This window comes from Coregonus lavaretus (genome assembly GCF_964263955.1).
Source record: "Coregonus lavaretus genome assembly, chromosome: 17".
Classification (NCBI taxonomy): Eukaryota; Metazoa; Chordata; class Actinopteri; order Salmoniformes; family Salmonidae; genus Coregonus; species Coregonus lavaretus.
Window position 1 is genome coordinate 24,640,522 of NC_140004.1, and position 142,808 is coordinate 24,783,329.

Genomic DNA, 142,808 nt, shown 5'->3' on the forward strand with positions numbered 1-142,808 from the left:
GGCCACCAAAAGTAGAGAAGACATGATGAGGAATAAAGTTCCACATAGAAGTGGGTCTTCTTAGGAATTGTTTTATCCAATTGTTCTTAAAAGTATTCTTTAAGGTAGTTAAGTCCAGAAAATTCTGCCCACCATACTCAGAATTGTTCATTACAACAGTTTTCCTAATGTAATGGGTACTGTTTCTCCACAGATAGTTGAAAAGCATCTGGTCTATCTCTTTGCTTATTTTACCATCAAGATATAAAGATCGAGCGGCATATGTTAGCCTAGAGATACCCTCAGCCTTGGTTATTAGGACTTCCTTTTAAAGTCCCTCTGTAGCCATTGATTTAGCTTCTTCTGTTTTATTTTTATAAGAGGGTTAAAATGTAGTAAGTCTCTAGACTTCTGATCCTTAGTAATGGTTAAGCCTAAATGTGTAAATTCTTCTTTCACTGGAATACCATAATATGAGGGTGTCACTCAATCTTTGACAGCCATGAGGTGACATATATTAATGCTAAGACATTGACCAGATGCTTTGGAAAAGGATTCTATCACATTGATCGATATGGGAATCTGACTAGCGTCTTTCAGAAAAAGTGTAGTATCGTCAGCAGCTGGCTTATAATAATGTCTTTACCAGCTATGGAAATACCTTGTACAGGACTATTATTTAAATAATGTGTAATTAGTTGGGTGATTAATAAAAACAGATACGGTGAGATAGGACAACCTTGCCTAATTAGAGGACTCATGGCTATAGACCCAGTAGGTATTTGATAGAACGTCACGACCCTGCATGCCTGTGAGGAAACAAACAACCTAGATTACCCCATTGGTTTACAGCAAAAATGTGACCTTTTTCAAACAATTTTCTTGTTGTCTGCTTGTTTTAATCAATTACAAAACTACATTTAAGAAAGTCTAAAGATCCCTATCGTTCGCACAACTTAGAAAAACATAATATTATAGGGCTTCCCTCATGCCCCTATTTTCATGACGATGCTAGCAGCCACTGAGTGAGCGAGTGCTAGCTAGCCACCGACCAGAACATTTGGGGTGTGTTCGTAAATTGCCTCCAGTGTGTCAGAGTGCGCGCTGTGTAGTTGGTAAATTCAGAGTGTTGTCCAGAGCGCACATTGGACGCTCTGGCGGAGAAGGGTTGATCCAAGCGTTCTGATCTCACAAAGGCACTCAAGCTAACTGGCAAAAAATGGCTAGCTTGCCAGAGCGCAAAATAACTGATTCATTTACGAACTCGCAACACCCATTGAATATGACTGGTGTCAGTAACGTCGGGAAAAAACCCGAATCTAAATTGTTGCCAGCAGTGCAGTTACAGTCACCAATGCTTTAGATAACATGAAAACATCCTAACCACCTCTGCTAGGGCAAGTAAAATGGTCAGGGTGAGGTGTACTCTCATTTGTGTCTGGAAGTAGCTAGCAAGCTAGCCAATTTTAGCCAGTTAGCTTGGGTGCTTGATCAACCCTACTTCTCCGCCAGAGCGTCCAGTGTGCTCTCTGAACGCTCCAAGAGCGAAACGCATTGAATTTACGAACGTACAATCTGACAAAGCTCTGAATTTATGAACGCCCAGAGCGCACTATTGCACTCCAGTGTGAATTTACGAATGCACCCCTAATAGACAATCTTTGGTTTACAAGCCAGAACCCAGATAACCAATCACTGATTGCGCACGCCTACTAAAGATAGTTGAAAATGAAAAAGATAGCTATTTGAATTAGCGTCATCTTGGTTTGAGAACGATTTCCATTCCACCAACTCAATCTGGGGGAGCGCAAAGAAATAGACAAACAACACTATATCAGATCACTCTTATTTTATAATAACCTTTGATCATTTTGATTGAATGCTTCAAATTAACCTTATCATTTTAAGTTCAAGTATGCTCCTGTAACTACACAGGAAGTAAGTAGAGTTGCGCTTCTCTCTTTAGGGTCTTTGTTTTAAACCGCCAAATTCTGAACCCGCACAGTGGGGTGTTGTTGTGTCAGTGTGGCGCTCAGTTTGCTATCAAGCCGTGGTCAGGGTACCTGTAATCGGTGAGTTTGGTATCTACAACCGGTGAGTTTGTTACCGCGATATAGTCAAAATTATTTAATAACATGTCTATAGCTGTATGTACTGTGTATGCAGAGAGATTGGTAAACTTTTTTTTTTTTTTTTTACCTAGCTAACGTTAGCTACAGTAGCTAACTGACGTGACAGCAAAGAGTGGTGACGGCTCTAGTACTAGCATACTAGGTCTATGTTAAGTAACGTTAGCTAACTAGCTAGCTTCCTAGTTATAACTGACCTGTTAGTGTCCCGATTTTCATCTAGGTAGGTGGACGGAATAACAATGTGGAACGACGTTGAACTTCTAACCAATGAGGATACCAACACAGGTCGCCTTTGTAATGTTCGAGAGGAGAATAGTGGTTTGTACCAAGTGGATACTTTGGTAAAAATTGCCTCACCTGAAAAGGTAAGACCAAAAGTAGCCGATTAAACTCAGCTCCACGATTTACAATGGAGTTGAGCGGCGACTAACTTAGAGTAGTGTGGTCGGACTGGAGCTCCGACGTCACATAAAGATTACTGTGCGGCCTATTTTTTTGGGTGCTGAAATCAATCGTTTTTGATAAAAACGTAATTTTATGTGACGTCAGAGGTCCAGTCCACCTCCGCCTACACTAGTCGCCACTCAACTCCATCGTAGTTGGAGTTGAGTTTAATCGGCTAGACAAAAAGTTAACGACTCTCTCCAACCAGATTATTGATTACCTATACAGTTATGAACACCTTCTAGCTAGGTACCTTCTATTCGAATACAGTATGCAGTGCCGGTATTGATTAATTTCATGACAGGGTCTTTAGTGCAACTTGTTCACATTATTGTTTTCCTGCAGGTGTTGTCAGATCCTCAGCTTTACTCCTCCAGCAGTGCAAACTGCAGCATTGTTGTTGCTGATTCAACTGTTATCCTGTTTGACTTCAGCTATCAGACTATCTTGCTGCATCTTGACTTTGGTTAGTATCTCTTTTGTGTTCTGTGTGTAATAATAATAATAATAATAATAATATAATAATAATGTGTGTAGATGTTGTCTAATGTAATGATGTCTTGCATTATGGTGAATGATGTTAAATAAAAGCATGTTTATTTCAGACTCTGATGTGGATACTGTGGATGTTTGTCTGGACGGCCAGTTTTTGGTGGTTTGCGAGAGAAACGGAAACCTCCATCTTATCTATGTGCCTCAAAAGAGGACTCTTCTCACCAGAGTAAGAGATTGGGATGATCTCATATCCCCTATGATATTTCAGCGATTAAGTGTGTCAGTGTCATAAGTGTGCCTAAAGTGCTTGCATGCTGAGTCTACTATACTTTTTGTGTGTTTTTTTAAACTCTGCTAGGCTATGCTGGAGAAAGTCCCCTCTGGAAATGAGAAAACATATCGACATCTTATCCTACAGGAGGATAAGAAATCTTTAGGTGAGTAGTTCATAGTTTGTCATGACTTTGGAATAAAATTATACAGTGTTTCTAAATGGTCTGTTGAGGTGATAGGTTAAACCTTATATTGTTGTTGCCAGGGATGTACCACCTGTTCCTCCTTACTCCAGATGGATTTTTTCACATCACAAACCTTGCCCTGGAGAAGATTAAAATAGGTATTTCATTTTAATTAGGCTTTCATATCGTTTTCTTTTACTTGAGAGTTGTTACATTTAACTTTCAATTATTTTAAACCATGTTCTCTCTCATCTCTGTAGCTATTGAGAAAATGGACATTGGGGCATTGAAAGAGGTATTTGGCTTTAACTATGTTGGAGATGGTAAAATAACAATTCAAACGATATGAAGTCAGAATAATCAACCCCAAACCATCACATTGTTTCTCGCCAGCTCCAGTCTCTAATTAAGACAGACTTCTGCTCCACCATGGAGATCCATGGAGGGGGATGCAACACAGCAGTGATGTACAACCTTGGCAATGAAATCCACCTCATGATTGGGGTATGGTTGTGCGCAAGTACCTGCACTGCTTTGTTACGAAATATTTTGATGTAAAAAGCTAAGCTAAATCTTTGAAAGCATAATGAGAGAAAGCTGCTGCCGATAATAGAAAGTTAGACTTTTATTCATCAAGTAGGCTATTCATACAGTATTTATTCACTTTTAACATATCATCTGTATAGCTTCTCGCATAACTGATGTGGTTATGATTTCATTCATTGTTTTTTGTTCTTTTTCACAGGCGGATGGGGAAGCTGTTCTAACCCGCTGGAGATTGGATCATAGTCAGGGCACGATGTCTCTCTTTCAGTCCCTGGACTCCAGCTTAATACCAGGTAGCTTTGATAACATTTAACTGTCTGGCTTTGGTTAAACTACACTTTACTGTTTTGCCTGAATTGCTTATGTATGTCATCAATAGTTAGGTTATAGCATTATTTTTGAATTGTTGTGTATTAATGTCGCAGTCAAATGTATCCCTTATCTGTATTGTAGGGGTGAGAAAGATCCTGGTGGTGGACAATCTCATGTATGTTCTTAGCGCAGAGGTGAGTCCAGCTGAATGAATCTTCATCAATCAGTTTATGATTGTATTCTTTAGCCGTTTGGTCATTAGAACATTTTAAGTTGGACATTAATCTTTCTGTACCTTTCAATTGGTCTTAGAACATTCTGAGTCTTTGGGACCTGCATTTCCTGGTGATGGTGTGCTGCTGGCCTGACCTCTCCATCCATGACTTCCTACTCATCACAGAGTGTGACTCTGCTTCAAAGGCCACGTATGTGTTCACTTCAATACTATACTATTGTAAGACCTATACTATTTAAATTAACATCATGTAATGTTTCATTTTCAAATGCTTGTGCTGTAATGATTTTGAAAACAAAACCTCTCCTCTTCATAGGCAAGAAAGTGCCAGCACAAAAATCATTACATTGACCATGCAAGACAAAAGCCAGGTAACTCCAGTCTGTTTCTATGGTTCCTAGACAGCTACTTGTTCGTAGTAATCCCATCATGTACATACATTAATGCTTCTCTGGTTGAAGTAGTTGTTAGAAACATCTGAGGTCCTCTCTGACTGTGTGTTTGTATATGTTTGTTGACGGCAACGCCCTGTATTGTTAACCTTAGATGAGGAGCCTGCAGGTGCGCTCTCTTCCCTCCATGACTGTCCTTTATTCTCTGGAGGTCTCCTCTACATCCTGCCTGGTCCAGACAAGAATAAGCACGGTAAACCATAAACAGTTATAATCCACCCTGATTGCATCAGATATATTATATCAGGTTCAGAAAGTACACCAAATTCACAATTTTCCTAATTGAAAAGTTTTGATGAGCATTGGAATTGGAATTTCAGTGTACTTCCTGAATTGACTGGAATTGAAATGGAATTGACGTCCCCAACCCTGTCAGATATCACACCATATTACAATACCCAAGTAGCGAAGGATAATGGAACATTAAGTTGTACAGGTATTATTTCACTTTAGATTAGGAAAGGATGCTGAAGCTTTGACATACAGTATTATCCAACCTCAGACATATTGTAAATTGTTTTTATCCTTCTGAATTTCAGGACACTATATATTTACTAGAGGGGATTTACGAGAATTCACAAAAGTAGGTGTTTCTTTGGCTGTTTAATGACACTAGGGTTACCCTGAGTAAATACTTGGGTGGTGGAGTTCCACAAATAACAGTGAATTGACATGTGTAAATGCAAATCATGTGTTTTTTCTCACTGACAACTAGCTCTGAGGAGCCTATATCCTCTGTCGTCATGAGATGCTTCACAGAGGCTTTGCCTGAGAACAGGTACAGTAGTGTCATCACGCACTTGCCTTATTTCCTTGTTCTTGCAGTAGTTACCGTACATGATGTCAATATCAGTAAACACACTGTTTATTGTCCCCAGACTCAGCAGACTTCTCTACAAACACAAATTTGATGAGGCAGAAAAGTTTGCCATAACATTTGAGCTTGATGTTGAGGTTGGTATAATTTTTCTGGGATTGAGAAGTTATTCTAACTAAAATGAATAATAAATGTACCTGACTGACCAGCCACCCTCCCTCCCCTGCCCACCCAGCTTGTCTATAAGGTGAAGCTGGACTTTGTGCTGGAGCAGCTGGCGTCAGCCTCTGTGGGGGGCTATGGGCAGGATGTATGGTCTGATCTGGTGGAGGAGGCCAAGACCAACCTGATGAAGATCATGGTGAGTGTTATCAGGGGTGTATATAACAAAGCAGGATAAGTCAACCAGCTAACTTTACTTTAATATTCTAGAATAAAAACATTGAATCCATAAACAAAGAGACTTGAAAATGGGGATGGTATAATTCTCAAACTCTGACTGGTGTGGAGAGAAGGGTATAAGTTTGAACCACAAGCTGGCAAACCTACAGTAGATAGGGCCACAGTGTAATGAGGTGCTCTTAAACAAGCCATCTATACATTTTCAAATGTAACATTTCCCTAAAAGGTTGAGATTAAATAAGTACACTGTGCTCATTGACGAGTGTGTTTGTGTGTCAGGATGAGCAGTATGTGGTGGAGTACTGCCTCAAGGCTCCGTGGCCAACTTTTGACACTGCAGAGAAGATGCTGAACCATGCCGCCTCCTGCTGCCCCTCCTCCCAGATCCAGGAGGCTCTGGCCAGACTCGCCACCTTCTGCTGTCTCCACAACCTGGACAAGTTCAAGTACGTTCAATTTGACTGTAATTCTATTCCTTGCTTGCTAAAGGTTATTGAGGATGTAGAGTATATGTATTATAACTGTGTAAATTAGTGCCATGCCCGTACTTATGTTTAATTCCCTCTCCTGGTTGTTTCTCTCCAGTGGGATCGCCTGGATTGAGTTTCTGAACAGTACAGACTACGTTGGGGACATGCTGTCCCACTTGAGAGAGGGAGACCTGAAGGGGGCCCAGCACCTTTGGCTTAGACACGAGGTAACACAAATTATCACACAATCAACTGTTGCACCATAAGACATCTAATGGAGTTTCATATTTTGCACTTGTAATATGTGGCTTTGACTGGAGGATGATTTATCTTTGTCTGCTGTTTCTGTGATTGTCCTGTAGGGAGAGATTGCAGTGCAGTTTGATGAGAGAGGTCTTGGTGCTCTGCTCAGCTCCATTCCAGAGGACCTTCCATCCCAGGACCTCTGTCTCTGGCTTAGGAGTGTCATTGTTCCCTTTGTGAGGAGAGTGCTACCTAGAGGACAGGTACAGTGGTCAGGGTGGAAAACTGATCATGATGACAAATATGTTTTGAACAGTTTGTATTTCCAGTTTCTTTGTTGACAAGGCCTTTGAATAATGTGTTCCTAGAAAATCCTTGCAAGGTGGTTGGAGCAGAGGGCCAGGATTCTGGAGTTAACGGAAAAGGTCAAGCGAACACCTCTTTACATTGCTAGACGGGAATAACTCTGAGTGCTCTAGTCAATAACATGACTGATTAGGTGATCACACACCACACTTAAACATTTATTCTACCCCTTATGTTCCTGTAGGGAGACTGGCCCCAGAATGGGCTGAACTTGGCAGAACTTGGGTTGCCCTTGTTATGGATGTGGATACCTTCTGTAAGCTGAATATTTTTTTTGTTTGTATTTTTTTGTATTTATTTATTTCTTCTCCCCAGCTTCATTTTACCAGCTCTTTCCTTTTGGTTCCTTTAACTGTCACCCCCCCCCCCCCCCCCCCACTTCCTATTCCCTCTCTGCACTCTCAATTCATGCTCACTTTCATACACTGGATGTCAAGATTTATATGCTTAGTCATGGATTAGCAGGAAGTAACCTATCCTCTTGTGATTGGTGGTCTCAGGAGGATGACTATGGTTCAGAGGAGGTAGAGCACCTCAAGTCCCTGGTCTCTACCCTCCGCCAGCTGCTGGACCTCTACAACAAGTACAACTGCAAGCTCTCCTTGTCAGTCTTTGAGAAGGTCTGTGTGTGAAAGCCATCTGGGGATTGTCTGGTTTGGATTCTCATCCTGTTGTTTTAAATCTTGTTGAAATTCTGTATGTTATTGTACATGGTATCTCTCTATCTGCCCTGCTGGGATGTTTAGGCAAGTATCCGCAGCGTAGCGTTCCTCATGCTGGATAAAGTGCCTGCCCCAGAACTGATCCCTGCCACGGTGGAGAGCAGCGTCAGGCCCTACAGCCTGGAGCACCAGCTGCCCCTGGATGAGCTGCTGCTACAGTACATCAAGGTGTTTACCTATCCACCAGGAGACACACTTTACTATGCATTCCACTTGGCTGCTCATATTATAAATTGTTGACTGTCAGACATCATCTGATTTGAGTCATTGCGTGTGATTTAGACACATTTTTCTCTCTATACCACTGTAGGATCTGCTGGAGCGCTGCAGCTCCCAGACCACTACGTTGTTCACAGAGTGGGAGGCCAAAGCCGTGGCTGTGCTAGGCTGCATCACGGACACTGATGTGAGTTTAAACACTCTAATAAACCACTTCCTGCCCTTCAAGGCTTGGCCACCAAATTAGATTGTAGATTTATGTACACGTTTTGATTGACATACTGCGCACTTAGTATTCAGCTGTTTTCAACTGTGCTGTGCCGTGTACAGCTGGTGGTAGACGCTGTGCTGGAGATCATGCAGAAGGCTGTGGTGCCCTGGACTGAGGTAGTGGAGAGGCTGGTCCAACAGCACCTGGAGATGGAGGGACCCAAGTAAGACTTACTGATCTGATCCTCCTCTGGTAACAGAGAGCCCTGCCACTTGTCACAGTTGTAGGCTTGTAGGGCCTCCCGAGTGACGCAGCGGTCTAAGGCATCGCAGTGCTGAGGCGTCAGGCTGTGTCACTGCCAGCCGTGACCGGGAGACCCGTGAGTCGGCGCACAATTGGCCCAGCGTCGTCCGGGTTAGGGGAGGGTTTGGCTGGCTGGGATTTCCTTGTCTCATCGTGCTCTAGCGACTCCTTGTGGCGGGCCGGCCGCCTGCAAGCTGACTTCGGTCGTCAGTTGGACGATGTTTCCTCCGACACATTAGTGCGGCTGGCTTCCGGGTTAAGTGAGCAGTGTGTCAAGAAGCAGTGCGGCTTGGCAGGGTCGTGTTTCGGAGGATGCATGGCTTTCGACCTTTGCCTCTCCCGAGTCCGTAGGGGAGTTGCAGCAACGAGAGAAGACTGTTACTACCAATTGGATACCACGAAATTGGGGAGAAAAAGGGGTTCAACATAAAATACAAATAACAGTTGTAGGCTTGGGTTTTGATCTTCCACATCCTATCCAATCCCACAGGCAGGAGCTTCTGAAGGAAAGCTACCGTCTGATGGAGATGAGGAAGCTGCTCAGAGGCTACGGGATCCGCAACTTCAACCTCTCCAACAACACTCAAATCATGGTAGGACTTTCAGGGTGCTTACAGTATGTAGATGTGTGTATTTATGTCATTTCTGATCCATGTTGATTCTCCCCCTGTAGACACTGGTGAGGTACATCCTCAAGCAGGACCTCCCCACCTCCCTGGAGGACTCTCTGAAGCTGGCTGGGGCCTACAAACTCCCCACCTCCCAGATACACATCTTGTACCTCATCCAGCTGATTAGCCAGAGCAAGGTACAGTATGTGAGCCCAGCCTACAGCTCCTCCCATGGTGGCTGTTGCTTTCTGATGGGGAATCTCTTTTGTTCTGTGTGTTGCATGTGTGTAATGTCTGTGTGTTGGTTCCTATTTGCAGAGTGAGCCATGTGTGACCCTCCTGAAAAAGCTTGCCCCTGCGGAGGCAGAGTGTGTGATCGAGAGGCTGGCTAACTGGGCACGACTGGAGTTGCAGGACAAAGACCATGTGTCTGAGGAGGTGAGGCTCTTTCAGGGGCAGTAGGGGTGTATTTGCATTTAGCAGATTTAAGACTATTCAAGTTCCATCATGGTGCATTGACATCTGCGTTTAATAGGTTTGATATAATTTTGAAATACAGTGTTTAGTAGTGATGTTCTGTACATGCCTTTTCTCCATTTTAGTATACTCTTCATGCAGATTCACTTGCATTCTTATTGTGGCCAATTTCTAATAGCACAAGAAGCACCAGATGGTCATAGCACAAGTGATGGTGGAGGCACTGAAGTTCTTACAGAGGATCCAGAAAGGTAGTGGCAGCTTTTAAACTATATCAATACAGTACTTGAAAAGACTGATTGCTAAACCTCCCAATATTGAAGATTCACAGTGTCTGAGGTCTTGATAAACTATGAATGTACCAGAGAGTTTGTATGGATGTGCTAAGAAACCTTTATGCATGGAGTTGACAGCTTGTGAACATGCTAATTTTCTCCCGTTTAGGGGATGCCTTTAAAAGTGTGGATTGCGAGAACAATTTGATGATGTTTAAGGCGATTGCTCACCTACAGGTAAGGTTCAATCATGGAATGATTTTGCAATATGTGAGATGAAGGCCTCACCTGACTCACTTTGTCTGGTCTTTGACCTCCTCTGCTGAAAGCCTCCTAATATACTCCATTTCCAGGAGGACTTTGACATCTTCCTCACCCCCAACAACTATGAGGACCCCAAGGTGCGAAAGCAGTTCCAGGAGCATCACATCACAGCCTATGAGAACACCCGTGCTCGAGGTCCCTCCAAGAGCAAGGTCACAGCCACCCCAATGGTGGCCAACGACCCTGACGGCAAGACCAAGACCATCTCCACCGAGGCCGGCCTCCGCCGCTTGGCACGGCAGCTCCAGCGCACGGAGCAGGAGCTGTGGGCTGACTTGGCCCTGCGTGCCCTGGGGGTCGGCAAGGTCGACAAGGCCCTCAAGATCCTCAGGTCAGGGGGGCGGGGAACCAAGTTTGGGGGAGGGGGGGGTAATTAATTTGGGATGAGGTAAAGAAAAGCTTTGATGTGTTCCGAGAATGACAGGGCCCCTCTTTTTTTTTTTATTATTATAATTTTTTTTTATGAAGGTTTGTCATAATCTGAATATCTCATCCACAACATTTAAGTGTTTGATGGTAGTGTGGGCTTTTGCACTAAATTAACCTTGGGTACCTCCTTGAATTTGTCTCTCACTCCCCTCAACCCCCTGACCCTGTTCCTACAGTGAGCTGTATGAGCACCATGGTACCACCAGCACAGGGAAGGTGCTTTTCAGCGCTGCCCAGAAGCTGTGCCAGATGCTTGAGGCAGACGTGCCCATGATCCTCCCTGAGGGCGTGGACCTCCCAGCAGTCATCCACAAGCTGGCCTGCCAGGCCATCACTGTCTGCCACTCAGGTACTGTACAGAACGAACGCCCTGAGCCTGGAGGCTAACTCGTGGCTTTATGGGATCTCCCACATTTTCATTTTAGAAGGAGCCTATCCTCCAATTAATTGTGTAAGTAGTTCACATAATGTGATACTGTATGACTTCAGCACCCTGGTAAGTGATACCTCTGACTTGAGTTTGGGCTCCCTATTGTTTCTCTCAGACCTGCTCCTAGACTGTGTGGAGCTGTGTAAGAGCACACGGGCTGCTATGGATGTCTACCACCAGTGTCAGCTGTCAGACAACTATGGCTTCATAGCAAAGGTGAGTGCCAGTACTACACTTCACTTTGCCCCATCAAAGACTACCAGATTCTTACCAGAGACCTCAATGACAATCCTCTAATCAATAGATTATAATATTAGACATTCACTTAGAAAGAGAGTCTTTGTTCGTGTTGGGTCATCAGGCTTTAATGTCACTGCCATGTGTTCAGGATTTGTCCCTGGCGGCTGAAAAGGACCCGTACTCCCAGTGGAGCTTCCAGGATGTCTTTAATGAGGACTGCATCATCCTGGACCCTGTGTCTGTCCTGCCGGTCCAGTATGAGATCACCAACTGTCTGCTGCCTTTCTCCTCAGGTATCTTTTTTAACAATGTATCACGTGTGATGTTATACACCTTTTATAATGTCCAACCACTAAGGTATCTATATTAATTGCATTAACTCATGTTAATTCATGTTGCAGATAGAAAGCTTTACCCACTGGACTGCTCCTGTCTTTCTCACTGCTCTTTCGAACAAGGTAGCTACTGCAGTTTCCTCCAATGAATAGACTGATATAAATGCCGTTTTTATGCAGCCTTACCCTCATGTCTCCTTGTCCACGTACAGATGCCAACTTCCTGAACCCCCTACTGGTGCCCCTGGCCTCCATGCATCAGATGCTGCAGGAGTGTAGTCAATTGGAGCTGGCCCTAAGACTGCTGGTCAACTCCTTTGGCAGCTGTCTGCAGCACGTCACCTCCAACATCATGGACGTCAAGCTTGGCATTCAGGTATGATGGCTACAGTACAGCACCAACGTCAAGATGATGATGTTTTAAATGTTTTATTGTAGAGCAGAGGTATAAATGCATACAAATGTACATTTGAATGAGACATTTTGTTGTTGCATAAATGACAACAAGAACATACAAAAAATTACACCAGAAGTATAACAGCAGGATATCAGTGCAAGAGTTTTAGCACATTTAAACAATGGATATATCAAAAACAGTAAAGTAAAAAGCAGACTCAAGACAAAGCAGAAACCCCCCAGTGTGGTACCCCTGTTAGCCTCCCCACCCTGTGTTTTCCAGGTGGTTTGTACAGATAGTTTCATGTGTTTGTGAAGCAGACTTAGGAAAGTGACATTGTCAGAGGTGTACTGTAGTGTCTCACCTGGAACTATAAGCAAGCAATCCCTTGATCAGTCTTTGCATTTCTGTTGCTACATATCTCTGTCTAGGTTTACACTGTGTCTGTACTCTGGACCACTACTCTACATTGTATTGTGATGGGAAGTATTTACATTTTACATGTTCCCTTTTCAGCTCTACGGCCCGCAGGCCCTACAAAAATATAAGGCTTGCTTGAGTGATTTGAGAACAACTACTCTGTCCTCTATCAATGCTGTTGCAGTTGCCCTCCTGCACAAGGTGATGTGAGACTACTGTCCTGGATGTCAGACTTTCTTCACTTCAGTAAATTACATTGTATTCTGGCCATGCTGTCTGTGTAATTTACAATATACCTAAAATGATAACTATAACAACTGGTGTTTTTGCTCTGTGCTAAAGGTGTTTAACTGGAGAGTGGTGGATTGTGACCTGGCTATTGGACTCTGCACTCTCCTGTCCAAAACCGAGGTGTTGAAGATACTGTGGAAGGTGATCGACAACACCTGGCAAAACTATGATAAGATCTTGGTAGGATCATTACACTTATTTACTGTCATGAAATGTTCCATCTTGAATTGTTTGTCATCATTTTGATTCATGTTGTATGTGACAAAGTCAGTATATCTCCATGATTTCAGGCTGTGGCTATGGTGGGGGCCCATCTCTGTAGCTTGTACTGCGAGCAGGAGGAGCGGAAGAAGTTTCTCTCTGTCATCACCGACGCCGAGTGGGGAATCGAGCTGGGCAAATTAGGGGTCTGTTGAAGCTCTTCAGTGTCGTTTTTCCCTATTTATTTGAAATTAGCAGTCTTTCAGATATTGCTGGTTTTCTGAAGAAATCTTGATTTTAAACTTTGCATTAATACCTGCTAATTAGTTGCATTTTTAACAATTTACCCTCCCCGCTTTGCAAGAGGACTCGGTTTAAAAGCCATGTCTCTCTCCCCAGATATCCATCCAGCCTGTGTTTCGTCAGTGTCCAGAGATGAAGAGTAACCTCATCCCTACCCTGGTGAAGAACAAGAACACCACCCCTGAGATTATCCTCCAGTACTGCAGGTGAGCTGTTATAGAAAGTCACATGCAACTTCAATCTTTAGTTTTTGGGTCTGATACTACTGCATGCTTTGCTTACTAGTAAATAGTAGACCAAGTAGTTGCCTATTGCTGTCTTGTGACGTTACGCTGTAATTAATGTGTGTATGTATGTCCTGTGTGTTCCTCCTACCTGCAGCACCTTTGGTCTGAACAGAGACGGAGTGATAAACCAGTACATCACCACCCTGCTGCTGCAGGAAGAGGAGGAGGAGGAGGGGGTGGCAGGAGACCCTGGGGCAGGCCAGGGGGAGGAGCAGCCGCTGGGGCACGCAGACGCCCTGGAGAGAGCCCTGCAGATCATCCCTATGCTGCACAGCACCAGAAACCTCACCATCAGCCTCAGTGCTGCCATACTCAAGGTCTGAGCACAAGCAAATCTCAGCCTACGTTTAGGGGTTGGTGGTATGTTGTAATGATGTGTAGAGAAAATAGTGTTTAACTCTTGCGTTCCCTTTCCTCCTCAGCTTAGCCCATATAACTATGAGAGGATTGAGGGGGTGCTCAGGATCATACAGACAGCTGATGAGCAGATCACCAGCCTCCCAATCAGTCAGGTGTGGCGTCTTGATGTCTCATTTATCTTTGTGCTACATACCTCTGCTAAATAAGTGTAATCCTCAATGTCAGATTTTCTTTGGCATTTCGATCAAGTCTCGTCCACGATCAAGTCCCTCTCATCTCCAGGCAATAGGTCTGCTCCAGCACCTGAAGTCCTACAAGCGCATATCTCCCCCCACAGACCTGGAGAGCAGCCACCTTCTGGAGAATGGCCTGGAACCCTCGGCCCTGGCCAACACCAGACTGCCCTTCCACCTGCTCATGCAGACCACCAACTACTGGAAGATCATCTGTGAGTACCATGCTCAGTATAAGCTTACAATGTTCATGTGGTCAGTAAGTCTTCATAAATAAATCATTGAGTAGACCCTTAAGAATTTGCGTACTCTAGCTCCTATAGGGATTGAGGGATTCTCTTTCTGTGTTTAGCTCCAGAGCTCAGTGAGGAGACCTTTCCCACTCTGCTTCTGATAAGCAAGCTGATGAAGGTACAGTACTCTGCTCCACTGGTGGCTGTGGTTTATACTGTATATTACTGTTATGTTTGTTTTTAGATATGAGTGGTAGGCCTACCAGAATTTGAACTACAGTATTAATGGTGTATTAGTTGTTTCTTTTGATTTTAATTTGGTCACCTGTGAATTTGACCCTACTTCTTCCTGCCTTCTGTCAGGTGAACCTTGACAAGCTGTACATGTCAGCGGTGAACCACGTGTTTGAGAGGAGTATGAAGCCCTTACTCCTGAAGCAACATAAGAGGGGGCAAAAACACACCTCCAGCAAGGAGACCTTCAAGGTGGCTAAGACCATCATGGGGTACATCCACTGCATCCAGAACCCAGAGTGGGCCGCTGCCACAGCCCATAAAATCGCTCAGGAGCTGCCTCCAGGTCAGACTGTTAGCCAATCAGGCACTGCCATGCCACTGTTCATGGAGGAGACGGCCTCTGCATCAATGTTCATCCTATTAACTTTTTTGCATGTGTTTTTTTTCCCTTCTCTTCGTTAGGCACTGAGAAGACCCAGTCACTAAAGTTCTGCCTAGCTCTTGGTGATGCATGGTTGAAGGACCCAAAACTTGAGGTTAGACCACATATGTTTTGTTTTTATATTGTGTTGATGCTCTGAGGTCCTCAATGTTTATCCATAATCCATCCATGTTTAACTATTATAGATGTAGTTATGTCTGTTATGTCTGCGTCAGCTGCTTGAATTCAGGATATCCAGTCTTGTTTTCCCTTTCATGTATTTTTTATTCTTCTATCCAGTCCATTCTTGTACAATAAGAATTGTCTCTCCCCTCCTCTTGTCCCCTGAGCAGGAGGCAGCTAGGACCAGGGTGGAAACCTTCCTGTCCAAGCTGAAGCTGCAGTTCCAGCGCTCGGCCACGGAGAACGCCCTGATGTCCAGCCAGCTGAACAGCCCAGAGCACCTGAAGCTGACAGGACAGCCCACCCGCCTCATCGTCACTCTGTACGAACACAGCAGTGTGGAGCAACGCTTCAGGGGCTCCGCTGGCCAAACCCACCCTGGTGAGCCCTCCACCATGACCAGGCCAACCACATGCAGGCCCACTCTTATTGCCATATGGCTCCATGTACACTTCTGAACGGCTAAGTGGAGCTACAGTATCACTGTATTGATGACATGTACCATAGTGCTTTTAGAACACTGAGGTGATGGGGGGGCTAAGGAGCAAAATGGAACCAGACTATTATTTTGTATATAATTCTTTATGGTTTATTCTTCATTTGTATGACTAGACATTCACGCTGTATGCAAAGAAATAGCAGCCATCAATAGTGTGGATTTTCTAAATATCCGAAGCGTGCTGCTGGAGAAATGGATCTGCAAAACCGGCCCGGCTGCAGCCAAGGTAAGTCCAACCCTACACTGTCTCTATGATCTGCCACAGAGACTGGATGGGCTCATCACTAGGGGGAAAATAGTCCATTTTGCAAGACATTTTGGAGTATGTGATACAGCCTAACCAAAGGCTCTTTATTTTGAAGGATATCAACAACCAGGATTGTGTCAATGACATTCAGGAGGATTCAGATCTTATGAGGTAGCTCCCTGCATTCATCACTTGACTATCATAGCCTTACATTTCACTATATCTCTCTTGTTAATGGTTTCTCCCATGTCTCTCTCTCTCTCAGGGTGGTGTACCTACTGCAGATCTATTCTATGGATGTGGGAGTCTGTCTGCTGAGCCCTATCCTTTCAGCAGAAACATGGGTGAGTTGGTAGATGGGATGGGTCAGAATTGGACGATAAGCCTTGTTCCTATAATAATCATTATATGTTCCACATTTTAGTTTGGAATCGAGGGCTGGTGGGAAACAGTAGGTACCCAGTGTCTTAACACGCTATGACACGGTCATAACCATGTCATATGTCATAACAGCAGACATCATTTGTCATAATATGGTCATAGCACTGTCATGACCCATATATTTACACCTGTTGTGACATATATTGCGTTATTCAAATTGATTCAAATTAGTTTTTTCCCTGTCAAGAAGTTTACTTTCGTTTTTAAAGTTTGTTTCTTGAATTCTTTAGTAATGTTTTTTTCATCATACTTTAAATAGCTTGTAGAAAATACACTTTATGACACTTTCATGAAGCATTATAACCATCCTGTGTCACTTTACTTGGACTAGGAAAATACACTTTATGACACTGTCAAGAAGCATTATGACCATCATAATCATATAAGCCAGATAGGCCTATCACGTACACTACCATTCAAAAGTTTGGGGTCACTTAGAAATGTCCTTGTTTTCCATGAAAACATACATTAAATGAGTTTGAATAGGAAATATAGCAAAATGCATAGGACATGTAGTCATTGACAAGGTTAGAAATAATGATTTTTAATTGAAATAATAATTGTGTCCTTCAAACTTTGCTTTTGTCAAAGAATCCTCCATTTGCAGCAATTACAGCCTTGCAGACCTTTGGCGTTCTAGTTGTCAATTTGTTGAGGTAATCTGAAGAGATTTCACCCCATGCTTCCTGCAGCACCTCCCACAAGTTGGATTGGCTTGATGGGCACTTCTTACGTACCATATGGTCAAGCTGCTCCCACAACAGCTCAATAGTGTTGAGATCCGGTGACTGTGCTGGCCACTCCATTATAGACAGAATACCAGCTGACTGCTTCTTCCCTAAATAGTTATTGCATAGTTTGGAGCTGTGCTTTGGGTCATTGTCCTGTTGTAGGAGGAAATTGGCTCCAAACAAGCGCCGTCCACAGGGTATGGCATGGCGTTGCAAAATGGAGTGATAGCCTTCCTTCTTCAAGATCCCTTTTACCCTGTACAAATCTCCCACTTTACCACCACCAAAGCACCCCCAGACCATCACATTGCCTCCACCATTCTTGACAGATGGCATCAAGCACTCCTCCAGCATCTTTTCATTTGGTCTGCGTCTCACAACTGTTCTTCTTTGTGATCCGAACACCTCAAACTTCGATTTATCTGTCTATAACACTTTTTTCCAATCTTCCTCTGTCCAGTGTCTGTGTTCTTTTGCCCATCTTAATCTTTTATTTTTATTGACCAGTCTGAGATATGTCTTTTTCTTTGCAACTCTGCCTAGAAGGTCAGCATCCCGGAGTCGCCTCTTCACTGTTGACGTTGAGACTGGTGTTTTGCGGGTACAATTTAATGAAGCTGCCAGTTGAGGACCTGTGAGGCGTCTGTTTCTCAAACTAGACACTTCATGTATTTGTCCTCTTGCTCAGTTGTGCACCGGGGCCTCCCACTCCTCTTTCTATTCTGGCTAGAGCCAGTTTACGCTGTTCTGTGAAGGGAGTAGTACACAACATTGTACGAGATCTTCAGTTTCTTGGCAATTTCTCGCATGGAATAGCCTTCATTTCTCAGAACAAGAATAGACTGACGAGTTTCTGAAGAAAGTTATTTATTTCTGGCCATTTTGAGCCTGTAATCGAACCCACAATTGCTGATGCTCCAGATACTCAACTAGTCTCAAGAAGGCCAGTTGTATTGCTTCTTTAAATCAGCACAACAGTTTTCAGCTGTGCTAACATAATTGCAAAAGGGTTTTCTAATGATCAATTAGCCTTTTTAAAATGATAAACTTGGATTAGCAAACACAACGTGACATTGGAACACAAGACTGATGGTTGCTGATAATGGGCCTCTGTACGCCTATGTAGATATTCCATATAAAATCAGCCGTTTCCAGCTACAATAGCCATTTACGACATGAACAATGTCTTCACTATATTTCTGATCAATTTGATGTTATTTTAATGGACATAAAAATTGCCTTTCTTTCGATTCCATATGTGTTATTTCATAGTTTTGATGTCTTCACTATTATTCTACAATGTAGAAAATAGTAAAAAATATACAAAAACCCTTGAATGAGTAGGTGTTCTAAAACTTTTGACTGGTACTGTATGTCTCAAAAGGTCTAAATATAGGTGTCATGACAGTGTTATGACATATTATGACTTGGTTATGACAGTATCATAACGTGTTATGATGCTGGTTGTCAAGTAAAGTGTTACCCAGAATTGTGTATGTCAAAGTGTTGAATTCCCATTGTTGATATTTCTTCCTAGCCCCTCAGCAGTTCCGGCCCACGTCTTACTTTCTGCCACCGGAGTCGGGCCCTGCTTTGTCTCATCCACATTGCTGACCCCACCACCCTGGAAACCCAGCTACACATCCCCAAGACACAAGTCCAGTAAGCGCTCCTCACTCAGATAAAGGCCAGGAAATCAGTAGCTATGACTTCAGTTTCAGTTTCTGTACCTGACTGCTGATGGTCTGTTGCTGTGCTGTTTTTCCTCCTACAGGTATTACCTGAAGTGCTACATCTACCTGTCTCAGCTGGAGGACTTAAACATCCCTTACACAGTGGAATCATTCCTCAACAGTCCCAAAGAGGGCATGGTCAAGGGGCTGTGGAAGAATCACAGTCATGAGCCACAGGTAGGCCTACTCTATCTATGTAATGTATGCTTTAGGTGATTTCAGTTGATTTTATTCAATGTGATGCAACCAAGACAGGGTAATCAGGTTTGTATTGAGCTGAAGTCGCCCCCTGTCTCTGCAGGCTGTGCGTCTGGTGGCAGACCTTAGCCTGGAGTACCAGGTGTTTGACCCTCAGCTGTGGAATGGGTTACTGCAGAAACTACTGGGCTTCAACATGGTGAGAAGAGGCAGTCTACACACAGTTTCAAGAACAATACTACTGCTAGAAATAATAGATTCTACAGCCTGTCATGTCAATCAAGTTATATGGCATTAAGACAGGATATGTTGTTGTGGCACTAAATGTGGTTTTCCCATCTGCTCTTCAGATAAGCTACTTGCAAAAGGTATTGGAGGCACTGGGAGCTGTCCCCTCTCTCTGGCAGGTAATTACAACCAGGTTCAGCGTGTGTCTCAAGGAGCCGATGATGTACATTTTTTAGGGAGATAACATTCACATCCACCACCTATGCTTTTGGCTTGGACAGTTCTTGATAAAGCTGTGTTCTTTCTTTTCCATCCAGGTCTCCAGTTTTTCCAGGACCTGGAGGAGTATGATCCTGGCCCCATTCGTATCAGGTAAATTACTCTATTAGACCCCAACTCAAAAATATGAGGGTGAGGTGGAGAAAACCACTGTCTTTGTGATTTTGCTGACTATGTTCTCTGTCACACAGCGTCTCTTCCTCTGAGTCCCCAACAGCAGGCAACACTCTACAGGACCTTTGTTCTCCTCCTTAAGTACGTTCTGTTGCTTTATAGAATAGGTTGATAACCAACTGTCACATAGGGGTCAAGAAGGGTGTCATGGCATTACCATGGTAACATCACTACATAATAATTCCACAAATCTTTGACAATGTGTTGATTTATCCTGCTCATCCCGCCATCTTCCCTGGTCTCTGGCAGGTGCCCGTTCCTGTTGAATCTGGACCTGATAGGCATCGCCAATCGCTTTGCCCAGTTCAGTCTGCCTGGCTTTGCCCTTGGTGCCCTCCTGCTCATCCCCTGTGCCAAGAGGAAGGGGCAGCAGATTCAGGTGAGGCAGCTGGGTCTGGGGCTTCCATAAGGATAGTGGTGGTAGGGGCCCACTACCAGCCCCCTAACACATCTGCCCTTTACCAAATTGTTATCTGCATCTTTAGATGGAATTACATTCAATTGTTGTGGTTTAACAATAGCCACAAACTGTCCAAGAATCTGAGTAAAACTATTAAAGGTATTGGTAGTGTCTATGCTTGAGTCTCTTCCCCCTGTTTGATGTGCTTACTGTGTAGTGTATATGAATGCTCCCTCCCAGGGTCTCCTGTCAGCCTGTAACCCCATCACCATCCTGGAGCAGGTGGATGAGCATATGAACACTGGGGAGTTGGCAGGGGTTCCCTCACAGGTGAGCTGCTATCACTTTTTCGTATTGCCTTCATTGGTCAACCACTGTTGGCTCTACTGTATGTGTGATTCCATCTGTTTTCTGTAATCTTTTACACATCTGATTATTTTGTGTTTTGAGAAAAGTTGTATGGAACTCAATGTGTGTAATTAACTGATTTCTTCTCCACCCCAGATAAGGGACACAGTCTTGACATTCATTTGCCAAAACGGGCAGTACCAGAAGCTGTGGAAGACCAAGCACTTCAATCTTCTCAAGCAACACATTGTGTCAAGTGGTGACTCCAACCAGGTGACGGACCTGGTAGATTATTTGATCTCCCACAGCTGGTAAGTCCTCAAAGCAGTAATTTTACGAGCATTATTTGATGTATAATAGTATTGAATGAAAGTGTTAACCTCACACTCCAGGCAGGTATGAGTAGAGAAATGTTTGTTTCTATTATACGTAATTACTTGAATCCTTACCCTTTGTTGACCTCTGGTGTTCAGTGAGGAGGATGCCAACTCCCTGGCCCATGAGTATCTGAGACGCAGGGAGCGTAAAGGGAAACTAATACCAGACAGGTCCCCTGCATCAAGCGCCCTGAAGGTAACTATAGTCAGCAATCCTTTATAACATAAATTGATATTAGCATGGCATTCTTTTGTTTTAAAACATACTTGTTTATATATGTTACTAATGTGAAATGAGATATATATATATATATATATATATATATATATATATATATATATATATATATATATATATATATATATATATATATATATATATGCCATTTAGCAGACACTTTTATACAAAGCGACTTAGCCATGCATGCATAATTTTTTTTTGTATGGATGGCCCCAGTGGGTATCAAACCCAACTGAGCCACACAGGAGCACAAATATGTAATATCACTTTTTTTGGTGGGCTTGTGTTGCAGAAGTTTCTCAGCATCGATATAGACAGATAAATAAATGGTGTGGATATGAACAGGATGAAGAACACATATGGGACATGCAATATATTCACAGTATGTTTATTCTACTTTGTCTGTCTTTGGGCTACAAATGCAATGTTTGCACTTACTGTCTCCTTACTCAATTTTTTCACATGTAATATTCACTGTCTAGCTATTTTATAAATAACTCTGTGTACTAAACATTGTTTCTTGTGAAATGATTCATTTTCCAAGACGAGGAAGATTTTGTAATGGAATGATTAATGATAATGACATATTTTTTTTACAACATACACTATTAGCAAGCAATATAAAAAGTTTGCAACAGTTATTTTAGTTAAAGCATCAATTAACATTTTAGTCATTTAGCAGACGTTCTTATCCAGAGAGACTTGCTTTTTAACTTCAAATTCATGTTCTGCACCATACCAGTCTGTCTTGCCTACATGTGTGAAAACAGTGATTTTCTACATTCTGTAGTCAAAAATATATGAAAGAAACATTTGTTAGAAAGAATGATCAATTTTATTTGGATATACCATATACAGTGCATTCGGAAAGTACGGTAGAGGATCTGCAGATGGTCATACTATCTGTTCATAAGCAAATGCTTGCTGAGGTCAGGGTTAGATTTAGAATAAGGGTAAGGGTTAACCTCATCAGGCCAGAGGACCCCAGCAAAAACATTCACTACTTTAATTTATCTGCATGTCCAGCCCTTATATTTAGCCTGAGAAGGAAGTGTTTTACCATTTCCTTTTCAGGACAACCAGGGTACAAGTGGAACACAAATCAATTTGACATACAGTGAGGGGAAAAAATTATTTGATCCCCTGCTGATTTTGTATGTTTGCCCACTGACAAAGACATGATCAGTCTATAATTTTAATGGTAGGTTTATTTGAACAGTGAGAGATAGACTAACAACAACAAAATCCAGAAAAATGTCAAAAATGTTATAAATTGATTTGCATGGCAATAAGTATTTGACCCCTCTGCAAAACATGACTTAGTATTTGGTGGCAAAACCCTTGTTGGCAATCACAGAGGTCAGACGTTTCTTGTAGTTGGCCACCAGGTTTGCACACATCTCAGGAGGGATTTTGTCCCACTCCTCTTTGCAGATCTTCTCCAAGTCATTAAGGTTTCGAGCCTGACGTTTGGCAACTCGAACCTTCAGCTCCCTCCACAGATTTTCTATGGGATTAAGGTCTGGAGACTGGCTAGGCCACTCCAGGACCTTAATGTGCTTCTTCTTGAGCCACTCCTTTGTTGCCTTGGCCGTGTGTTTTGGGTCATTGTCATGCTGGAAATCCCATCCACGACCCATTTTCAATGCCCTGGCTGAGGGAAGGAGGTTCTCACCCAAGATTTGACAGTACATTGCCCCGTCCATCGTCCCTTTGATGCGGTGAAGTTGTCCTGTCCCCTTAGCAGAAAAACACCCCCAAAGCATAATGTTTCCACCTCCATGTTTGACGGTGGGGATGGTGTTCTTGGGGTCATAGGCAGCATTCCTCCTCCAAACACGGCGAGTTGAGTTGATGCCAAAGAGCTCCATTTTGGTCTCATCTGACCACAACACTTTCACCCAGTTCTCCTCTGAATCATTCAGATGTTCATTGGCAAACTTCAGACGGGCCTGTATATGTGCTTTCTTGAGCAGGGGGACCTTGCGGGCGCTGCAGGATTTCAGTCGGCGTAGTGTGTTACCAATTGTTTTCATGGTGACTATGGTCCTCTGTAGCTCAGTTGGTAGAGCACGGCGCTTGTAACGCCAAGGTAGTGGGTTCGATCCCCCCGGGACCACCCATACACAAAAAATTTATGCACGCATGACTGTAAGTCGCTTTGGATAATTGCGTCTGCTAAATGGCATATTTATGGTCCCAGCTGCCTTGATCATTGACAAGATCCTCCCGTGTAGTTCTGGGCTGATTCCTCACCGTTCTCATGATCATTGCAACTCCACAAGGTGAGATCTTGCATGGAGCCCCAGGCCGAGGGAGATTGACAGGTATTTTGTGTTAATTCCATTTGCGAATAATCGCACCAACTGTTGTCACCTTCTCACCAAGCTGCTTGGCGATGGTCTTGTAGCCCATTCCAGCCTTGTGTAGGTCTACAATCTTGTCCCTGACATCCTTGGAGAGCTCTTTGGTCTTGGCCATGGTGGAGAGTTTGGAATCTGATTGATTGATTGCTTCTGTGGACAGGTGTCTTTTCTACAGGTAACAAGCTGAGATTGGGAGCACTCCCTTTAAGAGTGTGCTCCTAATCTCAGCTCGTTACCTGTATAAAAGACACCTGGGAGCCAGAAATCTTTCTGATTTGAGAGGGGGTCAAATACTTATTTCCCTCATTAAAATGCAAATAAATTTATAACATTTTTGACATGTGTTTTTCTGTTGTTATTCTGTCTCTCACTGTTCAAATAAACCTACCATTAAAATTATAGACTGATCATTTCTTTGTCAGTGGGCAAACGTACAAAATCAGCAGGGGATCAAATACTTTTTTCCCTCACTGTAAACAGTTGCATTTATGAGTATTATGTCAATAAAAATATAAGGTCAATCAAGCAAAAACCTGATTTAAAAAATGTATTCATAAGAAATTACAGAAATTGTTTGCTCAGTGGGAAATGAATATCCAACCAGTCAGTGACCACTGTGTGGATTTTTGAATTTGTGACAGCAACTATGTGAGCTTATTAAAGTATTATAGACACTATGTCCTGGGATTTCCTATGATCTAACTGCTCTTGTGTGGCTTGTGAGTGTCAGCAAAACCGATTACATGTATTTGTGATTCAGCTTTTCATAGATGGTTCATAATATTTTGTAGCCCAAACCATTCAGACTTTACAGAAGTTTTTGTGAGAACTGCCCCCGTACCCCTTTGGGATCAGCCCTTGTCTCACAAACACAGCTCTAGCCCCACAAACACAGCTCTAGCCCCACAAACACAGCTCTAGCCCCACAAACACAGCTCTAGCCCCACAAACACAGCTCTAGCCCCACAAACACAGCTCTAGCCCTGTTAATCACACAGACTAATGGTTTGTAGCAATGGATGCAGAAGAAATAGACGAATCCAATGGTACAGCTCAAACACGCAATGTTTTAAAAGGGGTTTGAAGTCCAAAACGCGCCAGTGTCACGTTGGGACTAGGAGTTAAAGGCCCAGTGCAGTCAAAATTAGTATTTTCCATGTGTTTTGTATCATATTGTACAACTAACTAACACAAAAAGTGTGGAACAATTTGATCAGCCATCACCAGGCAGTAAATCACCAGGCTGTAAATTAGTTATTAGACCAATAAGAAACGTTAAAAACCTCTGCCAATAACGGCTAGTTTTCAGTTTTTCCCTCCCTACTGATACCACTCCTAGACAGCCCTAGCAAAATTCTTGCTTGAGAAATTGCTTTCTTGCTAAGAAGCAAATTTTATTTTTTGACAATTTTTTTGTTGTTGTTGAAAACAATAAGGTACCTAATTTTTACACAAATTATTTGATATTGAGATAAAAAGGTTAGGGTTAGTTGTTGACTGTTATTGACCATCTACAAACCATCGATGTGGTACTATCCAAATAAAGTGTTCCCGAAAGAATATCTTCATGCTCTGGTTTCTATGTATGATGTTCTTGTCACATAGGAATTATACAGCATTGTGACATAAACCACATAATGAAATGTATTGTACCATGAGAAATGAAAAACAGAAAATACGAACGGCATGTTCAGAAGTAAATGGTCCATGGAGTAAATGGATATGATCATCATAATTTCAATTAAAAGGAAATACTATTACATTTACAAAATAGTAATTTAGCATTCACTATTGACACCTTAATATCAGATATACACTACTGGTGAAAAGTTTTAGAACACCTACTCATTCAAGGGTTTTTCTTTATTTTTACTATGTTCTACATTGTAGAAGAATAATAGTGAAGACATCAAAACTATGAAATAACACATATGGAATTGAGATGGTTTGGGATGAGACGGACCGCAGAGTGAAGGAAAAGCAGCCAACAAGTGCTCAGCAAATATGGGAACTCCTTCAAGACAGTTGGAAAAGCATTCCAGGTGAAGCTGGTTGAGAGAATGCCAAGAGTGTGCAAAGCTGTCATCAAGGCAAAGGGTGGCTATTTGAAGAATCCCTAATATAAAATATATTTTGATTTGTTTAACACTTTTTTGGTTACTACATGATTTCATGTATTATTTCATCGTTTTGATATCTTCACTATTATTCTACAATGTAGAAAATAGTAAAAATAAAGAAAAACCCTTGAATGAGTAGGTGTTATAAAACTTTTGACCGGTAGTGTACATTTTAAGTGTCTTGACTTTTTAAAATGTCTGTTGGCTTATGGCAAGAGCTTTGTTCTCCTCTGGCAGTTATTTTCTTTGGCTTGTGAAGTGTCTCTGAATAGATGTTTGATCACCAAACACCTGCAGCCACTGTCGCACCTGACTGAGACATTGAGAGCCTTGAGATTTATTGACCACTGCGCTGCTCATGCCTACTCTTTTCTGTCTCAGACTGAACCTTAAGACCTTCTTATAGATCCTCTTGAAGGATGGGCTAAAGAAGTAGTAGACTACAGGATCCAGCATGCTATTGAGGTAGGCCAGACTGATAGTGATATAGAATGCAGTGTCCAAGACCTTTTGGACATCACAGTCCTTTTTGCTATCGGTGGAAGCAGTTCCTGTGTTCTTCATCCAGATCAATAGACGTGTGATGTTGCTTGGGAGGAAGCAGACCCCGAACATGGCTGTAACGACACCTAGGCACTGTTGCACTCGGCGCATCCTAGCTTCCCTGTCCAGATGTCTCGCCCGCAGCTGCAGCTGGCCTGAGATCCGCTTGGTGCATTAGACTGAGATACCAGGAACTCCAGAAAGAAATACCAGGAACTCCAGAAAGAACACAGCATTGTGCAGTTTGTTCTTGTTGGTGAAACTTTCACACTTTGTGGAGTTCCCAGCTTTGAACTGGTGAGTGTTGCTCAGAAGGTGTGTTCAGGGAGATGGTGTGGGCCAACTGCACCACACACTGCCTTAGAGAGGCTCATGGAGTTGAATGGGTGGCGGGGATGGACCACACGCATGTACCTGTCCAGTGCTACAGCCATCAGGAAGAAAACACTTCCTCCACGATTCATAGCCAACATGAAGAAGGACATACGACAGACTGTATCTCTAAGCTTCAAGTCCATCCCTTAGATGTAGTAACTGGCACGGAAGGGCAGGGCCACGTTCAGCAGAAAGTCAGCCAGTGCCAGGTTAAACAGGAAGACAGTGCTGCTCTTCCAGGGCTTCACGTGGTCCAGAGAGCCAGGCCGTTACCAAGAATACCCAGAACGAATTCCAGCAACAGCAGTGGGACCAGCACCCTGGTGAGGAGGTCGCCCTCAACTACACAGCCGCCCATTATTAATACAGTTAGTCCTCTGCTTCTCTGATGAGCACTACTAGATTACACAGACAAATGATATTTGACACTGTCTATGCAGTCATTGCGATGCAAAAAACAATCCTCCTGTTTGTAGCATCTGAAGAGAAGGTGAAGAAGACAATTTACACCCATGAAGGCGGTGAGATGTCAGCTCAAATCATTACCCGAAGAGCCCAAAGAAATTCCTCTCAAAATGATATGTGGTGGTTCTTGTGTCCAGTAGGTTCTCTGAAAGGAAAGTAATCTGTGAAGGTTGATAGACTAGCAGGACAAGATGGGGTACATGATTTGTGTGACTGTCATGCTCAATTTCCCTCTGTGTACAGAGCAAATGCAGGGCATCTGCTGTGTGGTGACATTACACATTTTGCTTCTGTAAAGAGTTAGTTGGATCACATGGGTGTGGCTTCAAAGTTGGCAAACTAGCAATTTCATGTCTGCTGGACCCCCTGCTGGAACCACTCCTGACAGCTGCATCACCACTGCCAGTGCCTCCCAGTGTGCAACACCTGTAGGAGCCGCCGGAGTCCCCAGCTGCAGAAGAAGGCCACATGCCTACTCTCCCGGCCACACCATCGTCGGCCCCTCAACCCCACCGTTACAAACACCAGCTCCTCCAAGCCATCGTCGGCGGTTTTGTCCACCACCACCCCAATGCACACCACCCCCCATGTCTGTCACCACCAACACGGCCTCCTCTGGACCAACTGCCTCCTCCGTCTCCCCTGGTCACACCACCATTGCAGCCTCGTCTGGTGTCCCTGCCCCCTGCAATTTGAATACCGCCACCTCCACAGGTAAACACATGTTAAATTACGAAAAAATGACTGTTTGTTATCTGTTTTATAAAACAGCAATGTAAAAAAAAATATATATATATCTTTACATATCTACAGTACATAGCACCAGCCCTCAAGTCATCTCCGCCTCCTCCAAAACCTCTGCAGCTTCCTCCAGAGGTATTGATGTAAAAAAGTTTAAAAGGGTTTTCATGCAACATGCTCTGTCTAACACCACTTTTTCTCAAACTGCAGCACAGAAAATGAAGAGAAAAGCTACACCGGTCACATCTGTCACACCACCCATGGCACCACTCTCAGGTACTTCATAATCTGTTTTTCTCGCTCTCTCAGTTGTATCAATTACTATTGTTGTTGAAGAACTTCTACATTTTGCAAAACCATATTAATCAATTTGTATTATTATTTAATTTTTTATAAAAGAAGACACCACCTGCTGTGCTCGCTGCGGGGAGCGTGATCCGCCTGCAAGCTCCTCTCAGGAGTGTAGATCCGAGGTGCCATGGGTGTGCTGTGACTTTTGCCAGCACTGGTTCCACTGCAGGTGTGTGCAGTGGGATCAAGAGGTAGCGGTGGAGCTGGATTTTTATTGTGATTTTTGTGACAATATAGGGATGGAGGTCGAGATTTAATTGTTTGTTTTGTTTGTGTTCATATGAAATTATTTATTTGTTCAAAAAAATAAATGTCTAAAATATAATATATATATTTATTGAACCCATCTTGTGTATTTCTTCCTTTACTTTCCAAGTGCACCTCTGCAACACAAACTCCAACAGTGTTTTCATTGTTTTATGTTAATGCACATAACTGAAATTAAAGTGTATTTGATGTAAATTATTAATACTCATATTTCATTTGGTTACAACACTGAATATGTTGGTGAAGAACCATTTTTTAAGAGTCCACAAGAGGGCGCACCGGGCTACGCAATGAAAAGTTGACAGGCAAGTTATTATCTTTTACCGGAAGACTAGCCAACTAGTCAACTATCTAGTAAACACTTCGGGTACGTGGTTGGTGTCTCTTTTTTCAACAAAATTAAACGGATATATCTTGTAATTGAACAAAATAGTAAGGTGCCCAATAACTGGGGGCCGTATACAGATAATACGGGACGTATTTTTTTGCTAAACCGCTTATCAAAAGCAGATAACAGTAATATTTTCAAATGAAATGTCAAACTTGCTAATTGCTAAACCGTTAGCTAACATTTTTACGACACCAATAATCACAAAACATTGAAGGCTTGATCACAAGATAACACTGTTGAAGGTAATATATTTCTTAAACGCTGTTGAATATGCCGATAATATGGGATTCTACGCTATATTGAAAGAAGGTGCTTCCACACAGGTGTGGTTCCCATTGGCGCGTATTCATGGATGCCAAGGGAAGCCAGGCTTCCCCAAAAAATATACAAAGAAAAAAACCTACTAAATAATTTTTCTTTCGTCTCTGTGTTTCATAAATGTCCTTCAATTCGCAAGAGGCTGAATGTATCAAACCGGAGAAAGCATCTGAGAGAACGAAACAGCGCCATTCTGAAAAAAAACTTGAATTGTTGCATCTCGTTGTGTCGTTGTCCTTCGGTACTTAACTTTCCTAAATTAGCCATGGATGGAGATAGGGATTTGGACTTGTGTTTTTACTTAGTTCTCCGTACTGGGCAATAATTATAACGGCGATTCTGATCCAACCATAAATTCATACATTGTGCCCCTGACCTGAGAGGATGGACGTTCAACATGTAGTTAGATGTAGTATGCTAATGTTAACTAGCTGGCCTGTCGCATCTTTGCCTATGAAAGGAAGGTAGGCTTGCGAGCAAGCGTTTTATAATTTCTTCTGCCACTGTCTTCTTATTGTCTCGGCCTTGGGCCTATATATCACTGTGTCCAGGCATATGAACTAACAGGTTATACAGTGCATTCGAAAAGTATTCAGACTATTTCCACATTTTGTTATGTTACAGCCTTATTCTAAAATGGATGAAAATTATTTTGTTCCTCATTAATCTACACACAATACCCCATAATGACAAAGCAAAAACGGGGTTTTATTCATTTTTGCAAATGAATTACAAATAAACGAATACCTTATTTACATAAGTATTCAGACCCTTTGCTATGAGACTCGAAATTGAGCTCAGGTGCATCCTGTTTCCATTGATCATCCGTGAGATGGTTCTACAACTTGATTGGAGTCCACCTGTGGTAAATTAAATTGATTGGACATGATTTAGAAAGGCACACACCTGTCTATATAAGGTCCCACAGTTGACAGTGTACGTCAGCGCAAAAACCAAGCAATGAGGTCGAAGGAATTGTCCGTAGATCTCCAAGACAGGATTGTGTCGAGACACAGATCTGGGAAAGGGTACCAAAACATTTCTGCAGCATTGAAGGTCCCCAAGAACACAGTGGTCTCCATCATTCTTAAATGGAAGAAATTTGGAACCACCAAGACTCTTCCTAGAGCTGGCCGCTCTGGCCAAACTGAGCAGTCGGAGGGAGAAGGGCCTTGGTCAGGGAGGTGACCAAGAACCCGATGGTTACTCTGACAGCGCTCTAGACTTCTGTGGAGATGGGAGAACAACCATCTCTGCAGCACTACCAATCAGGCCTTTATGGTAGAGTGGCCAGACGGAAGCCACTCCTCAGTAAAAGGTACATGACAGCCCGCTTGGAGTTTGCCATAAAGGACTCTGACCATGAGAAACAAGATTCTCTGGTCTGATGAAACCAAGATTGAACTCCTTGGCCTGAATGCCAAGCGTCACATCTGGAGGAAACCTGGCACCATCCCTATGGTGAAGAACGGTGGTGGCAGCATCATGCTGTGGGGATGTTTTTCAGCAGCAGGGACTGGGAGACTAGTCAGGATTGAGGGAAAGATTAATGGAGCAAAGTACAGAGAGATCCTTAATGGAAACCTGCTCCAGAGCGCTCAGGACCTCAGAATGGGGCAACGGTTCACCTTTCAACAGGACAACGACCCTAAGCACACAGCCAAGACAAAGCAGGAGTGGCTTCGGGACAAGTCTCAATGTCCTTGAGTGGCCCAGCCAGAGCCCGGACTTGAACCTGATCGAACATCTCTGGAGAGACCTGTAAGTAGCTGTGCTGCGACGCTACCCATCCAACCTGCCAGAGCTTGAGAGGATCTGCAGAGAAGAATGGGAGAAACACCCCAAATACAGGTGTGCCAAGCTTGTAGCGTCATACCCAAGAAGCCGAGTGGCGCAGTGGTCTAAGGTCAACTGTGGGACCTTATATAGACAGGTGTGTGCCACTAGAGATCCTGGTTCGAATCCAGGCTCTGTCGTAGCCGGCTGTGACCGGGAGACCCATGGGGCGGCGCACAATTTGGTCCATCGTCGTCCAAGGTAGGGGAGGGAATGGCCGGCAGGGATGTAGCTCAGTTGGTAGAGCATGGCGTTTGCAACGCCAGGGTTGTGGGTTCGATTCCCACTGGAAAAAAAAAACAAAAAAAAACTGTAAGTCGCTCTGGATAAGAGCGTCTGCTAAATGACTAAAATGTAAATGTAAAAATGTAAGACTCGAGGCTGTAATCGCTGCCAAAGGTGCTTCAACAAAGTACTGAGTAAAGGGTCTGAATACTTTTGTAAATGTATTTCAGTTTTTTCTTTTTTTTTTTCTAAAGTTGCAAAAATGTCTAAAACCCTGTTTTTGCTTTGTCATTATGGGGTATTGTGTGTAGATTGATGAGGGGAAAATACAATTTAATCAATTTTATAATAAGGCTGTAACGTAACAAAATGTGGAAAAAGTCAAGGGGTCTGAATACTTTCCGAATGCACTGTAGAGCGAGCAACGCAATTATCGCAACACAGGTTGAAATATGGCTCTTTTTTTGGGCTTGGCTTCCCCAGAGATTTTACCCACACACCGCTACTGGTGGTTCCTGAGTTAATTGACTTAATAATGGTAATCAAGCCAGCTAACGTTAACCTAGCGGCTGTGCACATACACTATATATACCAAAGTATGTGGACACCCCTTCAAATTAGTGGATTCGGCTATTTCAGCCACACCTGTTGCTGACAGGTGTATAAAATTGAACACACAGCCATGCAATCTCCATAGCAAAACATTGGCAGTAGAATGGCCTTACTGAAGAACTCAGTGACTTTCAACGTGGCACCGTCATAGGATGCCACCGTTCCAACAAGTCAGTTTGTCAAATTTCTGCCCTGCTAGAGCTGCCCCTGTCAATTGTAAGGACTGTGATTTGTGATGTGGAAGCGTTTAGGAGCAACAATGGCTCAGCCTCGAAGTGGTAGGCCACATAAGCTCATAGAAAGGGACCGCTGAAGCGTGTAAAAATCGTCTCCTCGGTTGCAACACTCACTACCGAGTTCCAAACTGCCTCTGGAAGCAACGTCAGCACAAGAACTGTTCATCGGGAGCTTCATGAAATGGGTTTCCATGGCCGAGCAGCCGCACACAAGCTCACCATGCGCAATGCCAAGCGTCGGCTGGAATGGTGTAAAGCTCACTGCCATTGGACTGGAGCAGTGGAAACGCGTTCTCTTGAGTGATGAATCATGCTTTGCCATCTGGGTTTGGTTGATGCCAGGAGAAAGCTACCTGCCTGAATGCCTAGTGCCAACTAAAGTTTGGTGGAGGAGCAGGGCTGTTTTTCATGTTTCGGGCTAAGCCCCTTAGTTCCAGTGAAGGGAAATCTTAACTCTACAGCATGCAATGACATTCTAGATGGTTCTGTGCTTCCAACTTTGTGGCAACAACAAGACACTTTTTTTGTTTCAGCAAATATATGTTGGAACATTGCTGCGGGGACTAGCTTCCATTCAGCCACAAGAGTATTAGTGAGGTTGGGCACTGATGTTGGGCGATTAGGCTTGCAGTCAGCGTTTCAATTAATTACAAAGGTGTTTGATGGGGTTGAGGTCAGGGCTCTGTGCAGGCCAGTCAAGTTCTTCCACACCGATCTCGACAAACCATTTCTCTATGGACCTCGCTTTGTGCACGGGGGCATTGTCATGCTGAAACAGGAAAGGGCCTTCCCCAAATTGTTGCCACAAAGTTGGAAGCACAGTCTAAAATGTCATTGTATGCTGTCTTTCTGTTGCTAAAGTTTGTCTATGGAGATTGCATGGCGGTGTGCTTGATTTTATACACCTGTCAGCAACGGGTGTGGCTGAAATTGCCGAATCCACTAATATGAAGGGGTGTCCACATATTTATCCCCCTTGGCGTTTTTCCTATTTTGTTGCATTACAACCTGTAATTTTTAATGGATTTGGATTTCATGTAATGGACATACACAAAATAGTCCAAATTGGTGAAGTGAAATGAAAACAATTCTAAAAAATAAATAACAGAAAAGTGGTGCGTGCATATGTATTCACCCCCTTTGCTATGAAGCCCCTAAATAAGATCTGGTGCAACCAATTACCTTCAGAAGTCACATAATTAGTTAAATAAAGTCCACTTGTGTGCAATCTAAATGTCACATGATCTGAGTATATATACACCTGTTCTGAAAGGCCCCAGAGTCTGCAACACCACTAAGCAAGGGGCACCACCAAGCAAGCGGCACCATGAAGACCAAGGAGCTCTCCAAACAAGTCAGGGACAAAGTTGTGGAGAAGTACAGATCAGGGTTGAGTAATAAATAAATATCCGAAACTTTGAACATCCCACGGAGCACCATTTAAATCCATTATTTAAAAAATGGAAAGAATATGGCACCACAACAAACCTGCCAAGAGAGGGCAGCCCACCAAAACTCACAGACCAGGCAAGGAGGGCATTAATCAGAGAGGCAACAAAGAGCCCAAAGATAATCCTGAAGGAGCTGCAAAGCTCCACAGCGGAGATTGGAGTATCTGTCCATAGGACCACTTTAAGCCGTACACTCCACAGAGCTGGAGTGGCCAGAAAAAAAGCCATTGCTTTAAGAAAAAAATAAGCAAACACGTTTGGTGTTCGCCAAAGGGCATGTGGGTAACTCCCCAAACATATGAAGAAGGTACTCTGGTCAGATGAGACTAAAATTGAGCTTTTTGGCCATCAAGGAAAATGCTATGTCTGGCGCAAACCCAACACCTCTCATCACGCGCAGGTAGCTTAGTGGGTAAGAGCATTGTGCCAGTAACCGAAAGGTCGCTGGTTCTAATCCCCGAGCCGACTAGGTGAAAAACCTGTCGATGTGCCCTTGAGCAAGGCACTTAACCCTAATTGCTCCTGTAAGTCGCTCTGGATAAGAGCGTCTGCTAAATGACCAATTTATTTATTTTTATTTATCACCCCGAGAACACCATCCCCACAGTGAAGCATGGTGGTGGCAGCATCATGCTTTGGGGATGTTTTTCATCGGCAGGGACTGGGAAACTGGTCAGAATTGAAGGAATGATGGCGCTAAATACAGGGAAATTCTGGAGGGAAACCAGTTGCTGTCTTCCAGAGATTTGAGACTGGGACCGGAGGTTCACCTTCCAGCAGGACAATGACCCTAAGCATACTGCTAAAGCAACACTCGAGTGGTTTAAGGGTAAACATTTAAATGTCTTGAAATGGCCTAGTCAAAGCCCAGACCTCAATCCAATTGAGAATCTGTGGTATGACTTAAAGATTGCTGTACACCAGCGGAACCCATCCAACTTGAAGGAGCTGGTGCAGTTTTGCCTTGAAGAATGGGCAAATATTCCAAGCTTATAGAGACATACCCCAAGAGACTTCCAGCTGTAATTGCTGCAAAAGGTGTCTCTACAAAGTATTGACTTTGGGGGGTAAATAGTTATGCACGCTCAAGTTTTCAGTTTTTTTTGTCTTATTTCTTGTTTGTTTCACACATTTTTTTATTTTGCACCTTCAAAGTGGTAGGCATGTTGTGTAAATCAAATGATACAAACCCACAAAAAATCCATTTTAATTCCAGGTTGTATGGCAACAAAATAGGAAAAATGCCAAGGGGGGTGAATACTTTCGCAAGCCACTGTATAGTGTAGCTCTGTATGCAGACAATATACTGCTCTATGTGGGCAATGCACCTCAGTCATTACCTAACCTTCTCATAATTTTTTTTTGCTTTACAAAATCCGCTCTATTGCCCCTGAATGAGGCAATGTGTAATTCACAGCTGCCCACCAAAGTCCAACATTTCCGCTATCCTGGAATAGAAATCTATCCTTCTTTGCAAGCAATAGTCAAAAACAACTTCAACATCATCTTAAGAAGCATAGAGTCTGATGTGGAAAGATGGAAGCAAATCCCAAACACCTTCCAGACTCGAGTCTCAATAATGAAAATTAATATATTGCCAAGAATTCACTTTTCTAGTTCCACGATACTGGGACAGGCTACATTCTTTACTTGCTAAATTCAGTTGGAAGCGTCCTTCTATTACATTCTCTACACTTCAGTGTGAAAAATGTGCAGGAGGCCAAAACCTCCCAAATTTCAAATTCTATTTTTGGGCTTTAATTTTACGCCCTCTGTAGTCATGGTTAAATCCTGATACAGCTGTATCTTGGCGCCCCCTGAAGGAAAAACGAGTTACCCCACAGACTTATGATCCATTCTGATATCCTGCTCAAACATTGCAAACTCAAATTTGGCCCTATCACCTCACAACTTATTTCAGCATGGCGCCTGGTTGGTGAACATACCAAAATCAATCTCAAATACCATCCTCACCTTCCTTTATTTCACAACCATGCTCTCCACCTATATGTGGTCATCCTATCTCTTTTAATCAATGGTCTGAAAGAGGGATTCATACTATCTCAGATATCACTGAAGACTACTATCTCTGTGCATTTCAAGACCTCCTGAAGCAATTTAACTTACCTGGCACATCCTTTTTCTTTTACTTACAACTCCGTTCTGCTTTGCCCTTGGGGGCAAGAATGGTCTGTCTATCCTATCCACAAATGATTTATTCATAGTAGTACACGGGGACTGGTCTCTAAATTACATTTTCTGCTACGTAAAATTACTCATAAATCAATCCCTTCCCATGCATCATGGAAGAAAGACCTTTCCGTATGTAGTACTGTGACTAATTGGACCAGAGTTTGGTCCAACATATCAATTTCATCAAGAAACCCCAACCACCAAATTATACATTACAATTTTGCCCATAGAACTTACTTTGCTGCACACCATAAAACTTTTTTTAAGATGAAAGCTAGACAAACCCCAAATTGCTCACTGTGCCCTCAGGGGGCTCCTGGCACATTTTTTCCCTATATGGTTTGGGAGTGCCCAGTGGTTTTACGCTTCTGGAGTTGTTTCATCCTGTCTTTCTGACATAATGGGTAGAAATGTACCATGTTCACCATCTATTTTATTGTTAAATGATGACACTACTTTAGACCTACAGTATCTGTCAAACAGCGACGTATTTGGCTGGCTGGATTAACAGCAGCCAACAAAATGATAGCCTCATGTTGGCAGGCTCCTCATTCTTTAAGCCAACAGCAGTCGCTGCTATCATTGATGGACATAATAAACATGGAAATATCTGTAGGACGCAAGCATGGAGCGATTCAAAATCAACGTATGACTCTGTAAAAAGACTGCTATTGTGAACCACTAATATAACTTTGGGTTGGGGATGTCCTGTGGGTGGGATGGGAACTGTTTTTCTTGTTCGGTCTTGTCACTTGTTTTTCTGTCCATGTGTACCTGTTTTATGTACCTTATTAAAAATAATAAAAGCATTTGATCACAAAAATGTGTTTTATTCTAGTAATCATAACTTGGAGAAACACATGCATATCTTCACTCATTCATGTGAACTGCAATGAGACATAGACTGGAGTCTTAAATTAAGGAAAATCATAAAATGGTTCTTAGATCATCTAAGGCTGTATAATCTACTGGAGGGAAATACATAAGGATGTGTAGACATATGCTTGTTCACAGGAGGGTGGGTGGAGAAGGAAGTGGGAAGGACCATCTGCTCTCCTTTTCTGAAGTCTTGAGCAGCTCTATTCTCGCATAGAATAATTATTTGTAGCCATAGCTCACCAGGGCAGAGGAGGAATGTGAGAGAGCCAGTTTGTCCTGTGGTGCAAGTAGACCTCTGCTCTCTTCTCTGTTCTTCTGAAGTCCCATGATCTTTCCTGTTTCCAACACCTGCATACCTGACTCTTGAGTGTCATAGTGGCTGTTCCACCCGATGCCATGAACGTGAAAGTCCCGTCCTGCAACCATGAGGATGTTTAAATAGCAGACAGGCTCTAATGGAATGGAAAACAACAGAAAGGACTGATTATATTATCTGTCACCTTCATTCACCCTGAAACATCTCCATCTCCTCATCAAGGTCCTTATCCATTGGTAAAATACATTTAAAAAACATAATTGCAGACAGTGCTCACACCAGGGAGGATCTGTGATTGCTTAGTGACAGACTTGAATAATAATATGTTTCATAAACTATTTTAAAAGGCTATTCAGTGTGAAGTGAAGGAAAAAAGTTCTCAGTTCCCCAATCCGGTATCTCAGCATGCCTAAAGTAATCATTAGCATTTTTTCCACCATGTCCAGTAGGGTCAGTGAAATCTCCAGGTGCACCTGCCTGGTATTACAACATTTGAATTGAGTTGAGAAGTGAAGCAAGACATTACCTATACACTGACGATACTTTCATGATGCTCCAAACAATCTAGTCACTCACATAGGTAGCTCTTCCATACAGTGCACCCTATTAGTTGCCACTGTCTGAGCAGTGGCAGCTGGATCACTGCACTTTTGCAGCACACCCCAAGGATTAACAGAGAGTCGGTTAAACACTGATAAACTGTCACTATAAATCCCCTAACTGCACAAAACAAGTTCTTATTGCCTTTCAGAGGAGCAATCATTCAGTCCTCTAATTCCTCCAAAAAAAGGTGTGGTGTCAACTATAAGAGGAAATTATCCTTCTATCGCAATCATAGTATACAGGATGACACTTTATATTTTTCTTGAAGGGTTAATATTCAGCATTGTACTACCTTCTATTGTGTCCATCAAATCATTTTCATTTCCTTCTGTTTCCCCTGTTTATTACAATATATCCCCCACTACAAACAAAGTGACAGTAAATTCTCAGGTGTTTGGCTTTCTTGATCAAACTGATCTTGTAGTCTTTGTAAGCATCTTTTTTATAAAGCTGTTTTTTTTAAGGGTGTTGTTTTCTATTACATTATTTTTTTCTTAATCCTTTAAATTACGGGGTGAACTGTGGAGCTGCATTTAGGCCTACTGTTATCCATTTTCCATATTAATTTTCTCGAGTGACACTGAGTGCACTGTCCTATTGTAATCCTTTACCTCTGCTTCTCTCTGGGTTTAATCTAGACTTCATTTTCTGATACGTCCATTCACTGTTTTAATCCTGTCGACCTAAAAGCAGGCAATGATTTCCACAACTGCCTCCCTTTTATTTGCACAGAGAAAATAGCATTCTTAGCTTAAGGGTTGTGCAAAATCTGCATATTGACACTTTTCACTTTAACTTTTATGCTGACTTGATCTAATTTAGCCTTTTTGGTATAGTAGTTGCTGGTCATTCCCCACTTGCAGTGATGAGGGTGCTGTTAAATGTGATCCCACAATGGAAAGAGCAGACAGGCTGTTTCCAAAACAATGGGATGAGAGGTGGCCTACCCACATATGCTGCTGTGTACTCACAGGACAGGCCCAAAGGGTAGGCTATAAGCTATGATAAGCAAATTAAGTAAATATATGTAGCTGTGTTAGATGGGTAGAATTGGCTTTTGCATTGATGTGGCCTTGCCTGAAGAGAGTTGTTTGCTACATGGAAAGCATACATTGCTCTGTTCCAAGCACCTCAATTAGCCCATTGCACCTTATGAGGCCAAAAAGCATTTTATTAGGCCATGTTCTCCATTATTTTAAAAAAAAGTTTTAGTCATTTTAGCAGACGCTCTTATCCAGAGCGACTTACAGTTAAGTGAGTGCATACGTTTTCATACTGGCCCCCCGTGGCAAACGAACCCACAACCCTGGCGTTGCAAGCGCCATGCTCTACCAACTGAGCTACATTATATAGCCTGTAGTCCCTTCCTTTGTGATTACTATGATAATACAGGCAAAAGCACAGAATCAGATGGATAATGGATTGCACTGTAGTGGTGGAGAAAATACATCCATTTCACCTCATACAGATTGTTTTCTTTATTATCATAATAAAATATGATCATAACAAGCATGCAACAAATAATGCATTGAACTATTTGTATATGGGAAATTGCTGGCCTTATAACAACGTTTCAGGTGGGGTATAAAAAAATCCTCTGTCATTTCAATACTGCATGAGTGACGTAAACAGCCTCTCTGTCGCATGGGCTCCCCCCCCCCGTTGCTATGTGCGAACTACTGTTATATCCTTCCGTAGACGAGGCTCCACGTACAGCAAACATTTCGCGTTTTCCTCCTCTGGCTGTGATGCGTTCTCTCCATTGAGTTCGCTGCCTACAAATGCCACTCGCGGACGTCGAACCAGTTGTTCGCGCGTAGCTTCTACCAAAAACGCGAGGAGTGTCATACTTTGACTGCTTTATAAGCGACATTTTTCCTCTAGTGGGTATTTGTTACAAACCGTCCATATCGTCGAAGATCCAGTAAGAATTTCGCCGGGTTCCAAGACGTGAGGATGAATTCCATACGACAGGTGCCTTCAAGGGTAAAAACCAAAAGGACCGAAACCAATTTAGGTGCGGAGAGGGAACATTTTGATAAGCAGCAGGTAAATATTAATACCCTAGTGATGGTGGTGGAATTTGCGCTGCAGAGCTGTTTGTTTTGCATCTTTTCGATAAAAAACAGTGTTTCAAATAGCATGTGAGGCCTTTAATTTATCGAACGTATTTGTTATTTGCGCACACGAAAATAACAAAGCATAGCTTATGAACTGTAATATGCTGCTCTTATTGAGAACGTTTTGATGCAAAATCCGCACCTGGCCCATCACCTGAGTTCCTCATTTGATAGGCCTATGGCACCCCGCATGGTCGAAACATTACTCACAGCAAATATGTTGATTATTTTAATTTAGAGGCTAATGGAAAGTCCTGTATGTCATTGAATCAGCTGTTAGTCCCTGTGGTTGTCTGTGATAAATATTTGATTGGAAACAGGATAATGAATGACAGCCTCCCTTGTTGAGATGTAGACCTAATTTCTTTACATTGATCAGCCATGTATATATTTTTGGATAGAGATGTCTCAGTCCAGAACTTTTAACTGTATCATCACCATTACCATCATCCAACAATGAATCATCTATTTCCAAATAATTTCTTAGAAAAGGACACTCCTTCACACAGTCTGGGAGCTGTAGGTCATGTTGATGACATCTTCATCAGTGGTAGACCTTTTTTGTTGAAACATTTTAGAAAATAATTTCTGTTTTTTCCTTGATTTTCTTTTTCTGGCTTCAGTGTCATTTACTTACTACCAGGGAGCTAATTGGCAATACATTGTGTCCTTTAAATGAGTGTATGCCTCTCGGTGAAGTCCTGGCTCGCAATACAAGGCCTATCATGTTCAACTAGAAGCTCTTGTTTGCCTACCTTGTCCTGACTTCCTTTCCCCTTGCTCTTTTTCCTAAAACCCCTTCATTAAGGGTATGGCCCAGAGCTATCCTTTATATAGTGTATTGAAATAGTACGAAGTAGCTTTGAAATCAAATTCCTGTGGATGGATCACCAAATGGCAAATGCAGAACCAAAGTTGAAATAACATTGTAATCTGCTGGACTCCTCCATCTGAAATGACTGGACATCCAGCAGAATACAAACTGTCAACACAGTGTGACCCTGGCATGAGGCAAGAGAAATCTCTGCCATCTCCTTGTGTCTTTGGTACCTCAATTGAATATACTGGATCGAGTGATGCAAAAATACAGAGCCTATTATATTCACACAAGGTCAGCCAGACAAAGTTAGGCAGTGATGATACTGAACTGAATCGATGAGAAAGAGGAAACCCATTCCTTTGGCCGGCTAGATGGAGAGAGAGATTGTGTGGTCCCTTTGACTGAATTGTTAACTGGATGTTTAAATCCGGCAAAGATAAGCACATCATATCAGAGGCGCAGTCACATGCCCTTGGCACATGCTCTGGTCAGCGCTGCCGTAGACATGAGAACCTGACAGATGTTACACCCAAACAGTGACTGGCATTATGTCTAGCAGTTAGTCAGGCCCTTTGTACTGCAGTCCTGAAGGAGACACTACACTGTTCCTGACTGAGCCCTGTTTTTCCTTCCCTATCTATGCTCTACTTGACCGGTCTCAGTTGACTGACCGGTCTCAGTTGACTGACCGGTCTCAGTTGACTGTCAGCCTGTGACAGTCAACTCCTGATATGACAGTGCAAATGTAGAGACCGTTATGTAACATACTACAATGTCCAGGTACTCAACTCAATTCCAGTGACAGGCAGCTCCACCATATTGTCTTTCCATAGAGGGTGCTGCAGAGTCACTGTGTGCTGCAGTACTTTACCATCCATATAAAGCTGTCTGAAGTCTGTGCCCTTGGCTTACTGACCCCACAATTTATTTTCTGTATGCTACTTTGACAGTTAACAAGTCTAGCCTAATGTACAGCACAATAATGTAGCTCTATCCCGGTCATCAAAGGTACGTAACTGGAAAGATATAATAAGGCACTGCTATACTTGCTATTAATTCAATACTGCATTACATGATGGTTCTTGTCATTGACCTGTAGAATTCTGCTGATTCTGGGGTCTACTGTAGGTCTAATGTTACACCCCATTCCTCTCTGTCTGTTTTTCTTCTTCTCTAGTTTTATCTCTGTGTTGACCTCACTGCCAAGGTCAGATGTCCCACACAGTGCCTGTTGTTCACACTCTCACTCTGTGTGTGTGAGAGACTGTGTATGTTTGCATGTGTGTGTTTGCGCTCCATCATTTCGGAGGCCTCAGTGCCCAGGAGAGAGGGCTGGGCTGGGGGAAGGGAGCAGGGAAGGGAGCTGCTGAGTGTAAACACAGCCTCTCTCTAGGCCTCTGAGAACAGCAAAGAATTCAAGCATTTTGCTTATGGTCATTATAATGTACTTTAGTGTTGGTAATGCCTTCTATAACTTTTGGATTCTGTTTCTTGCTGTTTAAGTACTTACCTACCTGACTAACTGATCTCAGATTTGACCTGTTGCTTTTAAGTGTGATCTTACGTGAGTACACTTGTTGTGTATACGTGCCAGTAAATGTCCAATTGGAACAACTGACACACCCTACCAAGTGGTGTGGAGTGACTCCTTGTTGCCAGTGTACAATTCCCTGGGGGTTTCCATGGAAACCAAGCATCTACAGGAAAATTAGGAAACCAGGGGAACTATAGTGGGGGTGGTTTGGTGAGGGTTATTATTATTATTATTATTTACAGCTGACATCATCCATTTTGGGAGGCACAGCATAGAGTGAGAGCACAAACATCAGCCAGCATAGTCATAGTGCTGACACACAGGGCTGATGTGACCGCTTTTGAGATGATGATAATGAGGTGGAGGAGGAGGAGACTGGAATGACTGTTGTACTGTCTGAGGATGACAGAGCAGTAGTAGACTTCTGCCTCACTTCAGTGGGTGTGGGCAAGACCGAACCCAAACCACCTCTCAATCTCACAGGCTTGTTGTCCGGGAGAGGAAGTGTCTCTACAGCACAGAACACTTCCCTTAATATCCAACTATTGTAGGAGGGTTTGAAGCAATGGCAAGTCCTTGTGTCCACTGTCCAAGTCTTCAATTTTGTCGCCTAGATATCCGTGTAGGATGTCAGGCTAAGGAGAAGAAGCAGCAGGGGTGAGGGCAAAGTAATTTCATCAAAGGCAGGAAGGGCTAGTCCAGTTGGGGCTCAGGTTTCTGTCTGTATCAACGCTGTAAGGGACTGAGCCAGCTATTGTTGTGCTGCCTGGGAGGCAAAGCAGGAGACAAGGAGAAATGTAACACAATAGGGACATTTCCAGGGGATTACATAAGAGCCATGAAAGGGTTTTCTATGAAAACAGCTAGTATTTGATGTTGCGGGAATGATAATTGAAACTGACTTGTTGAAATGTCACCTTTTTTAAAATGTTGATCATCTTTCCAAGTGATAACAGCGAAGGCTGTTTTTCCAAAATCAAAGCGGTTGGATATAACGACTTATCCAAACACCCCCCAAATTCCTCTATCCCATTTCCTGTTTGCCTCCAAACAATGTAGTGTTGGATAAAGGAGAAATGTAATGTATTCCTTGATAGATTTGAACTGCAATGTGTTGGTCACTGAGTAGGCTTTTTGCTATCATCAGCACCTTACTGTTTTTCTCAACACTCCCAGTGAATTAGTGCTAGACTAGTTAATGCTAACATAACCAGACGGTGCGTTCAGCCTCATTAGCAGTGTGTTTACACTAGTTTAACAGCATTAATAGTGGCAGCCGTGTGGAGCTTGGGTATGTGTCTGACCTTGACAACCAGAGCGGCAGCAACAGTCTGTTGAATTAAGCTGATAAAGAACTGCAATAACTAGTCACTGCAGGGCACCTGACTGACTGCCCAGTGTGGAGTAAACTAGAGGTGTTGCTGCTGTGTCTCTGCCAGCTATAGTCTTCCTGGCAGGAATGTCCAAGCACATAGACACACTGTTGAAAGGCAAGAAGGGAGAAGATGAGAAGGTAAGAAACGAGGGAGCAGGGATGGGAGGGATGAAGCAGTGTGTGTGTGTGTGTGGCGAGAGTTTAGCTGGCGATGAATCTTCCGACGGGCCTCAGGGATTAGGCTGGGCTCATCACTCCCTCTAACTACCTCTCCCTCTATTGGGGGATTAAGACTTATGTTTTGGGTCCAGGTGCAATGTTGTATCTGTCGAACAGCTAAATGGTGTCAGACTGTCTGTCTGGCCCACTTAGATCACAGTTAAGACCAGCTTCTCCTGTGGTCAACCAGATGTATGTACACCTTCCTGACCTTCTTATGGCATTGCTGTTGAAAGTTTTAATGGCAGTGGTGGAAAAAGTACCCAATTGTCATACTTGAGTAAAAGTTAAGATACCTTTTTATAGAAAATGACTCAAGTGAAAGTCACCCAGTAAAATACTACTTGAGCAAAAGTCTAAAAGTATTTGTTATTAAATGTACTTAAGTATTGAAAGTAAATGTAATTGCTAATATATACTTAAGTATCAAAAGTAAAAGTATAATTAATTTCACATTCCTTATATTAAGCAAACCAGACGGCACAATTTTTGTATTTTGAAAGTTACATATCTTGAAAACTTGATTGCTGACAAGGAAAACATTTTGGGACTATGTCAACAATGCTCCCGAGTGGCGCAGTGGTCTAAGGCACTGCATCTCAGTGCTTGAGGCGTCACTACAGACCCCCTGGTTCGATTCCAGGCTGTATCACAACCGGCCGTGATTGGGAGTCCAATAGGGCGGCGCACAATTGGCCCAGCGTCGTCCGGGTTTGGCTGGTGTAGGCCGTCATTGTAAATAAGAATTTGTTCTTAACTGACATGCCAAGTTAAATAAAGGTAAAATAAAAAAATTGACTAATGAAACAAATACCAAAAGATAGTTTTGGGATGGAATTTTCCTTTAAGTACTTTACACCACTGTTTAATGGTGTTTGTTTCTTTGTATGAATGAGTGAGTAAATTTGAGGGAGTCTGCCAGTGGGAGACAGGATAGGTCTTTTGTTGGTTTGTGACATTGCCAACCTTCAATTCTAGACTTCAAGCAGTTCTGTAAATTGCATTGCTCACATTTCACTGGACTATGCACTGTATGCAGTCTCTAATCAGGTTAGTGTAACAATGATCCCCCTTCCCTCTTGCTTCCTTTCTCCCTCACACTCCCTTTCTTTTTCACTCACACTCATGCTCTCTCTGTCCCCTTCTACTTCTCTCCCTCCCCTGTCTCGTGCTCTCTCTCTTCTCTGAGTGACAGTTAGTTTGAATGTATTATGGAGCCTCCCTGCAGCCATGCCATCTGTTGAGGCCTCTGTGCCAGGCGCTGTGTGCCAGAATGTGGCCCCCATCCAACCCAATCTTCTACCCCAGCTGACAGGCCTTCCTCCTCCCACAAACCCCTCATTGTCAAGCACCCCTCCAACCTAGGGATGGGCATTTGAAATTATTTCAGTATTCAAATTATATCATGCTATTGTTTCGGATAGTCGAAATACATGTTTTAAATGAATTAAATATATATTTTTTAACTTCAGTTGAGACTTCCTCGCGTGATGCGCTCTGCTTGTTTCAACAGGAGGATGGGGGAGGGGCGAGAGGAGCAGGGGGCGATGTGACAGTCTATATGTGGCATGGAGGGAGAGAGAAAGTAGGCAAACCGACTCGCTCTAGTTAGACAAACTTGTTGCTGCCATAGGTTAGCTATCATACCATCTGGTAGTGCCTGTCTTGACTGCATCAAATAATTGTAAAGAAGCTAGCTAGCTAAAGTATAAAGGCTAATTGAGGCTATTTTGCAGCGCTTCCCCATCCAATGTCTAAAACAACTCCATTCATATGAAACAACTTACTTGGTTGATCATTGTAGCCTACTCCTTCTCATTTAGCCAATTCCGTCATTTTAATTCCATTTGGCATTGATTAGAAATCTCCCACTTCACCAGTGGTGTAAAGTACTTATTTAAAAATACTTTAAAGTACTATTTACATTTTAGTCATTTTAGCAGACGCTCTTTTCCAGAGTGACTTACAGTTAGTGAGTGCATACATTTTTCATACTTACTTAAGTAGTTTTTTGGGGTATCTGGACTTTACTTTACTATTTATATTTTTGACAACTTTTTTACTTTTACTCCACTACATTCCTAAAGAAAATAATGTACGTTTTACTCCATACATTTTCTCTGACACCCAAAAGTACTTACATTTCGAATGCTTAGCAGGACAGGAATATTGTCCAATTCTCACACACTTATCAAGAGAACATCTCTACTGCCTCTGATCTGGCGGACTCACTAAACACAAATGTTTCGTTTGTAAATTATGTCTGAGTGTTGGAGTGTGCCCTGGCTATTTGTAAATATAAAAAACAAGAATTGTGCCATCTGGTTTGCTTAATATAAGGAATGTGAAATGATTTTTATTTTTTTGTCATTTTTAGCAGACGCTCTTATCCAGAGTGACTTACAGTTAGTGAGTGCCTACATTTTCATACTTTTTTAGTTATACTTTTACTTTTGATACTTAAGTATATTTTAGGAATTACATTTACTTTTGTTACTTAAGTATATTCCAAACCAAATACTTTTAGACTTTTACTCAAGTAGTATTTTACTGGGTGAAATTCACTTTTACTTGAGTCATTTTCTATTAAGGTATCTTTACTTTTACTCAAGTGACAGTTGGGTACTTTTTCCACCACTGCACTTCACTTGCTACACATTCAACCTCTGACTGTAGCACCACTTTGATTGACGACAATAACAACAAGCGACGCGTGTGAAATGTGTGTAGGCTACCGGTGCATATTTTTTATGGGGCGCACTCATAAAAACTCAACACTGACCACCTTCCGGAGACACTTGAAACCCTACCTCATTAAGGAATACCTGGAATAGTATAAAGTAATCCTCCTTCCCCCACCCCCAATAAAAAAGTAGTTGTCCCACTGGCTATCGTAAGTTGAATGCACTAATTTGTAAGTTGCTCTGGATAAGAGCGTCTGCTAAATGATGTAAATGTAAAATAACTGTTTTATAAAAATGTTGAATGTAAAGGTCATTCCTTGTAGGCTATGTAGCAATGTCACAGATCATTTTATTTCATTTCAGACAAAGCTTTAAAAAAAGGCATATTTTCTTCAAAGAAAAGTATACTCCCAAGTAATCGAATACTAACGTCCGTTCGGATATTCAAATAACCTTGCCCATCCCTACTCTAACCCACCACTTGCTCTGGCCCCCTAAGCCAAGGTGGCTAGCACTAACCTCACAAGAAGGGGTCTTCATTAACCAGGACACCCCTCTCTTTTTCTCTCTCCCCTCACTCTGAGTGGTCGCCTTAAGCGCACAGTAGCCCCTCTGTGCTTTGTTTAGTGACTGTACGTGTTTTGGTAGAGGGGGAGGTTGGCGGGTTGTGGTGGCTCCAGAGTTTCACTAACTAAATGAAGTCTTTATGCATTTGCAGGATTGCTGGCAAATTTTGCCGGCCTGCCTCAGATATCTGATAAATGTGAGGATTGTATTCCTCCCTTCCTGTGTGTACGATAAGCTGTATGTGTGCATTCTAGGAAGAAATGTCATGTAAATGCCAGAGTGAGTTAATTTATATGACTGTGTATATACAGCCAGAGGGTGAAGGAAAAATGTGTGTTGGTCTGTATGAGCCTGTGTTTGTGGGATTATTTTGCGATTGAGTGACTGACTGTCAGTGGGGCAGAATGTGTGTGTTTATTTATTTTATTTTTATTTCACCTGTATTTAACCAGGTAAGGCAGTTGAGAACAAGTTCTCATTTACAACTGCGACCTGGCCAAGATAAAGCAAAGCAGTGCGATAAAAACAGTGTGTGTGTGTTTATACAGACGTACATTTGCCCCTGCTCAGTGTAGCATACCATTGTCTCTTTTCTGTGGGGGTGTTGGGTTATTGAGGGGGAAGTGGGGCGAGAGAGAGGTTGGGATAGTACCAGAGAATCTGTATAAATTAACCATAACAGCTCATGCAAGTTACTGCAAGTTGGATTAGTCAGTTATGTAATTAATTGAACTGAAATGGAGCTTTTCACTTCCTCAATCATCATCTTGTCCTTTTCACCTGCTGTGGTCAAAAAAAAAAAAAAAAAAAAACATTGTAAAGTGGTTATCCCACTGGCTATAAGGTGAATGCACCTATTTGTAAGTCGCTCTGGATAAGAGCGTCTGCTAAATGACGTAAATGTAAATGTAATGTAAATGTCTACGCATATAGTATGTGTCTGCCAATCCTGGGTCACAGGGAGAGTGGGTGGTGATCTCAGAATGAGGACCTATTGGCCAATGCTTCCATGTTATTGTGTTGTGAGGAATGCTATGGTAGACCATTGTTTGGTGCGCTTGCTCCTATTCTCCCTTGAGTCGAGTCTGGAGAAATGTGACAGGATTATCTGAACTAGTTGGCTAGAGAAATGTGATTTTACCCATATTTCCCTCATTTATTAATTACAATTGGTAGCGCTAGTCTTCAGTGAGTCTATATGGGTCAGTCAAAATATAGCTTGTTTTCTCACTGTTCAGAACTGTTGGGAAGATGCAATGCAGATCTCATGTAAGGACAAGTTAGACTGAGGGTTACTATAACAAGACTGGCTAAAAACACACCGGCAATTGTATCAGAGGTCACAATATGCTTGTCATGTTTTGGATTCAGAGCGTTCCCTTATCCTCTAGCGTTACTAACTATGCCTTTATCAGTGACGGGGCCAAGCCCATGTACTGTACACAAACCGATACAAACACAAACGCGTTGAGGAAAGTGTTGAGACCTAGCTCTGACTATCTGCTTCTCTCCCTTCCTCCCTCCATTCACATGGACTTGTTCTACCTGTTGGCTTAGTTGCCAGGACGGTGGCACTGTGTTCCCTGTTGCTGGTGACATTATGTCGCTTTCCTCAATTGTCATTATCGACAGCATAACATGCAGAGAGGACACCCTGATGCATGTAGTATTTTGGGAGCATGTAGGTTTTAACTGTTAGGAATGCTCATTTTGACACGTGTTGTAATCCCTCTAATGCAGGGATCCGGCAATTATGTTAAAAATGTATGCACGCATGACTGTAAGTCGCTTTGGATAAAAGCGTCTGCTAAATGGCATATTATTTATTATTATTATGTTTGGAATGCTGTAAGCATGTGTCGTATTTACAAAACAAATAAAATGGACACACCCAAGTAATTGGAACAGAAGCCTAGTGGCTTGTTCAGTCCACATTACTCACGGTAGCCTAATGAAGGAAAAACAGAGGAGTTATTGAACCCTTATTACACGAGCCTCTGCATGTAAACATACACAATACTTTTTCTGATTCCACTGTCACAATGCAATCTGCTGTATTCTCCGCATCTCCAGTACAGCTCCTCTCTGGCCTTGTATTTCAACACACACTATGGCTTATCAGTAGCCTTTGTTATGTTTTTAAAAGACTACTCCCTCCCTCTCCCTCTGTGCTGTTGAAACAAGGGTTGCCATGTCAACTGCTACCACTCCACCTGATAGTATGGGTTTGTGGAGACTTGCTGATCACATGTCTAGTGAACACAACCGATCACTCACTCCCTCTCTCCTGGGTCATCTGACTATACTGGACATGAGTGTACTGTACACAAACATGGGACATAGAGATTGGGATTGTGGTGTGGCCCTAAAATAAATCCAAGTAAAGGGATGATCAGTAATGTAGTCCTGTCATATGACCAGTATAGCTTTTATTTGTATAAGGTGGTAGTTCATTATTCAAGTGTGTCTTGTTTTGACATTTGATTTTGTTCATAGAAATTGTGCTCTTTTATTCATTCCAAATGTCACATGTTGGATGGTCTTGTACTCGTTGAATCTATCTCCCATTAAAATGTGTTTTTGTTTTATGTCACTGTTGACTGGCAGTTCAGTAGCCATAGTGACGTATGACCTCAACCTGTGCTCTCTCTACTCTCCTCCAGCTCAGCAGCATCAGTAAAGCCATAAACTCCAATGAGGCGCCTGTGAAGGAGAAACATGCACGCAGTATCCTTCAATATAACCCCGAGCTGGAAACAGCAAACCTTTTGCTATTATTTGCTCTAAACTTTGTACGCCTGATAACCAACTGGGCTGTTTTGAACCACTAGTTGTTGAATTAATGTACTGTAGAAGGTAATTGCTTTTTAGAGTTGACATTTGCCATCATGTAGGCTATACAGCCACCTAGTATATTTTACTTTTGAAGGTATCGATGGCAACAATGCATATTTTATTCTCCTTAGATTTGAAATACTGTGATTTTATCATTGCACATGAGCGAGAGAAAATGAAAGAATATGTGAGGGAAGGCGAAAGGTATTATTTTGGCTTTGTATTTTGCTTCTTGGCTCTTCCTTGACAGCCGATACAGGGATCATTCTGGGGACCCACAGGGAGAAGGGAGCCTTTACCTTCTGGTCCTACGCCTTGGGCCTCCCCTTGTCCAGCAACTCCATCCTCAGCTGGAAGTTCTGTCACGTGGTGCACAAAGTCCTGCGGGACGGCCACCATAACGTAAGACCTGCTCTCCGCTCTTTACACTCTACTACCACTGCCATTCTGTTTTATATATATATATTTTTTACATTATCAAATACATACTAAAGAAAAATGGAGAGAGACAAAACGAAGGTTTAAGGTGGAAAATTTGAGACAGGCCTTAGATGAAAATATTGCCTAATTGGAAGCCTATAGTATATAAAAAAAAACATGCAATATTGCTTTGAGCAGAGCTCGTAAACTCACACAGATGGTGTATTAATCATGCAATTGTTTTTATTAGTTTGTTTTGTATTTTACCCCCTTTTTCTCCCAAATTTCTTTGATCTTGTCTCATCTCTGCAACTCCCCAACGGGCTCGGGAGAGGCGAAGGTGGAGTCATGCGTCCTCCGATACATGACCCGCCTAACCGCGCTCCTTAACACCCGCCAGCTTACCCGGAAGCTTACACCAATGTGTCGGAGAAAACACTGTTCAACTGGCGACCGGGGTCAGCCTGCAGGCACCCGGCCCGACACAAGGAGTCGCTAGAGCGCGATGAGCCCCACCGGCCAAACCCTCCCCTAACCTGCACGCTGGGCCAATTGTGCGGTGTCCTATGGGACTCCCGGTCACGGCCGGTTGTGGCACAACCCGGGAATAAACCCGGGTCTGTAGTAACGCCTCTAGCACTGCGATGCGGTGCCTTAGACCGCTACGCCATTCGGGAGGCCCAAGCGTGCAGTTTTTTATGCGGACCTCTGGCCGTAATCAGTCCAGTTGAATTAGCTTAATGGTGAAATGTTATAATTTAACATTATTGAGTAACTGTTTCAGTACTATTATTGAATTGACATTATCTATCCCCTTTTTGCCCTCCAGAGCCTTCAGGACTGCATGAGACATCACAGTAACATAGTTGAGACGGGGCAACTATGGGTGAGTCTGGAGATTGTGCTGTGTTTTTGTTGGGCATGCTTGAATAGGTTGAAGACATGTTGGGTGAAGAAATTGAATGTCAGATGACTTGAAATGAGGAAATATCCTTTGCTTTTTTTATTTAGTTTAGGCAAAAATGCAGGAGAAGTTTTGAAATCCTCTTTTCAAACGTCATCTTCCCCATCATACAGTAATTGTGCTTCCTGTGCAGCCAGAGTTAATCTGTCTGCTGCAGATTAGAGAGGAAAGGCTAGAATGGGAGATGAGATTTAAAAAAATATTGCTGTGTTCAAATAAAGCAAAGCTTAATGCTTGTTGCTCACTCCTCTTGTTTCCAGGGCAACCTTCATGACAGATATGGCCAGCTGGTGGCTCTGTATGCTAAGCTCCTCTGCACAAAGATGGAGTTCCACATGAAGGTAAGAGCACTCTCTATAGCCCTCAAACTCAACTCTGGACCTCAAAGCCAGTTCCACAGTTTTTTTTTATTGTTCCCTCTAATCAGGGACTGATTTAGAACTGGGACACCAGGTTGGTGCAATTAATTATCAGGTAGAACAGAAAACCAGCAGGCTCCGGACCTTGTAGAGTAAGAGTTGAATACCCCTGCTCTATAGCACGTGTCAAACACTAGGCTCGCGGGCTGGATCCGAGCCCATTCAATCCAGCCCCCGGGTGGTTTGCATATAAAAATAAATAAATATACATTCCGGGAAACAACAATCTCAATTCACATTGAAATTACTAAAACCAAATCAAAACGGTGTAGAAATGATAATAGACCTTTATAGTCTCTTCACTCTGTCCAACTTGCTAAAAGTAATCGAAATGAAAGCTAGACAGTCAGGGAGCATCGATAATTCCAAAAGCGATGGATAGAGTAGTGTTTTCTGCACATTTTGACAGCGAGGAAATATAATACATTTTAAGTGCGGCCCTTCGGACCTCGTGGAAGACCGAATACGGCCCACTGCCAAAATGAGTTTGACACCCCTGCTCTACAGTGTTGGGGGGACTGAATGTTTTACCATGAGACATTGGCTAATCTTTCCACTGTATGCATTGCCACAAGTGCTTTCACAAAATGCCACCTAATTAAACAATGTATGCCATTTGAAGTGATTACATATGAGATCATTAGATATTTCTAATGTGGTACCATCCTTGAAAAATTGTGTACAAGAATTGTTGGATCATTTTTGCAATCCTTTCATCTTCTGTGCAGCATTCTGAAATCCGAGCCAACCTAGAGGTAACAGATGAGGTTCTGGAGCGCGTTGCAGGAACAGACATCAATAATGTGTGAGTGTGTTCTCTTCTCCTCTCCAGTCTCCACACATCCCTGGCACTCTGACTGTGCACTCCCTCTCCTGTTAAGGAGTTATCCGAATATCATACAGGAACATCAAACACATGCGTATACATTTTAATTGGCATAGCTCAAGTGAAGTCAATTATTTATATAAAATATAAACATAACATGCTCTCTGATTCAAAGGAAGCCATCATACAATTTTCTTGCCATTTTAGTAGAGATGGAGAACTGTGGGGACTAAGGAGACAACCTGCTGCTCTTTTCTTAAGGAAGCCATTAGCCTTGTGTTACTAAGGGGTGTATCGACTTCACTCCTGCAGGTTCCAGCTCACTGTGGAAGTGTTTGATTACCTGGATACAGAGCTGAGGCTAGCCGAGACAGGTGAGAATCCTCCGCTTCTCCCCTACCTACCTACACCTCTCAAAGGATGGGTAACCTGAGGTACAGGGATGTGGTCTGGTTCCATCAACTGTTTGTGTGCCTGAAATGGAATAGGGACAGGATAGTGGCCAGTTAAATAGACTTCTGCTGTTGAGGGAGTGACTTAATCTCCCCAAAAGTTAAGGGAAACCCATTTAAACCCATTTCTAAACCACTTTGGTTTGTTTAGTATGATTAGGGCCCTCATGTCATTTCACCAAAACCCTATAAATAGGTTATAAATGTTTGCAATTAGAGGACATTAATCGTGTTTCTTCTGATTGGCTGTAATTGCATCATGCACCTCCCTGCCCTGCAGGATGTTGTCACAGCCTGTCATCCTGAGCAACTATAAACAAACCCTACAACTGTAAACAACCCTGCCTGCCTCCGTGACTAACTGGGCATCTTGTACTCAGGGAACATGGGAGCTCCTAACCGCCTTGTGCTTTCACACATCTACCCACCCTAGTGCTAGATCTGCTGATAACTGTTTTCCACGGGCGATTCATGAATGTGTGAGCCATTGTCCAAGTGCTGTATTTCTGAACTAGTGACAGTGAAAGGTGTTTCACCCAAGCAAGCCAGCGATACCAAATCCTGCCCATTTGAGGTCGTGTTTGTTTATTGTGGTATTATGTTTGTTTGTTATGTGTTATACTTTGGCGTGTGTTCTGTGATCTGCAGTGATCCGGCAGCTCAACACGTCCATTGCCATCTCTACGCTGACGTCAGGCCAGTGTCGACTGTCCCCCCTCATCCAGGTCATTCAGGACTGCAGTCACCTCTACCACTTCACCGTCAAGCTGCTCTTCAAGCTGCACGCATGTACGTTGGCATCTTAATCTCATCTGCGTGACATATGTTTCAACATGTACTGTAACATCAATAAGAGGAAAATAACTGGAGATCACAAATCCGTATGATTATTGTGATATTATGCAAAGTATACTTAATAGTAGTTCCGTATTACTACTTGCTCTAAACTATGCTTTGCTGACTTGATTAGAATGAACTTGTTTCAAAGTATTTTTTGTGACTTTGTCTATTGCATGTCCTGGATTTCAGGTCTCCCAGCAGACACCCTGCAAGGACACCGTGATCGTTTCCATGACCAGTTCCACAGGTAAGTCACCCAGGAGCTCGGGCTGCTAGTAAATGAGGACGGTAGGAAAGCGAGGGAGGAAGGGAGCCTCAGTATGCAGCACAATCCTCCCTCTCCCTGGCCTGTTACCCTGAGCCACTGCAAATATTCTCGTCCCTACCACCCAGCTTCCACCCATTGTAATGTGTCATCATCATGTCGTCACGGTCAGACACAATTCTGTGAAAGTGAGAAGGGGTTGAATCTGAGCAGTTCAGGTAGTGTACCAGGTGATGTGATAATATTACCGACCTGCACAACGATCAGCCCAGAAAGATAGCAGAGAGGGAGCTTGATGTGTTAGTGGATACCTTGGCATCAGTGGCGGTCGGTGCTGTTTAAGATGAGGAGGACGATTCTTTTTTTTCATGAGCATGGCCTTATTTCTATTACAGCATATTGGATTTCTGTCATTCATATTCCATTCACCCAGTTCAATGTAACAGCGATAGGTTAAGGCTACTACATGATACTCCCTATACCCATCATGAGGTTGCTATAACCTAGTCTATGAAAAAAGGTTTACAACGTAGGTTCACACGTCCAGAGAAATTTGAGTTGACAGACAGTTGCCTGCGTCTATCTGATCTAGGGTGTAATCATTAGTCCAACAGTTGCAAACGAGAGTTTCTACTGGACAAATTCAGGTATGTTTATCTCTGTTCCGTTTGCTTCCGTTTAAGAAATGTTTTTCAACAGAACCGGCGGAATGAATACACCCCTGATCACACGTAAACTCAGTTAACTTTCATAGCAGCCATGTTGTATTCTATCTTGCATCTATGCGCTCTCCTCCTCTCACCGTTTTCCTTCGCTTGTGGACTTCAATGCACAACACATAGGCTGTATGTGACCAGGCGAAAAACGTTCCATGCCAGACCATATCATAACCACTACACAGCCTACATCGTTGTCACCATATTAGCTAACGTCATAGTCAACATAGCTAATAGAACCAATGCGTTAGTAAACCCGCTACAATCATGCAGTAATGTTAGTGTACAGTCAGTAAGCAGTTTAGCACTAACACCGGCGGGCCCCGGTGGCAATAAATTAGTACAACCAAAAGCTTACCTTGACTTGGAAGAGTTACAGTGTTGAGTTGGATAGTCATAGCCAGCTAGCTAACATAGCACCCCTCTGTTTGAGTAGGCTAAACTATCTAGCTGCATTTTCTAGGTAAGTAAGTTAAACTTTGTTCTATTGCATTCTGTCCTATACACATCCCCCTCTATACTAGGGATGCAATATATGAAACAACACAGTTTAGGAAATGTTATGTTCTTGTTGTAGATTAGTGGCATCATTCGGATCAGTAGTTGAAATGTTTGCCTTACAGCCTCAAGACCTTCTTCAACAAAGCCAGAGACATGATGTACTTCAAGAGACTCATCCAGATCCCCAAGCTGCCAGAAGTAAGAGCATAGGGGAAAGATACTGTATTGGGACTCTATCACACTTCCTAGTGGATCCATCTGTGTTTATAGTCCTGTCTTATTTATTTGTGTGTGTTTTGTTCATCCCCAGTCCCCTCCTAACTTCCTGCATGCGGCTTCCCTGGCCAAGCATGCGAGGCCGGTGGTGGTCATCCCAGACGAGGATGAGCCCGAGCAGGTGGATGATGACGATGACGACCCTGAGCCGCTGATCAATGTCAGTGACGTCACCATGCCCAGCATGACGGTGCCACAGGTACGATTTATAGGGCACAGGGTCATGACCTCTGAGGGCACAGCTATGGCCCATTGGATGTGTATGTCTTCTAAAAAAAAAAGGTAGCACTAATTTTGGCTGTAGATTGTATAAGCATTAATGCGTCTTCTGACTTCCTTTAGCAGTTCGACATATTTGATCAAACCTTCGGACCTGCCAATGGTGGTTTTGATGACAGGTTAGTCATTGGTCTTTCAGCATTGGTGTGTTTGAAACGGAAGGATATGTAAACTGGTGATGTTTTTTAACTGACATATGTCTGGGTATTTTCTTGTGAATTGAGTTAGTAGTGTGCCAGTGTGTATGTATCTTAAAGGTTAGTGGCTGTATGTCTTCTGGTCCACAGGGATATCCAGATTGAGAACCTCAAGCGGGACTTCGAGCTATTGAGGGCAGATCTGGAAAGGGTCAAAGGAGAGGTAAGTAGACATAAGTTTTAACTCCTTTAAACAGATTTTACAGTTGTTGTCGTACACAAGTTATTGATGATATGCTTGTCATAACTAGCTAATAATAAATGACTTGTACCTCTAATAATACTATTTAAGGGTTAATTATGCATGTTAACAATGTATAGTGTTTTCCCTAAGCGCTGGCTGTCGACTAAATACCAGGCTACTTTTCCCACTTCAAAAAATAACTGCTACTTTTCATTTAAAAGTTTCTATTCGTTAGTCAGAAAAGTCTGTTGAGCCCTCTCCCGCTAAAATGAACGCTATACATCTTCTAGCGATCTATGGATAGGACAGGCACCTGTCAGTCACAAAGCGAGTAATGACCAGGAAACACTGCTGGTTTGACAGTCTGCTGTCTGTCACGCCTTCCAGTACCTACAGTTGAAGTCGGAAGTTTACATACACTTAGGTTGGAGTCATTAAAACTCATTTTTCAACCACTCCACAAATTTCTTGTTAGCAAACTATAGTTTTGGCAAGTCGGTTAGGACATCTACTTTGCGCATGACACAAGTAATTTTTCCAACAATTGTTTACAGACAGATTATTTCACTTATAATTCCCTGTATCACAATTCATGTGGGTCAGAAGTTTACACACAGTAAGTTGACTGTGCCTTTAAACAGCTTGGAAAATTCCAGAAAATGATGTCATGGCTTTAGAAGCTTCTATTAGGCTAATTGACATCATTTGAGTCAATTGGAGGTGTACCTGTGGATGTATTTCAAGGCCTACCTTCAAACTCAGTGCCTCTTTGCTTGACATCATGGGAAAATCGAAAGAAATCAGCCAAGACCTCAGAAAACAAACTGTAGACCTCCACGAGTCTGGTTCATCCTTGGGAGCAATTTCCAAACGCCTGAAGGTACCACGTTCATCTGTACAAACAATAGTACGCAAGTATAAACACCATGGGACCACGCAGCCGTCATACCGCTCAGGAAGGAGATGCGTTCTGTCTCCTAGAGATTAACGTACTTTGGTGCGAAATGTGCAAATCAATCCCAGAACAACAGCAAAGGACCTTGTGAAGATGCTGGAGGAAACATGTACAAAAGTATCTATATCCACAGTAAAACGAGTCCTATATCGACATAACCTGAAAGGCCGCTCAGCAAGGAAGAAGCTACTACTCCAAAACCGCCTTAAAAAAGCCAGACTATGGTTTGCAACTGCACATGGGGACAAAGATTGTACTTTTTGGAGAAATGTCCTCTGGTCTGATTAAACAAAAATAGAACTGTTTGGCCATAATGACCATCGTTATGTTTGGAGGAAAAAAGGGGGTGTCGAACAATGAGTCGAAATCCACTTAGCCTAATTATTGTTCATTTATTTATTTTATTTTGTGTGTTTTCTGTACCCAGCCACGAAGTCATGGCGCATAGGCTATTGACTGTGCATTGATTGACGACCAAACAGCAAGTGTTTAGTTTATAAAAGGTGTCGAACTGACTGAATAAAGTCAATCTCCCTAATTTGCATACTGGTAGAGTTTTTGGCGATTATCTGCAGATAAATTATGAAAAGCCCGGGGACTCCTTGCTGGCTACTTTTTCTATTTGGCTGGCTACTCCATGTACTTAGGGAAAACACTGATAACTAAGTTTTGACAGTGGTGGACATTGTTGATGTGTAAAGGGGGGAGGAATTTAGGTAATGTGTTGGGTGGATGCAAAGATTAATCGTGACATGTGGAATGTGGCAGCTAGTCTCAGAATGGGAAATGACGTCTGTCTGTGGTCAGAGAAGACAAGAAGGTGTGTCTGGGACACAGTGTGAAATGTACTGTTGACCCCAGTTTCTGCAAATGGCTGGCTCCTAATGTGGCCTGTTTCTTAACTGATGCTAAAAGTTTAAGTTTACGCCTGTGATATTGAATCAAGCCATCCTAACCCAACATATACATTTTGTAAACATAATTTGTACCACTCACCACTTTTGTTTCCCCTGTCTGAGGCCCTCATCCACTAGTGCCATGTCATGGTGTCCTGTGGTGGTAGTGATAATCTACCCAGGGGAGGTTTACTATGGTGACTGACTGACTACCTACCTCCTCCCCCCTCCTGCAGGCCCAGCGCTACATCACCCAGCTCAAGTCCCAGATCAACAGTCTGGAGGCGGAGCTGGAGGAGCAGCGGGTGCAGAAACAGCGTGCCCTTGTGGAGAACGAGCAGCTGCGCATGGAGCTGGAGGCCACGCGCCGCCGCAACGCTGAGCACGAGAGCGTGCAGGCCACCTTCGGAGAGGCCGAGAGTAAGAGAAGCCACTCACTAAGTCTGGCATACACGTTCAGTCACATTGTATTGAACACACACACTAACGTCTCCCTCTTGTCTCTGACCCAGCGAGAGCCCAGGCCACAGAGCAGCGCTATAACAAGCTGAAGGAGAAGCACACTGAGCTAGTGTCCAGCCATGCGGAATTGCTCAGGAAGGTACAGACTTATGAAGAACCTCACACACCTGTTTTCATTCTGTGGTTTTCTCCATGTGTTTGGTTGATTGGGTCTCTGCATGTATGCTCATATAGACTGACTCATCTGATAATAATTTTTTTGTATAGTGTGAAGAGAATGTTTAACAAAGTATATGTGACATTGTGCTGGCAGAGTGCAGACACAGTGAAGATGCTGTCGGCCACCCAGCAGACCCAGGAGGAGGTGGAGAGGACCAAGCAGCAGCTGGCTTTTGAGGTGGATCGCATCAAACAGGACGCTGACATGAAGGTTACTGTTATTGAGTATTGGCAATAGTGATCCAGTACCGTTAATGTTATATTTCAGTACTGTATTAACCATTTGTCAAAATGACTGAATGTTATTGTCTTTTTTTCTCATTGCAGCTTGAGGAGCAGAAGTTTGAGATGGAGAAGCTTAAAAGGGAGTTTGAGGAGAAGAAGGCAGAAGTGGAACGTGTCAAAGGCACTCTGCAGAGCAACGAGAAGGTGTGTGTGGTGATGATGCAGTAAATACTGAGTAATGTGGGTTCGCTCGCCAATGTAATGACACAGGTGACTCATCTGATTCACCCTCATGCAAAACTCGATGCAAAGAAATCGCCCCACTTTCCAGACTTGCAAATTGGTTGGGAAGGAACCTGCACTGTGTGTGAATGTGAACATATGGATGTCTCACAAAAGTTAATGTACCATAATTATGCCTTCTCCCTCTCTTCCTGTCTCTTCTCTCCCCGCTCCCCCTCTCCCTCCTCCCTCTCTCTCAGGTGGGGGAGCAGCTGACCAGATCCATGTCTGCGCTGCAGGCGGAGAAGGAGCGTCTGATGCACTCTGTGAGTGAGAAGGAGGCAGCGCTGTCGTCCCTGCGCCATGCTGCACAGCTGCAGCAGTCGTCCCTGCAGCAGGAGAGAGAGAGGAGCACCAGGGAGCTGGGAGAACTGCAGGGCAGGCTGCAGGAGAAGGTCAGTCAGGACAGCACCGCACAGAGCAGAGTTCAGTCAGCTGCTTTGTCTTGTCTATGTCATTTGCTGATTGCAAAAGAGAAAATAGACTAGTAAAAGCTATACTGCTTGGTCAAATCCCCTATTACTCAGACTGTGCATTGCAAAGTGACAGATTTTCTTTAATCAATGAACTATTCGGCTATCTGTGCACAATATAAGAACCATTAGTATGTCTGTGCACAATATAAGAACCATTAGTATGTCTGTGTACAATATAAGAAAACCATCTATGTCTGTGCCTGTCTATTTTTCCCTCTGACCGTATGTCTGACTGTGTCTCGTTGCATCTGTGTAGTCTAGCCGTGAGGAGCAGTTGCAGCAGAAGCTGCTGGATGAGCAGTTCTCCCTGCTGCAGGGAACAGTCTCTGAGGCTGAGAGCATCATCCAGGATGCTGTGGCCAAGCTGGACGACCCCCTGCACATCCGCTGCACCAGCTCCCCAGGTTAAAATGAGTGAATAGACACAGAGAGATGGTGTTGTCACTTAGAATATAAAGTGAGAGATGACTCATCGATGCATGTGTATATATCTATAAAAATAATGCTTTTCAAACTTTTTTTCTTTGTCTCTCCACCACCACAGATTACCTGGTCAGTCGGGCAGAGGCCACTTTGGGCTCCATTGACAAAGTGACAAAGGGTCACTCAGACTACCGGACGAACATGAGAGGTGAGTTGCTCATAACTTGGTGCTCAGTGTTTTTCATATAGTTAGTAGTCTTTAAGCAACCACAGTGATAGTGGTCATGAGTGCTTGTTGGTGACAGCTGGGCTGTGTTACTGGCAGTGATGCATCCTTTCCTCTGTTTACCAGATGCTGGTGGGCTGCTGAGGGCTCTGACCCAGTTCTCCCACCTGGCTGCTGACACCATCATCAACGGCAGTGCCACAGCACACATGGCTCCCACTGACCACGCCGACCGTAAGGACATTCTCCTTAAATAGAATGGATTCCTGTTTGAAACAGATATCTTGTTGTATCTTATTGGAATTTTACTGAAATATGATATTGAATCCATTTGGTATGTGATTACAGTGTCAGTGTGTAGCTTGTACTTTGGCACCCTGCAGGTCTGACGGAGAATTGCAGGGGCTGTGCCACTCAAAGTCTGCAGTTCCTGAAGGATCTCAAGTCCAAGGCCTCTCTCCAGAGGGCAGATCCGGCCTCCATTCGCATTGTGGTCCAAAAGATCCTGAGGCTGGGGGAGGTAACGGGCTACTGAGCAGACTTCTCAATTTCTCCCCCTGTTCTTTTACTATTTCTTCTTAATCTCATCTCCTCTTCCAATGCTTAGGAGCTGCGACCTAAAGGCATGGATGTGCGACAGGATGAGCTGGGAGATCTGGTGGACAAGGAGATGGCAGCCACATCAGCAGCCATTGAGGAGGCAGTGCGCAGAATCGATGTGAGGATCACAACCATGTAGAACATCCCACTGTAGAGGGGAATAACATATCGAGCTCAACACTAGATATATCACACACTATCTACACAATAAATCTTTATTCGTACCCAGGTTTTATCCACATTTTTCAATTGCTGTCTTTCTGTATCTAAAGGAAATGATGAATCAGGCACGAAAGGACACCTCTGGTGTCAAACTTGAGGTCAATGAAAGGTCAGTAGTATGTTTGACTTACGCTCTGTATTTTAGTTGAAATACTTGTTTATGCATTTTTCCCCTTTAACTCACCATGATATTACTCCTTGTTTCATAGAATCCTCTACAGCTGCACAGACCTGATGAAGGTAAGATGGCTGCCTTTCGACTTGTTTTGATTGACTTACTCGAAACGTCTGATCAAAATCCTAATAATGCTGCGTTCCCTCCTATACCCTCCTTTCCTCTATCACACTCTGTCCTTCAGGCCATCCACCTACTGGTCCTGACATCAACCGACTTACAGAAGGAGATTGTTGAGGGAGGGAGGGTGAGTCATGACATTTAGAATTTAATGTTGAAAACTTTGTAAATCCATCCTATCATTAGTTTGCCGACGAAAAGCGGTGGTAGGCCTGATCACCGACAACGATGAGACAGCCTATAGGGAGGAGGTCAGAGACCTGGCAGTGTGGTGCCAGGACAACAACCTCTCCCTCAACTTGATCAAGACAAAGGATATGATCGTGGACTACAGGAAAAGGAGGGCAGAGCATGCCCCCATTCACGTTGACAGGGCTGTAGTGAAGCAGGTCGAGAGCTTCAAGTTCCTTGGTGTCCACATCACCAACAAACTATATCATGGTCCAAACACACCAAGACAATCATGAAGAGGGCACGGCAACGCCTATTCCCCCTCAGGAGACTGAAAAGATTTGGCATGGGTCCTCAGATCCTCAAAGTTCTCCAGCTGCACCATCAAGAGCATCCTGACTGGTTGCATCACCGCCTGGTATGGCAACTGCTCGGCATCCGACCGCAATGCGCTACAGAGGGTAGTGCGTACGGCCCAGTACATCACTGGGGCCAAGCTTCCTGTCATCCAGGACCTCTATACCAAGCGGTGTCAGAGGAAGGCCCTAAAAATTGTCAAAGACTCCAGCCACCCTATTCATAGACTGTTCTCTCTGCTACTGCACGGCAAGCGGTACCGGAGCGCCAAGTCTAGGTCCAAAAGGCTCCTTAACAGCTTCTACCTCCAAGCCATAAGTCTGCTGAACAGTTAATCAAATGGCTACCCGGACTATTTGCATTGAACCCCCCTTTTTTTACGCTGCTGCTACTCGCTGTTTATTATCTATGCATAGTCACTTTACTCTGTCTAGATGTACAGTGCCAGTCAAAAGTTTGGACACCTACTCATTCAAGGGTTTTTCTTTATTTTTACTATTTTCTACATTGTAGAATAATAGTGAAGACATCAAAACTATGAAATAACACATATGGAGTCATGTAGTAACCAAAAAAGTGTTAAACAAATCAAAATATATTTTAGGTTCTTCAAAGTAGCCACCCTTTGCCTTGATGACAGCTTTGCACGCTCTTGGCATTCGCTCAACCAGCTTCATGAGGTAGTCACCTGGAATGCTTTTCCAACAGTCTTGAAGGAGTTCCCACATATGCTGAGCACTTGTTGGCTGCTTTTCCTTCACTCTGCGGTCCAACTCATATCAAACCATCTCAATTGGGTTGAGGTCGGGTGATTGTGGAGGCCAGGTCATCTGATGCAGCACTCCATCACTCTCCTTCTTGGTCAAATAGCCCTTGCGCAGACTGGAGGTATGTGTTTTGGGTCATTGTCCTGTTGAAAAACAAATGATAGTTCCACTAAGCGCAAACCGGATGGGATGGCGTATCGCTGCAGAATACTGTGGTAGCCATGCTGGTTAAGTGTGCCTTGAATTCAAAATAAATCACTGACAGTGTCAGCAGCAAAGCACCATCACACCTCCTCCATGCTTCACGGTGGGAACCACACATGCAGAGATCATCCATTCACCTACTCTGCGTCTCACAAAGACTCGGCGGTTGGAATCAAAAATCTCCAATTTGGACTCCTCCAGACCTAAGGACAGATTTCCACTGGTCTAATGTCCATTGCTCGTGTTTCTTTGCCCAAGCAAGTCTCTTCTTATTATTGGTGTCCTTTAGTAGTGGTTTCTTTGCAGCAATTCGACCATGAATGCCTGATTCACACAGTCTCCTCTGAACAGTAGATGTTGAGATGTGTCTGTTACTTGAACTCTGTGAAGCATTATTTGGGCTGCAATCTAAGGTGCAGTTAATTGCCGATTTCTGAGGCTGGTAACTCTAATGAACTTACCCTCTGCAGCAGAGGTAACTCTGGGTCTTCCTTTCCTTTGGCGGTCCTCATGAGAGCCAGTTTCATCATAGCACTTGATGGTTTTTGCAACTGCACTTGAAGAAATTTTAAAAGTTCTTGACATTTTCCGTATTGACTGACCTTCATGTCTTAAAGTAATGATGGACTGTCGTTTCTTTTTGCTTATTTGAGCAGTTCTTGCCATAATATGGACTTGGTCTTTTACCAAATAGGGCTATATTTTGTATACCAACCCTACCTTGTCACAACACAACTGATTGGCTCAAACACATAATTTGTGGAATTTCTTTCCTTCTTTAACTTTTAACAAGGCACACCTGTTAATTGAAATGCATTCCAGTTGACTACCTCATGAAGCTGGTTGAGAGAATGCCAAGAGTGTGCAAAGCTGTCAAGGCAAAGGGTGGCTACTTTGAATAATCTCAAATATAACATATATTTTGATTTGTTTAACACTTTTTTGGTAACTACATGATTTCATAGTTTTGATGTCTTCACTATTATTCTACAATGTAGAAAATAGTAAAAATAAAGAACCCCTTGAATGACTAAGTGTGTCCAAACATTTGACTGGTACTGTATATATTACCTTGACTAACCTGTACCCCCTGTATATAGCCTCGTTATTTTTTTGTTTATTTAGTCAATATCTTCTTAACACTTATTTTTCATAAAACTGCATTGTTGGTTAAGGGTTTGTAAGTATTTTTACCTGTTGTATTCCACCATGTGACAAATACAATTTTATTTGAAAGAGGAATGTCCTGACCACTGCTGGACTTTATCTTCTCTCTCTAGGGTGCAGCCACTATTAAGGAATTCTACGCCAGGAACTCCCGTTGGACTGAGGGACTCATCTCTGCCTCCAAAGCTGTGGGATGGGGAGCCACACAGATGGTGTAAGAGCATTATAGGGGGTTGTCTCAACTTATCTGAGTGTGGTTATTAGTGTGTGTGTTTGTGACACACAGATGCCTCATGTTATAGGATGGGATGATGGTGTGGTGTTTGTCTGGTCTGTCCCACAGTGAGTCCGCTGATAAGGTGGTGCTGCACACTGGCAAATATGAGGAGCTCATCGTCTGCTCACATGAGATCGCTGCTAGTACAGCACAGCTGGTCGCTTCCTCCAAGGTGAGAAACACTCACACAAGCGTTTGACCTCTCAGTGCTCCCTTTCCCCTTGCCAATCTCTGTTTATATTCAAATTGTGTCCCTATCACTGTTTTCTTCATTCTTCCTCTCCCCTTCTGTGTTTAGGTAAAGGCAGACCGCAACAGTACGAAACTGACAGCTCTCCAGCAGGCTTCTCGCCGTGTGAACGAGATGGCAGCCAACGTGGTGGCCTCCACCAAGACAGGCCAGGAGCACCTGGAGGACAAGGGTTAGTGTGGTTGGGGTTGTGTGTGTCTTCACAAACAGAAGATGTGAATCCCCTCAGGCCTTATGAGTCATATGTCTGTGTTTGATGTGTTTCTCTTTCTTCTGCAGATACCATGGACTTCTCTGGAATGTCCCTCATCAAGTTAAAAATGGAGGAAATGGAGTCGCAGGTGAGTCACCAGGCCTGTGTGTCTTTTTTTAGCCTGTCTGCATGCATGTGTTTGTTCTGTGTGAAAGTAACCTTTCTCTACTGTATGTGTGTCTCAGGTGAAGGTGTTGGAGCTGGAGAATCAGCTGGGTAATGAGCGTCTCCGTCTGGGAGAGCTCAGGAAGAAGCACTATGATATAGCAGGTGTTCCAGCAGCAGACCTCTCAGAGGGCAACGGCCTGGCCCCCTCATCTGCCTCTGAGCCCTCCTCACCCAAACCCTCCAAGCCTAGCATCATGAGGAAACCTGCCTTGGCTCAGAAACCCAATTTACCGCCTAAAAATATGGTAAGGGCCAAAATGGCTGGATTTGCGTTCATGTTTAGGGTAGTACCAAAGAAACTGCCACATAATGACACATTTGAAAAAAGCTCAGTTAACTCTTATGCTTCACCAAATACTCTTATGCTGTTTCAAATATGTGTATTGTCTTTCTTATCATTGCAGTTCAGATAGACTGATGCAGGCTAGAGAAGGACATCTCCATGCTGGATAGTCCGGTTGATCTGAGACGAACAGTCATCGTATGAAGTGAACACAGGGTCCTTTTGAGCTGCCTCCACCAGACGATCCTCTTTCCCAACCCCAACCTTACCAGACGATCCTCTTTCCCAACCCCAACCTTACCAGACGATCCTCTTTCCCAACCCCAACCTTACCAGACGATCCTCTTTCCCAACCCCAACCTTACCAGACGATCCTCTTTCCCAACCCCAACCTTACCAGACGATCCTCTTTCCCAACCCCAACCTTACCAGACGATCCTCTTTCCCAACCCCAACCTTACCAGACGATCCTCTTTCCCAACCCCAACCTTACCAGACGATCCTCTTTCCCAACCCCAACCTTACCAGACGATCCTCTTTCCCAACCCCAACCTTACCTCTGTCCCTCTTTATTTTCTTTTGCCAAACTGGAACTTGTGCTCCTCTTCTTCAGCCTGATTTTATCCCTCAGTGCTTTCTGCCTCTGAAAGAGACACACTCTATCCTTTTATAGATCAAACATCATGTGCCACCAAGGTGGTATTCTATGTTTTCGTGGACATAATGGTATCAAAAACAGAAAGGGAAAATTATTTGAGGAAATCATGCAAATCTTTTTTTATTGCAACAATGCCATTTTGTGTCTGAACTTTTTACTTATAGCCTACTGTTTATTAAAAAGAAACTATGTGAACATCATTTTATTAGTATGGACAGGATCACAACATATTGAACTAGGCCATATCTGGGACAGCCTCATGTTGTAATTTTCTATGTTGGTTGGTGGAAAGGAAGGAGACATTGGCACACAGATCATGCGGAAAAGCACACATTTCCAAACATTAAGTCCCTGTTCGATGTCTCTGTATTAGTTCCAGGTTGTCATTACTCCTATAACTTGACCTATTTCTAAGTGGGACTGTGGAACTATTTCCATATCACCACATGATCATCAGTAAGACCAGGGGGTGAGAATGTTCAGAGAAAGATCACCCAACCCTGTTTAGGTTACCTCGCTTGATTCTAGATTTGACCAATTAACACCTGGTCCAGGAACAGCTCCCATCATTAAAGCATGTACTAGTTTAGCTATACACATGGAAGTATAATTATGCATTTTTATATACAATAGGAAATTCACTCAATAGGGATTAGCAATCTGCACATCACAAATTAATCTTTGTATCTCTTCTAGGTGCCCCCTAGCCACTGAATGTCTCTCACAATGGGTATATAAAACTGGCTATGCATTCAAAGGTCGTTGGTGAAGATGTTGGTATACAAATGGAATCTACAGTTGAAGTCTGAAGTTTACATACACTTAGGTTGGAGTCATTCAAACTCGTTTTTCAACCACTCCACAAATTTCTTGTTAACAAACTATAGTTTTGGCAAGTCGGTTAGGACATCTACTTTGTGCATGACACAAGTAATTTTTCCAACAATTGTTTACAGACAGATTATTTCACTTATAATTCACTGTATCACAATTCAACTAAGTTGACTGTGCCTTTTAAACAGCTTGGAAAATTCCAGAAAATGATGTCATGGCTTTAGGTGTACCTGTTGATGTATTTCAAGGCCTACCTTCAAACTCAGTGCCTCTTTGCTTGACATCATGGGAAAATCAAAAGAAATCAGCCAAGACCTCAGAGAAAAATTGTAGACCTCCACAATCTGGTTCATCCTTGGGAGCAATTTCCAAACACCTGAAGGTACCACGTTCATCTGTACAAACAATAGTACGCAAGTATAAACACCATGGTACCACTTAGCCATCATACCGCTCAGGAAGGAGACGCGTTCTGTCTCCTAGAGATGAATGTACTTTAGTGCGAAAAGTGCAAATCAATCCCAGAACAACAGCAAAGGACCTTGTGAAGATGCTGGAGGAAACGGGTACAAAAGTATCTATATCCACAGTAAAACTAGTCCTATATCGACATAACCTGAAAGGCCGCTCAGCAAGGAAGAAGCCACTGCTCCAAAACTGCCATAAAAAAGCCAGACTACGGTTTGCAACTGCACATGGGGACAAAGATCGCACTTTTTGGAGAAATGTCCTCTGGTCTGATGAAACAAAAATAGAACTGTTGGGCCATAATGACCATCGTTATGTTTGGAGGAAAAAGGGGAATGCTTGCAAGCCGAAGAACACCATCCCAACCGTGAAGCACATCATGCTGTGGGGGTGCTTTGCTGCAGGAGGGACTGGTGCACTTCACAAAATAGATGGCATCATGAGGAAAGACAATTATGTGGCTATATTGAAGCAACATCTCAAGACATCAGTCAGGAAGTTAAAGCTTGGTCGCAAATGGGTCTTCCAAATGGACAATGACCCCAAGCATACTTCCAAAGTTGTGGCAAAATGGCTTAAGGACAACAAAGTCAAGGTATTGGAGTGGCCATCACAAAGCCCTGACCTCAATCCTATAGGACATTTGTGGGCAGAACTGAAAAAGCGTGTGCGAGCAAGGAGGCCTACAAACCTGACTCGGTTACACCAGCTCTGTCAGGAGGAATGGGCCAAAATTCACCCAACTTATTGTGGGAAGCTTGTGGAAGGCTACCTGAAACGTTTGACCCAAGTTAAACAATTTAAAGGCAATGCTACCAAATACAAATTGAGTGTATGTAAACTTCTGACCCACTGGGAATGTGATGAAATAAATAAAATCTGAACTAAATCATTCTCTACTATTATTCTGACATTTAACTTTCTTAAAATAAAGTGGTGATCCTAACTGACCTAAGACAGGGAATTTTTACTAGGATTAAATGTCAGGAATTGTGAAAAACTGAGTTTAAATGTATTTGGCTAAGGTGTACGTAAACTTCTGACTTCAACTGTATGTGCTTGACAAATAATGATCACCTTGAATTTTTAAAGAGGAAGGCTACTTTCCAAAGCTAAAAATGGACGGGGATCTAATGTGTGTATGTGACAGCACAAGGGGGCTGTACAGTATGTGGATCTCTTTTGCTTCTGGGAGCTTTTCTTAATGATTACTTTTATGTTCTTTCACCTGTATTAAACATGTTTATACATTCAAATCTATTAATATATTTTAGTAAAGATTACTGTGGTTCCTCCATGTAATAAGTGTACGTCAAATGAGCAATAAATGTTTATGGACATATCTGTTTGTTCCTCTGTATTTTGGACGGTAAAACGGTAGTTGTGTCAGCAGGTTTTTAAAACGTCAGTTTTGTTAACTGTAAATATTTGGCTATTGCTATTATTGACCCAGGAATAGTTTACTGGGACGAGGCATAAATGAGGGCAAATTGCCCAACATAGAGGGGCATTATATAGCCTAACAAACTGACACATCCTCCGAGGATGTTTGAAAATGGTAAACAGAAGAAACAAAATATAAATGCAACATTTAAAGTGTTGGTCCCATGTTTCATTAGCTGAAATAAAAGATCCCCGAAATGTTCCATATGCACAAAAAGCTTATTTATCTCATTGTATGCACAAATTTGTAGACACGCCAGCCCAGGACCTCCACATCCAGCTTCTTCAACTGCGGGATTGTCTGAGACCAGCCACCCGGACATTTGATGAAACTGGGTTTGCAATTCAAAGAATTTCGGCACAAACGGTCAGAAACCGTCTCAGGGAAGCTCATCTGCGTGCTTGTCGTCCTCACCAGGGTCTTGACCTGACTGCAGTTCGGCGTCGTAACCGGCTTCAGTGGGCAAATGCTCACCTTCGATGGGCACTGGCACGCTGGAGAAGTGTGCTCTTCACGGATAAATCCCAGTTTCATCTGTACCGGGCAGATGGAAGACAGCGTGTATGGCGTTGTATGGCCGAGCAGTTTGCTGATGTCAACGTTGTGAACCGAGTGCCCCATGGTAGTGGTGGGGTTATGGTATGGGCAGGCATAATCTATGGACAACGAACACAGTTGCATTTTTACCGAAGGCAATTTGAATGCACAGAGATACCGTGACGAGATCCTGAGGCCCATTGTTGTGCCATTCATCCACCGCCACACCTTCATGTTTCAGCATGATAATACACTGCCCCATGTCGCAAGGATCTGTACACAATTCCTGGAAGCTGAAAATGTCTCAGTTCTTCCATGGCCTGCATACTCACCATACATGTCACCCATTGAGCATGTTTGGGTTGCTCTGGATCGACGTGTACTACAGCTTGTTCCAGTTCCCGCCAATATCCAGCAACTTCGCACAGCCATTGAACAGGAGTGGGACAACATTCCACAGGCCACAATCAACAGCCTGATCAACTCTATGCAAAGGAGATGTGTCTTACTGCATGAGGCAAAAGGTGGTTACACCAGATACTGACTGGTTTTCTGATCCATGCCCTACTTTTTTTTTTAAAGGTATCTGTGACCAACATATGCATATCTGTATTCCCAGTCATAGATGAGGGCCTAATGCATTTATTTCAATTGACTGATTTCCTTATATGAACTGTAACTCTGTAAAATCTTAGAAATTGTTGCATGTTGCGTTTATATTTTTGTTCAGTCTACATTCACGTTCATGTTAACATTGGGCAAGAATGATTAATTCATAGAGGATAGAAAGAAGCCAAACTTGATGACCTGAAAGTGCCAGTCACAAGTACACTTCAGCAGCAGAACCAAGAATACCTTGACATGCGCAGTAGGCTACACGGACACAGTTCATACCTCGTGATAGGTATTGGATTGCACTGTCTGGGGAATCTGGAAGTTGATAATTATTTTAGAAATAGGCCTACATTATAATAGTAAAATGTTTAGGGGTTTTAGCAGTAGGCTATAGGAAAGAATAGCAATAAGAAGTAGGCCTAGATTGTACTACAAACGTTACAGAATAATAACTGTCAGATAACTGTCCTTGTTGATTTCGGGGAGGGGAGAAACAGCCATGGAAGACTTCGGAATACCCCTGGACAAAAACGCGACGGAGTTGACCGTTATGGACGTCTATGACATTGCCGCGGTTGTGGGCCAGGAGTTTGAACGCATTATCGATCAGTTTGGATGCGAAGTTTTACTGCGGCTGATGCCCAAAGTGGTCCGGGTTCTGGAAGTTCTGGAGGTGCTGGTCACCCGAAACAGTATCAACCCAGAGATAGAGGAGCTACGGCGCGAGCTGGACAGGTTGCGAATGGAACGGAATGACAGATTGGAGAAAGAGAAGATACATCAAAAGGTGTGTTTACGAAAGATTCAGCTGACGTGTGCAACACGAAGAGTAGCCTGCTACTCCATGTATTGGCTTTTCATGACATTCCTCTGCTCTATGACACGTGGTGTCACATTGCACAAGAGCATGTTGACAATAGTTTCGTAAGTAATGTCGTACACATGCTGGATCCACAGTGCACCAAATACCTTGGTTTCAGACTCTTAATTATCCTTACAACTCTGAAGACTAGCCATTTACATGCCAGTCGGAAGAATGTAGGTGTTTTATCTCTGAACACTCAAAAGCTTGTTTCTCCACCCGACAGTTAATATAATAATATAATAATAATATGCCATTTAGCAGACGCTTTTATCCAAAGCGACTTACAGTCGTGCGTGCATACATTTTTGTGTATGGGTGGTCCCGGGGATCGAACCCGCTACCTTGGCGTTACAAGCGCCGTGCTCTACCAGCTGAGCTACAGAGGACCACAGTTGGATAAGGGGAACCATAGGTTGTTAACAACACTCGGTGGAGACTAGAGATCCTGCCATTAAATTAACCTGACACTCGCACCTCACCATTTTTACAGCTCTCCCACTCGTCAGGCTCCATACATAAAGTTTACAACATAAGACATTAGTAAAAACATACATATATATATATATATAACCCACTGCCCAAAAATAAGTCATGTAAAAACCTAATACATTGCAAGCACTAACAGTGCAATACATATTTATAAATAAAAATACACAAAGACATTTATCACCAAAAACTATATAAAGGGAAGTAAAAAGAAGGGGGTAATGTTCTGTGTGTATATGTAACGGTGGGTGAGTGAGTGGGAGTCTGTGCAAAAACGTTTGAGAAGCAGGTGTGAAGAGTTCGTGAAAAGTCGTAAACGACAGGTGTAGACTAACAGTTAAATGCTTACTTACTGGTCCTTTACCAAAAATGCGGAGTTCAGGATAATTTTTGTTGTTGAAATAGTGACACAATGAATAAATACACAGTGATAATGAATAACAATAACGAGTAAAAATAACATGGGCTATATATATATAGGGAGTACCAGTACCAAATCGATGTGCAGGGGTACGAGGTAATTGAGGTAGCTAGTATGTACATGTAGTAGGGGTAAAGTGACTAGGCAACAGGTTTGATTAACAGTAGCATATGTGGTAACTGAAAGCGTGTGTGGTTGAGTGGCGTCAGTATGCATGTGTGTGCGTGTTGTGTGTTGGGGTGTCTGTAAGTATGTGTGAGTGTGGGTAGAGTCCAGTGTTTGTGCATGGCGTCAGAACAAGAGAGTTAGTGCAAAAAAGGGTCAATGCAGGTAGTCCGGGTAGCCATTTGATTAGCTATTTAGCAGTCTTGTTTAGTAGTCTTAAGGCTTGGGGCTAGAAGCTGTTCAGGGTCCTGTTGGTTCCAGACTTGGTGCACTGGTACCACTTTGTGTGCAGTAGTAGAGAGAACAGTCTATGGCTTGGGTGGCTGGAGTCAGAATTTGTTTTGGGTCTTCCTCTGACACCGCCTGGTATAGGGGTCCTGGATGGCAGGGAGTGCGGCCCCAGTGATGTACTGGGCCGTACTAACCACCCACTGTAGTGCCTTGCGGTCGGGTGCTCTGCAGTTGCCGAACAAAGTGGTGATGCAGCCTGTCAAGATGCTCTCAATGGTGCAGCTGTAGAACTGAGGATCTGAGGGCCCATGCCAAATCTTTTCAGCCTCCTGAGGGGGAAGAGGTGCTGTCGTGTCCTCTTCACAACTGTGTGGGTGTGTGGACCATGTTAATTCCTTAGTGATGTTGACACCGTGGAACTTTGCAGGTGATTGTGGTCTATTGTACAATCAGATGTTTTGGGTAGGGCTGCAGTGGACGTGGACGGTTGCTCCGGTTTTCATTCTGACGGAGCCTTTTCTCCCAATAAGCACGCTTGGTCCTTCTCCAGTCTGCTGATACAATCAGGTCCTCAAACTCAGGGGAGTGCCATGGTGGGGAAGTTATAAAAAATCTGGGTCTGTCTCCACATCAGACATCATTTCTTCAGTTGCCCCTGCAAATCGCTGCTTCTCTTCAGCAGAGAGTTATTTTGACCGACTGGCCAGAGCCTGTGAAATTACAGGAGACAATAAGTTATTCTGCCCAATAAACAAACAGTCTTGAACCCTGGAATCTCAACAACAAAAAAAGCTAAAGAAGCACTCACTAAAAGCTGTGGAACCAGTCTCAACTTGCAGCTGCATCTGAGGAGTTAGTGTGGTGTATTAGCAATGGTTATATGCATCAAAATCCTTGAGAAAATTGTAAGATGTAGAATTATACAGTCAGTCCATGTCTTTATGAGACTACTCGCCTTCAAAATCTGCCATGCTCCACTCTCCATCTGTGCACCTTAATCTCAGCTGACTGACCAGCAGACCCAGTACACAGGCATTGTGCAGACTTCCTGAGACACGACAAAGAAAAAACATCAAATTAAGTTGATGCATGATATTCTCACCTCTATTTCATGTAAAATATTTGAGAATGTTAAGATAACTTCCATACAACTTATGGATAGCTTATTCCATCTTGCTCGACGAACGCTCGTTCCAGTGCAGGCGCTGGAGAAGTACTCTGTTGTAGCTGCTGCTGTTGGAATTGTTGAGCTACTTGTGTCATCAGCCTTTCGTTCATATCAGCCACCGTGTTGTAGTCCGGCATCTGATTCAGCCTGCCCATGAGTTGTTGGAAATCCATGCTCTCGTTTGGTGATGCATCGTTTACTTGCACGAAGAGGCTCCTGGTGGTCCCACGAACTAATTGGATCAATGAAAAAAAAAAAAGAATTCAATAGCCGCTTCTCTCTTTTTCTGTATTTTACTAGGCATGTAAGAATAGCTAGCTACCAAGCTAGCCGTTCTTCCAGCTAACGTTGGGTAGCTAACATTAGCCAATGTGCTTTGGTAGGTAGCTAGATAACGTTAGCTAGCTAACTTTGCTTGCCAGCTAACATTAGCTTGTTTTAGTCAAAACAGCAACGTTCAATTTCTTACTCCTACAACTAGAATCCATGTAACATGATCATGTTAGCTACAACGTTTGTTATCTAGCTAGGAAGGTTGTGGCCGTTGGTTGTAGAGTATTGCAGACTCAGAGTACCGTTATAAACGTGATCCGTAATGATCTCCATGGCTTGGTGCTACAAATAGAAATTCTGGGAGTTGTTCATTGTTAGCTAAAATAATATATTTGTTTTAGGACCGCCAATAGAAAACACACACAAATTAATTGTTGTGCCTTTTAAAGGGAAGTGGTATGGCAGAGTTTTCAAATCGCGTTCATTTGATTTGTCATTTTCAACCGTCACGCCCTCACTTCACTTTGATTGGATTATTTACCTTTCAATCACTACGCCCTCCCTTCTATTCCCATGCATTTGATTGGCTGATGAGTTTGTGCCAGTGTTTCATGAAACTACACTTCCTGTCCCATCAAAACAGAAACTCTGTGATATAAGTGTGTCGCTCCAGCAGAGACAGAAGAGGACAACTCTCTGGCTAATTTTTGCGGGTTTATTTACAAGTAGACCAGACCCAGCTGCTATCGCATTGGCGTCTATAGGAGAGCCACCCCTTAAGTAGACCAGAACTGTAACAATTTTTTAAATGGTAAACGGCTTGAGTAAGACATCTTCATTTATCCACCATCTTTGTCAACCAGTCTTTTTACCTTTAATCAATGACACCTTTGTGTTTTATGTGCAATTATGCAGAATGAAAAAGTTAAAGATGCTACACCTGTGTGTGTATGTGTGGGTGCGGTTGATGCTTTCCCCAGGAGTTGGAGCTGGTGGAGGATGTGTGGAGAGGGGAGGCCCAAGACCTGCTGTCTCAGATCACACAACTGCAGGTGGAGAATAAGAGCATTCTGAAGAGCCTGGCCCTAAAAGACTCACCTGTGACTGAGGAGCTGCAGAGACAGGAGGGTATGTGCAGCACAGAGTCAGTATGGCATTTAGCTGCAACGTGGTCTCAGAGCATTTCATATTATTCTTTAAGTAAATCCGAGACTCCATTTACATTTACATTTTAGTCATTTAGCAGACACTCTTATCCAGAGCGACTTACAGTTAGTGAGTGCATACATTTTCATTTAGTATGAAATGTCACGTTTCTAATGGTATGTATTAATTTGTCGATCATCCATTTCATTTGATATGTTACAACTTACAATTGGTATTATATGTTACGAATTGCAATTTGTACAATATGTTACGAATTGCAATTCCTACAATATGTTACGAATTTGAGACACGTACAATATGTTACGAATTTGAAAAACGTATGATATGTTACGAATTCCAATTTGTTGTGGCTAACGTTAGCTTGGGGTGGCTAACTTTAGCTAGGCTAGGGGTTAGGGGTTAAGCTTAGGAGTTAGGCTAAAGGGTTAAGGTTAGGGTTAGCGGAAGGGTTAGCTAAAATGGTTAAGGTTAGGGTTAGGGTTAGGGGAAGGGTTAGCTAACATGTTAAGTAGTTGCAGAGTAGCTCAAAAGTAGTAAATAGTTGCAAAGTTGCTAATTAGCTAGAATGCTAAAGTTGTCCGTGATGGAATCGAACACGCAACCTTTGGTTTTTACCTTAAGTTACCTTCTATCTTATGTAACCATAGCAACATAACATATCATACTAGTTTGAGTGTCCTGGATTTACATTTACTATGTTACGTCTAGTCAATGAGACCAGTCTGAGTTAGCACCTTGTCAAAAACAGCACAAGTTATAACACAGGCCTACATGCATAACATGCATATGTAACAGTTAAAGGGATACTCTGGGATTTTGGCAATGAGGCCCTTTACCTACTTCCCCAGAGTCAGATTAATTATTGGATACCATTTTTGTGTCTCTGTCCAGTATGAAGGAAATTAGAGGTAGTTTCTTGAGCCAATGAAGAATTCCAGTCATTGCGCTAACACTAGTTAGCAATTGCGCTAGCGCTAGTTAGCAAATTCCTTCAAACTGCACGGAGAGACATAAAAATGGAATCCACAAGTAGATAAAGGGCCTCATTGTCAAAATCCCAAAGTATTCCTTTAAGAACGTACCTTAAGCTCACTCCACAGCTAGCTTGAAATGTCGCCAATGGAGCTATCCAATTGGATACTTTTTTATAGCTCAGTCAGTTGGTACGTTGTCAAGGAGGGCGGTCACGTGTTCTAGCAAGGCAGAGGTCCTGGCTTAGAGCCTTGTGTGAGCCAAATCAGGAGGAAGCAGCCTAATCGCCAAGCAAGCAGCATGACGTCTGTTACACATAAGTTCCATTTAAATTACCATTAAACTTAAATGAAATGCAAAGTCTCAAATAGCCGGCACACATTTTCGCAAACCCATACGGAAAAGTAATAGATTTATACAGTGTGTACTTATATGTATATATATGTGTGGATACATAAACTCAGCAAAAAAAGAAATGTCCTTTCACTGTCAACTGTGTTTATTTTCAGCAAACTTAACATGTGTAAATATTTGTATGAACATAACAAGATTCAACAACTGAGACATAAACTGAACAAGTTCCACAGACATGTGACTAACAGAAATGGAATAATGTGTCCCTGAACAAAGGGGGGGGGGGGTCAAAATCAAAGGTAACAGCTGCATTAAGTACTGCAGTGCATCTCCTCCTCATGGACTGCACCAGATTTGACAGTTCTTCCTGTGAGATATTACCCCACTCTTCCACCAAGGCACCTGCAAGTTCCCAGACAGTTCTGGGGGGAATGGCCCTAGCCCTCACCCTCCGATCCAACAGGTCCCAGATGTGCTCAATGGGATTGAGATCCGGACTCTTCGCTGGCCATGGCAGAACACTGACATTCCTGTCTTGCAGGAAATCACGCACAGAACGAGCAGTATGGCTGGTGGCATTGTCAGGCTGGAGGGTCATGTCAGGATGAGCCTGCAGGAAGGGTACCACATGAGGGAGGAGGATGTCTTCCCTGTAACGCACAGCGTTGAGATTGCCTGCAATGACAACAAGCTCAGTCCGATGATGCTGTGACACACCGCCCCAGACCATGACGGACCCTCCACCTCCAAATCAATCCCGCTCCAGAGTACAGGCCTCGGTGCAACTCATTCCTTCGACGATAAACGCAAATCTGACCATCACCCCTGGTGAGACAAAACCGCGACACATCAGTGAATAGCACTTTTTGCCAGTCCTGTCTGGTCCAGCGACGGTGGGTTTGTGTCCATAGGCGACGTTGTTGCCGGTGATGTCTGGTGAGGACCTGCCTTACAACAGGCCTACAAGCCCTCAGTCCAGCCTCTCTCAGCCTATTGCGGACAGTCTGAGCACTGATGGAGGGATTGTGCGTTCCTGGTGTAACTCGGGCAGTTGTTGTTGCCATCCTGTACCTGTCCCGCAGGTGTGATGTTTGGATGTACCGACCCCCCCCCCCCCCCCAGACGCGCGGCTCCAGCCACTGGACATCGCCGGCCAGGAGGACGACCCCAGCCGGAACCCAGCTCCTCTCAGGACCATACCCCTCCCAGTCCACCAGGTAATGGAGCCGTCCAGCAAGTCCCTCACTGCATACGCCGGACTCCCATCAATGTCCAGGGGCGGAGGAGGTGTATCCCGGGGGACGGCATCCGCCAGAGGACCAGGAACCACCGGCCTGAGGAGAGACACATGAAAAGTGGGTGAGAAACGGTAGTGAGGGGGAAGGAGCAGCCGGTATGATGCCTCATTTATCCGCCGGAGGACCTTAAACGGCCCTACAAACCGGGGGCACAGTTTCTTGCAGGGCAGGCGGAGAGGGAGGTTTTTTGTGGACAGCCAGACACGATCCACAGGCTGGAATACAGGGGCCTCACTGCAGTGGCGGTCGGCTTGGTCCTTCTGCCGACGAATGGCCCTCTGGAGATGGACGTGGGCGGCGTCCCAGACCTGTCCGGCCCTTTGGAACCACTCGTCGACAGCGGGCGCATCGGTCTGGCTGGGTGTCCAAGGGGCCAGGGCCGGCTGGTACCCCAGGACGCACTGGAAGGGAGTGAGCCCCGTGGAGGAGTGAATGAGGGAGTTCTGGGCATATTCTGCCCAGGGAAGAAACCTCGCCCACTCACCCTGCCGGTCCTGACAGTGGCAACGAAGAAACCTCCCCAGCTCCTGGTTCATGTGCTCCACCTACCCATTCGACTGAGGCCTATACCCGGAAGTGAGGCTGGCCGTGGCCCCGATCTTCTCCAGGAAAGCCTTCCACACTCGGGAGGTTAATTGGGGGCCACGATCCGAGACGATGTCCTCCGGAAGTCCATAATGACGGAAGATCTGTTGGAACAGGACCTCAGCGACCTGGAGAGCAGAAGGAAGACCAGTTAGTGGCAAAAAACGGAATGATTTGGAGAACCGATCTACGACCACCATGACTGTGGTGAAGCCGTCAGAACGTGGAAGGTCGGTGACAAAATCTATGGACAGGTGTGACCAAGGTCGCTGAGGCACTGGGAGAGGAACTAGTTTGCCTGCCGGGGCGTTCCGAGGTCTCTTCGTTTGGGCACACACGGAAAAGGAGTTGACGTAGCGGGAGACATCAGAAGCCAAGGTGGGCCACCAGTATTTTTGGGCTAGAGAATGCAGGGTGTGCGTAATACCAGAGTGCCCTGCCGTAAGGGTGGTGTGTGTCCAGATCAGCAGGCGGTCACGGACACTGGTGGGTACATACACGCGCCCCGGAGGGGCGTTGGCAGGCGCTGGGTCCTCCTGAGCCACAAGGCGGATGTCTTCGTCCACATCCCAAACGACAGGAGCAACGATGAGAGACGAGGGCAGGATAGGACCCCCCAGATCCTTCCTTTCTCCGGTATGGTGCATCCTGGAGAGTGCGTCGGCCTTCACATTCTGGGATCCTGGGCGGTAGGACAGAATGAATTGGAAGCGAGTGAGAAATTGGGCCCACCTGGGTTGACGAGAGTTCATCGGTTTTGCTGCCCGTATGTGCTCCAAATTCCAGTGGTCAGTAAGAATCCGGAATGGATGGACTGCACCCTCCAGCCAGTGTCTCCATTCCTCCAGAGCGAGGACCACCACCAACAGCTCCCTGTCCCCAACTCCATAGTTCCTCTCTGCGGGGGTAAGCTTTTTAGAGAAAAAGGCACAGGGATACATTTTCTCTGGCTTACCGTGCCGCTGGGAGAGGACCGCACCCACGCCCTCCTCCGATGCGTCCACCTCCAGGATGAAAGGACGAGATGGATCTGGGTGATTTAGGATGGGCACTGTGGTGAACCTCTCCTTCAGCCTCTTGAAGGCAGCGTCAGCCTCAGGGTTCCAGGCCAACTTCTGAGGCCCACCCTTAAGGAGAGAGGTGAGCGGGGCGGCAATGGAGCTGAAGGACCTGATGAAACGCCGGTAGAAATGAGCGAAGCCCAGGAAGCTCTGTAGGCCCTTGATGGTGGTGGGAAATGGCCATGACCTGACGGCGTCCTTCTTCACTCTATCCATGAACACCCCCTGAGGACTGATCCGGTATCCCAGGAAGGAGATGGCCTGTTGGTGCAATTAGCATTTCTCCCCCTTCACCAACAGGCTGTGTTCCCGGAGGCGGAGTAGGACAGCTCGGACGTCCTTGATGTGCTCTTCGAACCTAGCCGAGTAGATCAGGATATCGTCAATGTACACCACCACCTGTCAATCAGCATGTCCCGGAACACGTCATTGACGAAGGACTGGAACACAGAAGGTGCGTTGGCGAGGCCGTAGGGCATGACGCAGTATTCATAGTGGCCTGATGTAGTGCTGAATGGCGTCTTCCACTCGTCTCCTTCCCGGAATCGGATCAGGTTGTAGGCAATCCTTAGGTCCAACTTGGTAAAGTACCAGGCCCCTCGTAGCTGCTCGATGGCCGACGGAACCAGAGGGAGGGGGTACTGGTACTTGGTGGTGACTGCGTTCAGCCCCCTGTAGTCAATGCATGGTCTCAGTCCTCCGTCTTTTTTGGCCACGAAGAAGAAGCTGGCGGAGGCAGGAGAGGTAGAGCGTCTGATGAATCCCTATTTCAGGGTCTCCGCCACATACAGTGGGGAAAAAAAGTATTTAGTCAGCCACCAATTGTGCAAGTTCACCCACTTAAAAAGATGAGAGAGGCCTGTAATTTTCATCATAGGTACACGTCAACTATGACAGACAAAGTGAGAAAATAAAATCCAGAAAATCACATTGTAGGATTTTTTATGAATTTATTTGCAAATTATGGTGGAAAATAAGTATTTGGTCAATAACAAAAGTTTCTCAATACTTTGTTATATACCCTTTGTTGGCAATGACACAGGTCAAACGTTTTCTGTAAGTCTTCACAAGGTTTTCACACACTGTTGCTAGTATTTTGGCCCATTCCTCCATGCAGATCTCCTCTAGAGCAGTGATGTTTTGGGGCTGTCGCTGGGCAACACAGACTTTCAACTCCCTCCAAAGATTTTCTATGGGGTTGAGATCTGGAGACTGGCTAGGCCACTCCAGGACCTTGAAATGCTTCTTACGAAGCCACTCCTTAGTTGCCCGGGCGGTGTGTTTGGGATCATTGTCATGCTGAAAGACCCAGCCACGTTTCATCTTCAATGCCCTCGCTGATGGAAGGAGGTTTTCACTCAAAATATCACGATACATGGCCCCATTCATTCTTTCCTTTACACAGATCAGTCGTCCTGGTCCCTTTGCAGAAAAACAGCCCCAAAGCATGATGTTTCCACCCCCATGCTTCACAGTAGGTATGGTGTTCTTTGGATGCAACTCAGCATTCTTTGTCCTCCAAACACGACGAGTTGAGTTTTTACCAAAAAGTTATATTTTGGTTTCATCTGACCATATGACATTCTCCCAATCCTCTTCTGGATCATCCAAATGCACTTCAGACGGGCCTGGACATGTACTGGCTTAGTACCGGCGTAGTGTGTTACTGATGGTAGGCTTTGTTACTTTGGTCCCAGCTCTCTGCAGGTCATTCACTAGGTCCCCCCGTGTGGTTCTGGGAATTTTGCTCACCGTTCTTGTGATCATTTTGACCCCACGGGGTGAGATCTTGCGTGGAGCCCCAGATCGAGGGAGATTATCAGTGGTCTTGTATGTCTTCCATTTCCTAATAAATGCTCCCACAGTTGATTTCTTCAAACCAAGCTGCTTACCTATTGCAGATTCAGTCTTCCCAGCCTGGTGCAGGTCTACAATTTTGTTTCTGGTGTCCTTTGACAGCTCTTTGGTCTTGGCCATAGTGGAGTTTGGAGTGTGTAGACAGGTGTCTTTTATACTGATAACAAGTTCAAACGGGTGCCATTAATACAGGTAACGAGTGGAGGACAAAGGAGCCTCTTAAAGAAGAAGTTACAGGTCTGTGAGAGCCAGAAATCTTGCTTGTTTGTAAGTGACCAAATACTTATTTTCCACCATAACTTGCAAATAAATTCATAAAAAATCCTACAATGTGATTTTCTGGAGAAAACAATTCTCAATTTGTCTGTCATAGTTGACGTGTACCTATGATGAAAATTACATGCCTCTCTCGTCTTTTTAAGTGGGAGAACTTGCATAATTGGTGGCTGACTAAATACTTTTTTCCCCCACTCTACTTCTCCATGGCCTCAGTCTCCGCCATGGAAAGGGGGTAAATGCGACTCTTCGGGGGGTGTTGTCCCTCCAGCAGGTCAATGGTGCAGTCCCAGGGCCTGTGAGGAGGGAGACACGTAGCCTTTACTGAAGAGAAGACATCGGAGAGATCTGCATACTCACGTGGAATGTTGGGCTGGAGGGCGGACTCCGGACTCTCCACTGACGTGGAACAACAAACCACCGGCAGGCAGGTCTTCCGGCATGAGGGGGACCAGGCTGTGATCCTCTTGGTGCTCCAATTGATGGTGGGGTTGTGTACTCTGAGCCAGGGCAATCCCAAGACAATCCGGTGAAGGGGTAACGTGACGATGTGGAATGACAGCTCCTCGTGGTGCTCCGGTAGTGTGGGAATGGTGATGGTGATGGGGAGAGTGACGTGTGTAATGGTGCCTGATCCAAGGGGTTTATTGTCCAGTGAGGTGACGTGTAGCGGAGATGGCAGTGGAACGGTGGGCAACCCCCATTCAGAGACCAGCTCCCTATCTATAATGTTCCCCGCTGATCATTGCGGTAGAAATGGAAGAGAAGGAATAACCAGTCACCGTTATGAGAACTAAAAACAATGGTTTTGTGATAGGAGCTGACGTAACACTCACGGAGAGGCGACGGGAGTCTTACCGCCTAGATAGGGAGCCGCCAGGAGATCTGTGGTCCGTGGTTGTGTAGGGGGTGCTGCCCACCTCCATGGGTGAGGACTCAGAAGCAGGGCGGCTTCCATAGCTCAGAGGGGGTGAGCGTCGAGGCTCCGGGAGGTGTTGGGAATGCCGTCTCTCTCCCAACATGTCGTCAAGACGGATGGACGTGGTGATGAGGGTATCAAGGTCCATCTCATCGTCCCGACATGCGAGTTCCGTCTTGATGTCCTCCCATAAGCCTCTCCTGAAGGCAGTGCGCAGAGCACGCTCATTCCAGCCGGAAAACGCTGCCACCGTGCGAAAGCTCAGAGCGTACTCGGACGCTGGCCCCTCTCTCTCTGTTGTAGATGGAGGAGACGCTCACCCCCGCCCTTTCCCTCCGTGGGATGATCAAACACCGCCCTGAACCTAGCGAGGAAGGTGGGGTAGGGAAGCGCCACTGCCTCCTCTCCTTCCCAGACTACCGTGGCCCAATCCAGCGCCTTTCCTTTAAGAAGTGAAATCACCAGCACTATCCTGGCTTGGTCAGATGGATATGCCCCAGGCTGACGTGCCAGATAAAGGGAAACCTGTAGCAGGAAGCCGCTACATTTAGTAGTTTTACCGTCATAGCGCTCCGGTAGGGCGAGGGTTCCCGCAGGAGTGGGTGATACCACGGGAACAGGTGGATTGGGGGCACTCGCCACTCCCTGAGGTGGAACCGAAGCTCTGGGCAGATTATGCAGAGTTTGGAGCACTTCCTGCATGGCGGCGTTCAACTGGGCAAGCTGGTGCTGGTCGAGGCACTGGGAAACTCCTGCTGCATCCATTTTCATTTGGTGTGTGATTCTGTGACTAGTGCTGAGTATACGAAGAGGCAGTACGCAGACGCTGGAATTAACATGGTCAAGATTTACTTAACAATTGGCAAGAGAAATAACCAAGATAGAGTAAATGACATGAAGCTTAACAATCACACACAACATCATCCAGAACAGTCCAGGGCTAAATAGGAGTGGTGATGAGATGATGAGGTGCAGGTGCGCTGGAGGTGATTAGGGTGCGTTGGGTTTCCATTCCGGTGTTGCCGAGGTGGTGCGCTCAGACCGGTGGCTCAGACTGGCGAATCAGAGCGCCGGGGAGACGTGACATGGAGAACATAAACTACAGAAAGTAGAGCATTGTATTGCTGGCAACACAGGGTCTCTGATCACCATGTCAGTGAACACCTGAATTTCCAGCTGTACCTAAATCCAGTAGGAAGACATGATCAGGTGATGCACCATAAATGGGACTGATTTATACGTTGAAGTGTCATTTGACCTACATGCTACCAGGTGCCCCTGGAATATGCGTGTGTATGTTTTAGTGTGGGTGTTTGAGTTTGATATCAGGTATTGGCATGTTATGCAGGGTGTGACAGGGACCCATTTCATCTCATTATCTGTTTGTGTCTTGTGTTAATATTTTTTGTCTCGCTGTATGTTTTGACGTAAAACAAAGCATTGCCCAGGACAGATCAGATTGAACCTACTAACCCTCATCAAAAGTGTTCCTTTTTATGAGGGTTAGTAGGTCTTATTGGTCTATTATAGGGTTATATCATGTCTATGAAGCCATGAGTCATGATCCTCCATTAGAAGAAGTGTGATGTCAGGTTCTGCATGTAAGCCAACATCTCATCTTTTAGTGTGTTTGTGTCCACTACATGTGTTAACTTGCTGACATCAGAGACAGAGGGTGAGGAGGCAGTAAAGGGAACTATTTTAAAACCAGACAGAAATACAGCCCATGTGCGAGTCTTTCATTGGTCACCATGGCTATATTTACTCATAGGGCCAAAACACACATGAACCTAGAAACACCGAACAAATCAGGATGACCAACCAGCTATAATACTGAACATATACGGACACATATTACATCTCATGTATGCATGACATGAGATGAGAAAGCTCTCTGGTAGATATACTTCTGACTACATGCATTGTACAGTATGTGCTATTTAAGACTGAATTCCTTTGCCATTTAGATATAGTATTATTGTCCCTTGGTAATGCTCTGAATAAAACTACATAACATTCGGAAGTATTTAAATTCAGCAACATTAGTTCAGCAGCATTAGTTCCACCTGTTACATTATCACAGTTAGTTTTATTTAACACAGTATGTGCTGATATATGTTTATGTGTTAATGCCTGTGTGGGCTGTATGTGTGTATGTCTTGAACAGGTGTGTCAGAGAGAGAGCGTCAGCTGATGAAGATGCTAAAGGAGGTGGTAGACAAACAGAGGGATGAGATCCGGGATAAGGACCATGAGCTGAACCTCAAGAACGAGGACCTGGAGGCGGTGAGGCTTGTCTCTTTCCATCTAGTAGCATTCCACACTCCCTGAACTACATAAGACATCGCTCCTAGGCCTCCTACTGTCTGTAGCCTAATGCTCCAGCACATAGATGTCTCATCTTTCACAGTTGTTCTCATGCCTGAGGAGGACACCAACTTCCACAAACAATCTGGACACTCAGAGTTTCCATCAGTTCATTACAGACAAATGAGTAGGATTAAATGGACTCCTTCCTCCCCTTATAGATTCAGCTGCAGCAGCACCGTCTGATGAAGATCAACCTGGACCTGCGGCACAGGATCAGTGTGGTAGAGGCTCAGGGCAAGGCAGTGATCCAGCAGAAGGCTGAGCTGGAGGCTGTGTCCCAGGCGCGACAGCAGGAGCTGGGGGCCCTGCAGCAGGAGGTGGCAAGGCTGAAGGAGGAGCGCCAAGAGTGGGAGCTGGACATAAAGAGGTCAACCGAGGAGGAACCGTCACCCTCAAAGGCTGTGATGACAGTGCTTACACCAGCGTCGGCTAAGGTAACCACAGTTACAACCCCCTACCTGATCAAGTCCATTACATTTCTCTTTAAGACACCATTACATATCTGTACGCTTTACCTTATAGAGTTAAGAAGATTATAGAGTTAAGAAGATTATACCCAAATTACAGGGGTTTAAGTTCCCTATTGACAAGAACAAAATAACATTACATCCACCCAAGGAGGGTGAGTCATTCTTGTAGATTAGCTATTGAGTATCATTGCCACTGCTCACAAAGCCTTTCATAGCACTGAAAGTGACCATGCTATTTCCCAAATCCAGTCATTGGTACCAGCATCAGCAGCCTCCATCGTACACAATTCTTTTTGGGCGGAATGCAGAGGTGACCATGAATTCCTGGCACAGTGCTTTGAGTCAGCAGAGAGCCCTCCTGTCCTCCGGCTGTATGACGAGGAGCATGAGGAGGAACCTGATGCCCTGGACCAGAAGGAGTCCGACAGGCCCCACTTTACCCTTGAGGAGCTACAGGACGTCCTGCAGGAGAGGAACGAACTCAAAGCCCAAGTGTTCATGCTGCGAGAGGAGCTCATCTATTACAAAAGGTTACATGATGTGAAAAAACGAAGTGAATAAAAAAAAAAGATTCACCTAGAGTTGAGGGACAAGGGACTATCATCACTTTTTAATACCCCTGTCTCTTCAACTGCATCTTATGTTATTACGATACTGAACAAAAATATAAACGCAACATGCAACAATTTCAAAGATTTTACTGAGTTACGGTTCATATAAGGAAATCAGTCAATTGAAATAAATTCGTTAGGCCCTAATCTATGGATTTCACATGACTGGGAATACAGATATGAATCTGTTGGTCACAGATACCTTTAAAAAATAAAGTAGGGGCGTGGATCAGAAAACCAGTCAGTATCATGCAGCGGGACACATCTCCTTCGCATAGTTTTGATCAGGCTGTTGATTGTGGCCTGTGGAATGCTGGATATTGGCCAGATCTGGAACATGCCATCGTACACGTCGATCCAGAGCATCCCAAACATGCTCAACGGGTGACACATCTGTGACTATGCAGGCCATGGAAGAACTGGGACATTTTCAGCTTCCAGGAATTGTGTACAGATCCTTGCGACATGGGGCCGTGCATTGTCATGCTGAAACATGAGGTGATGGCGGCGGATGAATGGCACGACAATGGGCCTCAGGATCTCGTCACGGTATCTCTGTACATTGAAATTGCCATCAATAAAATGCAATTGTGTTCGTTGTCCGTAGTTTATGCCTGCCTGCCCATACCATAACCCCCCCGCCACCATGGGGCACTCTGTTCACAACTTTGACATCAGCAAACTGCTCGCCCACACGACGCCATACACGTGATCTGCGGTTGTGAGGCTGGTTGGACGTACTGCCAAATTCTCTAAAACGACATTGGAGTTGGCTTATGGTAGATAAATGAACATTAAATTCTCTGGCAACAGCTCTGGTGGACATTCCTGCAGTCAGCATGCCAATTGCACGATCCCTCAACTTGAGACATCTGTGGCATTGTTGTGTGACAAAACTGCACATTTTAGAGTGGCCTTTTATTGTCCCAGCACAAGTTGCAGCTTCTTGATATGCCACACCTGTCAGGGGGATGGATTATCTTGGTAAAGGATACATGCTCACTAACCGGGATGTAAACACATTTGTGCACAAAATGTAAGAGAAAAAAGCTTATTGTGCATATGGAACATTTCTGGGATCTTTTATTTCAGCTCATGAAACATGGGACCAACACTTTACATGTCGCGTTTATATTTTTGTTCAGTGTACATTTACTAATGATGTAGTATTCCACTTTCTCCTTTTCATTTTTTGTATTTAGTTCATAATACAGACAAACACTTGATAGCCCCATCTTGATGACTTCACTAAGTCCACAGTCTTTTAATGAATCCCTTCTCCCTGCCTCAGTGAGGAGTTGGAGAATGAGATTTACGGCATCAACTTGGATCCACCACTTCAGTCACAGCCTGCAACCGCTGAACAGCCTGACTCAGGGATCAAACGTCTGTAAGTACTGAGACCCACTACACCTACACCATAATACCCCACTCTATCTCTCTTGATGGTATATGCTCAGGCCACACACATATAGGTGCTCAGCGTATCATTCCCACAATCTCTAACATTTTCAAACAAGGTTGTCACTAACCACGTTTCCATCCACAGTTTTTATGCAAGTAAAGTCATCACGACAGCTGTGATGGAAGTTTCAGTAATAAATAAATAAATGCTGACCGATAATTTGTTCGTTCGACGTGGTGGGATCTTTTTGTGTCAATAAAATTAATAATGCGAGAAATGCCGGTGGAAATGCCTTTATGCGTAAATATCGATATAATAACCATCGTATCAAAGTACTCCTGAGTGGCGCAGTGGTCTAAGGCACTGCATCGCAGTGCTAACTGTGCCACTAGAGATCCTGGTTCGAATCCAGGCTCTGTCGCAGCCGGCCGCGACCGGGAGACTCATGGGCGGTGCACAATTGGCCCAGCGTCGTCCAGGGTAGGGGAGGGAATGGCCGGCAGGGATGTAGCTCAGTTGATAGAGCATGGCGTTTGCAACGCCAGGGTTGTGGGTTCGTGTCCCACGGGGGGCCAGTAAAAAAAAAAAAAAAAAAAAATATGTATTCACTAACTGTAAGTCGCTCTGGATAAGAGCGTCTGCTAAATGACTAAAATGTAAATGTAAAGTAAACTTGGAGTCATGAGATGATATGGCGTGTGGTCCTCCCACTACGACTCGGGAAACAATGCAGTTTATTAGGATACAGATGAAATAAGTTATTTTGAACTTCACAGGGTGGTGAAAGTGCAAGGGGATCTTGATGCTCCATTCCAGTAAATATCGAGGGTCTTAATCTGGTGACATGATGATTGATGCTTGACTGCCGTTTTACAATTTTTTGTATTTTTATTTAACCTTTATTTTGACAGGGAAAACATATTGAGACCTAGGTCTCTTTTCCAAATGCGCCCTGTATAATACAATATAAAATACACATTAAACGAAAAATATATACACTACATGACCAAAAGCACCAAACTTTACAGTTGGCACTATGCATTGGGGCAGGTAGTGTTCTCCTGGCATCGTGAAGAGTGACTCATCACTCCAGAGAACGCGTTTCCACTGCTCCAGAGTCCAATGGTGTTGAGCTTTACACTATTCTAGCCAACGCTTGGCATTGCGCATGGTGTTCTTAGGCTTGTGTGCGGCTGCTCGGCCATGGAAACCCATTTCATGAAGCTCCTGACGAACAGTTATATTGCTGACGTTGCATCCAGAGGCAGTTTGGAACTCGGTAGTGAGTGTTGCAACCGAGGACAGACAATTTTTACGTGCTACGGGCTTCAGCACTCGGCGATCCCGTTCTGTGAGCTTGTGTGGCTTACCACTTCATGGCTGAGCCGTTGTTGATCCTAGACGTTTCCACTTCACAATAACAGCACTTACAGTTGACCGGGACAGCTCTAGCAGGGCAGAAGTTTGACGAACTGACTTGTTGGAAAGGTGACAACCTATGACGGTGCCACGTTGAAGGTCACTGAGCTCTTCAGTACGGGCCATTCTACTGCCAATGTTTGTCTATGGAGATTGCATGGCTGTATGCTCGATTTTATACACCTGTCAGCAACGGGTGTGGCTGAAATAGCTGAATCCACTAATTTGAAGTGGTGTCCACATACTTTTGTATATATAGTGTATATACACTACCGGTCAAAAGTTTTAGAACACCTACTCATTCAAGGGTTTTTCTTTATTTTTACTATTTTCTACATTGTAGAATAATAGTGAAGACATCAAAACTATGAAATAACACATATGGAATCATGTAGTAACCAAAAAAGTGTTAAACAAATCAAAATATATTTTATATTTGAGATTCTTCAAATAGCCACCCTTTGCCTTGATGACACCTTTGCACACTCTTGGCATATTCAGAGGTGTAGGGAGGGTGAAGTCTGTGAATCCAAAAAATAGGAATTATCAAAGTAAACTTGGAGTCACGCAATGACATGTTGTGTGGTCCTCCCACTACGAGCATGCAGTTTATTAGGATATAGATGAGTTATTGAATTAAGTTATGTACTTCACAGGGTGGTGAAAGTGCAAGGTGATGCGTTTGATGCTCCTTTCCAAAAAATATCGAGGGTCTTATTCTGGTGACATGATCATCGATGCTTGGCTGCCGTTTGACAAATAAAAATAATCTATTTTGTCCATGTTAATCTCATAACGTAGGGTATACCAGCACTGTATCTGCCAGCTGTTGGCTAGAGCGCACGTGCCAATACCAGAGTACGTACACTCGCTAGTCTAAAAAGAAAAGGTTCCTGGAGTATCCTTTAATGGATCCTCAAAGAACCTTTTGGGATTAATTTTTAACTACCCCTCCCCTATTATTATTATTAATAATAATAATAATACGCATAACAATAACAACAAAAACACAATATTTTAGTTCTTAGTGTTTATTATGATTTTAGTGGCAAAGCAAAATTAAAAAATCAAAATATGAGGTAAACTCCCAGCAGAGCTCCAAGTCCAATTGGTATATCCTCTGGCGTGTTGATGTTAATGTGTTGATGTTCTCCGTATCCATAGCGAGAATGATTTTGCAGTGCATGGTGATCGAACAGGTTTCCTGTTATACTCATCAGAGGTGTAGGGAGGGTGAAGTCTGTGAATCCAAAAAATAGGAATTATACAGATGATTAACAAACCATGCTCACAACAGTATTCATAGCTTGGTTTTTATGGTAAATGTAAATGAAAAAAACTGTTTTGATAATCGTTTTCATACACATACCTTGTCCATAATGTAGAGGCCTATGGGATATTCATTGAAGAGGTAAGGGAGGAGGATGGTAAATGTGATCGGCCTAACATACCAATACCAATTGACATACCTTTGCATGGCTCCTCGTCTGTATACCTGCAGACACAAAAGTGTGCAGTTCAGTCATCTGCACCCAATACAGCTAGTCTTCAACATATTATTTTAGCCTACATATTCTTACCTCTTTGTTGATTGATATCCATTGAATTGTGTCCATTTTCTGTTTTAGAAAGATTTGCACAAATAGATGGTATCATCATAAAACAATATCAATATAGATCATACAAGGGACAAACATTACCTTAAATTGAGGAGATCTTTACATTTTTCAGTTAAGTGCCTGCACCTGCTGTCCTTTCAAATCCAAATGTTTCACTTGGGCAGTTAGGTTCCTGCAAGAACCCTCACCAACTGAGGAGGTTCCTCAATGAACCCCACCTCCTATGGGGTTCTTGGAATAACCTTTTGGGGGCCATTTTCAGTGCCAAGAACACTAAGGTTCTTCGAGGATCTTAGAAGAACCCTTGTTGAACCCCTAATTTTTAGAGTGTATATAACGCTTTTCTTTTTTTTGAGAAAACCATCAGCGTTGAAAATGCGATGGAAACCCATTTAACTTTAATTTTTTAAATAAACGCAAAAGGTATTTTTATGTGCACTACGTCATCATGCACAGACTTGTATCACCAACAAGTCAATTTGATGGAAATACATCTCTGGTGGGAAAATGTGCATATTGTTTTTACGCAGATTTTAGAATATTCGCATGAAAATCTGTCGCCAATTGGGTGGAAACCTAACTAATGTCATACTTCCTGTCATAGTGGTTCAGGTTTGCAGTCAGGGATTTGATCTAGCTTTATATCTGTATGTCACTGACCAATATGCTTGCGTGAGCACCAAAAAAAATAATGACAATTTAGTTTACACAATGCTTGTTTGGGAATGTTATATTTGTGGAAGGACCTATAACAGGACGAAGGGATGAAGTTTCAAACTCGGACTAGTCATTTCACTTATGTCTCTTTGTCTGTACTTCTTTGGACAGGATATTCACTGCAGTAATGCCGATGGTAGCAGCAGGGTTGATTGCAGACGATCCAACGTTACAGCCGATCAGACGACTTATGTCCTTTGTATGAACTTTTACATTTATTTTATCTCTTTTTGTGATGTCATTGTTCTTGAGCCAAGCACCTCCACTGTGCCAAAGCCCCTCCTCCGCCTGTCATCTCAAATGCAATGCTTCCTTGTGATCATGATGTGTGAGTAGAATGTGGGAGTATTCTTATTGGCTGATAATGTGTAGATCTTGAACCAGCTCATCATAATAGATGCCACGATCATTAAAATGGTCACCTCTTTTGCCAAAATACTAAGTAGAAGGCCACAAATCCACATATGCATGTTGTCTGAGCTAGGATTGTCTCATAGCAGGATAGTCACTGTTGACAGCTCTTAATTTGTTGAATAAAGTGGAGTGACTAACTATGTAACCCACTGACAGGGCAAAGCTTATGCACCCCCCAACCTTTTGTTTAGCACTTTTCCTCATGCAAGCACTCATTCTGCTTTTGTTCAATGTTATCACTCACACTTCATGAATAATCTTAAGTGTAACCAATGTATTGCTATTGATCTTAGCAGTAGTCAAATCAAATGTTATTTGTCACATACACGTGTTTAGCAGATGTTATAGCGGGTGTAGCGAAATGCTTGTGCTTCTAGCTCCAACAGTGCAGTAATATCTAACAATTTCACAACATATACCTAATACACACAAAACTTGTAAGGAATGGAATTTAAGAAAATATACATATATATGGACAAGCAATGACAGAGCGGCATGGACTAAGACACAGTAAAATATTATAGAATAGAATGCAGTATACATATGAGATAGGATAGGATAGAAGTAATCCTTCTACCCCCCTTACCCCACCCCAAAGAAAGAAAGAAAGAAAAAAATTAAAGAAAAAAAAAACATATTGTAAAGTGGTTATCCCACTGGCTATAAGGTGAATGCACCAATTTGTAAGTCGCTCTGGATAAGAGCGTCTGCTAAATGACGTAAATGTAAATATTATTAAAGTGAGTGTTGTCATGGCTAGGTATTTTTTTTTGGCAGGGTGTAACCTAAATTCTTAATTTCTCTCATTGCACCTATCCAGGTTTAGCATCTTCTCCGGAGAAAAGAGGCGACCTGAGGAAGTGCCGGATTTGTGGGAGAGAGATTATTTGCACACAGAGCAGGCTCAGGAGGCACTGAAGCATCCATAACCAGTGACCTACACAGAGTGCACCAAACATTAGGAACACCTGCTCTTTCCATGACATAGACTGATCAGGTGAATCCAGTTGAAAGCTATGATCCCTTATTGATGTCACCTGTTAAATCCACTTCAATCAGTGTAGATGAGGAGACAGGTTACAGAAGGATTGTTAAGCCTTGAGACAATTGAGACATGGATTGTGTATGTGTGCCATTCAGAGGGTGAATTGGCAAAACAAAATATTTAAGTGCCTTTGAACGGGGTATGATCGTAGGTGCCAGGCGCATCGGTTTGTGTGTGTCAAAAACTGCAACGCTGCTGGGTTTTTCCACACTCAACAGTTTCCTGTGTGTATCAAGAATGGTCCACCAACCAAAGAACATCCATCCAGCCAACTTTACACAACTGTGGGAAGCATTGGAGTCAACATGGGCCAGCATCCCTGTGGAACGCTTGACACCCTGTAGTCCATGCCCTGACGAATTGAGGTTGTTCTGAGGGCAATAAGGGGGTGCAACTCAATATTAGGAAGGTGTTCCTAATGTTTTGTACACTCAATGTATAATATCCCATGCTGGTGGTCTCCAAGTAAAAACAGCACAGGACTGGGCTTCTGGTCAGTACACCCACAATTGCCATGCGAACAGCCCAGGACAGCAAGTTACCACCAGAGGGTGTAGGGGAGCGCCAGAGGGAGAATTATTGGAGCACTGGTTGAATACAGTACCACAAATATGTGCTCAGGCTTGGAGTCAGATGATTTATATTTAAGGCGTAGTTTTCCAGCAGAGCTTGGTGTTTTGAGGCCTAGAGTGACAGTTCCTCCAGGCAGAAGTGAGTAAGATGAACCTAAGAAGAGGGAAGGAAGAAAGTCATGAAGAGCCTCATGCCAAGAGGGATTGTCAGGACAAAGTTGTCTCTTGTGGGGACAATGGAGAGATGGATTCTGGAAAGAGTAATGTGCAATCAGAGATATCCTGTGCCTTTTGAATACATTTTAGGTTGTGCAGCCTATGGTGCTTTATACTAGCAGTAAGTATTAGTGTAACTTCAGAGATAGCTCACATGTTTATTTTATCAATAAAAGCAAACTTTTACCAAGTCTGATAAGGAGGCCCCAAGGTAGACAAAATATATTGAAGGCATTTTGACGTGGTTTGATGTGATGTAACTGTATCGGTCATATTTCAATGTTATTTATGTAAATAATTTATTTTGGACTATACTGCACTTAAGTTTCCTAGTGTCTGTTAGTCTGAATATAAAGCTGACATATTGTTGACTGTTTGTGATGTGAATATGAACACACACCATTTTTCCTATAGATATGGGTTTTCAACCCGTTTTCAATGTGTGCTCAATATTCATTGTGGACACCTAAAAATATGAAATTGCACAATGTTTTAATGCCTGTCAGTTCTTGCATTAAAATGTGAGATGTTTTGGCCTTGTTCAATTTGATAGTTTTATCCCTGCTTTTTCAGTGACCCCTGCAAACGTTGAGATCCCCAAGGCCCCCCTGGTTGATGGAATGTCAATTAAACTTCGAATTTTAAAGTATAAAATTGAAAATACCGGCGAAACATCACGTGCTGTTTCACCTGATTAGTGTGGCCCTACTGGATTATGTGCATGGCCTCACCTGTCGCCAGGGAAAATGTGTTATCTTGTTACAAGCGGAGGGGAACAGGACATTGCTATTGGCTTACTTGTATGTCACTTATACACTGGCTACAGCAAGTCAACCATTCAGAATTTAGAAAGAGGATGGTCTATTCAGTTAGGCTACTACCCGTAATTTGAAGTGGCTACTGTAGCATGCATGGAACTAAATTTACAGTTCATAAGTATCTTGTATGTTAAATGTCACAACGCTCGATTTGAGAAATCGTTCCCACCGGTTGAGAAAACAAAAACGTGTTGAATTCAGTGCGTTTTTGGAACACGAGCAATGGAAGAGTTGAGCGAGTCTTCACCCGCTTTAGCGTTCGAGAAGGAAGCATTTGAGCTGACAGTGGAAGATGTTTATGACATTTCATACGTGATTGGCAGAGATTTGCTGAAAATAAGTAATACAGGTGAGGAAGTCTCTGATTTGCAATTCAAAATTGTCCGGGTTTTGGAGATGTTTGAAACTTTAGTGAATAAGTACAACCTGTCACTGGAGGAGCTGAAAATGGAACGAGACAACTTGAAGAGTGAACTGGATAGAATCGTGAGAGAAAGTTCTGCCGGGCAGGAAGCGGTGAGTTTGATCTTTTCAAACCAGGAAACTTTGTAACTGTGGTCAAAATCGATAACTTTACATTTTCCATAAATTGGTTATTCTCTAACTGGACTACGTCTGTCAGGGTATGTTCAAGGATGTTCCGTAGAGTTTCACTGGGTCGCTATACACTACTGTGCAACATACAGTTGTGGAGTCTTTTTTTGTTATACGTTTATCCCTTTAATCAATATGTTCTCAGCAAACACTAGGACCAAACAAACTGGTGGTGGACTTGAAAGATCCCAATAGACCACGCTTCACAATGCAGGAGCTGAAGGAGGTGCTTCAGGAGAGGAACCAGCTCAAGGCCCAGCTACTGGTGGCACAAGAAGAGTTACAGCTCTACAAGAGGTAGAATACACATCCAGACTTGACCAGTCCCCACAACCCACACACATATTTCATGTAGTGATTTGTTGTACTTGCAGTGGGATGCTGCCACAGGGCGAGCAAGCAATGGTAGAGGTTGACCTAGTATCTCCATCCCCTTCGAACCCCGTTTCTGACACAACAGATGAGACTAAAGAAGAGGAACCTAATGAAGGAATGACCACCATCAGAAAGCTGTGAGCAATTAGCTTCTTTCACCACCTAACTTTGCATAATCATAGTGAATTGCGAGAAGAGCATGCAGTTTGAAAAGGTTTATTTACACCCTGAAAACAAGTATTTCAGAGACAACCATAGTATCACACAGTAGACAACCATGTGTAGTTTGTTCTCACGGTCTGTCTCTGCCCTCGTAATGACCCGCTTGTGACTGGCTGGCTGTGTTTGTGCTGATGCTGTGTGATTGGGAGAATCTGAATGAAGAGGGGGAAAGAGAGAGCTGATGCCACTTCACGAAGCCAGCTTCACTGCTGTTGTCAGTATTGTTATTGTCTGTCTGACGTGACTCAGTCAAGCCTCAGCAGACACTGCAAATTCACGCAATCTCCTTCACCTCCTCTGTTAAGACTAGTAACTTCCAGGGACCTACATTGTGTTGGCAAGCTTACTCTAAAAATAGATTATGAACTAATTCTTATTTCTTTTTGTAGGTTTTCATTCAGACGGAAATAAGGACAACCTGTGAGAACAAGGACCTAAGGCATTAATAATATTAACGATGAACCAAAACATTTATGCACATGCTTTCTATTAATTATTTGTATTAGATCAGTTATTTTCGGTAATGAATGAATGTTTTTAACTGTGGAATAATTTTGGCTTTTTAAATGATATCTCAGCGTTGTCTTTTTATAGATTTGTCTTAACTGTTGTCATTAATACAGTTATGGGAAAATAACTATGCACATTTAGGTCAAATAACATGGTACAGACCAATGATTTATACAGTGCGTTTGGAAAGTATTCAGACCCCTTGACTTTTTCCACATTTTGTTACGTTACAGCCTTATTCTAAAATGGATTCAATTGTTTTTTCCCCCCCTCAATCTACACCCAATATCCCATAATGACAAAGCAAAAGCAGGTTTTTAGAAATTTTGGGCAAATGTATTAAAAATAAAAAACGGAAATAACCCATTTACAAGTATACGGACCCTTTACTCAGTACTTTGTTGAAGCACGTTTGGCAGCGATTACAGCCTTGAGTCTTCTTGGGTATGACGCTACAAGCTTGGCACACCTGTATTTGGGCAGTTTCTCCCATTCTTCTCTGCAGATCCTCTCAAGCTCTGTCAGGTTGGATGGGGAGCGTCGCTGCACAGTAATTTTCAGGTCTCTCCAGAGATATTAGATCGGGTTCAAGTCCGGGCTCTGGCTGGGCCACTCAAGGACATTGAGACTTGTCCCGAAGCCACTCCTGCGTTGTCTTGGCTGTGTGCTTAGGGTCGTTGCCCTGTTGGAAGGTGAACCTTCACCCCAGTCTGAGGTCCTGAGCGCTCTGGAGCAGGTTTTCATGAATGATCCCTCTGTACATTGCTCCATTCGTCTTTCCCTCAATCCGGACTAGTCTCCCAGGCCCTGCCGCTGAAAAACATCCCCACAGCATGATGCTGCCACCACCATGCTTCACCGTCAGGATGGTGCCAGGTTTCCTCCAGACATGACGCTTGGCATTCAGGCCAAAGAGTTAAATATTTTTTCCATTTAAGAATGATGGAGGCCACTGTGTTCTTGGGGACCTTCAATGCTGCAGAAATGTTTTGGTACCCTTCCCCAGGTCTGTGCCTCGACACAATCCTGTCTCGGAGCTCTACAGACAATTCCTTCGACCTCATGGCTTGGTTTTTGCTCTGACATGCACTGTCAACTGTGGGACCTTTATATAGACAGGTGTGTGCCTTTCCAAATCATGTCCAATCAATTGAATTTACCACAGGTGGACTCCAATCAACTTGTAGAAACATCTCAAGGATGATATTGAGATGGCGGCAGGTAGCTTAGTGGGTAAGAGCGTTGTGCCAGAAACTGAAAGGTCGCTGGTTCTAATCCCCGAGCCGACTAGGTGAAAAAATGTGTCTGTGCCCTTGAGCAAGGCACTTAATCCTCATTGCTCATATAAGTCGCTCTGGATAAGAGCGTCTGCTAAATGACAAATGTAAATGATCAATGGAAACAGGATGCACCTGAGCTCGATTTCGAGTCTCACACCAAAGGGTCTGAATACTTATGTAAATAAAGTATGTTTATTTTTAATACATTTGCAAACATTTCTAAAAATATGTTGTTCGTATTGTCATTATGGGGTATTGTGTGTAGATTGAGGGGGGGTAGTAATCATTTCATAAATTTTAGAATAAGGCTGTAACCTAATAAAATGTGGAAAAAGTCAAGGGGTCTGAATAATTTCTGAATGCACTGTATATACACTTGATGACTGAGGGGGTGCTGTGTTGAAGCCACCACGCCTCCATCTTGGCATTCCTGCACAATTGTAAAAATATTTTGCCCACAGTGGAGGTTTCATAATACCCATAAAACCTAGCGGTCAAACAGGGAAATGGTCCCAATCGTTTTTCCACAGGGGATTTAGAAACAATTAAAATAAGGGCTGTGTTTCGTGTAGACTAACCCTGGCGTGACGTTTTGATAACCATGTAAATCTGTTTCGGGCAAGGTGACTTAACAATATATTCGGCGCTATTTACTCTGACTCAAATGCTAATTCGCGTCAAAGTAGACATCATGCAAGACTACAAATCCCTGCAAGCTCTTGCACATTACATTTACATTTTAGTCATTTAGCAGACGCTCTTATCCAGAGCGACTTAGTGAGTGCATACATTTTTTTCATACTGTACATCATCTCTAGCTGACACCTTTGCCAACAGGTAGTGTACATTTTAAACTCAAGACCATTTACAGAATTGCCCATTTATTCATTACTACATTTAGCTAACATAGTTAATGGAGATTTTTTACCTTTGCCTCAATTCGGCAGTCTCATCCAGATCATCATGGCATTTTTAGTTCTTAATGATAGCCACATTAGCAGCTAATTAGCGTTTCATTTGTTTGGGGTAAATACCGGCAAATATTTTTATACGTCACCTTGTCCGAGAGAGATTTACATGGTTATCATGTAAACGTCACGCCAGGGTAAGCCTTCATGACACATAGCCCTTATTAAGTTTCTAAAATCCCCTAAGAGAAGATTGAATGGTGAAAAAACAATTGGAACCATTTCCATGTTTGACCGCTAGGTTTTATGGGTATTATGACTCATAATCTATAGAAATGCATTTATGTCTAGGTTTGTTTTTGCCACATTTATTCTATCAGACACCTCAATGCATACTTTTAAATTGTGAGCTAAAACAAAAAATGTCCTTCAAGTATTTTGTCCCCACTACAACAAAAATAATGTATTTTTTACTTAACATTTTAATTGAAATACTGTAGAATTCCATTCATTCCTATGGAGGACTGCCAATATGGCTGACCGGTGGCTTCAAAGCCTCTCAATGGCCAAAACATAGCATTAGCAATCAAGGGTTTATATAGGCGGCAGGTAGCTTAGTGGTTAAGAGTGTTGTGCCAGGAACTGAAAGGTCGCTGGTTCTAATCCCCGAGCCGACTAGGTGAAACATCTGATGTGCGCTTGAGCAAGGCACTTAACCCTAATTGCTCCTGTAAGTCGCTCTCTGCTAAATGACTAAAATGTAAATGTAAATATACATCACTGGCAGAGACTCACAACTAAATGTTTCCTCAAACTTTGTAAACAAAGGAACTGTAACAGAGGGTGTATGTCATTTCAATTGAAAATGTCTATGGCTTTAAACGCTGGGTTGAGTAGCACAGATCATGGTAATGAATCCCTCCCAAAATGATTTATTGTGGATTAGATAAAGTACAACAATTACATTTGCAACTACACAGGTAAAAGAGACTATATAAAAGTGTTACTAAAATTGTCTCTTGTAAATTTTTATGCACTTTCAGGAAATTTTTTGCTCTGAGTGACTGAGCATAACTATTTCACGCTAGTTCACACGAGGGCTTTTAAAGTCGACCATTTTAACCTTTCAAATAAGAATAGAGCAGCTGTAAAGAAAGCAGTTTAGAATTACAAAATCACTTTGTTGCACATTTTGAAATACACTGACCTACAGGGAGGATGCTGGACTGTTACATGTCTTTGGTAATATTCATTGGTATATTGTCAAAGGCCAAACTAGCTTTTCTATGCATTGCAAAATGAGCTTCCATGCTAGCCAGATTTCTGAACAGATTTATTTGTCTATGTACACATTTCATTTACTCTCAGAGCACCTTACATTGTAAATTGTTCAAAATTCATTAGGATTTCACCCATTGCAAAACAAATACCTACATTTTAAATCAAGTATAAGCTGGTGTCCCCGAAGCCTGAAGAGCATTGATGATCATATGAAAATTGTTGCTTCAACTAGAACCATACCTAACATTATCACTAATATAAAAAGCAGCATTATAAAAACAATAGCTTATGTTACAAAATATTTTTAATATCTTCATGGAAGCACAGGCCTAAATATGTATAAAAACTACCCCCAAATCCAGCAAAAAATTGATATACAGTTTTAACAAATTGACCTATGTGTCATCTCGAAGGTTGTCCTCCATTGTTCATACTGCCACAGTTTTGCCCAAATACATTGCTTGAAAAAGCAGATTAAAGCCAAACAGACTTCATTTGTCTCACCTGGAATCCCGAGTTTGCAGCTTAGGGCCAATGGAATGGTTAAAAAAAGAGAAGCTGAATCAAATGCACCTAGTAATTCCCTTGAGAGAATACTCTGCTAGTGTAAAAACAGCACATCAGTATTTGAGCCAAGGGTGAGCCGAGATGGATTCCTTGCTGCGGTCACCGTAGTCATAAAGCAGCTCTTCCTTTGCCTCAATGTCCCTGGAAGCTACCAGTATGAGATGAGGTATTCCATCTATGTCATGGAGTTTGGTCTGGCAGTTGCCATTTTTACTGTGGTTTAGCAGCCTTCCCAGGCGAGTTGATTCTTTTGTAGCATCCACACTGTAAAGAGGAAATTAAAGGTTTGAAAACATCCATGAGCTAGCTGACAACATCAAAGTTGTGGCAATGCATAAGTCAGTTACTTAATACACATTAAAATGAAGTTTGAGTAGATACCTTACCAGTATGTTTTGCTGAGATACTGGAAATAGTACATGTAGCAGCCAGTCCCGGGGTCTTGGGCATACAGAGCCTCTCTCTCCTTGGCATCAGCCAGATGCAACAAGTCTCCATGATACTCAATTACAAACTGCCCCTTCTTGAAACGTCTGACGGCAAACACTCCTCTTCCCTTACCCTCTATATGTTTGACCTATTGGGTTCAAGTACAGGTCAAATCAAATGCCAGGTTAAGATGATCCATTTCAGTACAATGTTACTTTAATTTCTAAACTAACCTGCAGTCCTTCTTCAACTCCATTTTTTATCAGGTAATCAAGGTGTCCGTGTTCTTCATTCTGTTGGCAGAGAGTGTGGTGTTTAATGAGTAAATAAACATTAGCATCCTAGCCCGGATGACGAAGTTGGCATAATCCAATGCAATCCACAGATAGTGGAAACTGTGGGTTAAAGGGATAGTTCAGGGATAAAGGCCTTCATTGCTAAAATCCCAAACCATCCACACATTAAAGTCTGAGCAAGAACATGTTTTTTTACTTGTTCTTGAATGGCATGGTTGATCTTCAAGCACAATTCACTCTGGCATTATAAACTGACCTTCAATTCAGCTTTGCTTTTTCTGGAACTCCGTCTAATAGGATAATAATCAGTGACCTTCCTGTTTTGGGCAGCATTGCTTTCTGCTCTGGATGAAAAGAGAATACAGTATTCCAGTGCGAAACAAGCTAATATTCCAATGGTCAGATGATCTGGTCATGAAGTGCTGGCCTGACAAAGAAATACTGTGCTCCATTTGAACAAATATTTTACTGACATGTTTGTCAACATGACTTACTTTTTTACTTTGACTTTTTGACTAGCCCCCCTCTCAGTTTTGGGCTTGGTGACATCATCTGGTGCAGTTGGGTTGGGGTGTGATTCTGGATCCTCCTCCTGGACATGCAGGGTAGTTGTCTCTCTGGGTACCAGAGCCAGGCAGGTCCTCACTTTATTCAGTCTCCCTGAATAGAATAGTTTGGAAAGAAGCACAGTGTACATCAGACTTTGTTGTATAAGCAAAACATAAGGCTTCAGGAGGGGAATGTAATGAATGCCTACATAAACAATTAGTGGTGTCATAAGACATTGGTCAGTGGACACTACTGCCATTCACACAGGAAATTATTCTGGGGGTCACTTAACTCCGATCTCCTGACTCAACGAAATTAGAGGTAAAAAATACATATGAGTGCAAGCATCGCATAGCAACATCTGGTGGGTCGCCAAGGTCTTATTCAGACCAATATTGTATGATGACGAAAAAGAGCAGGTAGAAGTCCAAGTAAGAGATTTTAACATTGTCATTAATGATGGTGGTTGGAGGACAAATGGTGGGTTACCTTTCACTTTCTTTGATGTCTCAGTTTGAGTACATTTCTCAGGCACATTTTCCTCTTGGATGACAGAACTTGAGTAGTCACACAGAGGAGATCTGGGTTTGCCAGGACTCCAAATACTTTTTATAGTGGGCTGACAATTACCTGCGTCCTGCAACACATTGTTTTTTTAAAATAAGTGAATGGATGCAACACGCACTTGTATAATTTAGCTAGCTAACAACTGAAAAGTATTGATAACCAATTGCCTGTATTAGTGCTATATTTCCAACACATTTAATAATAAGTTACCCGATTCATTTCTGGTTTATTTTCCTTTGTCTTCTTTTTGACCTGACGGGTTTCCTCGGGTCTGTTTTTCTTCCCTTTGAAAGCAAACATGTCAGGAGGTTAGCTAAGTGGACCTTAATAGCCTACCATATCCACAGTATATCCAACGCTTATGATAACTAGCTAGCTGATAGTCAAATGAGGGACGCAGCTTGCTAAGGAGTAACGTCGTCATCTAGCTAACGTTACTTCAAAACAGCCCTGTCTCGACTTTACTACCCATAAATTTCGTTACTTACCTTTTGCCATCTCAACTCTCCCACAACTAGACATGTATGTGCACAAGTTCGTGTTAAAAGTTGTGTAATGTTCGCGTGTGCTTCGTTATGTTGTGTTAACGAACAAACGCATCGCTAGAAGCCGAAATGAAGAGCCACCACCACGCACAGAATAACAAGACAGGGACTTCCTATCGTTTAAAAAGTTACTGCGTCCCTGATTGGTTAAACGCTACTTCTAGTAGCATGTGATTGGCGTGGTGCGAAACAAACTTTAGGAGCCCAACTAATGGTGAGTTCGTAAATTCACTCTGGAGTGCCAGAGTGCGCTCTAGGCGTTCGTAAATGCAGAGCATTGTAAGATTGTACTTTCATAAATTCTGAGCGTTGTGAACTCACAACGGCAGTCAAGCACCCAAGCTAACGTTGGCTAGACAGGATGAGAGAACCTCACCTCTGACCATTTTCCTAGACCTAGCAAAAAAAAAAAAAGTATATATATATATATATATATAGGTCGAGGAAAATGGTCACATACATGTTTAGCAGATGTAATTGGTGGTGTAGCAATGCTTGTAGCAGAGCTGGTTAGGCTGCTTTCATGTTATCCAGAGCGTTGGTGACTAACTGTGCTGCTGGCAACAATGTAAATGTTTTTGTTTTGTTTTTAAAGGTCGGCAAAAAATGTAATGACGCTCTAGACAACATGAAAACAGCCTAACCAGCTCTTCCAGGTCGAGTAAAATTATCAGATTGAGGTGTTCTCTCATTTGTGTCTGGAAGTAACTAGCAAGCTAGCCAACTTTAACCAGCTAGCTTGGGTGCTAGACAATGTATCACTTTGGCTACTTAATTCTACCAGTACGATTCCATGATTGTTTCGCCAACGATTGATCGGGAAGTGGACCGTTCTTTGCCTCTTATGACACCCATTGTTCGCTGAGCCTCATTGCATCTCACCCCCCATACAGCCTACATGAATTAAACAGACCTTGTATTTCAAGATAAAAGTAATGCAGCATACCCATTGAAACAATACCATTTGTGCAGTTGTGAGGTCAGAACGCTCAGATCAACCCTACTCCTCGGCCACAGCGTCCAGTGTACACTCCGAGAGCTAAACACTCTGAATTTAAGAACAGACAATCTGACAACGCTCTGAATTTACGAACGCCCAGAGGGCACTCTGGCACTCCAGATTGAATTTACGAAAACACCCTCTGATAATGCGCTAAATTTACAAACGACCCAGAGCACACTGGAGGCAATTTACGAACGCACCCTAAGGGTATCCCGAGAATGTATTTTATGAGTTGTCTGGGTTGATGTGATAAAAATAAAAAAATCTCAGTAAGCGAGTAGGTAACATGTTTTCATTCCGTTTAACCCATATGTGTCAATGTGTGTGTGTGTATATATATATATATATATATATATATATATATATATATATTCTGATAAAGATAAATGTTACCTGCAAATATTATTTGTTCTCACCTTCTGTTTCTATTTTAGAACTCTTGCTTTCCCAGTTCTAGATTCCGTCACCACCACATAGACTCAAGCGAAGCAATTCAATGCGTGTCATTCATCACATTGTATAGTCCATCATGATTGTGTAGCCTAAATGTTTAAATAATTGACGTAAGAGTAGGCATAGGCTATATTTTTAGATATTAAACGTTTTACTGTAACAACAATATGTGTAGGATAATAATAATGTAATTGTAATAATGTCCTTTATCCTTATTAGGCTACTAGCACAGGCTACAGTAGATGTGTACATAGTCATCTGCAGCATTCTATTTCATTCATTCAGTCATCCGAGTTTGACATTAGTACTATCTTTTGAAATATTTTGTGTTAAATATAACCTAATACAGTATTACAATAGGCAAATTCGCTGTTCACCCATGACAGAGTGGCCACGCACGTCTCCAACTCAATCATCAAGTTTACAAACGACACAACAAGTTCCTCGGCGTGCACATCACTGACAACCAGAAATGGTGCATCCACTCAGACAGTGTGGTGAAGAAGGCGCAACAGCACCTCTTCATCCTCAGGAGGCTGAAGAAATTTGGCTTGGCCCCTAAGACCCTCACAAACTTCTACAGATGCACCATTGAGAGCATCCTGTCGGCCTGTATCACGGCCTGGCACACAACTGGACTGTCCGCAACCGCAGGGCTCTCCAGAGGGTGGTGCGGTCAGCCCAACGCATTACCGGAGGCACACTGCCTGCCCTTCAGGACATCTACAGCACTCGGTGTCACAGGATGGCCAAGAAGATCATTAAGGACCTCAACCACCCGAGCCACAGCCTGTTCACCCCGCTACCATTTAGAAGGCGGAGACAGTACAGGTGCATCAAAGCTGGGACCGAGAGACTGAAAAACAGCTTCTATCTCCAGGCCATCAGACTGTTAAATAGTCACCACTAGCCGGCCTCCGCCCAGTACCCTGCCCTGAACTTTAGTCACTGTTACTAGCCGGCTACCACCCAGTACTCAACCCTGCACCTAGAGACTGTTGCCCTATGTACATAGTCATTGAACACTGGTCACTTTTAATAATGTTTACATACTGTTTTACCCACTTCATATGTATATACTGTATTCTATTCAAGGCTTATTCTATATAACTACTGCTGTACACACCTTTTCTATTCATATACTGTCCATAATGTTTATATACACTGAGTGTACAAAACATACACTGACCAGGTGAATGCTATGATCCCTTTTTGATGTCACCTTATTGAATCCACTTCAATCAGTGTAGATGAAGGGGAGGAGACAGGTTAAATAAGGATTTTTAAGCCTTGAGACATGGATTGTGTATGGGTGCCATTCAGAGGATGAATGAGAAAGACAAAAGATTGAAGTGCCTTTGAACGGGTTATGGTAGTAGGTGCCAGGTGCACCGGTTTGAATGTGTCAAGAACTGCAACGCTGCTGGGTTTTTCACACTCAGTGTGTATCAAGAATGGTCCACCACCCAAAGGACATCCAGCCAACTTAACACAACTGTGGGAAGCATTGGAGTCAACATGGGCCAGCATCCCTGTAGAACGCTTTCAACACCTTGTAGAGTCCATGCCCCGACAAATTGAGGCTATTCTGAGGGCAAAAGGGGGTGCAACTCAATATTAGGAATGTGTTCCTAATGTTTTGTACACTGTGTATATTTATATTCCAGACTCTGACATTGCTCGTTCTAATATTTCTTTCTTTTTATTTGTGGGATTTGCGTGTATTGCTTTGTATTGTTAGTTATTACTGCACTGTTGGAGCTAGGAACATTTTGCTACACCCGACCAATACAATTGTATTTGATAAAGCAAGTTAAAGGTACACTTACTGTTAACTGTTTTACCATAGATTCACAGTTTTTTGGTGTAACAGTGTTGTCTCGTGGGTTTCATAACCACCTCCTTATAACAATTCAATAATGATGAGACAGGAATCAGTTCAACCATTTATCTAGAACGTGCTCGGTCTACAACACATACACCTCCCATGATGCTCTGCGGCACAACCCCAATACACAACACACAGCTTCGACTGTTTTTATTTTTATTCCCTCGAGTTTCCATTAGCTTATGAACTGTCGCCGTAGTTCAGGTAAATGTGCAACGCAAAATACCTCTGTGGGAACCTGTTAAAAAGGCGCACAGCAAGTATATATTTTGTATTGGTAAAATTAGTTCTCCGTGATATGAACGTTCCAAAGGCTTCCAAAAGCGTATCACAAGCAGGGATTATGAATGTTTCTAAACATTCAAACAGAGCGTCAGGACTGTAGTACACATTGGCCCAGCAGTGGTCCATATGTCTGACTGAAAACAATAGAGAGGGCTGTATGCCTCCTTGGGTTCTCCAAATCTAGTGCTTGCCGTGTGAAATCTACTATGCACCATTGGGTTCTGTAAAGTTATAATTTGATGTTACATGTACTTGTAGAACTTAATTGTGTGTTTTTACCTTTTCTTTTGTTTTTCATTTGAAGGTATCATTCATGCCAGGGGGCTTGTACGTGAATGCCTGGCAGAAACTGAGAGAAATGCAAGGCCCTAACAGGCAAAGTGCAAACAAAGTTATTGGATTGAATTGGATCAACTCTCCAGACTGAAGATCTACAAGACTCAAAAGACAAAGCCCTTAGTTTTTATTGGTCCAATAAAAGTATTGACTAAAACGTCATTTTTAAAAAAATAACCGAGGTGGCACATGGGGCTTCGACAAAAAAGTTACCTATGAGCTGTACTTGACAGGAATTTCCTGGTTTTATTTGTGTTCCCATTGGGAATGCCTAATTTCAATATTGCTTGTATAAAATATATATATATATACAGTGAGGGAAAAAAGTATTTGATCCCCTGCTGATTTTGTAAGTTTGCCCACTGAGAAATAAATTATCAGTCTATAATTTTAATGGTAGGTTTATTTGAACAGTGAGAGACAGAATAACAACAACAAAAATCCAGAAAAACGCATGTCAAAAATGTTATAAATTGATTTGCATTTTAATGAGGGAAATAAGTATTTGACCCCCTCTCAATCAGAAAGATTTCTGGCTCCCAGGTGTCTTTTATACAGGTAACGAGCTGAGATTAGGTCTCATTTTTCTCAGCTTAGATCTCAGCTTGTTACCTGTAGAAAAGACACCTGTCCACAGAAGCAATCAATCAATCAATCAATCAATCAGATTCCAAACTCTCCACCATGGCCAAGACCAAAGAGCTCTCCAAGGATGTCAGGGACAAGATTGTAGACCTACACAAGGCTGGAATGGGCTACAAGACCATCGCCAAGCAGCTTGGTGAGAAGGTGACAACAGTTGGTGCGATTATTCGCAAATGGAAGAAACACAAAATAACTGTCAATATCCCTCAGCCTGGGGCTCCATGCAAGATCTCACCTCGTGGAGTTGCAATGATCATGAGAACGGTGAGGAATCAGCCCAGTACTACACGGGAGGATCTTTTCAATGATCTCAAGGCAGCTGGGACCATAGTCACCAAGAAAATAATTGGTAACACACTACGCCGTGAAGGACTGAAATCCTGCAGCGCCCGCAAGGAAAGCACATATACAGGGCCGTCTGAAGTTTGCCAATTAACATCTGAATGATTCAGAGGAGAACTGGGTGAAAGTGTTGTGGTCAGATGAGACCAAAATCGAGCTCTTTGGCATCAACTCAACTCGCCGTGTTTGGAGGAGGAGGAATGCTGCCTATGACCCCAAGAACACCATCCCCACCGTCAAACATGGAGGTGGAAACATTATGCTTTGGGGGTGTTTTTCTGCTAAGGGGACAGGACAACTTCACCACATCAAAGGGACGATGGACGGGGCCATGTACCGTCAAATCTTGGGTGAGAACCTCCTTCCCTCAGCCAGGGCATTGAAAATGGGTAGTGGATGGGTATTCCAGCATGACAATGACCCAAAACACACGGCCAAGGCAACAAAGGAGTGGCTCAAGAAGAAGCACATTAAGGTCCTGGAGTGGCCTAGCCAGTCTCCAGACCTTAATACCATAGATAATCTGTGGAGGGAGCTGAAGGTTCAAGTTGCCAAACGTCAGCCTTGAAACCTTAATGACTTGGAGAAGATCTGCAAAGAGGAGTGGGACAAAATCCCTCCTGAGATGTGTGCACACCTGGTGGCCAACTACAAGAAACGTCTGTCCTCTGTGATTGCCAACAAGGGTTTTGCCACCAAGTACTAAGTCATGTTTTGCAGAGGGGTCAAATACTTATTTCCCTCATTAAAATGAAAATCAATTTATAACATTTTTGACATGCGTTTTTCTGGATGTTTTTGTTGTTATTATGTCTCTCACTGTTAAAATAAACCTACCATTACAATTATAGACTGATCATGTCTTTGTCAGTGGGCAAACGTACAAAATCAGCAGGGGATCAAATACTTTTTTCCCTCACTGTATATTTTTTTTTTATGCATTGCATGTAGCAATGCCCCTATCATTTAGTGAAACTCGCATGGATTTTATAGTGTAAGAGTGTATAAAGGGCATTTTGACAATGGATGAGTACTAGCTAGTATCTTTTAAACATATTTAAGCATGAGTGACCGCAAAAGGGATAGTGCCAAACACACCACATTACATTTACGTCATTTAGCAGACGCTCTTATCCAGAGCGACTTACAGTTAGTGAGTGCATACATTATATATTTTTTATTATTATTTTTTCATACTGGACCCCCGTTGGAATCGAACCCACAACCCTGGCGTTGCAAACGCCATGCTCTACCAACTGAGCTACATCCCTGCCGGTCATTCCCTCCCCTACCCTGGGCCAATTGTGCGCCGCCCCATGGGTCTCCCGGTCGCGGCCGGCTACGACAGAGCCTGGATTCGAACCAGGATCTCTAGTGGCACAGCTAGCACTGCGATGCAGTGCCTTAGACCACTGCGCCACACGGGAGATCATTAAAGCCATTGTTTACGTCTTTGTATTTATTACCCGTTGTAATAAAACTTAATTTAATTACAATTACAGAAAATACTATGACATCATTCCTGTACCTTAGACAGATTGATAACAATATAATTAATTTCAATAGGTGCTCTTTATTTACAATACAGATCATAATGAGGTAGGACATATTTGTTGATCAGTCTAAATGTTATGTTCATGCATACTTTTCATCCCCTGTCATCCCCTGGTTTGGAGTCTGCCATCAGTGCCTCTTTGAAAAGTCTCTTCTTCTCCAAATTCTCGTTTGCCTTTTTCCTCTTGTCTTGTTTCCTCTGTATAGACTCCTTCTTATTCTTCAGAATGTCGCTCTCTTCTCCCTTGTTGGTGACCTCAAGCTTCTCCCTCATTATCTCCCGCGCTCTTTTGCGGTTTGTTTCCACAGATCTGGTTTGATGGCACTGAATTAGGAGAGAGGAGTTAGCAATAAAAATGTACAGATTACAGTACCTCCTAAACAGGTGTGTAGTGCTGGGAGCGCCTCAAATTTTTTTTGTGTATTTTACCCCCTTTTTCTCCCCAATTTCGATCTTGTCTCATCGCTGCAACTCCCCATCGGGCTCGGAACCTGGAAGCCAGCCGCACCAATGTGTTGGAGGAAACACCGTTCAACTGACGACCGAGGTCAGCCTACAGGCGCCCAGCCCGCCACAAGGAGTCCCTAGAGCGTGATGAGCCAAGTAAAGCTCCCCCGGCCAAACCCTCCCCTAACCTGGACGACGCTGGGCCAATTGTGCGCCGCCCTATGGGACTCCCGAATCACGGCCGGTTGTGATACAGCCCGGGATCGAACCCGGGTCTGTAGTGATGCCTCTAGCACTGCGAAGCAGTGCCTTAGACCGCTGCGCCACTCGGGAGGCCCGCGCCTCTCATTTTTCAATTAGAGAATACACCAAAAATGTATTCTGATCAATTCTAAATAAATTATTTAATTACCACAAAAATTCCATGAAAAACGATAGAATGACATACCAAATAAATATGTAGTCTATAGCAGCCTAGAGGCAGGTAAATGGTGGTTTCTTCCCTGTCTTCTCTCTGGCGGTGGCGAGAATGATGAAGAACTGTAGGCTACATGTGTGCACTGCGGAGGCCCGTTGGAGGCTTGACAACTTTGGCCAATCAGAACATAAAAAATAAATAATCTAAATTCAACTTTGTGTCTGCCTTGATGTTCATAAAACTCCACCAACCCTCTCTTGCGCAGTGGAACCCAGAACGATATGTGACTACTTGGTTACGGCGACACCGTTCTGCCGAGGACACCCAACCAGAATGGCCACCGCAAAGCCCAAGAGCCTGACCCCCTCTGGAAGTTGCTGTAGCCATGCTTGGGATATTTAGCCTATATTGACTATTGGTTCTGTGGGCCTGTGAATCTGGGCCAAATTGGAGGTAATAATGTATTTAGGTTATAGTTTATTGAGATGCATGAATACACCACACCAAAAGCTTGATTTTATGGCTGGTTTAAAACGAATTCCCTTAAATTAGTAATGATTTATGTTCACCACATAGTCAATTGATTTGATGATTAAATCTATGCAAATAAATTCTATGAATTGATAGTTCACCTCTTATTTTATTCTGTAATAGGGTATATTATAACCAAGTGTTTAGACTAATCAAATCAAAATGTATTTAGCGCTGACCTTTTAGAACCACGAAGGGTGCTCCAATTGTTTAAAATAACAGTTACAGTGAGGGAAAAAAGTATTTGATCCCCTGCTGATTTTGTACGTTTGCCCACTGACAAAGACATGATCAGTCTATAATTTTAATGGTAGGTTAATTGAACAGTGAGAGACAGAATAACAACAAAGAAATCCAGAAAAACGCATGTCAAAAATGTTTTAAATTGATTTGCATTTTAATGAGGGAAATAAGTATTTGACCCCTCTGCAAAACATGACTTAGTCCTTGGTGGCAAAACCCTTGTTGGCAATCACAGAGGTCAGACGTTTCTTGTAGTTGGCCACCAGGTTTGCACACACCTCAGGAGGGATTTTGTCCCACTCCTCTTTGCAGATCTTCTCCAAGTCATTAAGGTTTCGAGGCTGACATTTGGCAACTCGAACCTTCAGCTCCCTCCACAGATTTTCTATGGGATTAAGGTCTGCAGACTGGCTAGGCCACTCCAGGACCTTAATGTGCTTATTCTTGAGCCACTCCTTTGTTGCCTTGGCCGTGTGTTTTGGGTCATTGTCATGCTGGAATACCCATCCACGACCCATTTTCAATGCCCTGGCTGAGGAAAGGAGGTTCTCACCCAAGATTTGAAGGTACATGGCCCCGTCCATCGTCCCTTTGATGCAGTGAAGTTGTCCTGTCCCCTTAGCAGAAAAACACCCCCAAAGCATAATGTTTCCACCTCCATGTTTGACGGTGGGGATGGTGTTCTTGGGGTCATAGGCAGCATTCCTCCTCCTCCAAACACGGCGAGTTGAGTTGATGCTAAAGAGCTCCATTTTGGTCTCATCTGACCACAACACTTTCACCCAGTTCTCCTCTGAATCATTCAGATGTTCATTGGCAAACTTCAGACGGGCCTGTATATGTGCTTTCTTGAGCAGGGGGACCTTGCGGGCACTGCAGGATTTCAGTCCTTCACGGCGTAGTGTGTTACCAATTGTTTTCTTGGTGACTATGGTCCCAGCTGCCTTGAGATCATTGACAAGATCCTCCCGTGTAGTTCTGGGCTGATTCCTCACCGTTCTCATGATCATTGCAACTCCACGAGGTGATATCTTGCATGGAGCCCCAGGCCGAGGGAGATTGACAGTTCTTTTGTGTTTCTTCCATTTGCGAATAATCGCACCAACTGTTGTCACCTTCTCACCAAGCTGCTTGGCGATGGTCTTGTAGCCCATTCCAGCCTTGTGGAGGTCTACAATCTTGTCCCTGACATCCTTGGAGAGCTCTTTGGTCTTGGCCATGGTGGAGAGTTTGGAATCTGATTGATTGCTTCTGTGGACAGGTGTCTTTTATACAGGTAACAAGCTGAGATTAGGAGCACTCCCTTTAAGAGTGTGCCCCTAATCTCAGCTCGTTACCTGTATAAAAGACACCTGGGAGCCAGAAATCTTTCTGATTGAGAGGGGGTCAAATACTTATTTCCCTCATTAAAATGCAAATCAATTTATAACATTTTTGCCATGCGTTTTTCTGGATGTTTTTGTTGTTATTCTGTCTCTCACTGTTCAAATAAACCTACCATTACAATTATAGACTGATCATTTCTTTATCAGTGGGCAAACATACAAAATCAGCAGGGGATCAAATACTTTTTTCCCTCACTGTACCTACGCCTAATTGTCCTACTCATCACTTATTATTCTTATTACAAATAGAAGATTATCACTTCTCACAATGGTGCTCGTTTAGTAAAGTTAGATCAAAGCTGAATCAATGTCTCGCAAGATCACAACTCTTAAATTAGTATTTTACATACATAACAGAACAGAATATAATAGCATAGCATAGTAGGCTTATAACGTTACTGTTACACCAAAAACAACACCTCATTTCTAATGAGATTTTAGGATGGTTAGCTGAAGCTGAATAGTTCATAAAAAAATATCATGCACCAAAACTCAACAGAGCCACTAGGCAGGATATATGCTTTGATTGAAACAAAATACAAGAAAGGCTAATAGTTTGTTAACACCATCTGCTCTAATTTACAGAAGTCCAGAGAGGACATACAGTACCAGTCAAAAGTTTGGACACACCTACTCATTCAAGGGTTTGGGATGGCGTATCGCCGCAGAATGCTGTGGTAGCCATGCTGGTTAAGTGTGCCTTGAATTCTAAATAAAATCACAAACCGTGTCACCAGCAAAGCACCCCCACACCATAACACCTCCATGCTTTATGGTGGGAACTACACATGCAGAGATCATCCGCTCACCCACACCGCGTCTCACAAAGCCACGGCGGTTGGAACCAAATATCTCCAATTTGGACTCCAGACCAAAGGACATATTTCCACCGGTCTAATGTCCATTGCTCGTGTTTCTTGGCCCAAGCAAGTCTCTTCTTCTTATTGGTGTCCTTTAGTAGTGGTTTCTTTGCAGCAATTTGACCATGAAGGCCTGATTCACACAGTCTCCTCTGAACAGTTGATGTTGATGTGTCTGTTACTTTTATTTGGGCTGCAATTTCTGAGGCTGGTAACTCTAATGAACTTATCCTCTGCAGCAGAGGTAAATCTGGGTCTTCCATTCCTGTGGCGGTCCTCATGCGAGCCAGTTTCATCATAACGTTTGATGGTTTTTGCGACTGCACTTGAAGAAACATTCAAAGTTCTTGAAATGTTCCGTATTGACTGACCTTCATGTCTTAAAGTAATGATGGACTGTTGTTTCTCTTTGCTTATTTGAGCTGTTCTTGCCATAATATATACTTTTTTTTTTTATATTGCAGATAGATTGTAAGTTCCATCAATGTAATTGTCTGCATCACTTCCAATCCCCCATGTTATATATATATATATATATATATATATATATATATATATATATATATATATACACACATACATACACACACACACACATACATACATACATACCCTTTAAAATAAATATATATATATATATATATATATATATATATATATATATATATATATATATATATATATATATATATATATATATATATATATATATATATATATATATATATATATATATATATATATATATATATATATATATATATATATATATATTCCCCTTTATTACTTTCCAACCCCGCCACCCTTTCCCCACTTGGAGTAAACTAGTGAACAACAACGCCTAGGCCTCTACTTCCAGCCCATACCCACCATCTACATTTTATGGACACAGTCAATTTTACAATAATTACATTTTGTTTGTTCTTTCTCCTGAACTTCTTCTCTCAACCTCTCCGATCATTTTCATGATGTCCATCCGGTTTGCTTCTATATGCCATATCTTTCTAACTGTGCTCCTTCACAAAAGCTCCCAACCTACAACCCATACACCTATTATGGACACAGCGTGCCTACATTATTAGTTATCTTGTTATTGTTTGTTGTTAGTTGTTATTAGTCCCATCCTTCAATTCCATTCAACACCTCCCATTTATCTTTTAACACCATCCATATAGGATTTCTATTTGCCATATATATTTCAACTGTACTGTGATGTCTTACAAAAGTTCTAAACCTTTCTATTCTCATTGTTTCTACAGATTGTGAATTGAAAATAAACATTTTTGCTAATAGTATTATGTTATTGATCAATTGACTATGACTTTTCAGATCACCCAGTAGTGCTATCTGCAGGGTTAGCTCCAGGTAAATATTGCAATCCTTTAGCCATTCCTGGACCTGTGTCCAAAAACAAGTTACAAATGAACAGTACCAAAACAAATGATCTAATGATTCTGTCTCTTCGCAGCAAAATCTAAAGAGCTGGGAAGAAATCATTTTATATAATAATTTAAATTGAAAGATTCTAAGTTTTGAATCCGGTGTCGTTTTGCGTATCAGTTCATAAACACTATGCCATGGGATCGGTACGTCAAATCTCTTCCCAACTATTTTGCAATCTATATGGGACAGCTGTCAATCCTTTGGTCCTTAAATGAAACTGATATACTTTTTTATTTATCAGTTTAACCTTAACCAATTATGTTCTTTAATGCAAGGCCGACAGACAAGTTCCTTACTTTCTCCTCCTTCCACTTTCCTCTTCCATTTTTGCAGTAAGGCTGCAATTATTTAGTTGTAATTTTGGGTAGAGCAGACATTTCCATATGTTTTTGTTAGCTGCATGTGCGACATACAGTGGGGAAAAAAAGTATTTAGTCAGCCACCAATTGTGCAAGTTCTCCCACTTAAAAAGATGAGAGAGGCCTGTAATTTTCATCATAGGTACACGTCAACTATGACAGACAAAATGAGAAATGTTTTCTCCAGAAAATCACATTGTAGGATTTTTAATGAATTTATTTGCAAATTATGGTGGAAAATAAGTATTTGGTCAATAACATAAGTTTCTCAATACTTTGTTATATACCCTTTGTTGGCAATGACACAGGTCAAACGTTTTCTGTAAGTCTTCACAAGGTTTTCACACACTGTTGCTGGTATTTTGGCCCATTCCTCCATGCAGATCTCCTCTAGAGCAGTGATGTTTTGGGGCTGTCGCTGGGCAACACAGACTTTCAACTCCCTCCAAAGATTTTCTATGGGGTTGAGATCTGGAGATTGGCTAGGCCACTCCAGGACCTTGAAATGCTTCTTACGAAGCCACTCCTTCGTTGCCCGGGCGGTGTGTTTGGGATCATTGTCATGCTGAAAGACCCAGCCACGTTTCATCTTCAATGCCCTTGCTGATGGAAGGAGGTTTTCACTCAAAATCTCACAATACATGGCCCCATTCATTCTTTCCTTTACACGGATCAGTCATCCTGGTTTCTACCCCCATGCTTCACAGTAGGTATGGTGTTCTTTGGATGCAACTCAGCATCCTTTGTCCTCCAAACACGACGAGTTGAGTTTTTACCTAAATGTTCTATTTTGGTTTCATCTGACCATATGACATTCTCCCAATCCTCTTCTGGATCATCCAAATGCACTCTAGCAAACTTCAGACGGGCCTGGACATGTACTGGCTTAAGCAGGGGGACACGTCTGGCACTGCAGGATTTGAGTCCCTGGCGGCGTAGTGTGTTACTGATGGTAGGCTTTGTTACTTTGGTCCCAGCTCTCTGCAGGTCATTCACTAGGTCCCCCCGTGTGGTTCTGGGATTTTTGCTCACCGTTCTTGTGATCATTTTGACCCCACGGGGTGAGATCTTGCGTGGAGCCCCAGATCGAGGGAGATTATCAGTGGTCTTGTAGGTCTTCCATTTCCTAATAATTGCTCCCACAGTTGATTTCTTCAAACCAAGCTGCTTACCTATTGCAGATTCAGTCTTCCCAGCCTGGTGCAGGTCTACAATTTTGTTTCTGGTGTCCTTTGACAGTTCTTTGGTCTTGGCCATAGTGGAGTTTGGAGTGTGACTGTTTGAGGTTGTGGACAGGTGTCTTTTATACTGATAACAAGTTCAAACAGGTGCCATTAATACAGGTAACGAGTGGAGGACAGAGGAGCCTCTTAAAGAATAAGTTACAGGTCTGTGAGAGCCAGAAATCTTGCTTGTTTGTAGGTGACCAAATACTTATTTTCCACCATAATCTGCAAATAAATACATTAAAAATCCTACAATGTGATTTTCTGGAAAAAAAATTCTCAATTTGTCTGTCATAGTTGACGTGTACCTATGATGAAAATTACAGGCCTCTCTCATCTTTTTAAGTGGGAGAACTTGCACAATTGGTGGCTGACTAAATACTTTTTCCCCCCACTGTACCTTGCGTATCTATTTGGACAATTTGCACATTCGGATCGAAATTACTATTAATTAATATCATCACCCCTTTTGAGTTTCTTTGCCCATGGGAGAAGTATATTTCGCCCCCCCATTCCTTTTTCCACGCAACATCTAGAATTGTTGAATGAGTTTCCTGTAAACAATAGATATTATATTCCTTCTCTTTGAGCCATGTAAATATTGTTCTTCTAAGCCATTACAATTATAACTGGCTATACTTTCACCATACACCACAATGAGACACAAGTTTCAAGTCTATTTATCGCACAATTGGCCCAGCGTCGTCCAGGGTAGGGGAGGGAATGGCCGGCAGGGGTGTAGCTCAGTTGGTAGAGCATGGCGTTTGCAACGCCAGGGTTGTGGGTTTGATTCCCACGGGGGGCCAGTATAAAAAAATAATGTATGCACTCACTAACTGTAAGTCGCTCTGGATAAGAGCGTCTGCTAAATGACTAAAATGTAAATGTAAATATATGTTTGTAAATTTACCAATAAAAAATACCGTAATGATTGAGTGTCCATATAGCTGTACCATGATATGTGCATTGCTACTAAGTATCCCTTCAATTGTTCTCCACTAATTCCCCCGCAAAAGCCCCTCCCCATCCCAAGTTGAGCCGTCATCCCAGTGATCGGCATCCCACCCACATCCCTCCGGATCCCTAGGGCCCCGAGAGGCCAGGACCCATCCATCGAAAACAGCACACAGTGCCACACACATAACAGAAGCAGATTAACCGCCAAAAGCATTTCCAATGCTGTCACCTCTATATATAACTATTAAAAAATATATATCTATTCAAATATCTTGCATATCTTATTACAACTTTTTGAATAGCCATGGAGTAGTCTTTGTGTCTCTGAACATCTGGTTGTCAATATATAGTTTATCGACCACAAGTGCCACACGTTTCCCTTTTAATCTATTTTCCTTGAAGATTGGATACAGAACTTTGCGCCTTTCTGCAATCTCCCTCGGGAACTGATCATTCATAATATGGACTTGGTCTTTTACCAAATAGGGCTATCTTCTGTATACCCCCCCCCCCCCCCCCCTACCTTGTCACAGCACAACTGATTGGCTCAAACACATTAAGAAGGAAATAAATTCCTCAAATTAACTTTTAACCTCTACAGGATCGGTGTCCCTTATACGGGACGGTTGTTGCTCAATATGCGATATGTGACTAGAATGGTGTTGTAAACAACAGCCAACATTCCGGGACATAGACATAAGTTTAAATTCTTGTTAATCTAACTGCAGTGTCCAATTTACAGTAGATATTACAGCTAAAAATACCATGCTATTGTTTGAGGATAGTGCACAACAACAAAACACTTATCACTTAATTGGTTTGGTACATTCACCTCTGAAGGTAAATAATGTACTTACATTCAGTAATCTTGCTCTGATTTGTCATCCTAAGGGTCCCAGAGATAAAATGTAGTGTAGTTTTGTTTGAAAAATCAATTTTTATATTAAAATGTAGGAACTGGGTTCTACAGTTTGACCTCTGACTCCACACCCACCCCGCCAGGCCATCTAGATGTGTGAAGGTTAGTGTCTTTTCTGTAGGGAAGCTAATGATCCATCATTTATGCCATTCCTGGCAGTGTGCAAACTTAAATTGCATTTTTGTATGTTATCTATAGTTATGTACTTGAAAACCAATCCGGCACATTTGGGAAAACTCCTGGCAGACTTAATACAAAATATTGTGTAGTGATGTAATTCTTCACTGGATCAGTCTGAAACTTTGCACATACTGCTGCCATCTGGTGGACAACATCTAAATTACATATATAATCCTACATCACTGTCTGGCCTTTCTCTTGCATTAAAAAATGATGCAAACATTTTTTGTTTTTTGAAAATGCATGTTTTTTTGTTTGTATTATCTTTAACCAGATCTAATGTGTTATTCTCCTACATTAATTTCACATTTCCACAAACTTCAAAGTGTTTCCTTTCAAATGATATCAAGAATATGCATATCCTTGCTTCAGGTCCTGAGCTACAGGCAGTTAGATGTGGGTGTCATTTTAGGCGAAAATTGAATAAAAAGGGTCAGATCCTTAAGAGGTTTTAAGAAGGCACACCTGTTAATTGAAATGCATTCCAGGTGACTACCTCATGAAGCTGGTTGAGAGAATGCCAAGAGTGTGCAAAGCTGTCATCAAGGCAAGGGGTGGCTATTTGAAGAATCTCAAATATAAAATACATTTTGATTTCTTAAACACTTTTTGGTTACTACATGATTCCATATGTGTTATTTCATAGTTTTGATGTCTTCACTATTATTCTACAATGTAAAAAATAGTAAAATTAAAGAAAAACCCTTGAATGAGTAGGTGTGTCCAAACTTTTGACTGGTAGTGTACATAAAAATCTAGCTAGCTAGCTAAAAGACTAGCGAAGTTACAGTACCTTCAGAAAGGTATTCACACCCCTTGACTTTTTCCACATTTTGTTGTTACAGCCTGAATTTGAAATTGATTACATTGAGATTTTTTGTCACTGGCCTACACACAATACCCCATAATGTCAAAGTAGAATTATGTTTTTCAAAATGTTTACAAATTAATAACAAATTAAAAGCTGAACTGTCTTGATTCAATAAGTATTCAACCCCTTTGTTATGGCAAGCCTAAATAAGTCCAGGAGTAAAAATGTGCTTAACAAGTCACATAATACGTTGCATGGACTCACTCTGTGTGCAATTACAGTTTTTAACATGATTTTTGAATGACTACCTAATCTCTCTACCCCACACATACAATTATCTGTAAGGTCAATCAGTCGAGCAGTGCATTTCAAACACAGATTCAACCACAAAGACCAGGGAGGTTTAACAATAAAAAATAAGAAGCTGACACTGAATATCCCTTTGAGCATGGTGAAGTTATTAATTACACTTTGGATGGTGTATCAATACAACCAGTCGCTACAAAGATACAGGTGTCCTTCCTAACTCAGTTGCCGGAGAGGAAGGAAACTGCTCTGGGATTTCACCATGAGGCCACTGGATACTTTAAAACAGTTACAGAGTTTAATGGCTGTGATAGGAGAATGGATCAACAATATTGTAGTTACCCCACAATACTAACCTAATTGACAGAGTGAAAAGAAGGAAGCATGTACAGAACAAAAATATTTCAACAAGGCACTAAAGTAATACTGCAAAGAATGTGGCAAAGCAATTAACTTTTTGGCCTGAATACAAAGTGGGGCAAATCCAATACAACACATTACTGGGTACCACTCTCCATATTTTCAAGCATAGTGGTGGCTGCATCATGTTATGGGTATGCTTGTAATCGTTAAAGGACTGGGGAGTTTTTCAGGATAAAAAAGAAACGGAATGGAACTAAGCCCAGGCAAAATCCTAGAGGTAAACCTGCTTCAGTCTGCTTTCCACCAAACACTGGGAGATGAATTCACCTTTCAGCAGGAGAATAACCTAAAACAAAAGGCCAAATCTAAACTGGAGTTGCTTACCAAGAAGACAGTAAATGTTCATGAGTGGTTGAGTTACAGTTTTGACTTAAATCTACTTGAAAATCTATGGCAAGACCTGAAAATGATTGTTTAGCAATGATCAACAACCAATTTGACAGAGCTTGAAGAATTTCGAAAAGAATAATGGGCAAATCCAGCTGCGGAAAGCTCTTAGAGACTTACCCAAAAATACTCTGTAATCGCTGCCAAAGGTGCTTCTACAAAGTATTGACTCAGGGGTGTGAATACTTATGTAAATGAGATATTTCTGTATTTCATTTTCAATACATTTGCAACAATTTCTAAAAACATGTTTTCATTTTCTCATTATGGGGTATTGTGTGTAGATGGGTGAGAAAATTCAGGCTGTAACACAATAAAATATTGAATAAGTCAAGGGGTGTGAATACTTTCTGAAGGCTCTGTAGCTGCGTTGTTACTTGCATGTGTCTGTGGTCTTGGGGGTGGCATACAGTCTGGGAGACAGAGCTGCCTGTCAGTCATCGTTCAGGGCTTAAATGCCCCACAAGGGCTTAGATGCCCCAAGAGCTCTTAGCTCAAGGTAAAGGACATTTAGCTTGCTAACATTCTAACTTATAAACTGATGAGCTCCAAACACAAATGAACGCCTTATGTTAGCATAAAATGTACCATCCCTTAGTGTAGCAATCAATAAAAACAAATATGCAGATTGACTGTGGGCTTTGCCGCATAAGGCATACTGTCAATCTAACGTCATTGCGTCCACTCGTATTTATAGAGTTTCTCATGATCTCGACAAAACAACTTTTGTTATGTCGTGATCATGAGAAATGTATCATGTGATCTTGAAAAAAACTACTTTTAATATGTCGTGATCATGAGATTAATAAATTGTGATCGACATAATCAGGGAATCTTTTTTTTATTCATATGTCCTCTCTGGACTTCCGTACTAATTCACTCACAAACAGTAATTCAAGAAGATCGAAATGCATAGGCTATTCCCATGAAACTGATTGAGATATGGGGCACTTAAAAGACCGCCATACATCATATGCTAATGGATGTATGGCTCAGGGAGGATAGCCTATCGATAAGTAAATGTATTTATTGTTGTCCATGTGTAATACTGGTTGTCTTATGGTCATCATGAACTAATGAAGTCTTAATGTAATATGTTAGATAGTCACCTTAACGACAATGCCAGTTGGGATGTGCCTGAGCACCACACAGTTGCTGGTTTTGTTGGTCGCCTGACCACCAGGTCCAGACCCTCTAACAAACTGCTCGTTCAGCTCGTCTTCATTTAGGACAGGGAGATCAACGTAATCTTTCTTACCGGCGGTCTGAACGTGTGCCAAGCTAACGGGTGGCACGGTAAAAAGTGGAGGTCGTCCTGAGGGTCCCCATGTTACCCTCCCCGTCACTTGAAAGATCAGGTTAACGAACGATCTTGACGACATTTCCCTCCCGAATTACGTGACAGCGCTCAGTTTGCATTTACACTAAACGTGATATCTCTTTACAGTGTTTCAATAATGTAACGGACAAATGTAGGTGAAAAGATAATTGTTACGTTTGTATTTACACGTGAAAAATCACTTCCTCTTCAGCCTCAGCCAATCAAGTTCACCGTCTACTTATTATTCCCTCCTGGATTGGTGGCTATGAACCAACAGTGGCACACTATCGCCACCACATGGACTGAAATATAAGGAGGACCAACACCTCAGTGAAGGCTATCCTGGCTGTCTGACATGATTTCCTTTTACGCTTACCTTTAGCTTACCATTAATGTATTCTAGAGCATAATCAAATGGTAAAAAGGATCTGATTGGGAAACCGAGTCAGACAACACCATCCATATGCAACAATTCCTTGACCTTTTCACAATCAAATGTTGGTCTGTGAAAGTAGATTAATCATGTGTAGCGTGTATACAGTGCCTTCAGAAAGTATTCTCCTTAGTAGTGAATGTGTACACACAACAATCCCCTGGACAGTGGCAAAACAAAAAGAATGGAAACAGACCCAGGAATCAAGGGCACCGACCACAGCAGCAGACACACCAACAGACACAACAACCACAACAGGGTAATTGGCAAAGAAATGACACCAGCTCAGATGCATGGCAACAGTCTCAGACACAGGCTCCACAAGGCCCAGTGAACCCATGGGGAGGACCAAATCAGGGATACTAGGGATGCCCAGAGAATCCTAGAGGGAAGGGTCAGCTAGTGGCAGTAACTATGCAGGCTGATGAAGAACCTATGCTAAAGGTTCAGGTGAAGAATAGAGGCACCCCAATGATGATAGATACTGGAGCAACGTACTCATGTGTAAGTCCAAAGTATGCCTCTCACCTCCCCATGTCAGGCAAATATGCAAAGACAGTAGGATTTTCGGGACAAACGCATCCAAATGTATACTGGATAGGAAACATAGAATCACCAGTACAAGAGGTACTAAAGAAGTGGGGAAAATGTATCAGGGCACAGGTTCCAGAAATGAAATGACCAAAATTAGGCTACACTGCAATATTTTTTTTCCACCTTTATTTAACCAGGTAAGCCAGTTGAGAACAAGTTCTCATTTACAACTGCGACCTGGCCAAGATAAAGCAAAGCAGTGCGATTAAAAACAACAACAACACAGAGTTACATATGGAATAAACAAAACATACAGTCAATAACACAATAGAAAATCTATATAAAGTGTGTGCAAATGTAGTAAGTTATGGAGGTAAGGCAATAAATAGGCCATAGTGCAAAATAATTACAATTTAATATTAACACTGGAGTGATAGATGTGCAGAAGATGATGTGCAAATAGAGATACTGGGGTGCATATGAGCTAAATAAATAACAATGTAAATAACAATATGGGGATGAGGTAGTTGGGTGGGCTAATTACAGATGGGCTGTGTACAGGTGCAGTGATCGGTAAGCTGCTCTGACAACTGATGCTTAAAGTTAGTGAGGGAGATAAGTGTCTCCAGCTTCAGAGATTTTTGCAGTTTGTTCCAGTCATTTGCAGCAGAGAACTGGAAGGAATAGCGGCCAAAGGAGGTGTTGGCTTTGGGGATGACCAGTGAGATATACCTGGTGGGTGTTGCTATGGTGACCAATGAGCTAAGATAAGGCGGGGATTTGCCTAGAAGTGATTTATAGATGACCTGGAGCCAGTGGGTTTGGCGACAAATATGTAGTGAGGGCCAGCCAACGAGAGCATACAGGTCACAATGGTGGGTAGTATATGGGGCTTTGGTGACAAAACGGATGGCACTGTGATAGACTACATCCAATTTGCTGAGTAGAGTGTTGGAAGCTATTTTGTAAATGACATCGCCGAAGTCAAGGATCAGTAGGATAGTCAGTTTTACGAGAGCATGTTTGGCAGCATGAGTGAAGGAGGCTTTGTTGCGAAATAGGAAGCCGATTCTAGACTTAACTTTGGATTGGAGATGCTTAATGTGAGTCTGGAAGGAGAGTTTACGGTCTAACCAGACACCTAGGTATTTGTAGTTGTCCACATATTCTAAGTCAGACCCACCGAGAGTAGTGATTCTAGTCGGGCGGGTGCAAGCAGCGTTCGATTGAAGAGCATGCATTCTCCTGAGTGGCGCAGTGGTCTAAGGCACTGCATCGCAGTGCTAACTGTGCCACTAGAGATCCTGGTTCGAATCCAGGCTCTGTCGCAGCCGGCCGTGACCGGGAGACTCATGGGCGGCGCACAATTGGCCTAGCGTCGTCCAGGGTAGGGGAGGGAATGGCCGGCAGGGATGTAGCTCAGTTGGTAGAGCATGGCGTTTGCAACGCCAGGGTTGTGGGTTCGATTCCCACGGGGGGCCAGTATAAAAAAATATGTATTCACTAACTGTAAGTCGCTCTGGATAAGAGCGTCTGCTAAATGACTAAAAATGTAAATTTAGTAATATGACCCATATCAGAATCTTTTGCTGGAACAACTATGTTTGAGGAAGGCATGGGGTAAACCGGCCTCCATGAGATCGCAATATTTTATAATAGGGAAACAACGGGCAGCAATGGATGCACAAGATGCTCCAGGGTCTGATATCATACAAACCTGGTTTGATATACCAGGAACCGAACCTCATATAACACTTTTAGTGGCTGAAGGATATCAGGCAAAAGACCTAGGACCAATGATGAAGGAGGCTAAAAATACACTGTGGGTAAAAAGAGAATCCATTACAGTGGGAAAAAAAAGTATTTAGTCAGCCACCAACTGTGCAAGTTCTCCCACTTAATAAGGTGAGAGAGGCCTGTAATTTTAATCATAGGTACACGTCAACTATGACAGACAAATTGAGATTTTTTTTCTCCAGAAAATCACATTGTAGGATTTTTAATGAATTTATTTGCAAATTATGGTGGAAAATAAGTATTTGGTCACCTACAAACAAGCAAGATTTCTGGCTCTCACATACCTGTAACTTCTTCTTTAAGAGGCTCCTCTGTCCTCCACTCGTTACCTGTATTAATGGCACCTGATTGAACTTGTTATCAGTATAAAAGACACCTGTCCACAACCTCAAACAGTCACACTCCAAACTCCACTATGGCCAAGACCAATGAGCTGTCAAAGGACACCAGAAACAAAATTGTAGACCTGCACTAGGCTGGGAAGACTGAATCTGCAATAGGTAAGCAGCTTGGTTTGAAGAAATCAACTGTGGGAGCAATTATTAGGAAATGGAAGACATACAAGACCACTGATAATCTCCCTCGATCTGGGGCTCCACGCAAGATCTCACCCCGTGGGGTCAAAATGATCACAAGAACGGTGAGCAAAAATCCCAGAACCACACGGGGGGACCTAGTGAATGACCTGCAGAGAGCTGGGACCAAAGTAACAAAGCCTACCATCAGTAACACACTACGCCGCCAGGGACTCAAATCCTGCAGTGCCAGACGTGTCCCCCTGCTTAAGCCAGTACATGTCCAGGCCCGTCTGAAGTTTGCTAGAGTGCATTTGGATGATCCAGAAGAGGATTGGGAGAATGTCATATGGTCAGATGAAACCAAAATAGAACTTTTTGGTAAAAACTCAACTCGTCGTGTTTGGAGGACAAAGAATGCTGAGTTGCATCCAAAGAACACCATACCTACTGTGAAGCATGGGGGTGGAAACATCATGCTTTGGGGCTGTTTTTCTGCAAAGGGACCAGGACGACTGATCTGTGTAAAGGAAAGAATGAATGGGGCCATGTATCGTGAGATTTTGAGTGAAAACCTCCTTCCATCAGCAAGGGCATTGAAGATGAAACGTGGCTGGGTCTTTCAGCATGACAATGATCCCAAACACACCGCCTGGGCAACGAAGGAGTGGCTTCGTAAGAAGCATTTCAAGGTCCTGGAGTGGCCTAGCCAGTCTCCAGATCTCAACCCCATAGAAAATCTTTGGAGGGAGTTGAAAGTCCGTGTTGCCCAGCGACAGCCCCAAAACATCACTGCTCTAGAGGAGATCTGCATGGAGGAATGGGCCAAAATACCAGCAACAGTGTGTGAAAACCTTGTGAAGACTTACAGAAAACGTTTGACCTGTGTCATTGCCAACAAATGATATATAACAAAGTATTGAGAAACTTTTGTTATTGACCAAATACTTATTTTCCACCATAATTTGCAAATAAATTCATTAAAAATCCTACAATGTGATTTGCAGGATTTTTTTTTCTCATTTTGTCTGTCATAGTTTACGTGTACCTATGATGAAAATTACAGGCCTCTCTCATCTTTTTAAGTGGGAGAACTTGCACAATTGGTGGCTGACTAAATACTTTTTTTCCCCACTGTAGTTGTCCAGTATGTTGACAAAAACCTCATTAAAGTCATATGCTTTGCAGAGCTGATGGGGGAACCACAGGAAGTGGAAATAACTGAGGAAAGACAGATGCCAGTAGTTGAAGAAGAAACAAAACAAGAAAAGATAAGGAAACAAATGGAAAGTATGATCCCAGAACCCTTATGGGCAAAACATGATACAGATGTGGGTTTGGTAAAATCAGCTAATCCAATCTGCATTAAAGTAAAGGCAGACACAAGACCCCCATGGAAACAGCAATACCCAATGAAACCTGAAGCAGAGGCAGGTATTCAAGCTACAATAGAGGGACTGATAGAAGCAGGAGCACTGGTTAAAATCCACAGTGACTGTAACACGCCACTGCGGCAATGCGTCAAACACTCCAGTGCAGAAATATACAGCGCACTGGAAACAACAAGGCACACGGGTGAATATCCCGGCGATACAAAATACAAGAGTTACACCGAGCTAAACTAACCTCCACAATAAACAATCACACACAAAGACAAGGGGACAGAGGGAACACTTATACAGGTACTGATGAGGGGAACTGAAACCAGGTGTGTGTAATAAACAAGACAAAACAAATGGAATGATGAGATGAGGAGTGGCAGTGGCTAGAAGACTGGTGACGACGAACGCCGAAGCCTGCCCGAACAAGGAGAGGAGGCAGCCCCCCCCCCCCTTGACGCGCAGCTCCAGCAGCGCGCCGACACCAGCCTCAGGGACGGCCAGGAGGACGCGGAGCAGGGTGAGCCGGATGGCGACGGTGGAAATCCCGCAACAGGGAGGGATCGAGGATATCCCTCACTGGGACCCAACACCGCTGCTCCGGACCGTACCCCTCCCACTCCACGAGGTACTGAAGGCCCCCCACCCGACACCTCGAATCCAGGATGGAACGGACGGAGTACGCCGGGGCCCCCTCGATGTCCAGAGGGGGTGGAGGGACCTCCCGCACCTTAGACTCCTGGAGCGGACCAACCACCACTGGCTTGAGGAGAGACACATGAAATGAGGAGTTAACACGGTAATCGGGAGGGAGTAGTAACCTATATGTAACCTCGTTGATTCTCCTCAGGACTTTGAACGGCCCCACAAACCACAGGCTCAGCTCCTGGCAGGGCAGGCGGAGGGGCAGATTCCGGGTCAAGAGCCAGACCCGATCACCCGGTACAAAAACCGGGGCCTCACTGCGGTGGCGGTCAGCGTTGGCCTTCTGGCGACACACGCCGTGCTGGAGGTGAACGTGAGCAGCGTTCCACGTCTCCTCCACATGCCAAAACCAGTCATCCACCGCAGGAGCTTCGGTCTGGCTTGGATGCCACGGTGCCAGAACCGGCTGATAACCTAAGACACATTGAAAGGGAGTTAGGTTAGTGGAGGAGTGGCGAAAACTATTCGTCCCATGGCAAAAACACAGACCACTCCCCCGGCCGGTCCTGGCAGTAGGACCGCAGGAACCTACCCACATCTTGATTCACCCGTTCCACCTGCCCATTAGACTCGGGGTGAAACCCAGAGGTCAGGCTGACCGAGACCCCCAGATGTTCCATGAACGTCTTTCAGACCCTGGATGTGAACTTGGTACCCCGGTCAGACACTATGTCCTCTGGCACCCCGTAGTGCCGGAAGACGTGAGAAAACAGGGCCTCCGCCGTCTGCAGGGCCGTGGGGAGACCGGGCAGAGGAAGGAGGCGGCAGGCTTTTGAAAAGCGGTCCACAACGACCAGGATGGTGATGTTACCCTGAGAGAGGGGAAGATCAGTTAGAAAGTCAATACACAGGTGGGACAATGGCCGTTGTGGAACTGGTAAGGGCTGTAACTTACCTGCTGGGAGGTGCTTAGGTGCCTTACTCTGGGCGCACACCGAGCAGGAGGAGACATACACCCTCACGTCCTTAGCCAAGGTAGGCCACCAGTACTTTCCGGTCAGGCAGCGCCCTCTACGACCGATACCTGGGTGACCAGAGGAGGGAGATGTGTGGGCCCAATAGATCAGACGGTCACGGACAAGAGACGGCACGTACTGCAACCCAGCTGGACACTGAGGTGGAGATGGCTTTGTGCGTAACGCCCGCTCTATGTCCGCGTCTATCGCCCATACTACCGGCGCCACAATGCAGGAGGCCGGGAGTATGGGGGTGTTGTCTATGGGCCTCTCCTCTGTGTTGTACAGTCGTGACAGCGCGTCTTCCTTCATGTTCTTCGTACCCGTGATGTATGACAGAGTAAACTCAAACCGGATGAAGAATAGGGCCCACCTGGCCTGGCGAGGGTTCAGCCTCCTCGCTGCCCGGATCTACTCCAGGTTACGGTGGTCCGTCCAGACGAGGAAAGGGTGTTTCGCCCCCTCGAGCCAGTGCCTCCACACTGTCAGGGCTCTGACTAAAGCCAACAGCTCCTGATCACCAATGTCGTAGTTCTGCTCCGCCGCGCTGAGCTTCTTGGAGAAGAAAGCACAGGGGCGGAGCTTGGGTGGCGTGCCTGAGCGTTGAGACAGGACAACGCCTATCCCTACCTCATACGCATCAACCTCCACTACGAACGGTAGTGATGGATCGGGATGGGCTAGTACCGGGGCTGAGGTGAACAGAACCCTCAGATTACTGAAGCCCCTGTCAGCCTCAGCAGACCAGCGGAGCCGGGACGGCCCACCCTTCAACAGAGATGTGTTGGGAACTGCGACCTTGTCAAAGCCCTGGATAAACCTCCGATAGTAGTTGGCAAAGCAAATAAAGCACTGCACCTCCTTTACCATGGTTGGAGTCGGCCAATTACGCACGGCTGAAATGTGATCTTGTGGGTAATTTTTGGTTAACTACTCTCTCTCACTTAGGGGCAGACAACATAAAAACCAACTATATAAATTATGCATGTTGTAGAATGAAATGCCTATATGCCTTATATGCTTATGGATTAAGAACCAATTAAAGGGTTAAAACAGAGCAGATACATTTCTTTAGTGCAAATGCTGTGCTTCTGATAAGAATGGTTCCCTCTAATTCCCCGCAGCTGGTCTGGGTATGTCAATGACATGTGATGGAGATACAACTTCTCGTTGTGGCTGTGTGGAGATAGGAGGAACAATGGAACTAGTGTTATCACTTGTTTGTGCTTATGACCTGACACACATAGTCACATGCACATAGTCACAAGGAAAAACCATAGTGGCCAGGGAGGATGGCTGTTGGTAAAGGCTTAAATGTATGTGGTTGAGAATGGGTTACGGACAACATGTTTAAACCATGTTTAAGTATTAATTGATATGTTTTATAATGTGTTATGAAATGATAAAGGTAAAACAGAATGAACATGATTGATACTTTGTACTCCAGATGCATGCCTGGATAGTGTATATAGTCAATACAGAGTGTGTGTCACGTTTGTTGTGTAAAGGATCGGACCAAGGTGCAGCATGGTATGCGTACATACAGTGAGGGAAAAAAGTATTTGATCCCCTGCTGATTTTGTACGTTTGTCCACTGACAAAGAAATGATCAGTCTATAATTTTAATGGTAGGTTTATCTGAACAGTGAGAGACAGAATAACAACAACAAAATCCAGAAGAACGCATGTCAAAAATTTTATAAATTGATTTACATTTTAATGAGGGAAATAAGTATTTGACCCCCTCTCAATCAGAAAGATTTCTGGCTCCCAGTTGTCTTTTATACAGGTAACGAGCTGAGATTAGGAGCACACTCTTAAAGGGAGTGCTCCTAATCTCAGCTTGTTACCTGTATACTAGACACCTGTCCACAGAAGCAATCAATCAATCAGATTCCAAACTCTCCACCATGGCCAAGACCAAAGTGCTCTCCAAGGATGTCAGAGACAATATTGTAGACCTACACAAGGCTGGAATGGGCTACAAGACTATCGCCAAGCAGCTTGGTGAGAAGGTGACAACAGTTGGTGCGATTATTCGCAAATGGAAGAAACACAAAAGAACCGTCAATCTCCCTCGGCCTGGGGCTCCATGCAAGATATCACCTTGTGGAGTTGCAATGATCATGAGAACGGTGAGGAATCAGCCCAGAACTACACGGGAGGATCTTGTCAATGATCTCAAGGCAGCTGGGACCATAGTCACCAAGAAAACAATTGGTAACACACTACGCCATGAAGGACTGAGATCCTGCAGCGCCCGCAAGGTCCCCCTGCTCAAGAAAACATATATACAGGCCCGTCTGAAGTTTGCCAATGAACATCTGAATGATTCAGAGGAGAACTGGGTGAAAGTGTTGTAGTCAGATGAGACCAAAATCGAGCTCTTTGGCATCAACTCAACTCGCCGTATTTGGAGGAGGAATGCTGCCTATGACCCCAAGAACACCATCCCCACCGTCAAACATGGAGGTGGAAACATTATGCTTTGGGGGTGTTTTTCTGCGAAGGGGACAGGACAACTTCACCGCATCAAAGGGACGATGGACGGGGCCATGTACCGTCAAATCTTGGGTGAGAACCTCCTTCCCTCAGCCAGGGCATTGAAAATGGATTGTGGGTGTTCCAGCATGACAATGACCCAAAACACACGGCCAAGGCAACAAAGGAGTGGCTCAAGAAGAAGCACATTAATGTCCTGGAGTGGCCTAGCCAGTCTCCAGACCTTAATCCCATAGAAAATCTGTGGAGGGAGCTGAAGGTTCGAGTTGCCAAACGTCAGCCTTGAAACCTTAATGACTTGGAGAAGATCTGCAAAGAGGAGTCGGACAAAATCCCTCCTGAGGTGTGTGCAAACCTGGTGGCCAACTACAAGAAACGTCTGACCTCTGTGATTGCCAACAAGGGTTTTGCCACCAAGTACTAAGTCATGTTTTGCAGAGGGGTCAAATACTTATTTCCCTCATTAAAATGCAAATAATTTTATAACATTTTTGACATGTGTTTTTCTGGATTTTGTTGTTGTTATTCTGTCTCTCACTGTTCAAATAAACCTACCATTAAAATTATAGACTGATAATTTCTTTGTCAGTTGTCAAACGTACAAAATCAGCAGGGGATCAAATACTTTTTTCCCTCACTGTAGTCGTTTATTTTAATAAACACTGACAAAATAACAAAATCCAACAGAATGTGAAGTTCAAGAGGCTAAACATCAAACAAGCCAAACAGAAACAAGATCCCACAACTAAGGTAGGCAACATGGCTGCCTAAGTATGATCCCGAATCAGAGACAATGACCGACAGCTGCCTCTGATTGGGAACCACACCCGGCCAACATAGAAATATGTAAATTAGATTTCACACCCTGACCAACTCAACTAGAGATCTCAATGTCAGGGCGTGACAGTACCCCCCCCCCCCCCCAAAGGTGCGGACTCCGGCCGCAAAAACCTGACTCATTAGGGGAGGGTCCGGGTGGGCATCTAGCCTCGGTGGCGGCTCCGGCTCCGGCTCCGGCTCCGGCTCCGGCTTCGGACGTGACGTAGGCAGTAAACTCTTCTCATATCCTGCCTCCCCTTTGCACGCCCGGTCCGGTCTGGACCCCGGCGCGATGCTCCCCCTCTCAGTCCTCCCACAATGCACCAAGCCCTGTCTGGACCCTGGTGTGGGAGCCCTCCACCCTGGAGAGGGGCTGACGTCTGGTCCCGGCCCAGCAGTCCTCCCGCGATGCACCAAGTCCTGTCCGGACCCTGGTGTGGGAGACCCCGACCCTGGAGAGGGGTTGACGTCTGGCTCTGGCTCGAACCCCGGTGGAGCGGATGGCTCCGGCATGGGGGAAGAGCAGCGGACCGGACCCGGACTGGGCACCGGTGAAGCGGACTGCCCCGGCTCTGGTAGGGAGCAGATAACCGGAGCTGGACTAGGCACCGGTGGAGCGGACTGCTCTGGCACTGGAGTGAAGCAGCTGACCGGAGCTGGACTAGGCACCGGTGGAGCGGACTGCTCTGGCACTGGAGTGAAGCAGCTGACCGGAGCTGGATTAGGCACCGGTGGAGCGGACTGCTCTGGCACTGGAGTGGAGCAGCTGACCGGGGCTGGACTGGGCTCCGGTGGAGCGGACTGCTCTGGCACAGAAGTGGAGCAGCTGACCGGCGCTGGACTAGACACCGGTGGAGCGGACTGCTCTTGCACTGGAGTAAAGCAGCTGACCGGAGCTGGAGACTCTGGACTGCAGACCGTCGCTGGAGGCTCTGGACTGCAGACTGTCGCAGGAGGCTCCGGGCCATGGACCATCACTGGAGTCTTCGTGCCATGGACCATCACAGGAGGCTTCGTGCCATGGATCATCACTGGAGGCTTCATGCCATGGATCATCACTGGAGGCTTCGTGCCATGGATCATCACTGGAGGCTTCGGGCCATGGATCATCACAGGAGCCCGGCAAGTGCGGGGCGCTGGCACATGATGCACTGGGCTGTGGACACGCACCATTGGTTTGGTGCGAGGAGCAGGCACGGGCCGTACCAAGCTGGGGACACGCACCACTGGTTTGGCGCGAGGAGCAGGTACGGGCCATACCGGACTGGAGACATGCACCACTGGTTTGGTGCGAGGAGCAGGTATGGGGCGCACCGGGCTGGAGACACGCACCACTGGTTTGGTGCGAGGAGCAGGTATGGGGCGCACAGGGCTGGAGACATGCACCACTGGTTTGGTGCGAGGAGCAGGTATGGGGCGCATCGGGCTGGAGACACGCACCACTGGTTTGGTGCGAGGAGCAGGTACGGGCCATACCGGACTGGAGACATGCACCACTGGTTTGGTGCGAGGAGCAGGTACGGGGCGCACCGGACTGGAGACACGCACCACTGGTTTGGTGTGAGGAGCAGGTACGAGCCTTACCGGACTGGAGACACGCACCACTGGTTTGGTGCGAGGAGCAGGCACGGGTCGTACCGGTCTGTGAAGGCGCACTGGCGGCACAGTGTGTAAAGCCGGCGCATAGCCTGGTGCCTGCACGGTCACACGCTCCTCAAAGCGAGTGCAGGGAGTTGGCTCTGCTAAACCTGGCTCCGCCAGCCTCTGCTCTAAGGACTGAGCTCTCTGCTGCTGGAGGGTTAACTCCTCTCTCAGCTCCTCCTGTTACCTGGCCAGCTCCTCTCTCCGTGCATCCACTGACTCCTTCTCCCTGTGGGCCTCCTGCAGCGCCTCCTTCTGAAGGGAGAGCTCCTGCTCCCACTTAACTAACAGCTCCCGTAAGAGGGTGGTCTCCTCTCTCAGAGTACTGAGCTGCAGGTCTTGGAGGGCATCTATCATAGCGGCTTCTTCTATCGCTATCTCCCTCTCCAAAATCAGCCCTTCAAGGGCCTCCTGCTGCTCTGCTAACCACCCCGTGTGCCCCCAAATTTTTTTTTCTTGGGGCTGCCTCTCGGGCTTCCTTTGTGATTGGGACCTTTTGAGTCGCTGTTTTTTCTCTCCTGCCTGGGCTTCTTCCTTCGCCCAGGGTCCCTTACCGGCCAATATCTCCTCCCATGTCCAGAATGTTTTCCCCACCTGTGTCCAGCATGTCTGCTCCTCCTGGCCACGCTGCTTGGTCCGTTGGTGGTGGGATCTTCTGTCACATTCGTTGTGTAAAGGATCGTACCAAGGTGCAGCGTGGTATGCGTACATAGTCGTTTATTTTAATAAACACCGACAAAATAACAAAATCCAACAGACTGTGAAGTTCAAGAGGCTAAACATCAAACAAGTCAAACAGAAACAAGATCCCACAACTAAGGTAGGCAACATGGCTGCCTAAGTATGATCCCCAATCAGAGACAATGACCGACAACTGCCTCTGATTGGGAACCACACCCGGCCAACATAGAAATATATAAATTAGATTTCACCCCCTGACCAACTCAACTAGAGCTCTCAATGTCAGGGTGTGACAGTACCCCCCCCCCCCCCCCCCCCCCCAAAGGTGCGGACTCCGGCCGCAAAAACCTGACTCATTAGGGGAGGGTCCGGGTGGGCATCTAGCCTCGGTGGCGGCTCCGGCTCCGGCTTTGGACGTGACGTAGGCATTAAACTCTTCTCCCATCCTGCCTCCCCTTTGCACGCCCGGTCCGGTCTGGACCCCGGCGCGATGCTCCCCCTCTCAGTCCTCCCACAATGCACCAGCTCGGCTTTCGTTGCTTTGTGTAATAAAAGTCTATCTTGATTCAACAAAAACTCTGGAAGTCGGCCCAGCACTTTGCGAACCAGGGACACATGCTCGGCGCGTGTAGCGGAATACACCATAATGTCATCGATGTAGACCACTACACCGTGACCAAGCATGTCCCGACCATGTCCCGAAACGCCTTGTTCACAAAGGACTGGAAAATGATGGAGCATTCATCAAACCGTACGGTATCACCAGGTATTCGTAATGCCCCGTGGTTGTGCTGAATGCTGTCTTCCATTCGTCCCCCCTCTCGGACACGCACCAGGTTATACCCACTCCGGAGATCTAATTTTGTGAAAAAGTGCGCCCCATGCATTGACACGATTACAGGTGGGATGAGGGGCAGAGGATAACTATAACGTAATGTCCCCTTGTTCAATGCTCGGTAAACAATGCACGGGCACAGACCTCCGTCTTTCTTCTTCACAAACCCCCCCACTGCCCCGATGAGGTGTTAATTTGGTCGCCTGCGTTTTGGAAAACGCGTGCGCCAAATTGAGGTATTCGGGGGGGATGCGCACAGTGGAGGAAGTGGTTGTACCAACTGAAACAGCTACGCACCTACCCTGACACTCTCGCGACCACCCCGTGAGAACCCTCTGCGGCCATGAAAAGGTGGGGTTGTGTAGTGCCAACCAGGGAAGACCCAATACAACAGGGAAATCGGGGGACAAAATAATAAAAAATGTGACGTGCTCTCTATGGGTCCTTTGGGTAACCATCGTGATTGGTGCTGTAACTTCCCTAACGAACCCTGACCTTGATGGTCGACTGTCAAGTGCTTTGATGGGCAGTGGAGTGGATAGGGGAACCAATGTAATACCTAGACTTAGAGCTAACGACCTGTCCATAAAGTTCCCAGCAGTGCCTGAATCGACCAGCGCCTTACACTGGGAAACTACGGGGTAGTCAGGGAAGGTGATGTGTATGGTGCAGTGTGCAGCAGAGGGCTCTGACCGAGTGTGGGTTTGCGCTACCTGGGGTGATGTGAGAGTGCCCTGCCTACCGCCTCCAGACCCGGAAGATCCCTGACGACAGCCTGCAGTATAATGTCCTCTTCTGCCACAAGAGTGACACTGAAGCTGTCCTCCTCCGTTCTCCCGGATCGCTGTCCCACCCAGCTCCATTGGAACGGACTCCGAGTTGGGGGTGTGAAACGGGAAGGCCACTCCCAGGACGTCCTTTAGCTGCAGCAGGTCGAAGGTTAACATGGCTTCCCGGCATGCTAGCTCCCTTTGGACGTCCTCTCGCAGGCTGCACCGGAATCCGTCGATCAGGGCCCGCTCGTTCCACCCGGACCCAGCCGCTAAGGTCCGAAACTCCAGGGCGAAGTCCTGCGCGGTCCTCGTCCCCTGCCTCAGTTGGATCAGACGCTCGCCCGCCTCTCATCCTTCGGGCGGGTGTTCGAAGACTGCCCAGAAGAGGCGAGCGAACTCCCCGTAGTTGTCCAATGCAGTTCCTCCTTCTTTCCAGACCGCATTGGCCCAGTCCAGGGCTTTCCCCGAGAGGCAGGAGACGAGTGCGGACACCTTCTCCTGCTCCGATGGAGCCGGGCTGATATTCACAAAGTAGAGGTCCAGCTGCAGGAGGAATCCCTGGCAGCGGGCAGCCGTCCCATTAAACTCCCTCGGTCGGGATAGATGAATCCCTCGGGGTGCTGGAGTGTGGGTGGCCGGATCCGGTCACTCAGCTGGTCCCGACGGGTCGGGTCCTCTCCTCTCCAGGCGTTGGACGACCTGGAGAACCCAATCCATTGCTTCTCCCAAGCTGGCTTGCATCCTGGAATGCTTGTGGACCCATGCCACGACTCCCGGCATGGACTCTTCTTCTGCTGACTCCATAGCGGGTGTGTGATTCTGTGGTGGTGTGATTTGAAGGAGTCAGGCACTGGAGGGTAAATCACAGAATAACAGGTTTATTCCATTGACACAGCGGTAAGCAGCAATGTGTCAAACACTCCAGTGCAGAAATATACAGCGCACTGGAAACAACAAGGCACATGGGAGAATATCCCAGCGATACAAAATACAAGAGCTCCACCGAGCTAAACTAACCTTCACAATAAACAATCACACACAAAGACAAGGGGGCAGAGGGAACACTTATACAGGTACTGATGAGGGGAATTGAAACCAGGTGTGTGTAATAAACAAGACAAAACAAATGGAATGATGAGATGAGGAGCGGCAGTGGCTAGAAGACCGGTGACGACGAACGCTGAAGCCTGCCCGAACAAGGAGAGGAGGCAGCTTCGGAGGAAGTCGTGACATCAGCAGACTAAAGCAATTGCACCCTCGCAGTTGGAATGGTTGAGTAAGGCTCCAATGCCACAAACAGTGGGACAGATGCTAATGTTTTTAGGAATGGCAGGATTTAGTTCAGATTGGGTAGAGGAGTATGCAGTAAAAACAGCCCCTTTGAGAGAAATAATTAAGAGTGCAGGAGTAATAGAATTGAGGGCAAAGCTAAAATGGAATAGCAATGCAGTAGCAGCATTTGAAACGATAAAACAGGATACGCAAACAGCCCCAGCATTAGGCACTCCAGACTACATGAAACCTTTCTTACTGTATGTTGCAAACCGCTGTCAGGGATTTGCTACAGCAGTGTTGATGCAAGAAACCTGTGCAGGAAGAAGAAAGCAACCAATAGCATTCTATAGCTCTAAATTAGATTCAGTAGCACAAGGGCATCCACCGTGTTACCAGGGATGGGCAGCAATACAGTATGCATATGACAAAGCATCCACAATCACAATGGGTTACCCAGTGGTGATCTACACTCATCATAAAATAACTGAGCTGATTGAGCAAGGAACATTTGTACTGACCAATGCCAGAATATTGGAGCATTTGACACTATTGACCTATCCAGATGTAACCATAAAACGATGTACTTGTCACGCCCTGGCTCTGGGGACTCTTTAATGTTGAGCCAGGGTGTTAGTTCCTATGTTTAGTTGTTCTATGTGTTTATTCTAGATCGTTTAGATCTATGTTGGCCAGGGGGGTTCCCAATCAGAGGCAGCTGTAGCTCGTTGTCTCTGATTGGGAACCATACTTTGGCAGCCTGTTTTGCACAGTTGATTGTGGGATCTTGTTCTGTATAGGTTTGTGTTGGTGAACCTTTAGACTTCACGTATCGTTTTGTTGTTTTGTTGTTGGTGTGTGTAAAGTACTCATTAAAAGATGTACGCCTATCACGCTGCGCCTTGGTCTGCCTCTTACAACGATCGTGACAGTACTACAGTTATCCCAGCAGCAAGGATGCCAATAGAAACTCAAGGCGAACCACATGACTGGGTAGCAGAGTCCTTGGTGTTCACTAAATTGAGACCTGATTTGTTGTCAATTCCAATCCTGGGAGCTACAGAGGAATTGTTTGTAGATGGGTCTTGCTTTAGAGACTATGATGGTAATTATGGTGGTTATGCAGTAGTAAGGAAAGGACCAGACGACCAATTCTACACCATAGAGAGTGAAAGTTGTGACCAACCATGTTCTGCTCAACTAGTAGAGCTAAGAGCATTAACGGCAGCATGTAACCTAGGAAGGGATAAAGTAGTAAATATTTACACTGATTCAGCATATGCACATGGAGTATGCCACCTGTTTGGAGCAGTCTGGAAACAGAGAGGGTTTAGGAAAACAGATGGAAGCCCAATTTTGCATTTTGAACAAATACAATAACTACTGGTGCCAAGCTTCCTGCCATCCAGGACCTCTATACCAGGCGGTGTCAGAGGAAGGCCCTCAAAATTGTCAAAGACTCCAGCCACCCTAGTCATAGACTGTTCTCTCTGCTACCGCACGACAAACGGTACCTAGCTCCTTGCAGCTGGTCTGGCATGTAGTCAAGGACATGGGATGGAGATAAACTTTAGGAACAGATAGACCTGTATTGTTTCCATTTCTCATTGCTTCTGAGTAATCTGGTCACACGGTCAAGACAAACAGCCTCAGAATGACCACAGTTTTTTCAGTTCATCCTAGACAAAGAGCCTCAGAGTGACCACAGTTTTTCAGTTCATCCTGTCTTTTACTATCTTCCAAGGGCGCAGCTGTGTGGAGATATGAGTAGTAACGGAACTAACATTATCACTTGTTTGTGCTCTATGACCCGATACACATAGCCACAAGAAGAAACCATAGTGGCTCCAGGTCAAGGGAGGGTGGCTGTTTGGATAAAGAGGGGGTTCCGATATGATATGAAAAGGAGACCAAGCAGACATGGGGATAGACAATAAAGAAGCTAGACAAAGAAACCATAATGGCTCAGATATGATATGAAAAGATGAAGCTGTATAAAAAGAGAGCTCCAAGTCTGGGACGGCAGTTGCTCTGCAGACCAGCTCGGCTCTATTGCTTGTGTAATAAAGTCTATCTTGATTCTACAAAAACTCTGAAAGTACTTTGTTTGTTTGATAATTTTCCACAACAGTTTCTCTTTGATTATTTGAGCAGTTCTTACCATAATATGGACTTGGTCTTTTACCAAATAGGGCTATCTTCTGTATACACCCCCTAACTTGTCACAACACAACTGATTGGCTCAAACACATTAAGAAGGAAATAAATTCCACAAATTAACTTTTAACAAGACCCACCTGTTAATTGAAATGCATTCCAGGTGACTACCTCATGAAGCTGGTTGAGATAGTGCAAAAAGCTGTCATCAAGGCAAAGGGTGGCTACTTTGAAGAATCTCAAATATAAAATATATTTTGATTTGTTTAACACTTCCTTGGTTACTACATGATTCCATATGTGTTATTTCATAGTTTTGATGTCTTCACTATTAATTTACAATGTAAAAAATAGTAAAAATAAAGAACAACCCTGAAATGAGTAGGTGTGTCCAAACCTTTGACTGGTACTGTATATTGTATATAATGGTGTGTATAGACAGTATGGACAGTATATGAATAGAAAAGGTGTGTACAGCAGTAGTTATATAGGATGAGCCTTGACTAAAATACAATATATACAGTACATATGACGTGGGTAAAACAGTATGTAAACATTATTAAAGTGACCATAGGGCAGCAGTCTCTAAGGTGCAGGGTAGAGTACCGTGGATAGCCAGCTAGTAACATTGACTAAGGTTCAGGACAGGTACTGGGCAGAGGCCGGCTAGTGGTGACTATTTAACAGTCTTGTGGCCTGGACATAGAAACAGTTTTTCAGTCTTTCGGTCCCAGTTTTCATGCACCTGTACTGTCTCCGCCTTATAGATGGTAGTGGAGTGAACAGGCCGTGGCTCGGTGTGTGAGGTCCTTGATGATCTTCTTGGCCTTCCTGTGACACCGGGTACTGTAGATGTCCTGAAGGGCAGGCAGTGTGCCCCTGGTGATGCGTTGGGCTGACCGCACCACCCTCTGGAGAGCCCTGCGGTTGCGGACGATGCAATTGCCATACCAGGCAGTGCTACAGCCCGACAGGATACTCTCAATTGTGCATCTGTAGAAGTTTGTGAGGGTCTTAGGCGTCAAGCCGAATTTCTTCAGCTTCCTGAGGTTGAAGAGGCGTTGTTGTGCCTTTTTCAGCACACTGTCTGTGTGACTGGACCGTTAGTGTTGGGATCTGGGATGACAGTGTGAGATTATGTGTGAGATTTCACATTTTTAAGACCAATGCAAATTTCTGGGTTGATAATGGAGTACTCTTCCCTTAGACACCACCAAAAGATTGGAACAGGTGACTCTCAGTTTTGTTTAGGAGGAGCTTGATTAAATTGCATCCATATTATGTCACACAAGTGAGAAGGTTTCTGTGGGTCTTGCTCATAGACCGTATATATAAAGGTCTGGCTATAAACAATGCAACATATGGCTGCAAGGCCCCGTTTTGTTTGAAATCGTACAACATTAAGGATATAAGGAAAGCACAAAGGAAAAGAGACCACATTTAAAAATGTTCCACTTTACTTTATGTTTTCTTTCGGCTTTTAAAAGGATAGTTCACCCATATTCCAAAATTACATATTTGTTTCCTTACCCTGCATGCAGTCAGGGATATATGGTCATCATCAGCTGTAGGCTGGGTTTCCATGGTGCTTCCTATAGAGCCCCACAGTGGAGGTGTCATAATACCCATAAAACCTAGCGGTCAAACAAGGAAATGGTTCCAATCGTTTTTCCACCATTCATTTTTCCCATAGGGGATTTTTGTGTAGGCTAACCCTGGCGTGACGTTATAATAACCATGTAAATCTCTCCCGGACAAATCGAATCAAATCAAACCAAATGTTATTTGTCACATACACGTGTTTAGCAGATGTTATAGCGGCTGTAGCAAAATGCTTGTGCTTCTAGCTCCGACAGTGCAGTAATATCTAACAAGTAATATCTAACAATTTCACAACATATACCTAATACACACAAAACTAGTAAGGAATGGAATTTAAGAAAATATACATATATGGACAAGCAATGACAGAGCGGCATGGACTAAGATACAGTAGAATATTATAGAATAGAATGCAGTATATACATCTGAGATGAGTAGTGCAAGATATGTAAACATTATTAAAGTGACTGTAAACATTATTAAAGTGACTAGTGTTCCATTTCTTAAAGTGGCCAGTGATTTCAATAGGCAGCAGCAGCCTCTAATGTGCTAGTGATGGCTATTTAACAGTCTGATGGCCTTGAGATAGAAGCTGTTTTTCATTCTCTCGTACCAGCTTTGATGCACCTGTACTGACGTTGCCTTCTGGATGATAGCGGGATGAACAGGCAGTGGCTCGGGTGGTTGATGTCCTTGATTATCTTTTTGGCCTTCCTGTGACATCGGGTGCTGTATGTGTCTTGGAGGGCGGGTAGTTTGCCCCCGATAATGCGTTCGGCAGACCGCACCACCCTCTGGAGAGTCCTGTGGTTGCGGGCGGTGCAGTTGCCGTACCAGGTGGTGATACAGCCCGACAGGATGCTCTTAATTGTGCATCTGTAAAGGTTAGTTAATTTCTTCAGCCTCCTGAGGTTGAAGAGACTCTGTTGCGCCTTCTTCACCACACTGTCTGCGTGGGTGGACCATTTCAGTTTGTCGGTGATGTGTACGCCAAGGGACTTGAAGCTTTCCAACTTCTCCACTGCGGTCCCGTCGATGTGGATAGGGGGTGCACCCTCTGCTGTTTCCTGTAGTCCACGATCATCTCCTTTGTTTTGTTGACGTTGAGTGAGAGGTTATTTTCCTGGCACCACACTCCCAGAGCCCTCACCTCCTCCCTGTAGGCGGTCTCGTCATTGTTGGTAATAAAGCCTACTACTGTTGTGTCGTCTGCAAACTTGATGATTGAGTTGGAGGCGTGCTTGGCCACGCAGTCATGGGTGAACAGGGAGTACAGGAGGGGGCTGAGCACGCACACTTGTGGGGCCCCAGTGTTGAGGATCAGCGAAGTGGAGATGTTGTTTCCTACCTTCACCACCTGGGGGCGGCCCGTCAGGAAGTCCAGGAGCCAGTTGCACAGGGCGGGGTTCAGACCCAGGGCCTCAAGCTTGATAATGAGCTTGGAGCAGGGGCGGTGTGTTCAATAGGGCGATATGGGCGACGCACTGCCAAACGGGAAAAGGAAGGGATTTTTTTTCTAATCAATTATATCACGGCAACAGTAGTTATCAGTGTTGTAATCTAGACGTCTGATCTGCCACAGTGCCACTAAATGTCCAATCAGGCTAAAGTCGTGCTTCAAATGGCCCCCCCCCCCTTTTGGGGCGATTTCAGTCAGGTTGAAAATCGCCCAGAAGTCTGTCATAGACTCCCATGTAAAATCTATTTTTTTCAAATATCAGAGCTTTCAATACAATCTCTATGGGTTTCTGAGGGCTTGCACTTACGCGCTTTCGTCATACGTAACATATAACCATGAACGTAACTAAGAAAAGAGCGGGTAGCAGCGTCAATCAATTCACTACTTCTATCAAAATGGCTAGGCTTCAGTGCAACTCGATTGTGTCTTTGAAAGAAGTTCCTTTTTGTCGGCGAACAAATGAAGATAAATTGGCAACGAAACAATTAGGACCTCCCAGACCAAATTTAATAATTCAACAGGTTTCTACTAAAGGGGGGAAGTCCTACACCCGAGGATTTTCCAAAAATTGGTACGAACGAAAAACCTGGCTAGCAGGCTGCGATGTAGCTAATGCAGTCTTCTGCTACCCCCTGCTTACTCTTTCACTCTGAAGGCGGCACGGCAGACAGCACCGCTTGGACAGCGACTGGTGTGTAACGGACATGCACCATCTTTCAGGAAAGATTAAGAAACATGAGCTGTCAAAGACCCACATGGATAGCTGTTTGAGATTGTCTGCTTTGGGGAGAGTGAACATTCCCACTCAACTGGATGAGGGATACAGGCTAGCTGTCCGCCGCCACAACGATGAGGTTAGTGTTGATAATCACAAGTTTACTGGAGAACTGAAACTGACAAGGCTGACAAGATAGGACCCTTTTGTCCATTGTTATTGGATAGGAACAGAACTTATAACCAGCTCCTGACCTAAATAGATCTTAGCACAACATTTTACTCAACATATCATATTCCATATTCACTATAACAAATATATTTACTACGACATTAGCAAGAACCGCCACATCCTCAGCCGGCTAATCCAGTGTGTGAAGTTTTGCGGAGTGTTTGAGTTAGCTTTGCGAGGCAAAGATGAAACTGAGGGCTCCACCAACCCTGGTAAGCCAACACTTTTGAGATCAGTCAATAAATGCTTCTGGTATTGACTTATATGCTGCCCCTGTCTTCATGTTGTTGCTGGACATATCTTTTTAAAAATGTGTGTAGGTCACCTAAATCATCAGAAAAATTGCCCCCCCTGAGAATTTTTTCAGGAGCCGCCACTGGCTTGGAGGGTACTATGGTGTTGAATGCTGAGCTATAGTCAATGAACAGCATTCTGACATAGGTATTCCTCTTGTCCAGATGGGATAGGGCAGTGTGCAGTGTGATGGCGATTGCGTCGTCTGTGGATCTATTGGGGCGGTAAGCAAATTGAAGTGGGTCTAGGGTGACTGGTATGGTAGATGTGATATGATCCTTGACTAGTCTCTCAAAGCACTTCATGATGACAGAGGTGAGTGCTACAGGGCGATAGTCATTTAGTTCAGTTACCTTTGCTTTCTTGGGTACAGGAACAATGGTGGCCATCTTGAAGCATGTGGGACTGTGTTATCCTCAAAGCGGGCGAAGGTGTTTAGCTTGTCTGGAAGCGAGACGTCGGTGTCGGCGACGTGGCTGGTTTTCCTTTTGTAGTCCGTGATTGTCTGTAGACCCTGCCACATACGTCTCGTGTCTGAGCTGTTGAATTGCGACTCCACTTTGTCTCTATACTGATGTTTTGCCAGTTTAATTGACTTGCGGAGTGAGTAGCTACACTGTTTGTATTCTGCCATATTCCCAGTCACCTTGCCATGGTTGAATGCGGTGGTTCGCGCTTTCAGATTGGCGCGAATGCTGCCATCTATCCACAGTTTCTGGTTAGGGTAGGTTTTAGTAGTCACAGTGGGCACAACATCACCTATACACTTCCTGATAAACTCAGTCACCGTTTCAGTGTATTTGTCTAAATTATTTTCGGAAGCTACCTGGAACATATCCCAGTCCGCTTCATCAAAACAATCTTGAAGTGTGGATTCCGATTGGTCAGACCAGCGATGAATAGTCCTTAGCACGGGTATTTCCTGTTTGAGTTTCTGCTCATAGGAAGGGAGGAGCAAAATTGAGTTGTGGTCAGATTTACCGA

General features: G+C 43.8%; 6 protein-coding genes and 1 pseudogene across 12 annotated transcripts; 4 read left to right on the top strand and 3 right to left on the bottom strand.

Annotated features, from left to right (window-relative positions):
* The first annotated feature begins 2,009 nt into the window (after window positions 1–2,009).
* Window positions 2,010–21,898, top strand: kntc1 (kinetochore associated 1). The gene is made up of 62 exons (XM_084180275.1): window positions 2,010–2,073; window positions 2,332–2,476; window positions 2,901–3,021; window positions 3,161–3,276; window positions 3,409–3,487; window positions 3,589–3,666; window positions 3,769–3,803; window positions 3,902–4,012; window positions 4,254–4,347; window positions 4,508–4,560; window positions 4,679–4,791; window positions 4,918–4,972; window positions 5,148–5,246; window positions 5,593–5,636; window positions 5,769–5,831; window positions 5,932–6,007; window positions 6,106–6,231; window positions 6,552–6,718; window positions 6,858–6,969; window positions 7,105–7,248; window positions 7,354–7,410; window positions 7,536–7,607; window positions 7,852–7,971; window positions 8,098–8,241; window positions 8,384–8,479; window positions 8,623–8,726; window positions 9,297–9,399; window positions 9,480–9,614; window positions 9,736–9,855; window positions 10,073–10,145; window positions 10,339–10,406; window positions 10,523–10,824; window positions 11,099–11,271; window positions 11,468–11,568; window positions 11,741–11,885; window positions 11,994–12,050; window positions 12,140–12,303; window positions 12,841–12,945; window positions 13,087–13,215; window positions 13,326–13,442; window positions 13,636–13,745; window positions 13,921–14,143; window positions 14,249–14,338; window positions 14,469–14,634; window positions 14,772–14,830; window positions 15,016–15,232; window positions 15,352–15,425; window positions 15,664–15,874; window positions 16,106–16,218; window positions 16,355–16,410; window positions 16,505–16,583; window positions 18,949–19,073; window positions 19,186–19,321; window positions 19,446–19,541; window positions 19,693–19,749; window positions 19,888–19,942; window positions 20,041–20,104; window positions 20,273–20,402; window positions 20,664–20,753; window positions 20,928–21,082; window positions 21,245–21,344; window positions 21,682–21,898. The coding sequence occupies exons 2-62, from the start codon at window positions 2,351–2,353 to the stop codon at window positions 21,709–21,711; spliced, it is 6,633 nt and encodes a 2,210-aa protein (XP_084036401.1). The 5' UTR covers window positions 2,010–2,073; window positions 2,332–2,350; the 3' UTR covers window positions 21,712–21,898.
* Window positions 21,899–26,112: 4,214 nt separating this feature from the next.
* LOC311145078 (hydroxycarboxylic acid receptor 2-like) lies at window positions 26,113–27,151 on the bottom strand (annotated as a pseudogene). The gene is made up of 2 exons: window positions 26,763–27,151; window positions 26,113–26,583 (listed from the first exon to the last, which is right to left on the bottom strand). The product of its transcript is annotated as a hydroxycarboxylic acid receptor 2-like (transcript).
* Window positions 27,152–39,475: 12,324 nt separating this feature from the next.
* Window positions 39,476–65,682, top strand: hip1rb (huntingtin interacting protein 1 related b). Its single transcript, XM_084180858.1, has 32 exons — window positions 39,476–39,726; window positions 49,660–49,723; window positions 50,091–50,233; window positions 51,081–51,137; window positions 51,476–51,556; window positions 52,363–52,439; window positions 52,773–52,834; window positions 53,561–53,701; window positions 53,942–53,999; window positions 55,357–55,432; window positions 55,545–55,709; window positions 55,853–55,908; window positions 56,077–56,149; window positions 58,258–58,441; window positions 58,534–58,622; window positions 58,797–58,913; window positions 59,030–59,131; window positions 59,410–59,604; window positions 59,942–60,089; window positions 60,230–60,316; window positions 60,461–60,568; window positions 60,718–60,854; window positions 60,942–61,052; window positions 61,207–61,265; window positions 61,366–61,396; window positions 61,516–61,578; window positions 64,231–64,331; window positions 64,461–64,566; window positions 64,693–64,816; window positions 64,924–64,985; window positions 65,083–65,310; window positions 65,470–65,682. Exons 1-32 carry the CDS (start codon window positions 39,634–39,636, stop codon window positions 65,476–65,478), a joined length of 3,207 nt encoding a protein of 1,068 aa, XP_084036984.1. The 5' UTR covers window positions 39,476–39,633; the 3' UTR covers window positions 65,479–65,682.
* Window positions 65,683–70,168: 4,486 nt separating this feature from the next.
* On the top strand, window positions 70,169–93,525 carry LOC311144963 (RILP-like protein 1). 4 transcript variants are annotated; one of them, XR_014614557.1, is made up of 8 exons: window positions 70,169–70,691; window positions 74,494–74,641; window positions 84,170–84,288; window positions 84,531–84,806; window positions 85,092–85,372; window positions 86,745–86,843; window positions 90,725–90,941; window positions 91,848–93,525. XR_014614557.1 is itself a non-coding variant. In XM_084181156.1 (8 exons), the coding sequence occupies exons 1-8, from the start codon at window positions 70,404–70,406 to the stop codon at window positions 91,851–91,853; spliced, it is 1,305 nt and encodes a 434-aa protein (XP_084037282.1). In that variant the 5' UTR covers window positions 70,169–70,403; the 3' UTR covers window positions 91,854–93,525. The 4 variants fall into 4 exon arrangements, 2 of the variants coding, with proteins under 2 accessions (XP_084037282.1, XP_084037281.1); XM_084181156.1 differs by having other exon boundaries at window positions 90,725–90,812; XR_014614558.1 differs by having other exon boundaries at window positions 70,178–70,691; window positions 85,105–85,372; window positions 90,725–90,812.
* Window positions 93,526–93,656: 131 nt separating this feature from the next.
* On the top strand, window positions 93,657–95,439 carry LOC311144966 (RILP-like protein 2). Its single transcript, XM_084181161.1, has 4 exons — window positions 93,657–94,194; window positions 94,418–94,569; window positions 94,647–94,784; window positions 95,259–95,439. The coding sequence occupies exons 1-4, from the start codon at window positions 93,901–93,903 to the stop codon at window positions 95,278–95,280; spliced, it is 606 nt and encodes a 201-aa protein (XP_084037287.1). The 5' UTR covers window positions 93,657–93,900; the 3' UTR covers window positions 95,281–95,439.
* A 3,044-nt stretch (window positions 95,440–98,483) lies between these two features.
* Window positions 98,484–102,872, bottom strand: LOC311144964 (N-lysine methyltransferase KMT5A-A-like). 3 transcript variants are annotated; one of them, XM_084181159.1, is made up of 8 exons: window positions 102,763–102,872; window positions 101,467–101,540; window positions 101,179–101,326; window positions 100,635–100,800; window positions 100,397–100,484; window positions 100,078–100,137; window positions 99,802–99,992; window positions 98,484–99,679 (listed from the first exon to the last, which is right to left on the bottom strand). In XM_084181159.1, exons 2-8 carry the CDS (start codon window positions 101,473–101,475, stop codon window positions 99,469–99,471), a joined length of 873 nt encoding a protein of 290 aa, XP_084037285.1. In that variant the 5' UTR covers window positions 101,476–101,540; window positions 102,763–102,872; the 3' UTR covers window positions 98,484–99,468. The 3 variants fall into 3 exon arrangements, with proteins under 3 accessions (XP_084037285.1, XP_084037284.1, XP_084037283.1); XM_084181158.1 differs by having other exon boundaries at window positions 102,748–102,872; XM_084181157.1 differs by lacking the exon at window positions 102,763–102,872 and adding an exon at window positions 101,745–101,909.
* Window positions 102,873–108,312: 5,440 nt separating this feature from the next.
* Window positions 108,313–120,718, bottom strand: mtrfr (mitochondrial translation release factor in rescue). The gene is made up of 2 exons (XM_084181160.1): window positions 120,313–120,718; window positions 108,313–108,632 (listed from the first exon to the last, which is right to left on the bottom strand). The coding sequence occupies exons 1-2, from the start codon at window positions 120,583–120,585 to the stop codon at window positions 108,402–108,404; spliced, it is 504 nt and encodes a 167-aa protein (XP_084037286.1). The 5' UTR covers window positions 120,586–120,718; the 3' UTR covers window positions 108,313–108,401.
* Window positions 120,719–142,808: the final 22,090 nt, after the last annotated feature.

Bases quoted from the DNA above. Each gene is read 5' to 3' on its own strand.
- LOC311144966 (XM_084181161.1), top strand. From the start codon at position 93,901: ATGGAAGAGTTGAGCGAGTCTTCACCCGCTTTAGCGTTCGAGAAGGAA. The intron at 94,195-94,417 runs GTGAGTTTGATC...ATATGTTCTCAG, and splicing joins GTTCTGCCGGGCAGGAAGCG to CAAACACTAGGACCAAACAA. The intron at 94,785-95,258 runs GTGAGCAATTAG...TTCTTTTTGTAG, and splicing joins ATGACCACCATCAGAAAGCT to GTTTTCATTCAGACGGAAAT.
- mtrfr (XM_084181160.1), bottom strand. From the start codon at position 120,585: ATGTCGTCAAGATCGTTCGTTAACCTGATCTTTCAAGTGACGGGGAGG. The intron at 108,633-120,312 runs GTGACTATCTAA...CTCCTAATTCAG, and splicing joins CAACTGGCATTGTCGTTAAG to TGCCATCAAACCAGATCTGT.
- hip1rb (XM_084180858.1), top strand. From the start codon at position 39,634: ATGAATTCCATACGACAGGTGCCTTCAAGGGTAAAAACCAAAAGGACC. The intron at 59,605-59,941 runs GTCAGTCAGGAC...GCATCTGTGTAG, and splicing joins AGGGCAGGCTGCAGGAGAAG to TCTAGCCGTGAGGAGCAGTT. The intron at 64,986-65,082 runs GTGAGTCACCAG...TGTGTGTCTCAG, and splicing joins TGGAGGAAATGGAGTCGCAG to GTGAAGGTGTTGGAGCTGGA.
- LOC311144963 (XM_084181156.1), top strand. From the start codon at position 70,404: ATGGAAGACTTCGGAATACCCCTGGACAAAAACGCGACGGAGTTGACC. The intron at 74,642-84,169 runs GTATGTGCAGCA...TGTCTTGAACAG, and splicing joins GGAGCTGCAGAGACAGGAGG to GTGTGTCAGAGAGAGAGCGT. The intron at 85,373-86,744 runs GTTACATGATGT...TCCCTGCCTCAG, and splicing joins GAGCTCATCTATTACAAAAG to TGAGGAGTTGGAGAATGAGA.
- kntc1 (XM_084180275.1), top strand. From the start codon at position 2,351: ATGTGGAACGACGTTGAACTTCTAACCAATGAGGATACCAACACAGGT. The intron at 10,407-10,522 runs GTAAGGTTCAAT...CTCCATTTCCAG, and splicing joins AGGCGATTGCTCACCTACAG to GAGGACTTTGACATCTTCCT. The intron at 19,943-20,040 runs GTAAATTACTCT...TCTGTCACACAG, and splicing joins CCTGGCCCCATTCGTATCAG to CGTCTCTTCCTCTGAGTCCC.
- LOC311144964 (XM_084181157.1), bottom strand. From the start codon at position 101,778: ATGTCTAGTTGTGGGAGAGTTGAGATGGCAAAAG. The intron at 100,138-100,396 runs GTCAGTTTATAA...CTCTGCCAACAG, and splicing joins AAAGCAAAGCTGAATTGAAG to AATGAAGAACACGGACACCT. The intron at 99,680-99,801 runs GTAAGGTATCTA...TCCTCTTTACAG, and splicing joins TATCTCAGCAAAACATACTG to TGTGGATGCTACAAAAGAAT.